Below are 142139 nucleotides of genomic sequence, written 5' to 3'. Positions count from 1 at the left end.
GTGTGCTGTTGCATAAGCGTTTTGGCCGTCGCCGGCTCGCACCTGGGTGACCCGGGCGCGCTAAATCGAAAAAGTTCTTTCGCCTATTCTGTAAAATAAAGCCCCTTGAGGATAAGGCCACCACTAAGATTTTAGCGTGACACATCCTTCCAACAGTAGTGTCAACAGAAAGAGCATGCTGTGCTCTGATCTGGGGAGCCAAACCGCAGCAGAAATCAAGCATTTATGCCAGCAGGTTTTAGTCATGTTAAGGGAAATCACTATGCTTACCCTCAGCGTCCATGTCACCTTACACAACACAAAGGAAACTGGGAGCTCTTGGATTGCTAAACTAAGGCACAAATCATGTTTAAATTGTTATATAAGCTTAGGATGATAAGAAATGAGTACTAGTGGGGCTGTTTTATGTGCTAAATGATACAGATTTTGAAGGATTTTCCTGTAAGGGGGAAAACTTAGCTTTCCTTGTATCCAAATGATGTGCAGTGTGATAGGGCAGTGCACAGGCCTGAACAGTGATGTCAACGGGTGTAAACTCCCCATACGAGTTACTTTTTTTTACCTTTCATGTGCTGTTCCAGGGAGGGTTTAAAAAGCATTGGACTGAGAAACCTGGTTTCCTGTTAAAAGTATTTACTATAATTGTCACTGAGAATTGTCTAGGAGATAGAGTAAGCATCATCTCATACGTTCGTAGTTGTGTTGAGCTTTGGAAGTCGGGCTACCCAGCTAAACCCATGGAAAAGTTAGTAACTAGGAAATCCAGAAATATGGTCAGGATTTTCAGCATCCTTTCTGAGCAGAATGAAGAAACAGCACTTTTTAATGAGTCCAACACTATGACCTTGTAGTAACTGCCCAGGCTTAGTGTAGAAACTGATACAGAAGAGAAATAAAACCTTATTGAGAAAATGTGAGTTTAATACCAGAAAGTTATGAGAGAGTAAGACTGCAGTATCTTCTCTGTCAGTGAAAGACTGCCCTTACTGCGTGGTGTGTAGTCTTTATTTTAAGCCCATTTACTTTGTCAGCACATGAACAGTGCCTTCAGGTGACTTTTAATAGTAAGTTGTAAATTAAACCTAGAGCTGTGCATCACAATTCCTTTTTTTTCCCAGAGTAGTTAAAAAAACAACAACAAACAACCATAAGCCCCATTTCTGTTTTTAAAATGTTAATACTTGTTTACATAGTCTCTTGTCATTCTACTTTAGAACTAGTTGCTGGCATGTTAAATAACATAGCAATAAAGGAGAAGATTATTTTGCTATATTTACTTTAATACTGAAAGAGTCTGAAAAACAAAAGTTGTAATTAGGAACAAAAGGCATATATATATATAGGCATAATAATATCAGAAATTATTTTTAGCCAGTAAAAGCTAAAATACACAACCTTCAAAAATGAGTCCGTATATATACATAATCAAATTTCAGGACAAAACAAAACCACAAGATTATGTTCTCCACAAGTCTCCTGAAGTATCTAAAAAACTACAGCTGGTATAAAGGCTTCAATTTGTTTTGCAGTATCAGAAATTGCTAGTGAAATCCATGTCATCCTTGAACCAGAACTGTTACAGGTGAACTTGGACTTCCAGTTACCTAGAAGGTGGTTCATGTTGAGATCAGTGTGTAAGAAAAGTAATTCATGTGCTGGGAAGGTGGGAATTACACTGAAAAAATGGCCCTTGCTGATTAGCAGGGTATTGCCAAACATCATCAGTGGCACTTGGCTTTAGGAAGAGTATGTTGTTTGGGATTCAAACTATGAAAGGTGGTCTTCTATAATTGGATGTATGTTGAGAGCTCTGACTTCAGCAAGGTGTTGTCAGTAGGGTGCATTATGTGTATGGATGTGATTGCAGACTTGAGACCTAGCTGCAGTGCTTTGGGACAGAATGATTTGAAATGTCATTATTAAAGAGCTTTTCAGTGCAATAAAACTTGGATGTAAATAGGCTTCACAACACTAGTTGACCAACTTTTTTCTAGTCAAGTAACTAAAATTATCTGGACACTGGTAATACTAAATTAGAAAAGAAGCAAACCATAATAGAATTATTAATAGACTATTAAAACATGTACTACTAAAGATAAATTACAACAGAGTTGCAAAAAAGGTATGCTATTATTAGAGGTAAAGAAGAGACTTACTGAGAAATGTCACATAGAAACTGATTGATAATAATAAAGTGTGCTGTTTTGTACCACTCCCCAGTGGACATTAAGAACACAAAAAGCTAAAAAATTTCAAGGAAAAGAAGGAAATGAGAACAAACATTATTTGTAGCTTTTTACTTATCAGTATACCAGAATCAAGACACTTACTAGAAAAATCCTGGGTGTATCAGGGACATCATTGTATCCATACTGGATGGTAGGTGGTGGTCTTTCTACTGAGTTAGCACTGTGCTGATTTTCCCCACAGAGATTGAGCTCCATGCCCAATTAGAAGAGCCATTGTTTCTGCTTTCTTAAGATTACCCACCAGATGTACTGTATCAGCATGTGATCTGAATAAACTAACCATGACCAGTTTATTATTGAAGAGCCTTGCCTCTTTAAGCCCTTGCCACCTGCTTCTGGGCTGCTTGTGGTAAACTGCAGGTCCTGGGATGAATTCTTAATCCATTTGCTGAAAATGGTGTCTTGTAGTTTGAGCCATGTAGATACAGAGAGAACATCACCAATCTAAGAATACCTCCTGCAGCCACCAAAATACAGGTTTTTTTCAGAAGTGAGATGCACCCTTTGCAGTAAGCAGTAGAGTTCAGGAGAGGGAGTGATGTGTACCAGCCTGTGTTGAAACTTCAGAGAAGGTTTTGAAAGCTCAAGTAAGATGCAAATTGGAAGGAATACTAAAACTTAGTGTCTAGCCCCTAGTTCAGTTGTAAGCTCAACGCTGCATTTGGCCACTGTAACTTACATCTCATTGGTTTAAGTCTTGGAGCTCAGTCTCTGTGGGGATTTCAGTTCAGTATAAAATCAGAAGTATACCACCTAACAACTTCCATCCAGTACAGTGCCTGCTACACTTGGAAGTGTCTTTTCTGTCAATATACTCCTTTGAAATTTCTGAGTTATGACATATTATTTCTGTCCTTAGTATTTCCTTCTATTGGTGACCCTGCCTTTGTTTAGAGAAACGTATTATTTGAGGGTTGTCGGTATGTTGTCCAGTTCGGTTTTGACATCCGTGTTACTCTGTTCCTCTGTGAAGTGGTGTTTTTGCCATGCCAAAGCCAAGAATGTGGCTGGACAAGACAAGCAGGAGTGCTTGCTGCTGCGGTGTGTTCTGTAGCACCAGGAAGACGCAGATTCTGGTTGTTTTGATTTAAAAAGCTGGGTTTAAAATTACATTGAAGAATTAGTAGGGATTTGATTGAACAAGCTACCTTAAAACACAGCCTTTACTGAAGGGACAAAAAGCAGAATTATCTGTAAATCTCATGCCTGGAAAAGTAACTAGAACACAAAAGCCAGTAATTCAGAGGAGACACCCTTCTGAATTGGAGGTACCTTCTTTTACTTTAATCATCTGTTTAAAATTTCAGTGTGCCCTGGAGGACTGTACATTTTGGTTTCTAACGGCCAAATGTTTATTCGGTACTACAAAACCCAAGATAACTACAAAGTTTTGAATCAGATCTATTAAACTTACTACAATGCAACTTCATTCTGAATGTAGTCCTTCCTTTCCAATTTATTTAAGTCTTAGGAAACAAGAAAAGGAATCTAGTCACTAGTCTAGACATCACACTCTTCATTTCTGCATCACATATGGGTTCATTTGCTCAAGAATACTGGGTGGTCTTTACATAGGGCTGCAGGCAGGACCGACAGGTGGTTGACTTGCGAAGTTTCTTGAGTCAGCACATAGTAGTTGGAGATAGTTGCATGACTTGATTTCATCTCTTCAGAAATTAAGAGAGAAATGAAGCCTTGCCTGGTGTAAAATCAAGGAAGCAGCAGTGGTCAGACTAAAATGTTGGCTGGCATCATGTCATCATCCCCCATAAAGCACTTCCCTATGCTGAGGTGAGTGGCTATGAGAGCACGAAGTTTGCAAGGCGGGAGCAGGCTTGAGCAGTAGGTGTGGTTTGACCGGAAGAAGCTGAGCCAACCTAATAGCTTGTTGACCTTGCTATAATTTAATCAACTTGCACAACTGCCAGAAAACAATCCCTGCAAAAATACTGTTCCCCACATTGCAAGCTAAATGGAGTCAAACTAGACACAGTGGGGGACAGGGCTTCATGCATTGAAGAAGCAAGACTCCTTTCAGCATCAGCAAATAGATTAATTCAGGGTGTCAAGCTTGCTAAGCTGCAGAGGAACTTGCTTTTGGCTGTGTTTGTGTAAAGTGCCTGTTGGTAGCCTGCGATTCTGGGTCTCCAGAGGATCACGAACAATACTTCGGAGCATCTGAATTACCAAGGCGTGTGTATAGTTTTGTACATTTGTACCTGTGATGGTATCCACATATAAGACAAATAAGACTTACTAAATTGGATTTTAAAAGATTATTTTTTCTGCTTTAAATGGGAAGGCAATTCTGAAGAACTGGTGTCTGCCTGAATCAACTCCATTAAAGAGAGGTCAAAGAAATTTGTGGTACCTGGATCCAGCGGTTAGCAGGAGGGATACTTGATTCCACTGATCTGCTTACATCCAGTGGAAGCTGGGATCAGGAAAGACCTAGCATACTAATGGACAGCACAGCATTCACAGCAAGAACGTGCCAGTTCCATGCACTTTCTGCCCTTGTCTGCCTGGTCTGCAACATGCAACAGAGTCAGAGAAAACAACCTGTGAATAAGTAGCCTAGTAGCCCAGTCAGTGCACAAATCTAAAGGCTTGTAACTCTTTACTAACACAGATGACAGATCTTGAAAGAATGGAGATGACACAAAGTCTGCCCAAGCGTGTGAGGACAGTGCTCTTGAAGTTTGCTTCTAACCTAGTCGTATTTAGGACATTTTTTAAGCAATTGGAACATAAGTCATGATCCGTTTTAGTCAGAAATTCTTCCTTGTTACATCTACAACTCTCCCTAGGTGATACACTTTTGCATGTTTTGCAAATTGTCAAAATTCCATGGGGACAGCTACTATCTGACTGGTAAACAGGCTCTGTCCTTAGTATCATGTTAGAGAACGCTAATTCTGTTGTTTTTAATTTTGTATTTTAAACTCTGTGACTAAGATAGGATTATTTCAATATATTTGCCTAAGGTGCTCCCCGCCTCCCCCAATTAATTGTATTGCCTTGTTTTGAGTTATGTATACAAATAAAGAATATATCTGTAAAATTTGGGTGGTTTTTATTTAGGTACAAACCTTTTTCATTACCTTAATTTCTTTCAAACAAATTAATCTCTCCCATTTGAAGAGAGGTGGCAGGAAAAAGCAGATGAATACATAGCTGAAAACTTGCCCTTTAGCAAGTAAATCACTGCAGACAGTTCTTTCCTTTCACCTTGCTTAAATGAGAAATACTTCCTAAAAGTTAGTGCCTTTGGGTCCCATCCTTAATGCTGTTTGTTCACACTCAAGTCTTGCCCATCGAGCTCAACAGATACAATTTAATCATAATTGAAAGAAGAAAAAATCATAGATTATTTAGGTAAGTTTAAGAAAAATTGTTCAAAGGAAGAATTCCATAAGCGTGACTTGCAGAATCAGTAACATGCCATCTAAGGATCCTTCTCTGTAGCCTGTCACTAAATTGGAATGAAAGTAAATAAATAGACACATAGATGAGTTCAGTTGAAAGAAAAAAAAAAGTGTGTCTTGCTACATGCTTCCTATCTAGCATAATTCTGTCTCTCTTCCCATTTGGCATTTTACTTTTAATAGTACTGATAGAAAAGTAGGCCATTGTGGAAGTGAAAGAGAGTGGCAAATTATATACGTAAACACATGTTTACTGAAAAATTGAGAACTTAATAGCAGGAGTTACAGATTTTGAAAATAAATATTTTTAGAGGAGTTTATTTTTAGGAATCTCAGTCTGAATTCCCATTCCCAGAGCAGGAGCAAGCAGGACTCTCTGGCTCCCCCTAGGAGAAGGAAGTCTAGGGCTGCAGTCCAAACCACATCCTGTGCTCTTTGGCAAGTCTCCTTTCCAGCATTCTTAAGGGGCAGAGGGTTTTAAGGTCGTCTGAACACTGATAGGTCAAGAGGATGTCCGTTTAAGGAGATTCATAAACCCAGATGACAGCCCTGTATTATTACATATATTTAGGTGAGGTGTTTCTTTAAAAAAAAATAAATATATATATATATATATATATAAAATCCTTGACAGAATTTGAAAAGGGGGGGGGGGGGTGCGCGCATGTATAAGCAGGAGAAACTTACCTAGGAGGTGCCTGATGCAGGGATAACATGACATCACAGGGTTCTCTGCATTTTGTTTTAGCTGGCACTAGGGGACTGCACACAGTTCAGCACATCGCTAGACTGGCTGGCTTGGATGCTCCCAAGGTGCCTGATCCACTCTCACTCCTGTGTGAAGAACCAGAGTTGTTGAGTTCTGGCATGTCCATGGCGGCATGTAAAGCCTTTGTGGGTTCTTCTACAAGCATAGTTCCACCAGACAAAAGCATTAAGAGCAACAGAGCAAATTAAGTTCATGACTTTCTATTTTTCAACTTGGAAAGAAGAGGTGGAAAGTTCTAGTGTTCTTTTTTTTCTGCCTCTGTGTTGCAGAGAAGTCAAAATTTGGACAAGACCATGATAGCAGATGTGTTCACCTTACCTTCCTGCAATATCACACACAAGTGGAATTGCACCACAACTACCAAGGAAGAAAAACAGATTTGGAATTCCAGTTCTGGTCACAGAAAAATCTGAATTTAGGGGGGAAAAAATATACTAATCAAAATTTATCTCAATAAAAGATTCATCAATATATTCCAGCTGAAAGAGTCTGAAAGAGGCACATTTTGAGTCCTGAAAATTACCATAATTAACACACTGATGGTGCTGGCTCAAAACACCGGTAGACATAGTTTAACTGCTAATTAACCTCTGGCTTCTATAGACCTCTAAAAAGTGCACATCTTCACCTTTTTTGCAGCTCACTAGCAGTTGGATAGTTCGTGCTACTTGTCAGACCACGCTGCAGATCACTCTTGGTCCTTTTCACCTGTTATTTCAGCATTGCTGCGCAGCTTTCCCAATCTAATGACACTTGCAAATGTCTGTGCTTGCTGCAGGTGTCCTTCCTGTTCCTAAAAATTAATTAAGGAAAGTTAATTATTTTTAATGTATTGTTTCTCTCTCTCATGTCAATTAATATCTGAATTATTGAAGTGGATCATTGCTATTAGTTTGTTTTCACAAAGTTGGAAAACTCAGAAACTCCACTATCATCTTAATTACTTACAAATGAAGGGTAAAATGCCTTGGTTTTGTGGCAAAACTCCAAAAGATGTAATGGAGACAGGATCTCATGTGGCAAGCCTATGTCCCCTACACATTCCTTCAGGCTCAGCAGGAGGCAGGCATGCCATGAATAAGCAGGAGTATGCAGTTCCAGGACAAGGGTCCCATACATCTTTTACTTTACAATAATAGTGCTGAATTTCCAGCGACACGTTATGTTTAAACAGAGTGGTAATAGAATATTCTATCTGCTTCATAGGAAGAAAAAAAAAATCAGTTCATCCTCCTTTTCCTCTCCTAAAGAAAAAGCATTACAATACTTCTTTTCCTAGCCTGGATTCCTACAGAAATTAAAAGGGTTTTGAGATCATTATCTCTTCATATGTATAATAAATCTCTGTGTGTGTGCGCATGTGTGCACACATACGTGCGTGTACATGCTTGCACGTTGTGCAAGAGAGAGAGAACAAGAACAAACAGTAGCCAATTTTAACCACATCTGACAGAGCAATAAAAGGCTAAAAATGTTACATTCCTATACATTTCATAAAAACAGGCTGCTAAGTAAAAGAAGAGAGACCCACTGCAGCTTGAACTAAACTCTTATTAAGCACCAAGAAAGCTGCAAAGATGAAAGATGTTATGAATACCCACCCACAGCAAAAGCTGCAGTCAGAGCTGCCAGTTATGCAGACCTAGGAGAATCCAAACAAGAGATTGCCCAAAGGAAATGAAGGCCCATCAGATCTGTAGCTTGCAAGACTACTGGTTTGTGCTGTATTTCTAATCTATCACTGTCCCACTTTGAAGATTGCATACTCAATTTTTGCCCTTTGACTTTGGGAAATAAAAGATTGAGGTTTTTTCATGTAGACTTCTCAAACCTGATGAGCTGAAACCCAAAATGAAAAGAAGGACCAGAATTTGTTCTTAAAGACCCTTTGGGATATTTTCATCAGAGTCTCCACGTGCAGCACACTAGACAAAGAGAAGATAGTGTCTTCATGGTTCTCAGACCCTGGAGACTGGAAAAACTTCATTCCCCAGCAGTCTGGATTTTGGTGTTAAGTAAGCAACAGGCAGTGCTGCTAAAAAGCCTCTCATCCCACTCTGTAACCTGTCACATCACTGAGGTCCAAGGGTTTAACCATTCTCAAAAATTTGGTGAGGGACACACAACTTAAAATCTACTGACTTACCTGATTTTTCTGTAATACATGTGTGGTATCCATGAGGAAGACACAGCTGGAAGAAGGATTGTCAGGCTTCTTGTCACTTGTCCTTTGCCACTGCAGTGCAGGGCCCCTGGCTCTGCTGAATATACACCGGCTAGTGCCATGCATCTTTGGCATCTCATTTTGATGCCAAAGGAAAATTGAAAGTGAGAGAGGGTCAAAACCGGGTTCTGCATAATTGCCAATAACCACACTATCTTCGAATCATTGATCCACTGCAGTCAGTGTGTGGCTCAGTCACATTTCCTCCCTGTTCATGGCTGGGGTGAACTTGACAAGGGTTGCTGTAACCTCGGAGTTACACGTTGATCGCCAATCAGTCAGCCATCCAGGGACAAACTGTGGTACTCCCAACATTCACAGTCTCCTCTGGACAATTGCCTGCCTTTTTCTATCCTAGTTACAGTAACTCATCTCGCCTATATACATCTCTTCTGCACTGTACACTAGGCACATTCACATCTCTAAAAATATAATCCAGGATTTTTTTTTTTATTCTTCATGTTGTGCAGCAAGGAAACTTGGCTCTCAAGCTCAGTAACCTTGCTTGTAGGTGCTGAGGAAATCAATGCACTTAGGCTGCCTTGCATGCCTGTAGCCACATCTAGCAGTGCCCTGATACCTAGCCCTTCATACCCTACATGAATGAGACAATGAAAGAATTCGCAGCCACCGCAGCCAAATCCTGTTATCCCACTTTTCTTCCCCAAATGGTTAACTCCAGGAAAAACACAAGTACCCATTATTGTCACAGAGTGACAAAGGGTTGTGTGTGGCATTATTATTCTTGCTGCTGGGTGTATGTGAGGTTAACCCGAAAATATTCTTGATGACTTTTTGTTTTTTTAAATCTTTTGGTGCTCAGAGAATGGTAATTATCTAGCACAGTAATAAGAGTCTCCCAGGGTTGGAGCAATGAAGTTACAGTCTTCTAAACTAGCCACATTTTGCAGTTTTACAGAAAAACAGATAACCTGTTCTCTTCAGTACATCACTACCTGTCAGTTGGTTTTCCCTGCACCAATCTAAAATAAGTTAGACAGGTAGCCATATCTTTGTGCTCTGTCGCTCATTAATTAAGGATGTAGAGAGGAAGTTAGAACAATGTGTTTGTCAAATGAATAAATATTTAACAAATTGATTATTTTAATGGTCTAAGGACACAGCATCATAAAAATCTCAGTAATTTGGCAGTACTCTTAATTTTTTTTATGTGACCCTCAAGTTAGTCATTGGAACCATTTTACTTCCTGAATGAATAATAATTTGTATAATAGGACAATTCAACATAAACATCTGCAATAAAACAGGTCACTTAAATCTGCAAGATAATTCTAGGCCAGAATGAGAAAGCTGCTTTATTCTTATTTGCTGTTTGTTGAGAGGTTAAGGCCTCAGGGCAGTAGGACTCTGCATGAATCAGAAGATAAACAGATGCTTGGGTTTTGAGTTTCTGTGACCCAGACCCTCACAGTTCTGTAATTCATTATAATGTTCCTAGTTGGAAGTGCTGTAGTCAGAAAACACTTCCTTATTCCCATGATGTTCAGGCAATGAAGGAGGCAGGCTGGGAAATAGGTTTCTAAAGGCCACAGAAGACAAAAGCACAACAGTTTTAGAGGTTTCCAAATGGTCTGTAAAACTTTGTAATCTGCCTCTGGGCTTTCCATGGGCAAAAGAAACTTACTGGTCAAAGTCAACATAAAGAAGCCCAATCTGGCATCTGTAAAAAGTGCAAGTTAGATATTATTTTGTCAGATTTAAATCAAGAGGAATTAAAGTATTTTAATGATTTCCCATGAAGGCAGAGAGGCAGCCAACTCGTGTCAAAAAAGCGGCAGCCAACATGACAGTGAGCTAATACTGCTTTCTCTCATTTCCTCATTGGCTCTCCTACCATTTGTTGAGATTTGATACACAAGCCATCAGTTTGAGAAGAGGCTTCACAGGAAATATAACCATCTATATCCTGCGTGAAAAGGCCTCAACCTGCCCAGTATCCCATGTTTAATTCAACCCCCTGTCCCAGTCTTTACCAGACTATTTGGGATATCTTAAGTCTGAGAACTCCCTGCTAGTGACTATGCAAAGTATTTTCATTGCTGTAGCTGATCTACAAAGACAAATATTTTTGTGTTCACACTGTGAGAAAGAAAATATCCTTATCTTCCAACAGAAAACATTTGCTCTTCATTGGATACTAACACTGTTAAGCTCCAAAACGGCTTGAAATCCTGGCTCGTTGCTTATCTAATTCAGTGGTGCCCATTATAGGAGGAAATGAAAGAACTCCCTCTGATACTCTCTACCTCCCTAAAGACTTGGTCCATTGAGGATGCTGCTAGAGGTCACACATGAAATCTCATGGCAGAACTAAGAAATAAACTCCCCCTTTTCAAAATCCTAATCTGTTCTGCTTTTCACCATCTTCTCACTTCAAAGAAGCAGCATGGAGCAACATTCTTCATTGTCCTGTTTTGAGTAAGAATCTTACTATTTGGCTTCTGCTCCAATTTGTTCTTTGGAAACTGTTCTTCCTTCCTGTTGTAGATTTTCCATATGCAAATGGCTTCACAATTTGCAAACTGCTGCCACACAGCATCAGTTAAGGTCCCTGTGAAGCAGCAGGCCAGCTACAGATGCAGCTTCTAAGCAGCACCAGCACAGGTTCCTCATGTACGATTCATCTGTAGTTATGCAGAAGGAAAATGACTCAAGGCATTAATGGTGGGAGTGTCTTTGAATTAAACAGCAGTTCAGTGTCCTCTTGGGTGCTTCAATGTCCAGGTGGGGAATCTCGCAAAGGGAGCCTTCAAAGCTTACCCATATCCTACCACTGCCTGACTTTGCCTCTCTGCTTTGCATTATTTTATACATGCTTATGTGTAGAAAACTTGTCATTATAGCCCCTGGGTGTTACATTGTCAGCTTGAGCTTTACAGCCTGGATATTATTAAAAGCTATTCCTAACATTTTGTCAATTAGTCCTATTACCAAGATATTGGCTGGAGTTTAGTTAGATCTGGTTTTCCACTGTGGGGTTTTTTTTGTTTGTTTTTTTTGGGGGGGAGTTTTGTTTGTTTGGGGTTTTTTGTGGGGTTTTTGTTTGCTTGTTAGTTTGGGTTTTCTAAAGGTTATACTGTACTTTAAAAAAAAAAAAGAACTAAACCAAATTTTTTTCCAAGTCCACCCATGCAGTATTAATAACTGTATCCTTGAGGGACAGTGCTTTTCTCTCAATCATCCCTGTACAGTTTTCAAGCCTTGCCACCCACCCATCTAAGTTGTTAATTCTCTCTGACATTTCCCTGTACCTTTCTTCCAGAGAAGAAAAGGGCCATTGAAGAATATCGTGCAGAGTCTCAAGCAGTTCCTGAGTTGATCCCTCAAGTCTCAGGCTGGTGAGAGGGCAGCACAGCTGAGAGGCAGAGCCTGGCAGAGTTTGTCGAGGAACATTTGAGCCAGTAGCATGCTGCTTGAAAAGCCTTTCTCCTTCAGACACATCCATGGCTCGAGTCATTACCAAATATAGAACGTATTCTTTAAAAGATACTACTTTCCCCACATGAGGTATCTAAAACCGTTGAAAAAAGCAAAGCTGAAAAATACAACGATACCCTTTGCCATAGATGAGACATGATTAAATCAAAATGCCTCCACAGCCTGACCTAGTGGTCATACAAACCTTCACTTTACTTGGCCAGGTAAGCACATGAGATGCAACCAGGGTCCTTGGGGGCAGGCACGCATTCACACAGGCACACCACCATAGGCTGGGCTCTTTGCATGCTGCCGGCGACATGACAGACTGCGCTGACACACCTGCAGTGAAGCAGCCTGGATGCTTATGGGAAGAGACATTCTCCAGGGTCATTGTTAATAACAGGCAGATATAAAAGTAACCAAACCAAAGTCATAACATCCCCTTGTCCATATGCACTGTGGGCCTCAGAGTTGCTGCTCTCACTGTCATCATATCTGGCTGTCCCAGAATGGTCTGTCCCAGCATTTTGCCTCTGCCACATAGGAAATGGCATTACCAGCTGCTCCTCATACCAGAGCTCCAGACTCGGTGTCCCCCTTGGCCCCTTGTCTCTTGTAGCACCAAGCATTGTAGGGTGGTGGGTAAGGCAGTGGTGCACCCCTAAGGTGAACACACTTGCCTAAAGAGCCCAGTAGTACATCCGTGTTTAGATTTGAAGTGAAATCATTATACTGATTTTCAAAACCTGCCTGGATGTGTTCCTGTGCAACCTGATCCAGGAAAACTTGCTTTAGCAGATGGGTTGAACTAAATGGTATTGGGAGGCCCCTTCCAACCCCTACAATTCTGTGATTCTGTGATATAAAGAGACAGTTTGCATAGTTTATATCACATGTGCTTCCATGAGAAAAGGAAGTTCTCCAGAAAAGGCTAAGGATGATTAAAAGAAAGACAGTGTCCTTCCTCCTGGTACTTTTTAAACCCTTTCTTGCTGTCAAAGTTTCTTTTTCCCATTCCAGGAAACAGGCTGGCATTTTATTTGCAGTTCTTGATCTAAAGTACATCCTAGTTTATTTCACACAAAGAAAAAAAGGCAATTTGGTGCTTATGCAGGATAGTTGTTTTAGTCCCCAACTTTGTTTCTTCTCCAGTTTTACCCAGTCTTTGGTCTGGTCTTCTTCACCTGTGGCTGTTCTCATCTCTGTGTTTTTCTCACATCTCTTATGAAATTGCTCACTCCATCCACTTACCTGTGTGCTTAACATGTGTTTCCTTTCTGAAGCCCCAAGTGAGCTCTGTTACACAGCATAAACCAGTTGCCTATCAGGTGCCCAAAGCTGTGGTCACCTACCTTGTGTGCCAGCCCTTCTTAGACTTTTTTTTTCAGGTATGTTCTTGATACCCATCCCTACTCTTCAGCCAGGGATACAGCTTCAGCTTATTATAGCTCTTCTTCCAGTCATGCACAATGTTTTGGGCTGATCTGGGCTCCCCAGTGGGGACCCAAACCATTCAGAGATGGTGGTCCTAGCTTTCCACCAGTACTGCCCTAAGTCACCTTAAGGTGCTACACTCACCATGGAATGGCGACCCTTGAGCAAATACACTCGACTGTTGCACCATAAGATGCGGAAAGCAAGGTCACAAATACTGCTGTGGTAAGATAGCCTGTATTTTGAAGCACATTTGCTTCAATGTTTAGAGGCCCCAGTTAATCTCAGGAGCTCTGACAGGCAGAAAAACATTTGCCATGGCGTTTCTTTCCCTCACCTGTAAAGAATAAACCACATTAGCCACTATTCAGGCCAAAACTGAAGGCTACACCAGCAAATGGACTGTTCATCTGCTGAGCGATGAATTGAGCCCTAAGAAAATGGCAGCTGTTCACTGGGAGTAGCACTCTTAGAGCTAGATGAGAAGAGTCGTAGTAACAAGATGCAACATATATACAAGAAAAGCCAATGCATCTGTTGCAAAATAGCACTTAAATGCTGCAGTGCTAAGTGGCTTTGCTGCTTGGTTGAAAGAAGGAGGAGGGAAAGCAAACTGTCACCACTCATTGTGCTGGAGCCCTGATAGTCTGCCCACTGGGTTGCTCTGCCTGAGCACCTGAACATTGTCATGCTTCTACTTGTGAGACACAAATACAAATACATCCCTTATATGCTGGCTAGCCAAGGCTTCCACCTTGCAATATTTTGCATATTCATTTTGGTATCCTTTTATTATAGGGCTGATAAATACAATCAGGAATTGAGGAAGCAGGAAGACTCAGTGTTCTTCCACACTGACACTGCATTCCTAGAAGGTGAATCTAGTTAAGGCAAGTCTTACCCCCTGCAGGAACTGGAAAAGGCCCCACATACTCCTGGCTTTCATCTTTGATCCACTGACTTTATACATGGAGCACAGCATGTCTCCCATGGAATTTTGCTGAGGGCTATTTTCTCCTTGTGCTGCCACTGAGACCCCAGGAAGTGCAGCATGCATCTATTACAGCTGCAGGACAACAGCTGGAGGGTCAAGAAAATCAGAGGCAGAAAGGGCATCAAAACTATTTTCTGACTCATCACCAAAAGCAACAGAAGAAAAAAAAAATGCACAATCCTTTCAAGATGTTTTAATACTAAACACTAAAAGTTATACAAATGTGAAACTTCTAAGTCACTCCCAAAGTAAACAACTTCGCAAGCGGCTACTAGAATACTACATAGTTTGTAGTAACGCTATTAAAATCCCCTAAATATTTACAGTCTTCCCTTCTAACCCAGGGGTGTGCCAAAAATAAAAAAACCAAACTAATTCTGGTAACAAGAATTAGAAACAAAATGGTCTTTCAGTGTTTCCCAAGACAGTGGAAATGCATTGGGATCCTGCTTGTTCACATGCACCGTTTGAGCAGAACACATCAGGTTTAAGTATAGGGTTTACCGCAGAAGAGGTGCTCTGCAGCTCCTGCCTGCCCTCCGACAGTGGACATCTCTCACCTTTGTCTCAAAAAACTTAAAAGAAGCAAATGAAACAGCATATCACACTATCCAGACTGCCACTGTTTCTAGCTGCTGTAAGTTGGAAGTCTCAAAACATAAACTGGAGTGGTGCAAAGAAAACCAGTATCTGCTCAAAGATCAGTGCTCAAGGATCAGTGCTAACAGAGGAGCTGAAACTATAATCAACTATTTCACTATTACAGTGAGACCATGCCTGGGATTCTGGGAAACACCTACAAGGGTTTTTCCTTTCCAACACAAGGCAACGATACAAGTGCCTCCTTAAGTGAACTGTCTTTGGTGTTGCCTTTTTAACTGCTATACTGTAGTACCCACTAAGGACTGCAAAAGTGTCCCATTCTGTTCAGGCCCAGTTGAGCAGGCAATTGCAGGACTATGAGAGTCATATCCAACTGGCCTTGCAGTTAAAGGCATCTCAATGGGGCTGTGCCATAGCCAGCATCTCACTGAGCCAGACCAACAGTGGATCATGCTGTGATGTCTTATGATTTCTTCTCTCTCACCCCAAAGGTCGGTCTTTATTTCCTGTCCTACAATATCTTCTTTCTGTTCCATTCATCCCTAGATATGTTTAGTATTTATAGAAGTTTTACTTCTCTTTTATTCAGCTTTCTTAATTCTGCTTTCTTGTTGTTTTCAGTATTTCCATCCAAAGCTACATATTTTGTTCTGTCCTTTCAACATGCTCACTGTGTGAGCTCTGTAATTGTCCCTGCACAACCAAGGAGAAGAGGGGCATTGAGTAGAAATGAGAAAAAGCAACAGGGAGAGAGGCTGTCTTCCTTGCAGCCACTGTGCTGCCTCTGATCAAGGCTAGTCCTCACCTGTGCCCCTAAAGTCACCAGCCCACTTCATACCAAAAGCAATGACTTCAGCGACCCAAATGTCACAAGGCTTTGCCTTCTTCTACCTGACAATCAGCTAGTGGAGGGCATGTGGGAAAGAACTCATCCAATAAAGTAATACCTTCAGTGGATCTTTCCTGGACCTGCTGAAATGCCAAGCAACTTCAGTGTTTCCAGCAGTTCAAGTGCAGAAAAGGCATGGCTTCCTGGGATAAATCAAAAAGCTCTTGTTTTTCTTAAGTTCAATGAATCCTGGTAGCCTTGACAGTGCACTCCATCCAAGGGCAGTTCCACCTGGCTCCCTCCTACTGTGCCATTTCACTGGGACCTGCAGTGAAAGCTCCTATGTAAGGTCCCAATGCCTTTACTGTGCTGATGTGGGGGAAGCAGGTTCTTGCCTTTGGCCAATGACTTCCATGTGCTTTTCAAAAACCCCAAGGAGATAAATGGCCCTTGTGAGCTCCTGCATACACCTACCTTGGTATGATTTTGGGGATTGTAGACTTCAGGGAAAACCAGACCAGTTCCTCCCTCCTATCCCGTCAGTCAAAGTAGTCTTAGAAATTCCTTTTAATAACAGTAAGCAATTTTTAAATGGCTGGCACCTTTCAAATACTGAGTGATAGCATGCATTCAGTATCACAGCAAGGTTTTTGTCTTGAAAAAGCTTAATTTCCTGAAGCACATATCGAATTCCCACCCTATGGATCCTTTCTGTGCAACAGACCTCTCCTTGTTAAAATTCTGCACAAGCGAATTTACTCCCTACTCCCTCAGGTACCATTCTCTCTGTGTACACTACAATAACAACTGAGCCTTTACTGAGACCGAACACAATAACCAGGTTTTTGTAGAGCATAATTAACAGCCAGCAGCAAATCTGAGCATTTATTCAATGGGGTATGTATGAGCTACAAAAATTCTTTTTTTGCTGGAGAGGTAGGTAATGGGATATTGTTACATTTGCATATGCTTTACCTCTTGCATGATAGCATATTTATGGAGTTTACAGTTTCAAGTCAGGAATACGTACACAGATACTGTGTGTTCGTATTCAGGCAATTATGCCTCTACGTTTGCTTCTCATTCTGTCATTAATGAAATCCCCACTCCATCTGCATCTAATCCAAATTCCTTATGTCCATTCTGAGCAGGATGAGTAGACTTGAGCCTCTCCAGCTGTTCCTAAAGATGCAAAGGTTCATTTCTGGAATTGAATTTCCACAGTCTTATATAAACTGTCTGGATTAGTGCCCTCACACAGGGTACTTCAGAGTACTGGGAGGTAAATACAATAACATTACACAGTTCTGAAATACTGCAGCCCCTAAATTTCATGATAGAAAACTGTCATGTTGTTCTGTAGTACTGAATAGTTAAGTATGTGTGAAAAGCAGCAACTCCCATTTGGAGTAGTGTGGATATACAGAGCGTATTTGTTTATGTGTATACATTACATAAAGAACATACAGAAATCTCCACTCAAAGGCTGAAAACCAATTGTAGCACAATTTAAATGAGAACATGGTAGAAATACTAATGAGATATATAAAGCCAAAAGGAAGAAAAAAATGTTCATAAAAAAACAAAACAAAAACAAACAAAAAAAAATCTAAGTTTTTTTGGGACCCCACAGTTTCAATTCTCATCCAAGCTACGAGGAGATGACTAAGAAGAGGGGACTCAGGCTGAGGAACACTTTCACTGCAGATTCACAAAAACACGTTTTCCCCATTCTTTGTGGAGCCCAACAAATGTTAGTGTCCCAGAAGATACGGCAGACAGTGCTCTTACCTGGGCTGTACATTGCAGGTATGCTTCTGTGTCACCAGCGCATATTGAGATGTGACTGCTTGGGTGCAGTGGCCAGATTGCCATGTAGTAAGCTTTGTGGCTGCTGTTCCTTTGTTTTCCATTGCTAAGCACACAGGAAAACTGGGGAATGCTGCCAGAAAAAGAGCATTTTGATCTGACCTTGGGGCTGTGAAACAGCTCAAAAAGCAATAATGTGCTTGCTGGTATGCCAATGAGTGTGTGCCAGGCAGACTGGGCTGGTGTAGGAGTCCCCCACTGTAAATGGGCCACAGTGGGGAGTTCCCACTGCCTGTTTGCTGAAGCTGGAAATGGCCATGCATGAGGCATGTCACACCACCGCTGCTGACAATGGACTTTGCACCATTTCTGTAACTGTTACTGAATAGGTGGGGTTTTTCCTTCTTCCACACAACCTAAAAATCCCTTTGCAGTCCAGCCAGTCCTTCACATTGAAGGTGTGTTTCCAAAACTATGATCTTAAGAGAGGAGGGGGAATAAAAAATATCGTGGCCCTTGGCAGCAGCCCTCCAAGGTGACCTCCCTGGCCCTTTTATCATATTTTAAAGGAGTCTTGACCGTTTGGGGGGGGGGGGTTCATTGAAAATTAGCAGGGATAGATGGGAGGTTCTGCATAATGGTTTGGTTGTTTGTTTTCTCTTTGAAATGTTGGTCTCCTCTCTCCCAGAAGGGGTTCTGGCTAACTGGGCAACTAATTAAACAATAATATTGCCTGAAATGAGGGAGTGGAAGTCTAGAGGGAAAATTGCACTTTTTGGTTTTGTTAGTGTTTTTAAAATCTGACTGCTTAGCATTCCTTCTTCCTAGGTAACATCTCTTGGAGTTCAGTCATCAACTGATGTTTTTAAGAAATGAGTTTTTTTGTAGAATATCCAAGAGCACCACTCCTACTAGCAAAGCCTCGGTACTACACACACAGCTGCCAGCCCACAGAACAGCATTTCAAGCAAGACTACCATTTAGTTCTGTGCACATTTTAGGGGTTAAACAAAGCATTAAAAAGGAGATTTATCTTTTAAGCATCTGCCCACTGCCTTTTTAACTATCATGCAAAGGAAAACAATAAAAAGAAAAATAAGAATTGCTCTTTAAATCACCTGTGGACAGCAGACATGACAAGCTGGAGATACTTAGATCATTTACAGTGGTTTCTTCTACACATTGTAAAACATGTGCTCTGTAGGCTTTAGCTAACATATCCCACACCATGGTATAAATGAATGTGTAACATTTTTGAAGTGCTGGCCAGAAGGCCGCTCAGTAAGTACTGTACTTGAAGTTATTCATTGCAAAGATGAGTTAAAAATGAGTCTGGCATCTGCACAGGTGCAGAAAACCCACTTTTCATACGAACAGGTTTTCAACATGAGATTAGGTTCAGTAGCTGATAATGGAGATGGCACATAATGAATTTGTAACTATGGGGAAGCAAAGCACCACTTCTGACCCAGGGTGGGGGGAAAAAAAAGGAGGGGGAGGAAAAAAAGGCTGAAGCACTTTGCTGGTTCTCCCTGGCTGGCAGGAGAGAGCTGCCCTGGGTCTGCCCACCTAGCCCCGTGGCCACAGCCCCATCGGCTGTGCAGTTGCCGTCTGGGGCTGACAATGCTCCAGCACCTCGTCCAGCTCCAGCACCTCGTCCAGCTCCAGTGCCCTCATCACCACAACAAGCACGAACACGGATTACTACACTGAACACGTCAGGCTAAGTCAACAGTTTAATAACCATTATTAGGGCTTTTCCAAATCCATTTAACAACTGTAAATTATTCCAAAATAAAATAGGCTCAGCCAATCAGCTGTGCAGTCACTGACCCACAACTATGTGCTTATTTCTCAATTAAGCAAATCTCCACACCCTGGATGGCTTTACTGCTTTTGTGGGTTTGTACATTGCAAGATCCAGTGTGTAAAATCTGAGCCTGAGAGGCTCAGCTGGCTGTTTCCAACCCAAGGACTGCAGCTTCATCCTCACTGCTGGAAATCCTGGCGCTGTGATAAACCTCTCAACTGTTGCATCCCCAGCTGAAGCCATACCCTGAAGACCTATGACTGCAAGGAGAAGGGTTACTCACTGGCTGTGCAGTCCCTGAGCTCCTCAGGACGGAGCTGGAGCAGCTGCCCTCACTTCTTGGAGCAGCATCTGAACTCCAGTTGGGCTGCAGGGCTCATTGTGTCCCCGGAGCTCCCCTGAGCCCAGAGGGACAGCCTTACTGCCTGGAAGGTGAGAAGGTGGAGGAGCACAGCAAGGCAGTGCTGTTAATGAGCCTGTGGCACCACTCAATCGTTTAAAGCCAGAGAGTTTATAGTAGCCAATCAGCCCATTGCGGGAAGCGGGGAGAGCCCATCAGGCACAGCAGGAATAATTGGAGGGAGCTCCTAATTAATTTGATAATAAACCTATCCTGTACTAACACACTCCACATGCAAAACAGGGTAGAAAGTGCCAATTAGCTGTGGAAGTGAAAGGAAATGTGAGATGGAGACTTGGAGAGCTTTGCAGCCAAGACCTGATGGCAGGCAGGTGTGCTGGGCCCTCAGTGGCACCGTCTTTTCTCAAGCACTGGAGTGACCTGCTCACATCTTTTATAGCCTTGCATCTGCTATAGCCTGTGTCTCCCACAGAACTAGTTAGAACTTTTTATTCAGTACTCACATCCACCAACCAGACATAGATGGGCCCACAACACATTCCAGGGCTGCTCTAAACTGTTCTTCTGGATGATTTTGCAAGACCTAAGACCCTTATTCTCCACAAACACATGGGACCTGCATGCCTGCAAGCTGTGGAACAAGGTACAGGCAGCAGAGCTAGACTTCAGCTCCTTCAAAAGCAGGGCTGTAGCTGCATGGCCAGGCTTGACATCAACAGATGTCTTCAGCCTTCCAGAGAGGTATCATTATTTATTTTCATTTTTCTCTCTGTTCATCCAACCTATCATGAGGTGTGAGATGAAGAGGGCAGAGCAGCCCTACTTGAGATCCCCTGCCCAACTTGCACTGCTGCTGGGGTAGTGCCAGCAGAATCAGCCCAGAGGCTGCCTGCAAAATTCACAGAGAGCCAAGACCCCACAGGAACCCCTGAACTGCCCCTCGCCCCCCACTGCACTCATCACAAGTTGCTGCTAGTCTGTGACTCAGATGTAGGATTTAATTTCTAAATAACTGACGTTGGTCTGCCACCAGCATTTAGATAGCCTGTTTCCAATTTTCTTTTATTAGTCTGTATCAAGCTGGTTTGTATTTTTGCTCCTGGATTTTCTTAGAACTCTCAGAATTTTGTATTACAACCTAATCCCAGGGCACAAGCTGGTAAATAATGCAATGTATTTTTCAGAAATAGGCAACTCAGATCTAATTGTAAGTTGTCAAAAGAAGTTTTACCAGGTATCTCATACTCACCATTTTTAAAATTCCCATAAAGCATGCAGCTATAATAAGCTCCACCTTGCTTTCTGGTCAAATATGAGAGAGGGTTGTTTTTTTTAATTAGTATTTGCAAACACAGACAAAAGTACGTGATTTGTGGACACTATTGTGATTGCTGGAACAGGCAGACAGTGTTTTACTTATTTCCTAGATTGTGCCTTGCAAAGGAGGGGTCACATGCAGGAATTTATGTATGCCAGTAGCCCAGCAATTCACAAAGCCAGTCAAGTTGCTGCACAGAACAGAAAGGCAGCAGCTACCAGCTCCTGTCAGGGCAGGAACAGAGAAAGGGGACCCCTAGTCCACCAGCCTGTCTTGCAACAGCTCTGCATTCAGGACAAGGAGTCACTCAGTATCCAGTCACTCAGTATTGAGTGCTTGCTTTCAGGCACAGGATAAAGATGGTTGGGATGAAGTGGGTACCCCAAACACAGTTCTGCTCCACATCCCAGAATTAGTCCTCAGGGACATCAGGCAGGAGATAAATAGACAAGGGGGAGGGGGTTAGCTGTGGGGAGGCTCTTGCTTGCATGTGATTTCCTGTGTCTGGTGTGCCAGTAGGGACAAGCTGTGCCCCAGGATCCTTGGCACATCCATATGTCTGCATCTGGGCTGAAATCAGGTTTAACAGAGCTTTGAAGGTACCCCCCACCCCTGGGGAGTCCCCTCAGCCTCCCTTGAGGCAAGACTCAGTGGAGGGAGACCAAAGGCACAGTATGGGCAACAGGGCTTGTACGTGTGCAGAGAAGCTAAGCAAGATTTCCCTCCTCATGCAACAATGCCTTTAACATTATGGCCAAACATTCAATGTAAAATAAAGAAAAGAAAAAAAAAAAAGAAAAAAAAAGGGAGACCCCTCCCCCAACATTCATCAGCCTCTTTTAAAAACTTCAGTTTAAAATGAAACAAAAACCTGGCACCTTGCCACAAAACTGCACAGCTTTTAACTGACCCCATATGTAAAGTCAACCTGAGGGAGCTGTTAAATACTTAAATCCAGCCCTCTAGCCCCCACAAGCACCTTCCTCCTGTGAACTCTGGAGCCAAATCCCTGTCATGGCAAGCTTTAAATCTGGAAACATTAACTACCCTCCCATGTCGTTAGAGAATAAAAACATTCAGGACACAACAAAGAGTAAACCAAATGCTCAAGTCAGGGATAAGGCAGACTACATGGCTCATTGCTGTGGAGGAGGACCGTTTGGAGGAGGACCATTTCAAACATGCTCAGCTTTGCTACATAATCATACATCTCCCCATCTCGGGTAAAACTGAGTCCAGCTCAGTCTCCTCAAAATTTACCTATTCTTTTCTCCTGTAGAGCACTCACATTGGAAAGCGTCAACTGTTAGTGGTGGCCCTCAGTCACCCCAGAGTCTTCCTTGTAATCAGACACCAGTATGAAGAGGCTCTCCTTCATACCACAGGCAACAGAGGTGGTTTTGGTTGTAGAAGGCATCCCAGCTACTGCTGTCAGCTCCCAGCCATGCATATTGCACGGGAGGAGGGGTCTGCTCATCCCTCCCTGGGAATTTATTAATTTTAGACTGCATTGCAGTAGAGCAGATTCAGCTTAAAGCAAAGAGACCAAACCTGAAGCATAGGGACATACTCAGTTGAATAAAAATTAAAAACCCACACAACTTTGATGTATTTGATGCAGGAAATGGCATGGTTTTGCTAGCTACATTGCTATGAAATCTTAAGTGAAAAATTGCTTCCAGCAGAACACTAAGGCTAAATCTGAAGAGATTTAAGGAAAAAAAAAAAAAAAAATTCAAGGCCAAATTAATTTTCTCATTGAGAAGTCAAGATGGGTAAGGTATTAGGAGCAGCAGTCGAGATGCAAGTCCTTCTCCTTGATTATGCTTCTGTTCATTAACAAAGTTTTAAAAACCAAGGTACAAGAGAATGAAAGGCTGACCTTTGATGTATGTGATATGCCATAAACTAGAACCAGTCCTCCAGATTTTTGCTTGTCAGGTTTGCATTTACTAAACAAAAGTTGCCTTTAAAGATAATTTAACATGATTAGAGGTCTCTGTGTGACTGAAGTTCTCTCTTAAAAGCAGCCTATATACATTGCCCCCTCTTCCTTTATAGTGTTAAAAAAAAAAAAGCCAACAACAAAACCAAACAAAAAAAACAAAGACTGAAAGGCTTGAGAGCCAATGCCACCTCCTTGTCTCTTTTTCTTGGCACCCCAAGTTCATGCAAAAGCTCATCCTTCCTTTTATTTTTTGTTTTTATTTGCTAGAGAAATTTGTAGATAATCTGGACTTCTCCACATTGTCGTTGTACAGAAAAGTACACCAAGTCTAGTAGGAGAAAGGCAGCTCCTCACAAAAAGAGCTGTTCTTAGAACTGAATTAGTAACAGTCACAGAAATTAAAACAGTTTAGGTAAAAAAAACCCTTTTTGGGTGCTGAAGGAGGGTATTACTCACTTGGCAGAGGTGAGCCCAGCCAGCCACAGACCCTGACAGAACAGATGTGCCTTTTCAGTATTTAAAAGCACGCAACTGGAAACCAAAAACCCTTTCCAAGATCTTCTTTACACAGTAATAATCAAGCAGCACGTTATTTTCAAGGAATAATGACTAGAAATAACTTCTGCAGAACTATGTTCCTAACAAGAGCTAAACTTCCGAGTTAAAAATTCGACTAAAAAGAGGGAAAACAGCCAACCCGGTCCCTGTGTCAGGGAATTCAAGTGACTTCTTCGTGCCCAAATCAGCCACATACAAATTCTAGAACTTAAAAAAATGAAGGGGATAAAAATAAAACATAAATTAAAAAAAAAAAAAAAGAATCACCCAGGAGTAAAGTCAACTATACTGAGATACCAATGTACTGCAGGCAGTGAAAACTGTCTAACCCCCTGAAGTTTGCAATCCTCGTCTAAAGTACTGTGTACTCTAAGTAAAACCTCCTGCCCCAGAAATCCAAGGGAGGGTGAAAGAACTCACTTGAAGGTTTACCTCTTTGAAAAAGACCTGAGGAAAGGAAAAAAAAAGAAAAAAAGGTCCGTTTCAGGGCTCACAGAATAAGTGTATTTAGATACTCCTCCTTAAGAAAGGACCCAGATGCAAGCGAGGTTTGTGCCATAGTTTAAATCCAGGTTCCCAAGAAAACTTGCTTACAGAAAGATCAGAAGATCTAAGGATCATTACTGCAGAGGATTCAGAGAAATTATCTCTTAATACACAGTTGAAGACAGGACTAGTCTTGGTCTCTCTTTGGCTTGAACCTCTACTGAAATTTAATGCTGACAAATCAAAAAGTGGTATATCCAGAATCTGTAACCCTGATAAAAATGGGAAATCTGTATCATCTTAATCAAAGGATATGCCACCCTGAGCTGGATCTGTGTCTTGTCCCTTGGCCTCATATGACTCCTGTGTGCTAGAGGTTAAGGGTTTGTTAAAGAATATCGGTTTTGATTAAGTGTCACATACGGTGTAAAACATCCTCTTTATCATTGGAAGTGAAGGTTGGGGGCCAGACAGTGCCTTTTAGTGAGCTTCTAATATAAATTAGGTGTCTTAGGTAATGGGTGGTTTTCAGACAGGATTGATCTTTCTATGGTCCAGTGAAAGTAGGTGTGTTTGGCGAGATGTCACAAAAGCGAGCTTCCTGGCACCTATACTAATGGGCTGGTTACCCTGTTTGGAGTAGGACTTGAAAAATGTAGCACAGGAATCCCCCCCTCCCCCTTCCTAACTTTTTCATTTTCTTGATGTAATGGGCAAAGGTCTATATATCCTTTACTCCTTTGGTATTTCAGTCCTTGTATTTGCAGTATCACTCAGTGAATCTTAAGCCACTCATTCTTTTAGTCACTTACAGCTCCCTAAACTTGCATGAACTTAAAGATGAAGCAGTTCTGAGTAGACTAGGTTACTTACCATTTTTATCATTGTACAATCTTTAAAGAAAACTATAGCAAGTGCACCATCACCACCACAACCAAATGATTTCTCTTCCCCATTAAGTCCTCCCTGGAAACTTTGATTGCACAGAGACCTAGGAAGAACTGTAGAGATGTTAAACCCTAAGTTCCCCTGCCTCAAAAATAAGAGCAAACATGCATTTCTATAGACATCAAAATGTGTCTGTATTTTCCTCTTTATAAAGCAGGAATTCTCTCAAGCTTTGTGCAAAGAGTAGCATGATCAAAAGCACAAACTGAGCACACGAGAGCCAGAAGCTCTAATGTGGAGTCCAACCATGGACCTCAGGTAAAGAGGGTATATACAAAATAAACCTTTCCTTTATAGTTCATTGACATGCTGTAGTTAAAACTTTTCAGAAAAGTTTCCGCAGATTTATGAAGGAGTGAAAGCACAACCGCACAGTCGCCGTTGCAGGCTCATAAACCCAGCCAAGGAACGAAACCCATAAATCTTTAAATATGCGAGAATGTGTCACAAGCATTCTAATATTTCACTGTGCTTCCCCACATACCCACTCATCATTTGAGCACTGGTAAATATCAAGTTGGTTAAAAATACTTAGATAATTAAGATACAGAAGTCTCTTCTAATTCTGACCCAGCAAAACTTCCTTGATCCCCGGTTTAACTAACCTGGATAACCAGGATTTAAAGCACAAATGCCCTTAATTTGCGTATGAAAACGTATTTGTCTTTAGGCAAAGTCTTAGGTGCATCTGTAACTCTAAGCACAGAATAGCTTCACTGAATACAGTGGGATTATTATGATTAATGTTGCATTTGCCAGCAAACCATAACAGAACCAGCCTGAGACATTGTCTTCCTTTCTGGTTATTTCAGATATGAAGCAGAACTCTTCTGTTAACGTGGAAGACCTAGACAACATTTTCTCTTGCCTATCTCAGGACTTCTTGTGCTTATTTTTGCTTAATCACTTATTGTTATAACAAGATAACTTTTCCAAATGCTTTTAAATTTCTTTTTTTTATGACAGATTTTCAACATTGATTAACCAGTCGAGGTTTGTGAGGGTTTTTTCCCAATGGCATCTAATGAAGTTACATGCCATGTTCCCAAACTGATTCTTAGCTGCCTCTTCTTACACTCAAAGGGGACCAGTAGTGTGACAGATGGGTACTTCTGCTTGGTAGATTGCATACTGTGGAGACATCTAAGGAAAGCAACATGTGCCAGGCACTGGAGCCGTCAAGCCAGGCCCCAGCAAGGCTCAGGCATGAAGATTTCTACTGCAAAGAGCCCCTAGGTTCTTGTAATCATTCCAGAGATTGTATTGCACGTTCATGCACACCACTGCAAAGACTTGGGCTTTCTCTCACCTGCTTTCCTTGATGAGCTTGTTACAGGCAAACTGAAAGGCAAATACCTTTGGGTTCTTGAGCTGGTCTTTGGGCCCCAAAAAGAAATCAGCTCTCTTACTTTGAAGGTGCCTACCTGGATTGTCAGAGACATGGTACACCTTTCTTTATAATGTATTTAAAGATAGTTCCTCCCGAGTAAAGACATCAAATGGAATATCAGTAACAGGTATTTTTACTTACTGCTATAAATAACACATGAATGCTTCTAAGATAGATTTGCCATAGTATTAAAACACAAAAGTCACACAAACAGACCTCAATTGCCTTTGAAAAGAGAACTACTAATATCAGAGTGAATGTACCCATCTCAGGATGGCTGGAATGCCTATGCCCTTCCAGACCACTCCAGGAGCTCACTTGGGAAATAAACATACATTTGATGAGGCTATCTTATAGAATACCTAATGTTAACCCTTATGGAAGAACTGAAAAATATTTTAAAACTGCCGTTTGCCAAAAATAAGCCATTTGTCCCTCAGAAGTACACCTGGATGCTGCAGGAACAGCAGCCCAGTAGTGAAGTAAACGCAAAATTAAGCGTCACTTAGCTTTGCTAATTTGTTGCCATCATGCCATCAGGGGCACACAGGACATTCATCACCAGTTTTAGAACAGCTGATGCCAAAAGCAGAGGAAGGAGGGAGAGCAGCAGAGCCACTTCAAGCTCTGCAAGCAACCCAAGCCCTGGCAAGGCTGTCCCAAGCAGCTGTAGGTAGCTTTTCTTATTGTTTCCTCCTACTCCCACCACCGCCTTCATTTACTTTCTTTCAAGGTTTTTGTTAATGACTCAGACAATTTCAAGGCACTTCTGTCTCCTAAAACTCACGTTGAACATTTACTGGTTTAGCACTAGGCATGGTATGGAGTCGATGATCAGCTGAAATGATTCTATGATCTGTTACTGGAGAGCCCTCTTCTCACTGCAGAAACAGAAGGAGGAGTTGGGAAAGAGCACAGATATGCCATGCTCCCAGCTCTTCTCCCACACATTGAGTTGAAGTCTGGGATGAGGTTACAAGAGAATGCCGGTCAGGGCACTTCTTTGTCCTTTGCCAAATGTATTCTTTCACATTATGGGAATTACTGAATAGGAGTGTTTCTGACAAGGATACTCTAGTTTATTCCCAGCTCACCCTGTGTAAGAGTAAGGCAGGAGTAAACAGGTGGTTTCTAGGAACAGAATCAGTCTGGTAGCCATAGCATGGGCCTCTCTGCAGTCCCATTTATCCAGCAGAGAGTGAGGCTTGCCTGAGATTTACCTTTCAGAGTCAGGATGGCAGCAGCATCACAGCAGTGCTTTCTGGCCTGCCCTGTCATCTTCCATTTCCCACAGACACGATGGGTGGCCCAAACCTCCTGTGTGGGTCTGTGAGGAGCACAAGCCAGGATCCAGAGAATGGCAGTTAATTTTCTGTGTGCCACAGCAAAATTACTGCAAAGACAGAAAACAGAGATACATCACTGCTACAGAGAAGGGTAACACTGATCAGAAGTTGCCTGAAGGATCAGTTTTACTTTTTTTTTTCCCTTCCTTTTTTTGTTTTGTGCTGTTGGAAATATGAATTAATAAAAGCTGTGAAAGGAAAAAAAAAAAAAAGGTGATTTGATTCCTGGAATTCCCCCTTTTATTTTGTCACCATCAAATGGTAAGCATATCTCCCAGAAATCTGAAAGCCCTTGCCTGAGGCTCAAGAAAGGGGAGGTCCAGTCTGTTTGGGGGCAAAGCATGGAGAGAGTGAATTTAAGGCCCATTGCCAAAGGAAGTTTGTGGAGCCTTGCTGGTGGTCCTGATTAAAAGTGCAAATGCATGTTCTACTTGAAAAGCAGGTGACAGAGGTGAACAAACATTGCTGCAGGATACATAAGAGGCAAACAAAGGCCTTTGGAAATGCAGGGCTACTATCAGAGCCCATCTACTTGAAGGGGTTATATTGAAATCAAAAGAAGATGGTTCCTCTTCTTCCTTATTCTTAAATAGCAATGTAATGTAGAATACATCTTAAATACGATTTGATACCACATCCCTTCTACCTATTCCACTAGAGGAGCATTCCTGCAGACCTTAATAGTGCAAAATCTCTCTGTAGCCCTCAAGAGTTTGACAATTCTTCACGAGCAGAGGCGGCAAAAAATAAGGCAAAAAATCCTTTAAAGAACAGACTTGTCAAATTCAAGAGAAAATTTTCATGAAACGGAGTATTAAATTGTTCAGCACTCTCCCTAAGCACATTATCGTCCTGCACCCCTGGTTTTAATAATTTCTAATTCCTATTAGCCTTTCTGGGAGAACAGTGGGTTTCATGTGCTGTGGTACTGAGCCACCACTGCCTTGGGGAAAAAATGCCTGACCTGCTCCCCATGCACTGAGCTCAAGAGGTCGATGCACACAAAAGGCCCTCCTGGGCTCCCTCTGGGACGCCTGGTGCTTTGTGCCATCCCAGGGTGTGCCAGGTTTTGCCTGAGGCTCCTGCAGTGGCGAGTGACAGATGAGCCTGACAGCCTGTGCTGCAGCCAGGTGACTGAGCATTAGCTCGCCAGCGAGTGCAGCCGCTAAGTAAATCTCATTCCTAATCCAAATCACTTTTGATAAGAACAAAAGCTGTGTGCAAATGAATATTTCCATCTTATTTCAAATTCTAGGTTTCAACTGCAATATTAATGCTATTTTACAGTGTAATTTACTTGTAATAATATGTCATTATTGCCATTTTACAGTTTTCTCTTAAAGCATTGAAGAAAATGTTTTAAAAGGCACAAATAGCTGCAACACAAATCTCCATTCAGCCTAAGAATCTGTGCTCTCCCATCAGAATGGCACATAATTGAAAACAATGACATTCCCAATGGGCTAAACACTCCAGTCATTAGTGCATTTTTATTTTGGAATAAAAGAGCACACTTACAGCTTTTTTCCTAAATAGTAAATACAAATTAAACATTTCTCTTCCACTCACAGAATGGCATCTGCCAGTGAAGTCAGGCTGACCTCAACACACCTTCCACAAGCGTGTCTCAAACCAACATGCTGGGTTTACACATGAACCTTCACAAGGCAAAAGGTTTCTGGTAACATGGCATGTAAAAGGCAGCCTGCAATAGGAAAAGTTTCCTTACCTGGTGACAACTTCCTGTGCCCCAGGTGACTGTGGCACTGGGTTGGCAGGCTGTATGCAAAGAGATGGAGGTGTCTCAAGAAGGCAGCATCAAGCCACTGATGTTTTCCTCTGTCCTGTACACCTTTGGACAAAAACTGATGTACCATTAGGCCTCTTAATGAATGAGGGAACACATCCTGGAGAAGAGGTGACAGTCAAAGTCATTGCTTTCTGAAAGACTCCACAAACATGAAGGGCAGGATTCCACTGATATTCATAAAAAATGTAAATGTGTCAACAGCTGGGCTTCAGTAGTATACATCCTTTGGTAGGAACTTGAAAACTCCATTTAGGTCTTGCCCACTATTTACATAGTTTGTGGGAGGAGGGCTGGGAGCTGTGGCTGGCAGGAATGAAGATACAGGCACTCTGCTCCAGGGAAAAACAAATTCCTTCGGTCTGTCTACAGGACATCCCTGTGCTGTGACATGCAGAGCCCAGACTCCAGGAAGCCCTATAACCTGCTGGAAGACCATGAGTTGGACATTGCTATTCCAGGGGTTTGGCTGAAACCTAATGAACAAAGACTTCAGGGTTTGCTTCCAGTCAGGAAGTAAAAACATCTTTGTGTAAACTTTTTCACCCCAATGTGCTAAGTGAAGAAAGGACTTAAATCATTTACAATTTTTATCAGTCTTTATCCTTGCTTAGTGTACCTGTTTTCATAGCCAGATGACTGCAACCATTTTGACCATCAGGGTGGAGGCCAGGGTCAGGGATGCAAGCCATGTGAGAAAGTCTCAAGACTATCACAAACTTCCTGTCTTTCTCCCACCACTCTTGCCCCACTGCAACACTCCACAGACACATTGAAGACTACTTGAGATCCAAGTGGTCAGGGAGGTTGCAGGTTACACATCAAGATGTCTTCTGAAGGCTGGGAGTTTATATCAGCACCAGCTTCTATTAAGCAGCTGTGAGATTTGTGTCACATTTCCAAAACTCAAGATTTCTCAGTGTGATCTCTACCAAAATGTGTTGGGAAAATATTTAAAGGCTGGCAAAACATTAGTAAATAAAAGCAGATCAAAAATTATGTTGTTACAATAATAGATTACATTACCATTCTCTATCCTTAGGAAAACCCTGATTAGACCAAGATCCTCACAGGGTCTTATGAATAAGTCAGGAACAGGCTTTAATGACCCTACATGAGAGCTTATGAGCTGCAGCACAGCCAGCAAGGTGCCAGGTGCCTCTCAGAAACAGGTACTAGCCTGGATGACTAACAGCAGTTATCACAGAGCAGTTGTTGATTTTCTTTAATAATTTGGGCCACATTTTCTGCTAGCATAAACTAGCATTGCTCTGTTGAAGCCAGGAGAATGCTGCCAATTTATATCAGCAAAACCTGACCCAGTCTTTTTTTAATCCCCTAATTCTTCACTACCTTACTGAAGGTAGTAGTACCTCGGTCAGAATATTTCCCACTACAGGACAGGCAGACTCTTCTTGTTAATCAATTTATGGGAAACTCCACTAGCTGAAGTACCCTTTCACCTTTGCAAGTGTACCTAGCACTGATTGCTGATGTTAGATCTTGAATTGCATAATTACTGAACTAAAAGAAAATTACTTTTTGCTTGTGAGTGTCAGGACAGCTCTGAATCCATGAATGACTCACCCTCAGGCACTGGTGTTTAATTTATGAGCTATTTATCTCCTTGCACACACCCCAGCACAAACAATTATACTTAGTAATTTGTTGATCTTATCAAGGCTGTTTGATGTTACTACTGCTACCTCCAATAATGCTGTGCTTTGAAACTTAAACAGGATTTATAACCAAATTTGGATACTTTGCACACGATTCAGATTTCAGAGAAGTTTAACTCTTTGGCAACTAAAAGGTTTTGTGTGCAATTTTCAAAGGAGAACAGATGTTTTGCTGCCAAATTTGGCATCGGAGCCTCTGGTAAGAGTTAGTTCTGTTCTTGCACAACACAGGTAAGTTTTCCTAGCAGAAGACAAGAGAGAGGAATAGGTTCCTATCCTGGGCCAGTGCACCCACATCAACTGCATGCCATCTGCACTCAGGGCAGGCTGCTGTGCCTGCTTGTGGTTAAACCTTCCTGCCAATGTTCACACGCCAAGCTGTGGTGTCTTCCCTTGGAACCTGTCCTGCTTCTCTGGCTTGCTCCTGGGAAGCTTTTTATGCGGGCAACAGCCTTCCTCATTACTAAGAAAGGACTTTATTACCCTTTAAGTTATTATATATTTACCATAATTCAAACTTGATGAACCCTATTGTGCCATCAAACTTTGGGACCAAACCTGGGTCACGTGTGCTTACTTCAGGCTATACTTTGCATCTTCTGTGCATCTGTGGCCATGAAGTGGTGAAGATCCTCACAAATGGGTTTCCCAAGTCCCTCTTGGGGAAACCAAATCCTTTCCTGCTCCTCACATACCACTACAATTGTTAGGCTCACTGAAATACAGCAAGTGAACTCTGTGCAAGAGGTACAAGCAGTGCAGTGAGTTACCTCTGCACTTTCAAGTCCTGGCTGAAATTAGCCTTAACTTCAGACCTGGAGGCTCTGTCCTGGGCAAGGTGGGGGATTGCTGCTGGGGGGCCTGTGGTGGCAGGGGGTCTGCAGGCAGCACTCCCAACACCCTGCTCTGCTTGAGCTGAAGGGTCTATGTCCCTGCAGGTAAAAACATCCTCAACACAGCACTGTACCATCTGTACCCTCACTGAAATAGCCCTGGGTGTTATTTATCTATGTTTGGTCATCCCACCGCAGCCTTTTCAATTCCCCCTTTTATACAAAGTTCCTGCCCTACAGGAGCCAAAGCCAAAGACCTTCCCCTCCCACAGCAGCAGTGGAGCCACCAAGGGCAGGAAAGACTCCCAAATTCCTGTTCAGCCAGCTGAAGTCTGCCAGCCCACTGTGTGAGACTCTGGTGGATTATTTTGCTAGCTTACACACCACACCTGCTCTTGCAGCAGCCACAGATTTTCTTTTCTGTATGGCTTATTTATAAGCCATCAATCATGTTTTTCTGTGCTGAGCACATACATTTTGCACATAGAAAACAAAGCACCACAGGCATTCTGTAACTGCACAGCACCATAATGAGGCTCTGATGAGCAGGCACCTACCAAATCATCGGTGCAGGACAGCAGGCACACACATGTAACTGATTTCACAATATGCAACACACTGCCATATGTGTCTGAACCCATGGATCAGGAATGGGCACTGCCTGTAGTGAGAAGCCAAGAAATAAGTGCTTCAAAGAGCCTTGAAATGCAGAATTTACTTTAAAACTTTCAAAGCCCAACAAGCACACCACTATTTCAATCTGCTGGGATACTGGGATGAATAACACTACTTTGATTATTTTATTTTTTCAAAGCCTCCAACGTTGCTTTAATTGAAGTGAAATGCTGGATTAGCATCAGCAAACATAGGAAATTAGTATGGGGAGAGGAAAAAATGAAATTAGTGACTACTACACATTGATTTCTAATGATTCCCATAAACCTCCTCCCATCCCCTGTGAGCAGAGTTCATAGGTGAAGAGAAATGATAAAATATAGCTAAAATGTTTCACACTGAAAACCTTGACGATACACAGTGCTGTTTGAAAATGCAGTTTTATGGTTCTGCCTTGCACCTGGAAGAAGAAACTCTGTGTTTAAATCACCTAGTGGCACGGACTATGCAGCATCACTGCCAATCACTACAGTAAGGACCGAAAGAGCTCTTCTACAATCCTGGCAGCCACAAGAACATGAAACACTGCAGCAAGAAAGCACATTCCTGATACTTTTAAGCTTTTAAGCTCACTAGTGCAGAGGTAGGAGGAGCAGAGCATACTGACACTGGGCTGAATAGTGCTGCCTGTCTGGGAGCCCCATCTTGGCAGGGCTACCCCAGCCCACAGCAGCTATAGCTAGGCAATAAAAAACAGCATCAATAAAAGGCCAAGAGGTGTTCTGCTAAGCTACCCCAGCCACAGCACAATCATGCCAGCTAGAGATTTGTGCCGTGGGAGATAAGGAAGGAAAATACAGCTTACAACATTGTATCTTGTTTACAGACTCTTTGACTAGTCAGGTACTATTCTGGGAAGATATCAGGGTGAATTTGGGTGATGATGGGGAAAAGGTAGATGGAAATCTGCAGCTGGTAAGAAAGGATCCTTCAGGAACAGTAAACCATTTAAAACAATTCCGGTAAATCTACCACTTCTACAGTGCTGGACAAAATCAATGACAGAGCAAATAAACGTGAAATTGAGAAACACTTCCCTCCCTGCCCCTCCTTAAAGATTTTAATCTTTAAATGCAGAACCAGGAAGCACATTAAAGAGCATGCTCTTCACTGGTGTTTGAGGATAGACTTTGAAGAAAAGTTGCTTTGGAGAGGAGGCAAAAATGGTTGTATTCTGTTGGATCAGAGGTCCATCCAGTCCAGCAGCCTGGGTTTTGACAGCAGTCAGCAGACAGCCTGGCAGGAACAATGTATACATACCAGTTTTTCTCCCAGCATCCTGCAGTTTGTGCCTTAAGGATGATCCAAGTGCAGCAGTGATACCTTTGTTTTGGATTTTTTTCTTTCCCCCGGGCTTTGTCTGAGGCATTTTTGAACCAACCTTAGCATCCACATCCTCTTGTTGCAAGTACACAGCTGAAACCATGTAAAAATAAGTGCTTGCTTCAGCCCATCACCCACATTAGCCCGAGCACTGAATTTATGAAGACAGGGAAATACTACACCTCCTCTGCAGATTATTCTGTCCCCAAAGATGCTCAAATGGCAGCTGAGAGATAGCCAGCTACATCTGGGTGGCTCTTGTCACACTAAAATGTCTACTGCATTTTTCAAACAGCCAGATGAACACACCTGAGTTTCAGGCAGTTAGGTGGCTATTTCTAGTACATCACTGAGCACACCCACTATCTGTTTAATATACTATGGATACAATACCGCTTTATGTGATATAATAATCCCCATCATTTTCAGGCACTCTCTTCTGGTCTGTGTGGAGGCAGGTAGCAGTGACTTAACTGTTCCACTAGCATGTGTTTAATCCCAGAAACATGCCATCAGTGCCATGGTTATTAGGCACTGAGGAATGCAAGAGGAAGAATTAGTACTCCTCCTCAATTCCCTACCTTCCGTATTTTGAAGAGCAGTGCCTACAACGTTTTCTCACCCTTCTCCATCTAGAGAAAAAAAAAAAGTCATCATCCCCACTGAGTGCAGGTCACTGAGAGTGAAAAGCATGCAGAAAGATTTCAGTTTCATTTTCTTAAACAGTAAATGTGAGTGGGATGGATATATTGTACATGGAGTCACCTCTACAGGTGGAAATGCATACGTCGTGCGTGCTCAGCTTAAGTTAAATGACAATGCTCTTTAAAACAAGAGTGCTTGAAATTTGCTACATGTATCTACTAGTTTTTAGGAGCTGGACATCTGAAATGCAGAGACCCACTGAGAGGAAATACGGGCTACACATAGTTAATGTGGCAGCTGCCACAGGTCAGGAGTGATAGGCATAACAGAATTTATCAGCTTATTCTCTCTTTTAATAAAATTGTTTTTATTCTGGAATAATTTATTAGCTTCAGCAGTTAAAAGAACTTTAGTTAAAACAGCTGAAGAGAAACTATTGAGGTAAGTTAATAGGCTGAAACATTAAAAATGTATACTCTAGACAGTTTTAACGTGTGGCAAATACTTTATTTTCTATTTTCAAGAGACCATAATCACTTCAAACCCCCCTGTCTATCAAGAACGACTTCGTTCAATTTTTAATTACTTTTATAACAGGGAGGTACAATGAAGTGCACACATTCAGATCTAAACATGTAGCTTAATAAATGTAACTGAGATGTAAAGATACAAAGCAATCCATTAACTGTGCTGTCCTTTCTAACAGCTTCTTCACTGACATGTAATAATTAGGGAGAAGGGGAATATTTTGGAAAGCAGAATGAATTTCTAGCAGGACAAGAGAACATGTTTTAGTGGGTATTAGTGCAGTAAAGAGGTTACTTCTCTGTCACAAACATATACACTCCACTTCTCACTCACCTTTTATTGTGTCTAAAACCCAGCATGAGCCCTTCTCTGTTACTAGCAGCTTGCTGACTTCCAAGTGAAACAGACAGGCTCTGTTTTCTTTTGGATTTGACTTTTAACACAAGATTTGGTGGTCCTAATCTTTTCTCAATTAGGTAACATCGAAATAATGCCAAGAATAAATACTAGCTACACCAGGGAGATGATACAAAGGAGAATTTCAAGGGTTCCAAAACATCTGATTTCCCTGCTTTACAATACTCTCCCCTCTTCTGCCACCATGAGAAAAGGAGGTGCTCTTTAAAACAAAATCAACAACTATGTACTGAAGTCATCTGCCCTCCCTCTTTCTCCTCAGTGCAGTAAAAGGCATGATGCCAACTTTTCAACAATGAGCCTCGTGGCTCTGGCTGACCCATGTCTTCACTCTTTCAGAAATGAGCAATGAAGCTCAAAGGAAGCATCTCAAGGCAAGCCGCAGAGCAGGACACGACCAGCACTCCTGATGTCTTAAACAACAAGGGGAGGTTAGCCACTGGTAAGTTGTCTTTTTGAATTTATAGCAAGCAAATTTTTCACAGTAATGCAAGAGGTCTGCCACACCAACAACCCACAGGTAACATCAGCATCTCTTCCATCCCTAACCCCTCTGAATCTGCAGCTGAAACCACAGGCACAGACCCTTAAGGAGAGGTCAAGCCTTTTTAGAATACATTAAACACACTGCAAGTAAAAGCAGTGCCACGGCTTGCCTTAAAAGTATAAACTTGGGGTAATTTTTGCCAGCAATTTGTTATTCTGTTACCCAAAGATATTAGCTCCCCCCATGGTTAAAGGGGTAAAAAAGCATTCAGAGCTGTGATCTTATTACAGTAGAAGGACTTAACTACCTAGCACGGCCGATCTCTCTCCACAACAGCCTGTCACCCTCCACTGGCCTGAAAACCAGACCTGAGAGGAAAACACGCAACATCAAGCACTGCTGCTCCAGCCTCTACAATTTAATACTTTCTAGGCAAGAATTAAATAATTTTTCAAAATTATTTGAACTAAAAAAAGCTTCAGTCTCAAAGATAACATGATTTTTCTACATATAGTCCCTCTCTCCAGTAAAAAACATTTATGCTGCTACTATCATCTCTCAGTGAATGTCCATCTACAAATTCATTAACTTTTTTGAGACAAATCATTGGCATCCTAATCTTCTGATTCCCATGAAAGACTCACTTTTGAGATACAATTGCAGCTGCCCCACACTGCCAGTTACTGTATCATACACGTCTTAAAATTCTGTAATCAGCATCCACCAGGTGCCGTATCGCATTCAGCACACCACAGTCAGTCAATACAGACATCCCCAAACACACCAAGGCTGGTTTTGTCAAATGTTTTATTGAGTGTAGACATCTGGAGTACTGTAAAACATGCATTATCTGTAGATTCAAAAAGGAGCAAGCCACATTGTCCTCACTGTCAAACGTGTCAGGCTTGGCATACATGATGGAGATTAATGAAGTATCATGAGAGTAATATGGTTCCTGAAAAGCTTCTACAATTTGGAGTAGGGTCTTAATCGTTTGAAATGCAAAGCTGCTCACATTTAGTGAACTTGCATGTCTGCTGGAGGTGCCATATTTTAATTCAAAACAAACAAGAATAATTTCACTGGGGGGGAGGGGAAGTTCCCTAGGTAGAAACTGTATGCTTTTTGTTTCCAGATATTCCACCCTAAATAAAAATTCATATGCTTTTTGAAGTAGCACAGTTTATTTCTGAGCAATGAGCAACGTCGGATATTCATTTCTTCTTGGGTTGTTGAGGTGTATTAAATTTAAAGAAGATAATATCTCCATCCTCCACTATGTAATTTCTGCCTTGTTGCCTGTATTTTCCAGCAGCCTGTAAATAGAACAGACAAAAGGGAAATGGGTTACCTCATTAGACATTTTGCAGCATTTTTCAAATTATAATTATTTAAACACATTTTGGTAAAGAAATCGTAGTACCTCAGAGCTTGAGAATTTTATAGCTCAGTTACAGGAATTTGGTTTACATACATATAAAATAAATACAAAACCAATCTCCACTCTATCAGTGGTGCTTAAGTGGTATCTGCATTATACAGAGGTAAACCTTGGCAAATCTTAAGATAATAGACACTAAAACTCTCTTTTCCCCCCCTCCAGCTTTCAGGCTTTCTTTTTTTTTCTTCATCCAAAAACCAAACACCGCTGGCAAGAACCTAAACTGGAAAGGGCAATCAGCAATAGTCTGCATCATAGTTGCATGGCTATTACTCCTGAGCAGCTGGACAAGCAAGTACTGCCCACGACTAAAGATGCACACACTATCCACAAGTCACAACTGTACATGCCTCATGCCTTGAGCAGGGCTCTCATCTGCTTGTGCACAGATAATGGAGGACTGAGAAGCACAAGGCACAGGCTCAAGGTTTCTGTCAGAAATTTCCTTTAGGAGACATTTGCTTCAGAAGGACAGATATAAGAGCAGATAGGCTGTGCAACCAGGATACAGGGGAAAGCACAGAGACCAAAGACATGAAAAGGAAATGAATTATAAAATTTATAAAATTAATTATAAAATAACAGGTATGAAATCTACTAAATGTCAGTATTATTCACATTAGCATCTATTCTTACATTTTTCTGTCTTTATCTCATTGTAATTAAATCTGGTATTATAGAGGCTGCAGAGAAACTGCAGCATTAGGACTGACAGACTGGGTGGGTGGTGGTCTGCAGAAGCATTTATCTTGAAAAGTGATCTGCAATAGGGAAAAGTTGAGAGCTCCTGCTTTAGTTCAATAACCATTCCTGTTTTGAAGTTTTCTCTTGCAGGAGAAGGTGCTTCCATGCAAGACCTCACTGTGCCATTGTCATCAATGACACTATCACAGTGGTGGCATGCTAAGATCCTGTTACAGGAAAGCTGTTAACTAATGACCTTAGTTGCAGTAGAACAGCTCAGACTAATGGTACATAGCTAACTTAGACACCTTTCTTTCACAGCACCTACTCTACTCTGTAAAGCAGTGCATTTCCACATACTGCTGTCTATGAATTTAGAGGCTCATTAAGGTTGTTGATGTCATTACTTAAATACTGTCACCACTGATGCCAGCCAACAGAAAACTGCAGATAAAATAGCCTCAACAATAAATACATAGTGCAATAATAATTGACCTTAACCCATATAACACTGCTAATAAATATAATAAACAGTACTTTGCAAATGCTTTTGTATTTCCCCCTTTGGAAATCTGTTTAGACTATAAAAGGTTAACTTTCAAGTAGACTTAGTAGTTCTTCCCTTTGAAGATCCTAATAATGCTCAAAGTCAAGAGTAATTAGACTAATTGATGGCATAAACACTAATAAAACAGTGCTGTAAAAATAATCAGCAAGTGTAAGCTGCAGACACAGGTACAGAGACATTTTACAGTTGAATACATTTATTACTCAAAAATATTTGTAGAAACTGACCTGCACAAAGTAACAACATGCATTTTTTTAGCACGCTATTGTATGTTGTCAAAACAGCATAGACTTCTTTAATTAAATCCATTTTGACACACTAATGCAAGTTTACATATTTTTGTTACCAGTTTACAGTTAATTAAAAGTGACAGTGTTCCTTTAAATTCTCTAGAGACCATTTAATCCATTTCCATTGCTATCAGAAACACTGGTTGAAAAAAATCAATACCCATTTGTGAATCTTGAGTATGTATTAAACAAGACACGTCTAACCAGTTCATTTGCACTTGAAAGCAGCCATCTGTAGAAGCCAGCTTTGCCTAAGCAGATATGATTGCTAATAATGTGATATCCCTGTAGACTACAAAGCCCACACAGAGCTATTCAGTGTATAGTTCACAGCACTGGCATTAAATTAGTTATGCTGTACTGGTGTTAGACACACACAAAATCAAACTTAAAAATCGATCAACTTGATAACATACAAAGCAAGCAACTCCCATTACCACTGTTATTTCAGTTGACTCCTAAAAGCTCCCAAATTTAATTTTGAAATTTACTAGCAATATAAAAGTAATTAAGTATTGTGTATGGCATGAAACACTGTATTAAATGGAAATTAGGAATGACTAGAGCAATATAACATGGTTTTCGAAGAGCAAGGGTTTTTTCTTCTAACCTCAATTTAAAAACTGAGTAACAAGTACAAATATACTTGCTTTACAGGTACTTCAAAACAGTAAAAATGAAATCATAAAATACAATTTGAACATGGAAGCTTGATGCTTAGAATCTCACCAAAAGCCAATAAAAATATACAAGCAAAATATTTAGAGATTAATAGGTATCAAATGATACAGGCTCTCAGGGAAAACACTCAGATTTGAGCATGAGAAACTGTTGCTGGCAAAATTTGCATCTTGGTTACATAAAGTGGTTTCTGACTGCAGAATATTAGATTTATTTATAGCTGTGGTTTCACTTTACAACTACAACTCTACTTCCCTTTTCATAAGGCAGTTCACATGCCGCAACGAACCAATTATACTGGGATTTTTTTCCCCTCACTTCCTGGGGTTCAAACAAACCTATTAAAGTCCTGCTGCTCAGTATGATCTTCCTTAGTGATACCACTGAGAATAAGCTGAATTTGAAATCATAGTTTTGCATACCTTTCAAGCTATCAAATAGCAAACAATAAAGCTGAGCCTTTTAAATTCTTTAACACATTGTAGTGTGTAGGAAGCTTCAAATACTGAGATTGATTAAATCAAACTCATGTGCTTTGTAATTGCAATTTTATAAAAATATAAATCTTAATAAGACATCAAAAATGCCAAACGAGAAATCAATGTGTATGAAATAAAGGGAAGTTTTCCTGCTTAAAGAAGGTGAAAATAATGCCACTGCAACACAGCGAAGAACAGCTTCTCTTATGACACATATTTGCCAGGTACAAGTTAATTTCTTATTCAATAAATTTAAATTGAATATAATTTGTCAGCTACAAGAAGGGCACAACTTTGGGCACCCAATCAGTCTCTGCCCTCTAGTGTTGAGAAAGCAGATAAAACTCTTCTTAAATAGAAGTGTCAATACAAAGAAGCATGAGCTCGAGAAAAAAAGTTTTCATTAAATATCTCCACTATCTATTCAGTAGATAGTAACTGAGAAAGTTCACCTACTGTAATATAATTTTGTGAACTATTACTGGCCCCGGGGAAAAAAAATAAAAATCAAAGTAAGGCATAGCTTTTTTAAACAAGACATCAGAGAGTGACTGCATTCAATAATGAAATAGTAGATGTTAAGATTCAGATTAGGCCTATCAAAGCCTAGGAAAGGAATCCACTAATTTTGAGGGGGGGAAAAAAAAGTTATGTTTTTAAAATGTAGTATTTTCTTAACATTTGTAATACCTTCACTGCAAACTTAAGATGACATGTTATTAAAAGAAACAGATTTTCTGTTTCTTGCTTTGTATTTACAGGTGATGCCAAAATCATGTATCTCATCTTACAAGTTTTATTTTTCAAAACCGAGTTCATTTTACAGCATTCACAAACTGCCATATCTTGGACACTGAAATAGTTGCATTCCTGTTAACTGCAGTTGCTGTATTTGGACTTTTCTTAAGTAAAAGATGAAAACTAATTTTAGTCTATTGCTAGAGGTGACTGTTAAGATTTGCTTAGCATCAAGAACTTATTCCCAGTGAAAAACAGAACTGAAATCGACAAATGGCACATATGGAGGAAGGAAAAAGAAAAAAATGGGGAGCTCACCTTGACAGCAGCTTCTGAACCTCCTTCTTTAAAATCTTCGTATTTCATTACTTCAGCCATGATGAATCCCTTTTCAAAATCTGTGTGAATCTTCCCTGCTGCCTGAGGAGCCTTCGTCCCTTTCTGTCAAAGGAAAGACCGGAAGAAAATTAATTGCATTTAAGAAGATTGATTGCAGGAAAGAGGTTTCTCCTTTTTTGATATGCTGTTAGGATCTCCTGAAAGTTTGTTTCGTATCAGTTAAAATGTCATGCATACAGCCAGGTAGTTCTCCACACTGGCACAATACAGATAGATGCCTTTGCCACAGATAAACCAACCGGTCTTGAAGAAGGGCAGCTTTGTTTTTCCTAATAGGTATCAGCAGCAGTATTGATTTTAGAAGCTATGATTGTGTTTTGTTGTGAGATTCACTTTGATCCCTAGCTATCTACACAGTAAGTGAGGAAAATAAAGATTTTTTTTTTTTTAATAACTTTTAAATCTTAGTCAAGCCTTTTACTTATGTCCAAATAATTGCAAATAAATGATAACGAACCACACCAGCCAACCACATTTGCAATCAAAAATGATTTATGGATCTGAAGCCCTACATATTAGCTTAGTTCTATTTCAGAATAATTTCTGTGAGTCTAACATAGAATAAAATGAGCATTCTTACCAAAATGTCAACAACTGAATTGCTATAAAATAAATTTAAAAAAAAAAAAAAATTCACAGCCAACTATTTTAAGATAATTTAAGTTTATGCAATAGAGGAGAATGCATTATAGCTGCACGCTTTAAATTACAAGGACATACATTCTGTGCACATACAACCATGGAAAGAAATTTGAGAAATAATGGTGACCTAAAGGCTGCTTAATAAAGCATGTTAAAGTGCTAAGGAGTCTGACACTGTAAAGCACAGTTTTTACAATAAAAGATGTATTGGGTTAATATGGCTACTCACTGATGCTTACCTGACTAAATATCTTTGCACATTAAATCAAAGATACTTACAATCAGTCTTAAGATAAAACAGCTTTCAAATTTCCTAATAAAGAGCAAGCATTTCTCCTACTGAAAACAGTGGAGTTTCAGAATGTGCTTTTAAAAACTAGGGCAAGATTCAGAAGAACAAAACTTCTGCTTGTATATTATTTTGGCAGCTATTTCAGTGACCTTAGCCAACAGTTAGGATGTAAAAAGAGATGAAAAGGCTTTAAAAAAAATCCTCAATGTGCTTTTAGGAAAATAAGTTTAAAGTGCTAAAACAGATACACAAACATTTGTAGCAGTATCAATAAAAATAGAAATTTACTGGAAATTATGCTGATTAATGAAAACAAATTAATTCCATTGAATTAAATACAGCACTGAAATTCACTGCACAGCACTAAATACACTGATGCAAAAAGAATCAAAGCTCATTCATAAATTTGCACCTCCAAAAGTTGATGTTTCCAAAATTTTTAAGATAAAGAGTTTGTAATTGCATGCATTTCAAAATAGTTTTCAATACCAACCTTTATAATATAACATATTTATATTCAAAGCAAACCACTACAGCTCAGCTCTTACTGTCCTCTGGGAATAAATTAGTCAACCTCTATGCCTATAATCATTCTACATCAATATTTAAAATACATAATATGATTTTAGGCATTACATAAGTTCCTGGATACACATGTAAGACTTCCAAAATAAACTAGCTCTAAATATTGAAGTCAGTACAAGACCTGAAATACTGCACACTGATTTGAGGGTTTTGAGCCCAACTGTGTATCCATGAGGAATATAATGATGTTATATTGCTTTTATTGCTGAAAATGTAATCCGAGCAAAGCAAAGGAGGAATGAACCATCCGCAACCCAAACAAACTTAGTGAATACAAAATGAAAAGCAACATCAATTTCACTGCAGACAAACCCAGTCACACAGATTAAGCAAGCACAATACTGGTACGTCTTATCTCTGACCACAGGAGGAGGGTAGACAGATTCTACAGGATGAAGAAATTCAGACTATGTAATAGGCAGAATCAATTGTTACCTGCCTCAATCAATGTAGCTCCACTTTCACTGTTCAGCAGCTCACAAATAATTAAAGTTATCCTGGACAAAAACCTCATCTGTAATGACTAGCTAACCGCCACCATGACAAACTTCAAAGTCAGTGATATCAATCTGAATTCAATAGTGTGGAACTGGATATAGCTGATGAATAAGTATGAATCTTACCCTGATGGTCCATGCACGCACTTCATCTGGGCCTGCAGTGAAAAAGTATTCTAGTTGGAGTGCTGCATATCCAGCCTTAATGATCTTTGCCAAAGCACTGAGGAAAGAAAAAGAAAGAATCCAATTCATTCCACATACACACATGAAACAACTAAATGCCCCAAGTAATCAATTTACATCGAAAGATGTCATGTATTTTGAAGACACCAGGTCCACGTTTAAACACAGCAATAATCACATTGGCCTTTTTCTTTGAACTTTCTTCAGGAGAGTTATTTTTTTTTACTGCAGAATCATAACAACAGTATTTTGATTTGTTTATTTGGCAGGCTAGAGAAATATGCAGCACTTTTGGTCTCATGCAATTTTCAGGATTCCAGGTCATGAAAGCATAACTGTTTGACTGAAATTCAGTATTGAAACAATTTATTATAGTTCTTCACACAAATTATGGCAAAATTTTCTCCACTGTCCCCCTTCTCCATGGATGACGAAACAGTTTTGGTGATCATTCCTTCTCAAAAATATACATAACTAATACCTATGTTATAATTAAAACACTGTACAGAGATGACAGATGACAGTTAAAAACTTAATTTAAAATAAATCTTTTCACTCTGTCTCATGGTAAAGAAAGGAGAAGATTCTCTCTTTATAATGGTAATTACTCTGTCATTTATTATTCTATCAGCGCAAGCAATTAAATTACTGCAAGGAAATAGTTGATAATAAAGTGTAGGGAAAATGAATGCTAATTAACCTTTGTGTCATGTTCTCTTCCAGATACTTCTGTTTCTCCTCAGCACTCATATCTTGCAACTTGAGTTCCAAGGCCCCACTAAAAGGAATGACCAAAGCACCCGGGTCATGCTTGTCCACCCACTCTTTAATTTTTATCAACCTGTAGACAACAAAGGGCACAACATTATCTTGTAGTGCATGCATGGCTGTACCACATTCATTATTATCAAGTAGCACATACATATTCATAAGAATTGCACGGTTTTATGATGCCATCTTTTTGTGTATTGCTTTCCAAGGTCAAGGCATTAACAGGCAGCAATTGCTTCAGGTGTACTCCATTAACATTTCACTGTTTCTTAGTTTCTGTTTGGCATTTAATCTATCAGAAATAGGCATAATTTGAGACAATAACTAGGCTTTTGGTTGAGATTAAATACTTGCAATCTAGTGCTGAGGAAAACTTTGTAGATATGTGGATGTATGTATTTCTGAGATGTCCAAGAATGATATTCATCAAATACAAAATAACATGGGGCCTTTAGGTTTAGCTCTTTCTCTCTCTCTTTTTTTTTTTAAGCAGTGGCTGTGGCAGCTGGTATTAGCAGAGAGAAAAGAACACTACACTCTATAAACTCCTAGATAGAAAGGAACAACCTACTTCTTATGGCTATTGATCTTGGAGTATGCCACAGCTAACACACAAAAGGATCTTTTTCTACTAGTTCCTCTCACCTTTCTACCACCTCCTCAGGACAAAGCTTCCAGGCACTATATTAAAATTATTTTTACATAAACAATCAAATTTCCTATGTCTCAATCTTCAGTAACTGGCAGCATCAGTAATAGTTTGCTGTACATCTAATAGATTTTTGTTAGTTGAATGAAACTACAAATGTAGAGCTACAGGTTTATGGTCTTAGTTTTGAACAGCCTATTAAGAAACCCTTTACAGCAGTAGCTGAAGTTTAACTCATCTTTACAAACAGGCATCGCTTTCATCCCTTTAAATTTAAGGGAGACATTAATAAATTACCTGTAAGGAGGTCAATGTTATTTACAGGGTGCTATTTCTGAACAGGTGTGAATGGTAGGAAGGACAATTGTCTATGCTTAACATGAAAAACACAAGAGGCATGGGAACTCTTCCTGTACACTAAGAATCAAAGGACAAAATACAGTCCTTGGGGAGTCATAGATGTTTCAGACCTGAAGCACCCATCCTACAGCACTGGGTTTTATGCTTGCTGGGTTCTTTTTCTTCGTCCTGCTAATCTGCAAGGTTTTAACTGCTATTATACTACAGCGCTTTGAAACTGTGGCCTGCAAACCTTTAAATAATCAATGCAAATGTCACTTCAGAAAAAAAAAAATTAACTCAACCACAAGTTCATCAACACACATTTGTCAAAGAAAATAGCAGGGGATCAGAGCTATTATGAGATTAAGTGCATGGCCCACTGAGTAGGGTTTTAGATGGGACAAAGAATATAAAAGTTCACTCAACAGTTTTCACACATTTGTTATATAAGGCTGGTCTTCTATCATTTACTTATGTAAATACCCCATCAGTGGTTTTCAATCCTCATTATACTAATCTTTTCCCCCCACCCCCCAGTTACCCAATGGAAATACAGTTTGGTACCCAGGACTGATACTGAAACACCACTGCCCTCAGTAACATCTGAACTGAAAAATCACAATTAAGATGCATTTCTGAATGTGCCACGTGACATTTAACAGCTCTGCTAGAATTGCTGTTTGTAGTTAACTTTTTTGGCTAACAAACTGGATATCAAAGTTATAAATACCAAACTTTAACAGAAAATGTATACACACATACATCTGCTGTTCAGAACTGTACTTCAGTGTCTGACCATACATTTTTTTGGTACTTATTTTTAGGAAAGTATCTAGCACTGGTCTCTAGACTAATGAAATAATATACCAAGTGGAAGACAGAAGGAAACATTCTAAGTAGAAAAAGTGAAACGAGCACAAAAGCAATGTCAAAAATCGGATTCAAATTCTATTTGGTAAATATGGTCATCGTAACTAATAAACTAAGAACTATTGTGGAACAACAAGATAAGAAATAATTACTTTGGCTAAAACACCAATTCAGAATAATAATAGTCTTAGACTGTCATTTTAACAGCTTTTCTATCGAGTCCTTAGAGAGATTATTTGCATTCCTCAGGTATTCTATTGTACAATTCAGATGAATAAAGACTTACAAATCATTCCTCTACCGCCAGTGCGAGACTTTGATCCAGTGAATACACCATTGTACCTTAACTATAATTGGCAAAAAACCTGACAGTGTAGAGCATCACAAGCTTAATAACAAAGAAGAATATCTCAAAGTGTTGACAGATGATCTTCATAATGCAGGAGCAGAGCTGGTACATTTTAGCAATAAATGAGCACTGAGGTCTAAAGGTCTCTGAAGTGACTGACATCAGACCTGCTACAGCCTCACTAAAAGAATAAGGTACTGCATCCCACTCTGTACAGACAGTCAGGTTCTCTGCCTGAGTCTTTCGCTTCTGTGACTTTCAATGTCATAGGGATTACTAAAAAGTACCAGGAATTCCCATAATGGTGATCAAAATAAAGAAAACAACAACAAAAGGTAAATGCTCAAATATAAATAGATGTTTTCCTTTTTTGTTTTCCCCACAACAAAAATGATTGACTAATAAAGTAATAGTGAAGGTTTGCTTTCCTGTTAGGGATAACTAAGTCCACTAAACAGAACAAAATTCTCTGAACAAATGGTTAAGCATTTCACTTGAGTGCATAAATTTTCCACCAAAATGCTGTGTCTGTATAAGGACAGTAAACTCGTTTGGGCTGTTGCTATGGTAAGCAAATCCTGAAGTATGCCTTAATTATTTCATGTTGTATTTGATAATGATGATGAAGGGTACTGGATTTTAGGCTATGAGAAAACTAACAACACTTAAGAAAATCTCTGTTAAAGCAACAACAACAACAAACACACAACAGGATGGGGGAGGGAGAACACAACCAAAAATCCACCACAAACACCACAAAAAACCCCACATGAAACCACCCAACAAACACCCCAACAAAGCAACACACACTAAACAAAATGAAAAGCTACCAAAACCCCAAACAGGTGTATCATATGTCCATCATTAGCAGATGAAACTACTTTCAAGATACAAGAAAGTGCTCAAGATGAAAACGAACCTTCTTGACAAAGTAAACTGAAAACTATGTGAAAACAGTGCACATGCTAAAAGCAATTAGAAACATCCTCTATCATAATTGGGCTTCTAAAAATACTGTTATTGGTAGAGTCAAAACTAAACTCTGATTACAAAACAAAGCAGAAAGAAGAAAGGCTTATTATAGTACTACTTGGTAGCAGGGGAAGAATCTTCCTGAAGCATATCTGGACATCCAACAGCCTTCCCCTGTTGAGGTGGCTTGGTTCTTCCCTCCAGGTGGCTCTGTGGAAAGGAGGAATGTGCCAATGGGCACAGTGTTCCTAAAGTTAAATTTGATTCCGTTTGCCACAAATGGACAAAATACCATTTCTGGAAAAAAAATATAGACCAAAGAGACAGTAAGACAAGAATTCACTCTGTGGTAGCAAATAGAAAATGTTAAATAAAAGTAAAATTGAAAATTCAATTGAAAAGACAACTGTGAAAAAATGGCCCAAGAACAAAACTGAGACAAGAACAAAACTTGATCTGAACAATTTGCAAGTGAAGGCAGCACTCAAAATTCTGACCCAGGAAAATGACCAAGATGAACTAAGTTGCTCACTTCCACCTAACACTGTTCTGTTGGCTGAGGAGGAGATAAAGAACAATGTCAGCATACTAACTCAGAAAAGCTGTGAAGAGTATGATGTTTTCTTGCCACTACTCGATTCCAAAATTTGACAAAGGTAACATTTAAGGGCATTCCAGTTTTTAATTCTGCATCAGCCTGATGAGAAAAATTAAACAAAAGAAGCCAGGGACTTCAAGTGCAGAAGAAGCAGAATGATTACCAGAGTTAGTTGCATCCTGATACTAAATCAGCATGCAGAACAGACTTTGGATAAAGGTTTAAAAATAACGGCACTCACTGAGAAGAAGGTAATAAACAAAGAGCACCAGAAAGGGCAGTTGTGCAGAACGGAGTGCCTTCTCTTCAAAATGGTGACAGTTCCTGAGGCAGAAGAAACTAAAGCCTACAGACAACCAAAATAAAGAGGTACAGAAGTTGTACATTAACTACAAATCGATATTTGACAGAGTTTCACATGAGAGATCCAGCTGGGAACAGAGACAGAGTTCAGATGGAAATCAGAAGGAGAGATGGAATAGTGAAGCTGTAAAGAGAACGTAAGCTCAGTGGACACCTGCAAGACAAAATGAGCTGAAAAACTGACCCCTGAGAAGAAAAGGGATTTGTTGAAGTGCACTTTTGTACGAGCAAGAAAAAAAAAATCCCCATCTAACTCATGGAAGAGAAACATTTGTTTTTCTGTTCTGTGTCTGAGCTGACTGGAAATCATCAGAAACAAAACAGCATGGAAGGGAAGAAGAAAATACCAGGCAGCACCGCAAGAAGGAAAGAAGATAAAATAACATCAAATTAAGTGATCCAAGTACACAAAAATACACTGGAAAAAGAAAGTAATCTACAGAGAGGAGTAAAAAGAGGCCCTATCAATTCCAACAGGCTCTTCCTGTTGGCAGCTCCAGGCAACCCCAGATTTTTAAAACCTTCCAAACAATCTGTTCAGTGATCTGCCCCTCACTGTTGAAGTGGTTTCCATGTGTGCAGCCTAACCCACCTGTATTTCAATAGAAATGCATTATATGCAGTACTGTGTCCAGTTCTGGGCCCCTCAGTTTAGGAAGGACATCGAGACACTTGAACGTGTCCAGAGAAGGGCAACAAGGCTGGGGAGAGGCCTTGAGCACAAGCCCTATGAGGAGAGGCTGAGGGAGCTGGGATTGTTTAGCCTGGAGAAGAGGAGGCTCGGGGTGACCTCATTGCCCTCTACAACTACTTGAAAGGTGGTTGTAGCCAGGAAGGGGTTGGTCTCTTCTCCCAGGCAACCAGCACCAGAACAAGGTGACACAGTCTCAAGCTGCGCCAGGGGAAGTTTAGGCTCGAGGTGAGGAGAAAGTTCTTCTGGAGACAGTCATTCGCCATTGGAATGGGCTGCCTGGGGAGGTGGTGGAGTCACCATCCCTGGAGGCGTTCAAGAGGGTATTGGATGTGGCACTTGGTGCCATGGGCTAGTCATGAGGTCTGTGGTGACAGGTTGGACTCGATGATCTTTGAGGTCTCTTCCAGCCTTGGTGATACTGTGATTTTAACTGAGTCTGTACAATATGGCCTGGGAATACAAACTCCCTATCTCTTTACAGCAGTTTTATGTACTTGGAAACTGAGGTGGCCTTTATTTTGAGCTTTCCTTGTAAGCTGTGATTACTTCTAACTTTGAACTTTTTTCTGGACTCTCTCCAACTGGTCTAAAAGTTCCTGGAAGCATACAGCACACCTCAGAGTTCTCAACAACAATGGCTTATAAACACTAAAAATAGCTAGAGGGTTAATTCACACATTTTTCAGGTGATTCTCCTGTTTATTAAATCCAGTATAGCATTTGCTTTTTTGTGACAGCACTGCAACATCACCTCATACTCAGTTTATAACTTATTGTATCACCCTTCTTAAACAGCTATTCTTAATACTGTATTTGCATAGCTGAGTATTCTTACATAAACTCCTTCTCAGAAATTGCACCTAGATTTCCTCCCCCACACACCCCTTAATGATTGCCTTTTTTCTTTTTTTTTCTTTTTTTCTTTAGAGATGCTCCTAAATTTGAATTTTGTTCTATACACACCTGGACATCTCCTAGGCTGAGGTCACCTACAGATTTAACAAGAATGTTCATCATCCAGGTCATTAATGGAAATACATAACAGCATTCAACCAGCAGCCGCTTCTGCAGATCTCATAATGAGGTATTCTGCCATTTGGAAAGTGAACCACTGATAAGTATGCTCTGTGTATTATCTTTCTACTAGCCTTGCATACTCAACTTCCAGTAGTTTCCATCTAGCCAATATTTCCTATCTTTTTTACGAGAACCAAAACCTTTAACGGCTTAATAAAAATCCCAGTATGTAGTAAAGTGTATTTTCTCAATAAATGTAAGACTATAAAATTATCACAAACAAAATATTAGAGTCATCTGACACTATAGACATGTAATAAAGAGGCAACATATATTTGTGATGAAAACTGGGTTGCATCCAGGTGATTAAAAATCTGCATTTGTTCCAACATATTTTTTTTTTTATACTGAAGGGAAATTCATGAACTTAAAAAGTGTCTTGTTTCATCTTTCGTCTTTGTGGCTTTGTCTTTTGAAGCCTCACTCATTATCCACAAGTTATCTAAAATGATGACAAATTAGGCAAAAACTGTATCTTTGCCAGGCTCCAAAAACGCTGCACTATGAGTACCACCAGGTTTAGTTGTTGTGGTGTGATAGCAGAGGAAGATCTAATTTAACTAAGCACCAGTGCTACATGACACAGGTCATAGGTGATGTCCTCCCCCTCTCTTCTGTTGGCATGCACAGACTTCACAAAGATCAGATCCCACTGGTTCTGAGTGCTGTACACATATATATATATATTCTATAAATGTATCTTCTATAAATAAGAAACATTCACAGCCTCAGTAAGCTTTCATTATAAATTTATACAATCAACAAAGAATGAACTGGTGAAAATGATGAAACCAAAGTACATAGTAACTTTGTACCATAAAATAGGTCAGTCGCAGAAGTCAAGAACAGGAAGCAGAGAACACAGGTGGTACTCTGCTGTAACAGATTAACATGTTGTAAGTCCTATTGCTTCCTGCCTTTTTTTTTAGGCTATCCCTTTCTTCTTGCACTACATAAAGAGAAAGGAAGTCTAAACAAGTACCTTTTTTATTCTTTAATGTTTTCCTTCTTCCCCACCATGACAGTTTGCTTTTTTATGAAAACAAGTCTACAGAAGGTTTGGCAGTCCCTCTTACTGACCTAGGCAGTTCAGTTTCAAATCAGTTACATCTATGAATTTCTTTTTTCACTCCCTGTTCCCAGATGGGCAGAAGGAACACAGCAATCCTTAAATTTCAAAAGGCTCTTTTCCCACCCTCTACCTGCAAATACTTTCTAGTAACACTTCAAAACAAATGCAATTCCTCTGCACACTGGGCTTCTCCTCAGCCAGAAGCCTCCTCTCAGACCCTCATGACAAGAGCTTCAGGAACTCAGAATTTCCATTATCCTGTGCATCCTGAATGCTTTAAGTTCCTCAATACCTTCCTAGAGTCTGACATCTGTATCCCCTCCAGTGTTTTCTCACTGCATTCAGATGAGCTTTACCAGAAGCCAACACGGAGAAAGCAGCTCACATCTTAGATGTCACTCGCATCTCCAACACAGATTGACTTAAGCCTTAAAACATGCAGTGGGATAGTCCTCAAAATTCTTCTTCGGGTACCTGTGACACATCCCACGACCTCAGGAATCTTATGAGTGAATAGGTATACAAGTATTTAATTCTGCCAGATCTGCATTTCACACATTTAAACTTTGCTGTAATTTCAACTGATATTGTAACAAGAAAGGAATTTCCTGATCAGCACTGTCATTTGCCATTTATTGTAGATTGGTTTATAACTTTCTTCAATGTTCCCCTTTGAAAAGTAAGTAATCCCAGGCTCTCTGCCTCGTGTGTGTCAAAGCAAGTTTTCACAGGGCCTTGATCTCTGTCATAGGCATTATCTTAAATCCTCTATAATTATGCAAAATTATTTGCTAGATGGGGTGACCAATATTCCACCTACTATTTTATTTCATGTTGCACCCAAAATTCTAAAGAAATATTTTCATAACCTGAACATGAGCTTCTCATCCCATTCCTTATGCATCCAGATGTTACACTTGCATTTTGGCTACTAGCTGCACATGGAGCTGGGACCCTACCAGCACTCCCTGCAGGCATCCTTGAGCTGCCCACCAACAAAAAATAATTTGGCAAAAAGATGCCTGGGGAAGCAAGAAGACAGAATTAATTGCTTTCATAACCTCTCTCCCCCACCTTTTAAGTTCACTTTCTCATGTTGGTTGTGCCAATATAACTGAAAGGTTGTGCACAAGCAAAGACTTCAGGATGGGAATGCCTTAAGTTAGCTTACCACACCAAAAATGATGCCATGAGGGCAAGCTCAATCAGGAATTTTGGTGGTTACTACTGGAGAATGCTTGCATATGGCCTGACGCCTGAGAAAAAATTGTCCTACGTGAGATCACTTAAAATGAGATTCTTCAAGGCAGAAAGGAATATTAATTGACAGGGGCCAGGGGGAGGAATCAAGGCAATACTCTGGAAATTTGTAAGAAAGCATTCAAGATACAATTCTGCTAACAAATTGTCAGATGGAATATAGTAGTAGTATACAGCTCTCAGTTATCTGGTATAGAAAGCTACATGAGGTATCTGCCGTTCAATGGTATGTTAAAAACACAGGACATAACACTTCACATCTTTACACTACTGACCATTTCTTCAGTGTATTTCTTCCAAAGATTTGGCTTAACTGACATGAAACTTTTTTACCTGTTTCGGGTTTGCAGGATGTTGGAACTGTGAAAGAAATAATACTAGCAAACCTGGTATTGTAAGTGAAGCACAGACAATAGTTAATGGAAAAAGTACTCCTGCAACTAGGAGAAATAACGTATGTATAGTGGAAAAAGCAAGCTGAGGACCTACGACCAAGTTTGAATTTTAAAAATGTCAAGATGGTAGAAAGAGACAGAAACCACCAAAATAAGCCAGGGTGACCCTTTCTGCTTATCTACATAAAGGTCACAGTAGGAAATGATTTTTCAGTACCTTATATAGTAAATTCCATCTATCAAAAGGTCAGTCCAGGTAACCCTATTTTAAAATCTGTAGAAAGCATCATTCATGAAGAATAAGTATCTTCACATTCATTTTTAAAACATTCGTGTCTGATCAAATTTTTAAAACTTTAGTAGTATCTCTTCATCCAAATTAAGGTCTCCATTGAAGCGATGAAAGCCAATTATGACTTAATAATGAAAACAGTCCTACACTGCTGCTGTAGCACCTGCTGGTACATCAAAAGCTCACAGTCTCTACTTCTCCTTGGTCTGCCAACTCTGAAAATTAATTCTGTCTTAACTCCAAAAACCCCAAACTGTTCTGTCATCATGGATAAAGCAGTCAAGGCCAAACTACTGATGAAATTGTGTAACAACACAGACTGCAACAAATTATGCACATTACATTTCATAGTTACAGGCGTAAGAGGCTCCACCTGCAGCACACATACTTTGGTCAGGAAAGATGCCTCTGGAAAGTCACACCATGTTGTTCCTTCTGGTACAGTTCATACAGTTTTGAGAGGTTATCTTGAAAACTATACCAGAGTAATTCAACAAATGCTTATTCATAAATCATTGTAGAAGGAACAAATCTCAGCCAGAAGACTTAGGTGCAAAATGATACGACTGACATACTGCTACAGATCAGTAGAAAGAATCTCTGTTCCATAGTCAGGGTAACGTTATGGCATGACAATTTTAAATTCTGTCTCTTGACAGGGCTTATGTCATACGGAAAATTGTATTCTTAAGGGTTCTGAACCAAAAAGGACAATTCACACAAACACAACTAAAGCAGTCTCAAATATGTAACTCTATAAAAAATTATAAGCCACGCATAAACAGAGTATTTGATCAAAAAAGCATGATGCCTTAACAAAAGAAACTTTACATGAAATGCACAGTGGACAACGCTACAAATTTATATTCTTTGGTTCTATGTACTCTGTGCACATAAGTAAACACAAGGCCATATTCCCTAACACATGTTCTATATTAAAATAAAACAATGAATGAAACCAATATGTACTAGCAACACTTGATATACAACTTGAAATAAAGAGTAATTGAGAATATATTCAATGAGTGCTAACTAAAAATCCTACAATAAGTAACACAAAACCAGACTGTAACATCTTAGTTTTGGCTTTTATTAAATGTCATACAACAGTTTTATGAAACCTAAACAAACTGGGTCGGAATATTCCCCCCAGTTCTTAATGAAATATCCTTTCCTGCTCACAGATAAGAATTACTCTTCTCCAGAATTAATCCATGTGATGTTAATTGCAAGGCCTCTCCAGACCACAGAATTCCTATGAATAGCTCTCTTCCTCTGTCCATCCATTGTTAAAAGCTATTTAATTATTCAAATTGTAAGAGTCAAATGTCATCACAGTAATGGCATTAGGTTTAAAATAATGAATTCTGCTTATTTCCCCCATCCCCTTGGACCATTATCAAGTGCTAACACTTTGTGATCACATGATATCATGAGTGACACTTTAAGAAACAATTTTAATGAAACTAGTAATAAGAATCATAAAGTTGGTGATACTGGAATAAGTTGTAGGGGTGTTTTGATGAAGAAAAGGTGCAACTTATTAGACTGGAATATTATACTGGGTAAATCAGAAATTAACTTTTATATTTATTAAGAGAAATATCATATTCTAAGATTTAACAATGAAAGACAGATTATTTAGTCCATGGATAATGTTCAAACTACAGCAACTCAAAGAATACACAGCTTCAATTCCAGACACCTGACTCAGATGCCTAATCTTGCTCTGCTCCCTAGTCAAAGCATAAGTTCTGAGTACAGTTCAGAGCACTTGAATGAGAGCTCCCATTTTCAGTTTCTTCTTAAAGCACCTTCCCTCTCCTCTTTTCACAGGCTGCTTTAGGAACTAACCTGATCTTAAGTGCCCAATATATAAAATTATGTGACATTCCTCAGTCTTATCTCCTGATGATACATGTCCCCAAAACACTGTCTATTAAATGCGACAGCATACACTATACAACAACATGAACATGTCCATGTCCCAGTAAAACACTAAATGAGTTCAGGATTTTCACAGCATGCAGAGATGCCTTATTTAAACTGCACCTCACTAATTCGAAAAGCTGTCTCATAAAAATTTCAGTTCTACAGACAGCCTGTTTACTGTCTGAACTACGGGGAATTGGAAAACAAAAAATAATGGCTGAATTATCTACTAAAACATTCTTGTCCTAAGGGAACACTAACTTTGATATTTTATTTTTTTCAGAAGTGGGAATAAGTGTGTGCTCCAGACAGTAATGGATTTGACAGAGTGTAAAGGATCTGCTAGACACGAAGATTTTTTATGGCTGAAAATGGAATGACAAAGTAGATTTCTGTCAGAGATAAATACCCTTATTCTGTGGGTGGGTATGTACAAAATATTTTTTATGTGCAAACACAAAACTAAAATTTGATTTCATATCCAACCACTGGTTTACCTATCTTCATTTTCTTATAGATTATGCAGTTAGAATGCACCCAATGCCCCCAGCAATTTTAACAACAAAATTGCTGACTGACAGCAATGTGCCTTGAAGTTACAGTACCCTGTGGTATGTTTTACCCTTACAAACACTACCACTAGCAACAATAGGATCAAAAAGCAAAACCTAAAATGCAAGCTACTTTCACGACTTATCCCAAAAAACCATTTTTCAATAGAAAGTTAGAACATAAGCCTAAACCCATACTAATTCATGTTTAGCCTCTTCTGAGTAAAGAAAAGGCTCCCTGTGCGGTGGCATACATGATAGTTGTCAACATAAACGAAAATGGTCATGAATAAAAAACAGGCTGTATAAAGAGCTAATTATAATATTACTATCAGTTGCTAGCTTGCTCTTGCAAATCTTTCATATCATATAAATGCATTGTTTTTGACATTTCTCTGTAGCTAAACATCACATCATTTCATTTTTTTCAAAGTAGTTCAAATAAGCCTGGGATGTGGTCTCACCTACTGAAAATAAAAACCCTATGATTTACAGTGCATTATCATTTAAAAAAAAAAAATTCAAATATTGATCATTTCCCAAGTAAAAAAGCCCTAGACTTCTAACAGCCTCTATAAAATTATTCCTACCTTCTCTATATTTAGCCCTTGTATTCAAAACAGTAGTAGAAAGCACTTCACCCAAGCACACAGCTGAAGACTAAAATGATACAATACAGCCAAAGTAATAGTGAAGTTATTCAACTTGCATCCAGATGTGTTACGATTAAAAACTCTCTTTGACTACCTAGAACAATCAATTACACTCTTTCAGCACAAGTTGTAAGAAAAGTTTCAGTAACCAATGAAAAGTACCATTTCTATTTTAATGCTCTAATGGATTCTCCTATTTCAGAAGTGCCATGGAATTTCAACTTGGAAAAGGCTGTTCAACAGGTGAGGGCCCTGGTAAGTGTTACATGGTTAACAGCAGACCTAATCAATGGAAAAATACTTTAAAAAATAAAATTAAAAAATCATAGTGAGAGGTTATTCTGGGATGTGGGACATGATACTCTATTTACTTCTTCACCAAAGAGTCAATCGGTCAACAGATACAATGCTATTTTAGACTTGGTTTGGTTGAGCCATAATACCAAAGAAGAAAGCATCACAGAAAATAACCTCAGTAAACACGATTAATTTGGTTTAAAGGGAAAAATAAAGCATGTCCTGACAAATTCATTCTCCCATTGATAGGATATATGACTTTCCATGCAGGAGAAATACATAGTGTCCTATATGTGAAACCATTCAGCCAGAAAAGAGGGGGAAGTGGATCTGTACAGGTTTAGTACTGAGCCATGTACAGTGATCTGTTAACAGGAGAACAAATTCATGTTTAAGGATGTAGTTAAGTTTCACAAGGATCAAACTTACGACTGACCTTGTTTAAATACATTAGTGACCTTGACATAAATGTTAGTTGCATGTAAAGTTTACATTCAGTAGAAGAGCAGGAGACATTTTCCTCAAGGATAGTCATCATGTTCATCAATTGGAAGGGAAATAGAAGGGGGATGATGATGGGTTAGTCTTCTTCAAGACAACTCTGAGCCCCTAAGACAATGCAGCAGGGAAAATGCAAATGTAGTCTACAGATCCTACTGGAAATGCTCCCCCTCATTTAACAGGATGCATTATATCTGCATATAAGGTATTTGTGAAAGCATGTGGAGTAGTAGTTTAGCTGTGGTCAGCTAAATCCAGAAGAGGTCTCAGATTACCAGAGGAACGGGGACCTATGTAAATGACAGAGGCAAAAAGAAAATTGGTAATGCCTGCTTTTAAATAAGTACTGGAGGTAAACATCAGTTAGATAAGATACTATTTAATCTACAGGACAAAGCTGCCAGAACCACCAAAAAAAAAAAGTGAGTCATGGAAAAATGTACGATGGAAATTAGCAAAACATTTTCAACCCAAGCTAAGAGTGAGGTTCAGTGCAAAACAATTAGCTACTGTTGGGAAGAAACCTTAATTAACTTATGAAAGTCATTATACTGTGTAGCTACCAACAGTAACTGGTTCTGTACTGAACACAGAGGAGGGATTACAGTAATTTAGGGATTACCATGTAGCTACAAGGAAGCACTACACTTTGTGAATTCAGAAGTACTATGCAGAAATGCAAAAGAGCGACAAAAGAGGTCTCAATCTCCTAACAAACCGAGTTCCTATAGATTTTGTAAAAACCAGTACCTCCACTGGGCAAAAGGTATGAAGAATTCAACCACCACATATTTGACCAGGTTAGAGATAACCAGCTGACCAGGCTGGCAGTTCAGTGCACCATGTCACTCCTTTTTAAAGAATGAGTATGAATTAGTAATCACTGCTGCAAAGAAGACTCCACCTCTTGAAAAACTACACTTCATGAGATCTGCTCTTCCTAACTAAAATAGAAGTCAGAACTAGTCTACATAGAGTTAGTAGTTCCATTCAAGAGAAGCATGGGCAAGGCAGAAGTGGCTGCAGTACTTGTGCCTGGCAATGAGGAATTTTAAAATTTGAGCAAGCTACACATTTTTAAGACAGCACTAATGAGCACACTGTACTTAATTATCCTAAATGGCCAAATAAAGGCAATTAAGAATGTGATCATTTTAAAATGTGTCAACATTTTAATGGAATTTTCTTACTTGGCAACAGAAATTTAAAAAAAAAAAAAAAAATCTGCAACAGAAATAAAATCCAGTTCTCCCTGGCCAGACCTCCAGGCATGTAAAATGCCTAGCACAAAGCTACCCCATGTCCTCCTCCAGCTCTACATCAGCATCAAGTTTTGCTCCCATCAGAAGTCTCTTACCTTACTGCACCCTCATGCGCAAGTTTGTCCTTTACATGGAAAGGGACCCGTTTGGTACACCGACACACAGACAACCCTTTGGGGCAGGACATGGATTCTGAAATGCACTAACAACTTCAATTTCAAAATTTTCTGATTTCAGACTGTTTAAGACACTTAGTATAGCAGAAACTTACAATTTCTAAAAAAGGCAAACTATAAACATGCTGAATTCTAAACTAGATGCACTCCTGACATACCATTACACAAATCATCTCTGAGCTAAAGGAGCTGCACAGTGAGGTTTTGCCCCTCAACAGACTAAAGCTGGGAAGATGTAAGGAGTTCTGCTGTAAGATGTCACAGACACTTGCTAAGAGCAGAGAAACAAAAGGACATAGTACCTCTGAATTTCATGCTGTGCTTTCTAGGGAGAAAAATCTAGTGAGTACAGTCTCTTCTGATGCTTCCTCCTCCAATCTGGCCACATTCCCATTCCATCCAACATCCCACTCTGGATGTTGTTGCTCACTCTAGCAGCTCACTCTCAGTGTCATACTTCAGCCTTCAAAGCTTTCTATCCTCATTCAAGAGCTCTTTAGCAGGATGCTTCCAAACACAACCCCCAAAACTTACACCTCTTTATTCAATTTGCATCTCCATCCTACCCTAGCTTTTGGTCACTCCCACACTCTTACTTTCCTTTATCTTATTTGCAGGGTTAAAAGTTCTGGTCCTTGCTAGGGACCCACCTCCAGTTCAGTTTCCTTTGTTCCTCAACATACAGAGGCAAATCTGGGTCAAAAGCAGTAACAAATTTGTGTTACATATGCCCAATCCTTATGTTTAGTAACAGCTATTTTAAAGAAAAATTCTTTGGTCATTGTGTATTTCAGTATTCAGCACCACATTCAATATTTACCATTGTACTTCCTTACACTTTGTTTAAAAGATGAATATGAATCACACAACTACTGAAATAGTATCATTTGTGTTCTGCCCAAATCCAATGCATTTAAATAATTTTTCCTACTAGAAAGAGGTCAAAGTAATTGTGTAACAGCCTGAAATAAACTAGATTCAGGAAAAAAATATTAATTTTAAAAACAAAAATAACCCCACCTCATAGGTAGGTAACTACCAGGTACCAATTCAATAAAGGCATTTTATCTCATCAAATACATACAGCAATATTTGTTATAGAGACATATTCCATACGACTCCTTTGGTAGAGGCTAAAAATAGCAGACCGCACATGAAATTTCTGTACACAGGTAGAGGACAAAAAAATGGGAACTTACAGCAGACAAACACAGTAAAGCTAAAAAATGTTGCATCTTTCCTAGAAATAGACATTTCTCTTGGAGAAAGATGCAGTTGATAGTCTGCCTAGCACATTCACACAGCTATTGTATGTTGTGCTTTTGGTACAGACCTGTGGAGTACACAACAAGAAACGCCAAGAGCGTAGGAGATTTTACATGACCTAACACGGCAGCCCTAGATGCACATGGCCTCATTTTGCTATTTACCACAAAGAAACCACAACTATACATTACATATTAATCAGAAAGGTGATACTTTGTAAATATTTTCATGAAAATAATGCAAAGTATGGAACTTCACTGTGATGAGATGCCTAAACCAGAAATGTTTCCCCAGCTCTAGGGCAGTTATAAAACATTGATTCATAATCTTTTATGGAGAAAGCATCTCCTGTATTTGTGCAAAACTTACATACTGTAGTTTTGAGCAAAGCACCACTCTACAAATGCATTACTCCATTCAGAAGCAACCCAGATTCAGTACTATAGAAGCTGAAGGCACTGCTCAGTGTAATGATTCATAGTTTCCCTAATAGAAAGATTCAGCAGTTTTCAGTCGAGACCTTTATTCCCTCTCTGAATAAATGATGCCTGAAATTTTTATTCTTGTTCTAATGGAATTTCAATGGCCTTCACTGCAAATCTACTGGAAATTTTCGCATATTAAGTAGAAAAAATTAAATGATGTTAACCACATTTTAATGTGATTAAGGCTGACAGGGTCATTATTTCTGCTAATCACTCAGTTTAAAAAGCTCAAACAAAACTTTGTAACAGCCAACATTTTTTCTGTTTTTCTGCATGTCTACTGTGGCTGAGAACTAAAGCCACTACAGAATATGAAACACAGTATATATCATAAAAAGGATATATCAAGTGTTTTCTGCAATTTGTTCATGGATTTTGTTATAATTAATTTCAAGACCAAAAAAAAAAAAAAAAGAGGGGAATTCAGTCTCGCAATACATACATCTCCTTACTTCTTTTGTCTTCCTCAAAAGACAAAACAGAACAAGATAATGCATGTGTGTATAATATATAGTAATATAATATATAATTACATTATTGCAGACCCACATATAGAATGTATCTCTAGCTCCTATTTGCTAGTGAAAGACAGAAAACACTTCTGTACCATGAACCAAAAGGCATGCGGAATCTCTGAAAACAATTTTGTAGTGCCTCTTGGGCTCTGCCATTTGAGTTTGGTTGTTAACATTTAGGTTGACAAACTGGAAAATGGTCATTAGAAGTGCAAGAGGCAAGTGGTAATATGAAGAACAAACAGTACATAGTTTTCACAGTACCTTGTCGTTTCCTCTCATGAAGGATCAAGGATACAATAGAAAATTAAGGAGACCACTGCTATTGACACTAGCTCATCTTGAGAACCACAGCCTTACAGCCAGTCCTACCTGCTCCTGCTCAAAGGTCTGACACCATCAGCAGCACTGAATCTGGATAGAGTAACTCTTCAGGATCAATACAGAACACAGAAGCCTTAAGGGTGATCAAAGAGGGCGCAATGACTTATATTAAGAGAACAGACATCAGTTAGTCTTCTTCACACTACCAGAGGTGGAGTTAATGTTGGTTGCAAAATTTGGTTTTTGTTTCTTTTTGGGTGGGAAAAGGTTGTTCAGAGTTTTTGTTTGGCCTGGGTTTTAGGCTTTTTGCAAAATTATCATTTAATGTAAAGGCCACCATTGTAACGCTTATTGCCTGCTTAGTAATTAATATCACCCTCTGCCAATCCTCATTTGTGGAGGACCTTTACCTCTCACGTCATGTTATCTCTCTCCTCACAAAATCAAAACTTATCGATGATTAAAAGAAACAGGAAGAGCATTTTAGCATCCAAATTCACTTTTCTACTTAAATAATTGTGTTAATACTTGAGTTACTTCAGAAGTGAAAGAAAATGCAGACTGATTCACATTGATCATTCCCATCTGGTTCAACAGATAGATACATTTCAACCTTACTGAATCACTAAAAATAAAAATTATATTACAGCAGCTTCTTGAATTACAAAACTACATTAAAAAAACCCACAAACAGTAAACAAGACCATCACTTTCTTAACCTTAAGGTATGTGAAATTTATCTGAAGAATATTTCTTTCTTAATCTTTGGCAAAATATCCAATCACATACAAAGATTTTTAGATCTACTTCATGATTACAACAAAAAGTGGTGAGAAAAAAAAAAGATGGCAATTAATCATACACCAATCTTTTCATAAAAGACTTTACTTCTGCCTTCCTATCTAGCATGTACTACTTACTCTGTATTTCAACAGCCAGCAGTTTTGCCTTTTTTTTCCTGAAGAGCATTTGCTTCCCACATGAATACTTTCCATAACAAAAAAACCTCAATGAGATTAGATCATTTAGTATGAAGCAACAAATGGTGTTAACTTCAATATCATATTACAGCTGTAGTTTGTTCTCAAAAAGAAACATTATTGCTATTGTTGGACTTTCTAGTTTTAGTATGAAGCCATGCACTAGTGCATCAACTAACAACCTCACTGAATTCTTGTGCTCATCTAAGAAGGGTCCCTGCTGAATGTCCTAATGCATCTTATTGTGAATCTTCAGCAAATAAAACTTCATGTATGAGCTCATGATGTGCTTTGCTGCTGGAAAGTCACAGACTCTGTGGGAAGCTTTTTATCTTCCCAGCAGTCAGTTCTCTGAGAACATCAGTGCAGCTACTGTAGTTACCTGTAGATTACTTGTATTTTCTCACATCTGTGTCCAGCAATCTAAACCATGATGATAAAGGGTCATTAGGTTTTGAGTGAGGAAGGGGATGGACTAGACAATTTGCTCTGATAAGCTCCTTGTTGTGAGCGCCGTTTAGAATGTGAAATGCAGGGTTACGCACATTCTTAACTCAGATCCAGTGCTCCCAGAGTACCAATTAAAAATCACACTCTGACCATCTTAAACTATATAAACACATTTTATCTGAAATTTTTAGAATTAATAATATTGCAATAAAATAATTCTGTTGTGGCAAGAAGGACATCAACTGTCTATTAGCCACAAAAGAATTCAGGTACAATTACTAAGATAACTGCTGTTTGGAGCACAGCAAAGCAATTTCCCACAGTGGGACTTACAGTTCAATTTACCAGTTGGGCAAATATTTTGTGCTCTGTAGTGGTCTACAGAGTTAACAGTTACCTGTAACATTTGAGCAGTGTTATAGTTGGAGAAAACTTTCTTCAACCTAAGCAGGTGTTTCAGCTTCATCTGTTCCCATGAACACATTTTTTTACCCCCCTATCCTGTTATAAGAACTATTTTAAGACTTTGCACTTAACATTAAATGAATTTATGAAAGAGCTAATTAACCTATTTTCTCTTTCCAAGCTATTCACAATGAGGTCTTCTAACTTAGAAGAGGGACGAGAGTAAGCACAATATCACATATAAAATTTTGCTCGTCTTCAGGTAACTTGGTGAAGTGATACCAGGCTATTGTTCCTTATGGGTTACTCTTAATTCACTAGATCATTGGAACAAATGATTGCTTGAGTTAGACAATACTGTCACAAATAGAGAGACTGGTACCCACAACTGGAAGAAGGCTGTGTTCTCATATGCAGCAAAACCAGAGCATACCACAAATACAGTATACAGTGAGAGTGTTCCACTGACATGGTCAGTGATACAGCTGTAAAAATTCTTTAAAATAATTATAGTGGAATTTTCTAACTCCAGAGCATATCATGGTATTTTATGAAGTACTAGACAAACACGCAGAAAAACAAAGGAGTCACTGAATATTTCTTGGTCAACATATAAACTGTCAGGGGCAATGTAGAGACTTAGAAGTATGAAGAATGTAACTACTACACTTCCCTCTTGTCAAAATTAAAGATTAAAATAATCACCATTCAGACACTAACTCATTAGTTCAGTTAGTTCAAAAGGGGTTTTCCTCCATTGCTCTTGCAGAGATGATGATATCCTGCTATGTTGTTTTTTAGTCTTAATTTCAAGTCAGTAAAGAAAAACAGAAGACTGGTATTTTACACAAAAAATAGGTCTATTTCCAAAGTAGAACAGTAGTTACAATAATGCTCATAGTGCATTTTCCATCAAGATTCAAAGACAGCATTTTGAAGAGCTTTTTCACTTCAACACCTGCTTTTATTTTATACATATACATCTCCTAGTTCTGACTTCTGCAAGAGGACTAGCTACATACACCCAGCTGGTATTTTATTTTTCTTTTAATACATGGCCTTTAATGAAAATGCAACATTCTCAGAACAAACACTAAGAGTCTGCATCATGAGAGAAAATGAATTCTTAATAATTATTCACACACTAAGAAACTGTAAACCCAAATCATTTCAGAAGACCTGAATGTGTCAAGAACTTTGACAATTATGACTGGAGCCAGGAAACTGTAGCACTGCAGAATTTCTTATGAATTTTTCTAGTTACTTTTTATAAATGCTGTCCTAGATGACAGCTTAATGTGTACCACATGCAATATTTATTCTTCTTCAGTGTCAGACTGTCTAGCCATCCAAGGGAACACAAAGAATGTCACTTATTAGGATAAAAGCACAAGGAAGGTAATCAAGGACATATGTAACATCAGCCAATCATGCCCTATTTCAACATCCTATTCCATTCATAACAGTTCAACAATTATTTGCTTACTGATAACTTGCTTTCAGGCTGTTTGTGTTCCCCATAATGGTGGTTTGCATTTATTTTGCTCTTTAGAATTGGACACTTGCTGTGCCATGCACGTTTGTCAAAACTTTGTATCTTCTGTCAGAAATAGCTTTAGCACATCAAATAATTTCTGTTTGTCAGAAATCACTAATAGAACAATCTAGTTACCCTCTGTGTCATTAGGGCACTAACATACCTAGAAATCAAAACAATGGGCTATCGCACAGCCACACACTACTGCAAGAGGGGCAGCTACAATCATGTGTCTGTTTAAAACACTTCGAGCATATAGCTGTACCTTCATGGAGAACCTAGTAGAGAAATTAGACATTGACCAAAATGGAGAAGTATCTCAGAAACATACCATCTAAGCACCTTGGGTTTTAAGTCTGAATAGCTAAATTCCTTACTAGTCCTCCATGTCTCTTTACCATAATACTCATTTATTTGCCCAGACAGTCACAGAATCTTATCGGCTGATTCCAATCCATTTGAAGGATCAACTCACGAAAAGTATTAACTCACAAAGTCAAATAGAGACAGGCAGACAGAGGGAGCTGAAGACAAACATTCACCCTCCTAAGGTTATTTTTAAATAACTACAATTTTTAAAAAATCCTATGGGAAGCTGAACACGTATGCACATGCACGCACACTTCATTAATCTGAGTATCCTGGGACAAAACTTTTATTCAATAAAAGCAGGTATGGATTTAATGAAATAAAACATAAGCTGGAAGAACCATCACATGTTTTAGATTGACAATGTTGAGCAGGTTTTCCATGTATTAGGTGTAAGAATGTATTTATTATTTTTTTTAAAGGCCATTTGTTTCAGATTTAAGTACATCTTCACTTCAGAAGTGTAATACTGTGCCAGCACATACAGCAAGAGTGAGATGTGATATACTGTGAATCTGATCACTGAGTTGGACAATGACAACACATTAAAGTACAAAATCAGTGCATGCACTTAGTTTTAAAAATATTTATCATCTAAACACCACCAAATTGAAAGTAATTAAGGTCAAGCATTGGTAATATACTAAAAGATAAACAAGATACCCATACCAAATGTCTCATTTGACACTTCTTCCATTAAACACACAACTTACAAACTTTCATCTCAAATTTAAACCCAAAGAAGCATCTATTTCTGGTTTCAAAACAAGGACACGTAGTTAGTTCTATTCATTGTAAAACTAGTGATTGTCAGCATTTGAAGATCAGTCATTAGCATTACTCATTAGAAGAAACTCAAGATTTGAAAAGAAAATGCTTTTGCAAAACACTTTAAGGTAAGTGATCTTTCTTGAGAAAAACAAGCAGCTAAATGAAAACATATTTCTATAAACTCAACACATAGAATTGGGTTGTAAATAGCCATAAAATTAAGATAAAGTACTTTTAAGAAGTTAAAGGAATTAGATTTTCCAAATAATCAATGAAAAAACATGTCTGTCAACTGTGAAACAAAGAATTTACTTCAGAGCAAAAGTCAATGTGAAAAATGTGTGTCACAGCAGCCTGTATTTCCAATTTTATATAACACTCCTTCTCAAAAAAAATTTAAATTTATAGTAAATTATTTCTGATGGGTTGCTGTTTCAATTTAGCCTCTATTTGTAGAAAACAGAACAATAATCCACAAAATATTCCCCCTGAGGTGCTGCAGACCACTCATAAAGAACAATTTCAGGATGAGTATTGTTCCTAGGCCCCATAAATATCTCAAATATCATCTGCAGTGAGACAAAAAATGGTAGGTGAAATAAAATTAACTTCAACTATGAGAACTTGGAGTAACAGTACTCTATAGCATGTAATAACAAGATACCTCTCAAGACATGATACAGACAAAGTTAGTAAGGTGAATTTTAGAGGTCCTGTCTGCAAATCAGACACAGAGTAACAGATTATGACAGTTACTTACTAATTTGGACATTAAGAGATAGTTATAGTGATACTGACTGCAATGTCCAATACAAATTTTCCCATAAAGAGAGGATTTTGCAAAAGCAATTCAAGTAATTATCTTTGTATTTCAGAACAGGAGCCTCTAGTTACACGCAACAAGGAGTTGTCAGATCACAATACAGAACAGGAGCTACCTGTGCTGCTCCCATCACACCAAGTGAGACCACAGTCACTCACAACTCAGTAACATTCCTCTTCATCTTCCCAACTCATGACAGGACTCCCACAAAAATGATTGGTTGTTTTCAAATGCCATGTCAGGTATAATAATAATGACCCAACAGATGCTAAAAGCTGGGGACACATACCCACAATATCTATTTTCCCCTTGATCTGAAAGAGGAATTTATTTGCTTTATGGACTATGCACTACTTCTGTTTCTATGCTGTCTAGTTGACAAAGGCTAACAGCACTCACTCAAGCTGAAAGGCACAGAGCTCAATAAATTAATGATAATATGTAATAATAAGTAAAAAACAATAAGAATAAAAAGTTACTATAAAAAACAATAATCTCTTGCACAATTCTTCTAAACTGAAGTTAGTATGGATCTAAATATATAAGACACAAAAAGCAAGAGGAGCCACTTCGAAGCTAAAAATCTCACTTTAAAAGTATCAATAAAGATACTACTCAAAATTCCCCAACTCATTCTGCTGCCAGCAAAACTAAAATAGTAAAACTACAGAAAACTAAACATTGTCAAAAGCTATGCTCTAATCTACAATAAATACGAGGTAAGCATTCTAAAGAATAATTGATTCAAAGAACTAGAAATCTGCATTCAGGCAAGAAAGCAGCACATTGCTTAGTCACTTAAGCCCGTGACAGCAGCATTCAGTGAAGGACCATAACGACATACAGTGCACGCTTAAATCACTCCAAGCACATTTAGAAAGCCTTTGAAAAAACACGTTGACAAAACACATAGTTTCTTTGCAGACATCATTCCGGAGACAAATCACTGGTACAAATTGCAGGGGGAGGGGGAAAAGCAGTTACTTAACAATATAAATATTTTTATTGGCTAACTTGATTTTAAAGAAGAGAACATTTCCCAAAAACAATGTCTACAATTTCACCAGCACCAAAACTTTCAGGAAAATGGTAAGGAAAAGTGAGGCATAAAGCACAAGCTTCCTCAACAGTGGGAAGTCAGCAGCAGAAAACTGAAGTAAGCTCTTTGCAATGGGAAGAAAGAAGAGCAGTTATTAGTCTCTGCTTTCTCTATATCCACTACACAGTAGTGAAATCCATACTCAGACTATCTCTGCTTATCACATTTATGAGCAGTTTAAGCATTCTTCAGACTGAAGTTTGAAAAGGATGCTGTATCTCATGATGCGCTGCAATGCCTCATTGCAATGATTTTGCAACAAAGCCTATATCATTGTCTTCAACAAAGTCACCACATACCATTTCTGTGAATTCTTCTCTTCACTGCTCATGTTATCGATACATTGAATGAAGCAAAGTTCTGTATTTGATTTGAAATCTAGTACCACATTATTCTCTCCCCAAGTACTATATAACTTAAATACCACATGTTTATAAAGGTGACAAAATTTTTTATTGGAAAGCCCCAATTCCAATGAGGATCAAGGAAGAAAAAGTTTCTGAAGTGTTCAGATAGCACATAAAGATGCCACTTCTTACCCATCACAGACCTTTTTTGCTTGTTGAAAGCTAGCATCTCTTGTTTTAGATTTTGCCTATGAAAGTTCAAGTGTTTAAATAAAATATCACACAAATTAATTCTCTGAACAGCCATGCAGATATCAAAAAAGATTTTAAAATATTGTTAGGTAGGAATTCATAAGGCTGCATGAGCCAACTACACAACCTGGTGTAGCATTCGAACTTGAAGCTGTGATTGCTCAAGATCACAACTGCATCCACAGAACTGTATATAAACAGATCAGAAATCACGGTGATGACAGGCAAAAAACCCCCAAACCAAATACCAAAAAAAATCCCCACAAACACCCAACAACAAAACACAAAAAACCCCCAACAAAACCAACCCACAACCAAAAAACCACAAAACCACCACCACAAAACCTCACACCACACACCAAGAATAGATTCTGAAGGAAATAAAACAAAGAAACAGAAGATAGGAAGCAAACTAATTCTTCAAAAGGAGGTTTGGTATGACATGCAGCTGGTAAGACTGGGATTCATACACACAGAAGTGAAGCTGAAAAGCTACTTGGAGCTGCTTTCACTCGCACAGACATACTGATAGGAAGTATTATTTCCTAGTCTCATTTGCATTACTCTGACGGTACAATCAGCTGGATGCACATGGATGTTCTCAGAGAATACGAGAGGCTCACTGGGGTGTAGCAGTGTTGGGCTGGTGTTTGGTGTTGTGGCATGCTGGGCTCTTCTTCGTTACTCTGGTCATCCTGCTCTCTAAAGTCTGCAGCATTTGATGAGTTGTAAAACAGCTTGAAACTACCTTTATCTGTCTGAGACAAGCCTTCCCCAAACACAGGATGTTCCCCTCCACCACCACCCTCCTTTTTTTTTTTTTTTTAACCAGTTTCAAGATACAATATATCCTAAGTAAATTACTGAGGCTTTGTTTCCTCACCTCGCAACCCACACTGTAAGTTTGGGTGGACTGAAATTCTGGAAAACTGCTTCATCATGCAGCACTGGCAATTTTTAAAAATGATAGTAACATTTTATTTGAAAACAATTACTGTCCTCATGATTAGGAACCAACACTTTGGCACAGAGTAAAAGCTGTGGCAGAGATAAACCATCCCATCTTATACAGAAGTCCATCCAAATCAGAAATTCATGTCCTCAGTAGCTAAATGACTCAAATTTAACACTGAAGAGTCTTAGTGATACAATTTCTTTCTATGATTCACAGCACTCATGAGCAAACAGAACACTGCATTGAAGTTCTCCTGGAAGGTGGTTTTGTGGGTGAGCTTACACATCAGAGCTGAGAGCAGGGACCCATCTTCCCCATGCTCAGAGAGGTGTCCCCAGTTCCTGCTGTTACCCACACAATATGCATTCACATTCGAACAGAGACAAAGACTCCAGAGGCAAAGGAAAGCAAAGCAGGAAGTCTGGTGAAAGAAATCATCCAGACCAAAGGACTGGACTGGAACTAAGCCAGCAAGAATGGGATGAAATGAAAGTGGGGGAGACAATCTGCTGAAGACCCATGGAGAACATGTTGGCTAGAAATAGGGTGGGGGGATAGAGATAGGGTCTGGGATAGAGAGAACAACTAAACAAAAAGTCACCAGAATCGGTAAGACTACAATAAGTCAACTAGCAATGTCAGGCAAAGGTGTTGGGGAAGGGAAAACAAACAAAAAGACCGACACAAAAAAAATCCCACAAACCACACACACCCATCCATCAGGTTGATGGATGAGAAATTAATCTCTGTAAGGCACAGTACAGAATACTGTGTACAGTATTGCAGTTTACTAAACAGCATGCACTATCCCCTACTACACAATGGGTAAATGCTCTGTGGAAAACCACCTGAGCTGTAAGGTATGCACACTCAATCAGGTAGCAAAAGGGAAACAGGAAGTCTAAATTCTGGATCTTTTTAACTCTGAGCACTTGACTTCACAATTTGTGCGTGCAACACTCAATTTATACACAGATAATATAAATAATAAGCAACCATTATTTAAGGGTGGAAGTGAGGTTTGGGAGCACAGGGATTTTTATAGTTGAGTTCCTTTTATTTTTATTTTTTTTCCTTGTATTTAACAAGAGTACTGAAGCTATGAAAAACTTCTGGTAGTATTTCTTCTCCTCCTATTACCATCCTCTTGCTCTACCAGCACACGACATTGCTTTGCTGCTATTCTGCTGAGACGGTGAATGTTCAACTATTAGATCTGTTCTACCACTGGACACATCCTCACAGAAATACAATCAGAACCACCCAGGCTACACTTCTCATGAGGTAATAACCTTCTTTCCTAACTAGTTTATACAAGTGAAAGACTGAATGAAGTAGGTAATTTCATACTCAGTCCAATAAGTCTTTAATGCACTTTACCCTCAATATGTATTTCTTCATGTCAGATTTACCCTCCTGCTCCCTCCTCCACCTCCTTTTTTCTTTAATATTTGGAACATCTGAAGCAATATGGAAAAGATGAACAGAAAAGGATTATTCACTCCCATCTTACAAGATCTAAGGAGCATCAAATCAAATTATGATGTGGCAGATCCAAAACAAGCATAAGGAAGTACTTCTCCACACAGCACATAGTTAAACTGGAAGTCCCTGATCCAGGATATTGGGATGCCAAAAGTAAACTTGGGTTCAAAAGGTCAGTGGCTAGATTAATAGAATAAAAATAAGTCAAAAATTATTAACCACAAGTGCATCATGCTTAGACAGTCCTACAATAACAGATTGGAAGAAGCTGGATGCACACACTTTTTTTTAATGTGTCCCTATAATCTTCCCTAGAGATCTGTTAGTGGCCTGTCAGAAACATGCTGCCAGAAAATCCAGACCTTTCATCTGACCTAATTATGCCCCTATCTATCTTAAGGACATTAAAAATACTATAAAAATTAATGGGGAAAAGGTTACATATACCACCTTTCTAAATACACAGGAATAAGGTACCTCAAGAGAGGTACCCCATTCCCATAAAAATCAGCTTATTTTTGTCAGCAATATCTACCATAACATTTTGAGAAACAGTCACTTCAAAACAATGTTAACACAGATTGGAACACACAAGTCTGAATTATATTAGAGAAAACAAAGGTCAAAAATCTGTATCAAGCATCAGATGATTTAGTTACAATGCTACAGATGTTAGCAAATCTTTAGCAGCATGATCAGCTCTTTAAATTACAGTCTATACATAGCATGAAAAAATTCACTTGTTTAGACTTGAGAAGTTGAGTCAAAAGATCAGTCTATGCAGTATACCTGGTGCTCACTTACAAAGAGTAAATCCAAATTACTAAACCAAACAGTATGCTATGTATGGTCCACTACATCTGCTCATTAATTAGCTCAGTATATGTCATAATTGGAATCCGTATTATGACTGGCTAAAAGCACCCTGTTTAGCAAGACCAAAATGTAAACCTTTAATTAGGTGAAGGGCTGATAAATCTCATGTCCTCGATTTACAGGACATTCTGTGATTCAGAAAGCAGATCAAACTGAAAATTAATAAGCTTATTTACACTATTTCCATGGTAAAACTGAAATCCATGTGTACCACGTTAAAGTAGCATATCCACACAAAAGCCATTAGGAATAATTTTTAAAAGAGCTTTATTTAATAATTTATAAAAGAGGTTCGTTTAGAGCACAGCAATATGTAGTAAGAATGGTTTCAGTGGATTCCCTCATACAACATCATGATTACTGTCATCTGATCACAACACAAGTGCGACTAACACAGCTGCCATGTCAGCTTCTCTTCAGGGGCTAGGTCTTAATCATAAATCAACTGAATGACTAATTCAACATTGTTAAAACCAGCAAGTAACTGCTTGGAGCCATTCCAGTTTCTACATCTTTCAAAAGGTCAATACACCTACTCAAACACACAATAGTCCTATCTTTCACAGTGTTTCCTTCTTTTCTTGGATTGAAAAATAATATGTTAGCACTTAAATGTGTGTTTTAACTATTAATTAAAATACTCATTAATTCTGAAAGAGTGACCCATTAAAACAAAGACATTTTTAGTTTTCCTCTCTACCCACAACCCAAAATCCTCTCCTCCCCTTCGATGTTCTAAGCACTTCTATAGTTGTAAGAGTTAGGAAAACATTTTACTGCTGTTTCCTACATTAACCTTACTTTTGTTATAGCAATATGAATTAAGCTCAGAAATAAACTTTTCAAGTCAAACAACTAGTCTAAATGTGGCTTGCATTTCAAATATCAACTTCTACCTCTCAAAATATATAAAGAAAGAAAATCAGAAACTAAGTGGCATCTAACAGTAAAATATATTCTAATCATTTACATCTGCTTGCGCCACACAAATGACAAAAACCTCCCGTTAGCAACCTTCATAGAAAACATTTATTCTGCTCTTAAATGTAAAAGCTATGTTGCATAAACAGAGGATTTAAAGCTGTGGCAGAGTGGCTGAATGAAGGAAAATGGCAATCTTCCTGGTTCTAGTAGATGCCTTTCCCTATCACACAATGTTTCCCACTCATAAATACATGACAAATACTTCCTCAATCATTTTTTACGAGCAGGGATGCACAGGGGGTAGTCAATGGCTAGCTTGAGGGAAAATAGGAACAGCAGGAGGCAGAAACTGTACTGAAAATGGCTATGTGGTAAATTCTCTTCTGGAATATCACTCAGCTACCCAGGCTTTGATCTTTCAGCTACAATTACATTCACATCCATGAGATCTGGGTATACTTTTTAAAAACTAAATAATTAATTGTAATTGAACCAGTTAAACCATTCCCTTATAGGACTCCTCAACTCAAACAGCTGATTTTTTACAAATTAAAAATCGCAATTTATACAAGAACTTGCTTCCAATTGGATTTAACTATGTCATCATCACAACTAGTCTCACAAAAAACACAGGGTGACTGGCGACAGCTAAATCACAGACTGGCGTCTCCTAAGTAGTCTGTCTACCATTAGGGTCTGAGAAATGGTATTTACTGTACAATTAGAGCCAGTGAACTCTACCTGTAATCATCCAAATACAGGTGCAAGGATCCTTTTTAAGATGGGGAAACTGACTCATCCATTTTCACATAAACTTTCATGTCTGCACTGTTACAGCCAACCTTAGGAAACCTCAACATTTGTACCTCAAGAAAAAAGCAAAACCTGACAATAACAGAGCAAATACCAGCATCCTGACTTTAAAGATTTCCTTGGGTAGAGTAACTTTCAATATTTAAATTGTCATACCTAAAAGCATTCAAAGAAGGAAGAGATTAATATGAAATTATAGAATTTGGCCAAATACGAAAAGCTTACATTACTGCACTGGTTATCAAGTTTATTCCAAAGTCTCTGTTTTGGCTTGAGAGGGTTTGCTGTTAAATAGGTTAAATGTTGTTCTTTAATACTAACACAAAATGTCTTGGATTATCAAAAGGACAGTTTTAGTTGCAGTAATTTCACAGAATTTATTCTAATGATTTATTGGAGTTAACCATCTGACATTAATTATTGTTTTGGCTTCCAGTCTATGAATGTTTATTTTTCAGTTTAAAGCCTTCTCACTCTTTGATATCATATGGAAATGAGAATTTTTAATGGAAAATTGAAACCATGTGCATCTAAGTACTTAATGAAGTACAGGGAGAAACAGAGGAGAAGTCAGATATTCTGCTTTAGATACTTTGGATTTATTTGGATGGGTTACATGTATATATCTGTTCACAAACACAGGTTTATGCATCTTCAAAGTATCTCACAAGTACAGTGTTTAAAGATCTGAATACTAAAAAAAGGTTTGTTATTTGGTTTGGGTTTTAAACTAAATATAGCGCTGCACATTTTTCTTCAATGTATCCTTAACAGAGTCTATTCCCTCCCCCACAAACGAAATATTTATCTCATCGAGTACTTCCAATGACGTGCTAAATGCTGTACTTCTCAATGGTGGATTCCCACCATATGTCTGCCATATTAGGACTAGATCTTGATCCAGTTCATTGTATGTCTGAGAGACTGATTTCATAGCTATCATGTACTTAAGTCTTAACACTGATACCAGGAATACTTGACTAAAACCTGTGCTCTGCATGGCATCAAAGCCCATCAAAACAGGCCTATAAACCATAAGCAAAGTGCAAGCAGTGGCAAGGAAGGCAAGCACCAACCTCCAAACAGAACCGTATAGTTACAATGTGCAAACTTTGCCACAGATCGAAAGACTTCTGTGCAACTCACAGAGCTTTCGTTCTTTGGAATCAGAAAGATGTTGTTCAGACAATCAGCATTATATAACACAACAAAACTTTATTTTTATTTAAATCACTACTTCTAAATTTGCTTCACAGTTAACGGATTCATATAAAAACCTAAGTAGGGAAGGCATACTCCTTTCTATCCTGCACTTTCATTCAGAGGTTTGCCATATTCAGCATGTCAGAAGAAGCGCAACAAGCTACAAAACTGCAACGTTAGTTTTTATTCCTGATTTAATTAATACCCTTGGTGATCTTAACGTACATGGAAAAATATAAAACAGAAACATCAATTTAGATATTTAACCTGAACATACTCACCACTTGTTTTTCTTTCTAATGTAGTCTTTTTCAGAGAGGTTAACCAAGTAGATCATCGGTTTTGAAGTAAAAAACAAATGTTTGTTCAAAACATCAATCTAGAAATGAAAATAAATGAGGAAAAAAAAAATATTTAAAAGTTTCACCAACCTGAGTTAATTTTACAACCATTTCCCTTGTGGCATGTCTGAGAAGTGTAATTAAAGTACAATACATAGATCACTGATGAAACACTGAAAATTTATCAGATGATAAATTTAGCATTCAATACAGTACCAATAGGAATTAAAAAAACCAACCAACCAACCCAAAACAACAAACCACCTTTAAAAAAAGACAGTTACAAGTAGCAAAATTAGAAGTCAATTTATGGGATTATATTTATAGCCTACCTCTTTGTCATTCCAATCATGATAGAAGCGGACAGCTTTCTTTTCATCTATTACCCATGTCTTGATTTTGCACATTACATCCTACGCAAGATCAAGAAAAAAACAAAGTAAAAAAACTCAGCTGGATATCAGACCATTCTCCTGCATAAACAATGCCTGTATATATTAAGATTCAAAACATACACACAAATTAAAAATTAGCTACTACCTATACAATCAAATTTTTACTCCCCCAGAAAAACAGAAATTGCTGCTTTATAAGTCACTAGAGAGCAGTATCAATTATTAGAGGGATACAAATCCCATAATTAGGAAGTTAAATACACAGCACTCAAGTATCATCTCTCGCCACCATGAAAATTAGCAGAGCTCATAAAATATATGTAAAAATCTGTATATTTTAGATTGTTTTTCAAACTCAGTGAGATGAGACATTTCAGCATCCAGCGGGAGAGACCACGTACAATATAAACATGCCATTAAGAAAAGGGAATGGGTGGGAAAAGCAGAGCAAATATCTTTTTTTTTAAATTGTGAGCAAAAGAAATTGAGCCTATTATTGATGATCCACCCTTCAAGAAATTAATTCAAATGGCCAAAGCCCTTTTTATTCTGCATTAATTTTTTGCCAACACCTTCTCCCTCCCCCCCAAAATGAAACCTGCCAAAGCCTCCATTACACAATGGCAAGAGCCTTGCACTGGTGACCTCCAACCAGCTGCATTCACTTTCAGAACATCTCTCTCGGCAGGAAATCTAAAGGCCTTTTAGTTAGCAAGCTAGTGTGCATTCAGAAGGAGTAACTGCAGGAAGAGCCCAATGTGCTTTGTTTCTCTGGCCTTTCTTCACAGAAAGATTAATCATCTGTGAAATGGAAACGGCAAACAGCAAGTGACACAAACTGAACCCTTCAAGCCTTTCCTCATCAGTTTTGTGGTCGTGAATCCAAAAGCTGCGTGTGGCACGGTTCTCCTTACAGGCAGGTGTTAATAAAAGGCTTTTGGGTCTGAAAGGTCAAACTCTGCTCTTCTAGGAGTAGTACATTTTAGACTCGCCTATTTTTTGTTGTAGATAATTTATTATCATGCTCTAAATAATGCATTTTTTTAGGTTAGAATTGATGCAACTAAGAATTAAGATCTTTAAAATACAAGAAAACATTCCCTAAATGGTTCAGCACATAACATGTTTTGTGCTTGAAGTACAGTTTTGTGGTTGAAGTACATTTATAAACAACCACAAATAACATCAGTATTTACTACAGTCTTTTCTAGTCTTGCAGTTTCTTTAGTGAGGGGGAAAAGGAAAAAAAAAGGAAAAAAAGGAAAAAAAAGAAAAAGCCCTTCTAAATCTTCAGATCCTGATTTGAAACCCTCCAGGAACAGGACTCCCCACAGATTTTAACAAGGAAGGGGCAAGCTAAAACTTTTAATGAAATCTAACATGTTCTGCCTAAGAATAATCACTTTTACTCTCTTATAACTGAATTTCACTCATAAATGTTTAAAAGTGGCTAATATAACACCATTTCCTACAAGGAGAAGATCAAAGTGCTATATTACAAATGCATTATGATTAAAAAAGCACTGTGCAGCTTTGCTATTAACTGTTCTTTAAACCCTAAAAGGCTTCCCATAGATCTCACTTGGCACTGCATATACAACCTTTGACAAGTAATGTAGACCATTTTTATTCATTGCCTAAAATTGTAGGCAATTATGTGCGTCACACTGGCCACCTGCAAATTCTGAATGCCTGCTCCAGTTGTCAAGAGCAAAAAACTAATGTCGGAGGGGATTAATCTAGGGGGAGAGAGTCCTCTTTAATGGCTCCAGCAGGTGAAATGGCCCAGCTGGTTACTATGATGAGTGGCCAGAACAGCTTATGTAGAGACATGCAACAAGATTACACATGAAGAAGAAAACAGTAGTACCATCTCATCTTTAACCCTATATGCTTTTTATTTGTTAATTAATCAGTACAAACAAGATAAGGCAAGCAATTCTACCAACAGGTACTTTTCATTTAAGATATTTATCTATTTAAAAGAAACACTGAAGATAAAGAAGAATCAAAACAATCTCCAAAATTCCTGTTCAGCAGTGAAGGAATTCTGATACAGACTATTTCAGGTTTTAAACCAATTCTGTAGGTACCTACCATGTCACTTTCAGCATTACAACTCCCCCCGCAACAACAATGCATTAGTGCATGTAAATTGGAGTTGATTAAAAATTGAGAGGAAAAAATGTTACATCACAAGTTATCAAAGCCAATCTTTTAGGCTTAAGCAGCAAGAAAACGGTTTTCAGTCACACCATAAGGGTAGCTACAGAATGCAGAACCTCAAGAAAATTTCAAGCATCAACACAGCAAATAAAGTTTGTTCTTTCTAAAACCTATCTAAGCACATGGTTGTCACCCAGAACTCTTCCACATTCCCCTGCTACCTATGGTGACACATTCTAAACCCATTTTGACCCAGACAATTTTTCAGAGTTCTCATTTAGGTACCTGTTTGCAATTGCTGTTCTGTAGGAGTAATGCATGGCTAACTGCCACAGGGAAGGCTGGCCAACAACTGAATATGCTAGGGAGAACAAACAGCTTGTACACTTACAATTTTATTTAGGTTTTACAGAGAAGGTAGCAAAGTATATGAAAATTTTCTTAAGTAAGGAAGCTTAAAAGCACATACAGTATTTGTGTCTAAGGCCTGTGAGGCAGGAAGACACAAAGAAAAGGAAAAAAAAAAAAAGAAATAATTATTCAAAGTCAAATTGTCAAATTTCAAACTACAAAGAATGTTGGGACAGATAGTCCATGAACAACAAAAAAACAAAAAAATAGGGGGACAGATGAACTCCAATTACCCTGTGTCAATGGAGGTATCCCATTTAAATGGGATTTAATATGATCCCTTAACAAGAATTCATTAAATACTAGTGACAATATGAAAAAAATTATCTATTTCCACGTATTTCTTTTTCACCCAGCTACCTCAATACTCTAAAACACACAAAATGTAAAAAGCATATTTTCAGTTATATCTCATGCAACACCATTTTTAGTTTTATTGATTGCTTCCATTAATCCTGATAAAAAGAGTATGAACTGATCTTTTTATCTTCACCATCACTGTAAGTCATTTAAATACACTTATTCACTACTCTAGTTAACTCCAAGATGCTTATTAAGAGGATACAGAGCAATGATCCACTTTGTTTCATTAGATGTGGCCTTCCCAGTTGCACCCTTCAAGGTCAACCTGTCACAAGCAGAATGATCCACTACTACTTTTTTGATGAGATGAGTATTCTTGTTATTTTTCAGCTAGCAACATTATAACTAGGATCATTTAAACAGCCACCAAAACCAAAATCCAATTTACTTACAGCTATCAATGCATATGATACACAGCAAACTTCATGAATATCAAATACCACTGTATTAAACGTCAGCTAATTTCTGACTATATGCTTGGCAATAAACTTAGCACATGTGAATAACCAGTATATTTAGCCATATGCATGCAATACACTGAGGCCTGCTCTCATTTTCCATAGGTGGAAAGCAGTTCATAAATGCTAAGCAGGACTGTTTTGTTCAAGTCCCAACAGTATAAAATACTATAAAGAAATACATTTAAATTGCATTGAGGAGATCTGTCAAGACATGCTCATGAGACACTAGTGTGTAGAAAAATGAGCATACATTAATAAACTCTCTGGATGGATGATAGTAATAACATGTTCCAATGCCAAATTTTTCTTACAGCATGAGGGACTAAACTGAAGCTTGGAAAACTCACTTGCCTACTTGGCATCAGAGAATTGCGCCTTTTTTGTTGTAAATTAGCAGGGCATGTAATTAACTTCCGCAAATTAAATAAAGAAGTAAGCAGTTGTGAGGATTATCACTTCACACTTCAAAGTGCAAAGTGAATTCTCCATGATCCTGCAGGGAGTGCAAAAGTCTCTGCTACTACAGAGACTCCTTACAGGTAGGAGTACAGTAGGTCTCCCTTCCCCTCCCCTGCAAAGGGAGTTGTTTCTGGGAAGTATGGACTCTTTCCCATCATGTTATTCATTCATAGATTCCCTTCAAAACTTCTAGATGTAATAACGGACCAGTTCCCTGTAAACACTTCACAAAGTTAAATACTTTTATTAAAATGTTTCAGTTGTCAAAAATGTTATCACCCTCTGCTTCTCAGAAAAGCTCTAAGAAGTACCCAAAACATTACCCGTAGCTCTTAGCTCCTCTCATTTCATGCAGAAGTCCAACAGCTTAGCACACCAATAATGAAGGTGTAAGTGTGTAATTAATATACTCAGACTTCCCTAAGGTATCAACACACTATTTCTCAGGTAGAGGACTTCCTTTACCATGCGAGAGTGACTGAGACAACTTAAGGATCACAAGCAAATGAACTCTACTGTAACTAAAAGAATAATACAGTCTTTGATTATATAGACAGACTAATATCCACTGTGAGTAGTTCTGCACTTACCTCTGTTGAAATACTGAAAAACTGGAGAAAATGAAAATGTTTTGAGGTGCTTAAACTTGGTCTGCTTAAATCTTACAGTTTTATTCTTATTGCATTTCATACATATTAAACAACAAAAAAACCTACATAGTAAAGCATGTTTCATCCTAGCACACAGAAATCAAATGGCTGAAAGTTGAAGATTGACAAGAATGCTTGACTACCTTTGGGCCTAGGAAGATCATGAACAGATCTTCCCAGAAGAGCTGATAAGGCACATGGAAGAGAAGGAGGTGATTTGAGACAGCCAGCATAGCTTAAAGGGCAAGTCCTGCCTGACCAATCTAGTGGCTTTCTACAACAGAGCAAGTACATCAGTGGATAAGGGAAGGGCAATGGATGTCATCTATCTGGACTTCTACAAGGCCTCTGACATGGTCCCCCACAACATATTTCTAAGTTGCAGAAGAATGGATTCTACAGATAGACTATTCAGTGAATAACAAATTGGCTGGATGGTCACATCCAGAGGGTAGTGGTCAACTGTTTGATGTCCAGATGGAGATGGGTGACAAATGGTGTCCCTCAGGAGTCCATACTGGGACTAGTGCTGTTTATTATCTTCATTAGTGATAGAGACAGCGGGATCAAGTGCACCTTCAGCAGCTTTGCAGATGACACCAAGCTGAGTGGTGCAGTTAATATGCCAGAGGGACCTAGACAAACTGAAGAAGTAGGCCCAGGTGAACCTCATGAGGTTCAACAAGACCAAGTGCAAGGTCCTGCACCTGGGTCAGAACAGTCCTCATTATCTAAAAGGCTGGGGGATGAGGTGACAGAAAGCAGCTCTACAGAAACAGACTTCGAGGAAGTGGTGGACAAGAAGCTGGACATGAGCCAACAATGCACACCTGCAGCCCAGAAGGCCAGTCACATGCTGGGCTGTATCAAAAGAATGGTGGCCAGAAGATCAAAAGAAGTGATTTTGCCACTCTGCTCTGCTCGGGCGAGACCTCATCTAGAGTACTGTGTCCAGCTCTAGGGCCCCCAACACAAGGACAGGGACCTGATGGAAAGGGTCTAAAGGAGAGCCACAAAAATGATCTGATGACTAGAGTACCTCTCCTGCAAAAGCAGGCTGAGGGTGTTGGGGTTGTTCAACCTGAAGAGAAGGCTCCAGGGAGACCTTATAGTGGCCTTCCAGAAAGCTGCAAGAAAGCTGGGGAAGGACTATTAGCAATAGGACAAGGGGCAATGGGTAGGTTTAGACTGGATATTAGGAAGAAGTTTTCTACTGGGAGGGTGGCAGAAAGTTGGAACAGGTTGCACAGGGAGGTGATGGAGGCCCCATCCCAGGAGACATCCAAGGTCAGGCTTGATGAGACTGAGCAACCTGATATATAGTTGGGGATGTCCCTGCTTACTGCAGGAGAGTTGGACTAGATGACCTCTAGAAGTCCCTTCTAACCCAGTGCATTCAATGATTCTATAAAATACAGAGCAAAGATGCACTGCACTTCTAAACAGCAAAAGTAATTAGTCCCCAGCACAGCTTATGAAATTTACAGTAGTTTAGCTAGAAAAATATTTAATACAGATTACTTTTCCCCTCATAAAAGATACATTCTCTTTTAACCACATTGTGAGAAAGTGAGATATGCAAGAGATTAATCTAGTTAATTATTAGTATTCCATCTGGCCTCCAAAATAGAGAGAACTATTGGAGGGAAAGAATAGTTATAACCAGTTAAACTGTGCTGCAGCAAACCCTATTTCTTGTATGCATATCAATTTCCTTGTTAATGCAAGGTGCAGGGTCTTCATCCTGCCCAGTCCTTCCATTCATGGCTTTCCTTGCACATTTTCTCACTTCTGTTTAGCAGAGCCTCAGCTTTCTGCTTTTCTTGGAGGTTTTCTAGCAACTTAAAGGAGGCTGAAGTGACAAAGAACTTATTGTAAAAACAATGTTTAGAACCAGGCATTTTTAAAGAACAATTAAGACAAATTTTACAGTTTTTTAGAAACCATCTAGAGCATGTTTTCCAGTTATGTTAAGAGCTTAAATAAGCTTTAGCAGCTGGGTGCATGAAAGAACAAGTCAAGTACTGCATCAACTGGAGCGACAATGAGCTCCTCTGTGGTACAACACAATGTCTAATCTCTTACAATTCCCTTGCTCACTGACTTTAATAAAAATACAATGGGAGAAGTAATGGATTTAGGACTAGTACATTATCCTTTCTTCTATTCAATACTTTCTAAACAGAGCCAGTACAAGCTGTACATGATATAAGCTTCACTCAGAGCTAGATGCCAATATTGTTTATGAACCTCAGCAAGTACTTCACTCAAAACATTCTCCAAGTATTCCAAGCAATGTGATTCATGCCAATGATCCCCAAATTCTCCTGTGTGGGTTGTCCTTCAGGGTTCTAAAGCATGATACATAAATTATATAGTCACTTGTAGCTTCTCAAAGAAGAAACCAGGCAAGAATACAGAAAGCAATCTGTCCACAAGTGAATATTTCTGGCAGTTCAGAAACTCAGAACAGGGAAATTGCACTGCAAAGTGCACATATAAAACATTTACTATTGAGTTCCATTAAACTCATCTTAATGCATTAGTCTACACACCCTTATTTGCAAATAAATCTCATGTGAAAATGCTTTTTTTTCCCTGGATATGAATTAAGCCAACTGAAGAAGATGTCTTTGTCAGAATACAACTCTTTATATCTAACTGGACTTGTGCAAAGTATGTGACACTGTCCCACGTGACATCTAGGTCACCAAATTGTAAAAGCATAGATTTGAGGGGTGGACATTCAACGGACATGGAATTGGCTGCACAGCCGCAGTCAGAGAGTTGTGGTCAACAGCTCAATGACCAAACGCAGACCAGAGTTCCTCACGCACTGGTACTGGGACCAGTCTCGTTTAACATCTTTGTCAGCAATATGGACAGTGGGATTGGTGGCACCCTCAGCAAGTTTGCAGATGACACTAAGCTGTGTGGTCCAGGTGAGATGCTGGAAGGAAAGGATACCATCCTAGTGGGACCTGGACAATCTTGACAGGTGGGGCCAAGCTAACCTCATGAAGTTCAACAAGGCTAAGTTCAAGGTCCAACACTTGGGTCAGGGCAATCCCAATCACAGACATAGGCTGGGCAAGGAGTGGCTCAAGAGCAGTCTCAAGAAGGAGGACTTGAGTGCGTCAGCTGATGAAAAACTCAATGTGAGCTAGCAATGTGCACTTGCAGCCCAGAAAGCCCACTCCATCCTTGGCTGTAACAAAAGAAGTGTGACCAGCCAGTTCCTAACCCAGCACAGAGTGCTGCTGTCCAAGCCACAAGCTGACAGCTTGGCCAGGAGTTTGCTGTGGGGGACGGTGTCAAAGGCCTTGCTGAAGTCCAGGTAGACTACATCCACAGCCTTTCCCACATCCACCAGGCGGGTCACCTGATCATAGAAGTTGATCAGGTTGGCAAGGTAGGACCTGCTCTTCCTGAATCAGGCTGGGCCTGATCCCTTGGCCATCCTGTAAGTGCTGTGTGATTGCACTCAAGACGACCTGTTCCATAATCTTGCCTGGCACTAAGGTCAGGCTGACAGGCCTGACCTGGCTCCTCCATCTGGCCCTTCTGGTGGATGGGCACCACGTTGGCCAGCTTTCAGTCATCTGGGACCTCTCCAGTGAGCCAGGACTGTTGAAAAATGATGGAGAGCAGCTTGGCCAGCTCATCTGCCAGCTCTCTGAGCACCCTAGGATGGATCCCATCCGGTCCCATGGACTTGTGAGGATCCAAGTGGCTAAGCAGGTCTCTAACTACTTCCTCCTGGATTACAGGGGAACTATACAGCTCCCTGACTCCGTCTGCCAGCTCAGGAGGCCAGTTGTCCGGAAGACAACTTATCCTGCTATTAAAAATTGAGGCAAAGAAGGTGTTAAGTACCTCTGCCTTTTCCTCATCTTTGTTACAGTATTCCCCTCCATGTCCACTAAGGGGTGGAGGTTGTCCTTGCCCCTCCTCTTGCCATTAATAGATTTGTAAAAGCATTTTTTGTTGTACTTCACAGCAGAGGCCAGTCTAAGCTCTAAATGGGCTTTTGCCTCTCTAATTTTTTTCCTACATGACCTATCAACATCCTTAAACATTCCATGGGTTACCTCACCTTTCTTCCAAAGATGATACACCCTCTTTTTTTACCCTTAATTCGCTCAGAAGCTCATTGCCCGTCCAGGCTGGCCATCTGCCCCAGCGGCTCATCTTCCGGCACACCGGCACAGCCTGTTCCTGCACCTTCAGGAATTCTTTCTTGAAGTAGGTCCAGCCCTCCTGGACCCCTTTGTTTTTAAGGGCTGTTTCCCAAGGTACCTTCTGAGGTAGTTCCTTGAGTAACCTGAAGTCTGCCCTCCGTAAGTCCAGAGTGGAGGTTTTGTTGGTGCCCCTCTTAGCTTGACTGCATATTGAAAACTCAAATTATTTCATGGTCACTGGACTCCAGACAGCCTCCAACCACCACATCTCCCACCAGCCCTTCTCTGTAAAAAGAAGGTCAAGCAAAGCCTTACCCCTGGTAGGCTCATGCAGCAGCTGGGATAAGAAGCTATCCTCCATATCCTCCAAGATCAGCCTTGACATAAAGTATTTAAGCACTGATTTTGTCTACTGATAATATCAAAAGGAATCCAAAGGTGTATTTACACATTAAGTACTTTTATGTTAAGCTTTACTACTGACTAATTCACAAACATCTGCCATTAATATTTTCCTGTTACAAACCGAATGTTCTCCAGAATGAACTTTAATTTCCTCTAAATACCACATTAAGCACAGTAAATGGTCCACTACAGATTTTACTCGTAATTATATGCATTAAGAATATAAATATTTTCTTGATTCCCTATGATTTAACATTTAAGTTACTAATTGTAACTGCCATCAGCAGAAAGTACGTCAACAGTGTACACATACACTGCTTCTTTCCTTCCATCTCCAGTGGAACAAACCAGCCTGAAACTTGCCTCACAAAAGGAGACCAAAGAAACTGGAAAAAAACACCAGTCCATTGCTGTATTTATCTTCAATTTGGAACGAAGGAAAAGGTGAAAATTCCCAACTGACATCATCAGTTAAAGGAAATAAGAGTTCATCCATCCGTGAGAACTCTGGCAGGCACTTGCAGCACGAGGTCAGCAAATTCTCCTCGGTACCATCCTATTTATCAGAATATGGCAGGAAGGAAAGATTTTCACCCTGTTTTCACCTAGTACATATTGGTAATGAGAAGAAACTGAATGTATCAGCTCTCTGCTGTTTGTGAAGTATCTCACACACTGTATCAGTAATTTTACATTAACAAAAACCATCTTTCGAACAGTTACTGTATCATCGGGACAAGCCCAAGACATTAAATGGAAGGGAGGAGACAGGAAGAAATTAAAGCTACCTGAAGTAACATTAGGAAGATGTTTTGCTTTTACATGTATGCTGACTGATACTATGTCTATGGTCATCATATCAATTATTAGTTCACTGCAAATCACAGTAACAAAATAAAGCTGTATGCCTCTCTCATAATTTAAACATGCACTAGATGGTTCTGGTATCATTACTGTAATAAGGAATTCATAACTGTTCTTCTCATAATTGCCATTACTTTTGCTCTTACAAAATGTGTTTGATGTGAAAAACTAATCTCATTTTTAAATTGAGACTTTACCAGAATTTGGGTGTCTCACAGGACTTGTAAAAGCACTCCTTTCAGCTGAAAACTGGAAGTTCAAATGCAGTGAACATGATCCTTACCTACTCTAAGTGTCACCTTTCAACACAAAATTGGAAGCGCAAGCACTGTGGATGTTGATACTGACCTGAAGATTTTCTCTTTGTATTACTAGCATCAATAATTTGTGTGAAGTCAACTATAAATAACATTCTTGTGGTCAGATCTATAGATCTTAATACCATTACCATTAAGAATTATTCTGTGATGGAATTCATGATTCAATGCAATAAACAAGGGCTAAAGAAATAGCTTTCTGTTGCAGGGGGTCAGTCTCTAAGGACAAGAATTGAATCATGTAGGAAGGGTAATAGAAGAGAATCCTGCAATAACATTCACTTAACTATATTGCATTGTATTAACTTCAAGGCTTTTGTCTCCATGACTGAAAAATCCTATAAATTAAACATTGCATTGTTTAAACAAGCTTTAAAGTTTGTACATTTTCATCTGCAAATTCATACACTGAATTTTACACTGAAATCTCCTGCTACTCAAAATTATATATGAATAATAAACTAACAGTTAAGTTTAACTTAGCATCTTTTTCATGTCTCTGCAGATATCAGCAGCAGCAGACAGATTTAAAACCTAAAAATCAAAATTACCCTGCTTTCTGAAACTATTTTCATGCATGCAAATTACAGAAATATTTTTAGTCTATAATGCCCCTTCAGAAAGTTACAGCCAAAATAATATTTAAAGGTACACTGAGTCTGAAAGAATAGTAGCTTTAATAAAAGCCAAGAATCACTGCCAAGAAGGCAGTGGAACACTTGCAAAACAGACAAAAATATACATGAAAAGCCTGTGTCAACATTCCATGCTGCTAATCTTGGACCATATTGTGTCATTGATTTGTAAGCAGAACTTGAAAATTATTTCATTGATGGCTCTTTAACAGCAGTTGGCTACTTTATTTCTGCAGACAGGGGATTGAGAAATCAATTCTTTGAAAGGCAGGACAAACAGTTAACACTGTATTCAATTGCAAAGACAGGTCACTGCACAAAGGTGAACTTACCAACTGTACACAATGTAGGCTTATGCCAAAAAAAAAATTATAATTAACAAGATAGAACACAGGTGTGAGAAGGTGGGCAAGCAAATAAAAATCCCAGATTTAAAAGCTGTTGACCAATAGACAGTTTCTTTTTTTCTTTTTTCCCCTCCCTCTAAACCTTTTGGAGATTTCAGACTATTGAGTGAGAGTTGTGGAGACTTACTGATAACAAGAAACCTCTAAACCAGACAATTTATATTTACAAAATAGGAAGAATTACTTCTACTTTCAATTAGGTTCTATGAAACACACAATGAAATCCCCTTTGATGGTTCATGAGTCACAGGGAGATTACAGTTTCTCTGAAGTCAGTAACTTTTCCTCAGCTTTCATACTGGGGTTATTTGTTATATTCAACAAACTACCAAAGGAGAAACACAGTTGACTAAGATACATATTATTTCTTTTCTTTCCTCACCATTTTCTTCTTTCCCTAACCTTATATAGTGTTCTTCCTTAACAGATCTCAAAGTGCTCTCAAAAAACATGGAAACAAACAACAAAATGCAATTCAAGTACTAGATGCTTTTGTTCAGCAGGACAGTGAAAGGTCTGAAAGTGATACAGGAAAGAAAGCTTGCAACATGTTTATCTGAATGAACCACAGAACTTTCACATCTCTCAACCACTTAAAACTCTTAAATTCAAGTGCCTTTCCCTTAAATTATTCCCAAAAGGATGGGAAAAAGGAAAACAATGAAAAAGAGAGCAACTAAAATTTTAACAAAGCAATGGTAAGAGCCATTTGTTGCAGACCTCTGCTATGAAAAGAATAGAATATTAGCAATGGCCACGCATTACAACAGTAAATAACTTTAAAAGGGGAAAGTTGAGAAGTCGTTCCCCGACTCTTCCTGTCCCCTCCGCCCCATTTTTGAAGGCAACCAGTTTGAAGAAGAAAAGTATTAATCCTAGTCTATACTGTCTCTTAGTGACTTTTCTGCCCTGGAAAGAGAAACCCTTGAACAGTAGCAGCAAACTGAATGGGAACAACATTGCAAATTCTACTGGACAAGAAAATACCTCTGCCCAACAAGCTAACTGCAAAATGCAACAGATTTGGGAAGCACAGAACGATCAAATAGCTAAAATACACCACTATTATTTGGCTACTGCTTTATGAAGGCATAATCTTTAATTGTTTGGGGGTTTCTTTTGACAGTCCTGTATGGTTTCTCTCCTTGACCCACAAATCATTTAACACAGTTCATTCCGCAGTATACTATACAAATGCAACCATAGGCCTTCTCTGAAACACAGTACACCAAAGGAAAAGAGCCAAGTAAACTACAGAGGACTACCTCTCTACGAGGCGACTGAACATCTAAATAAACCCATCTTGTGGCTGGATAAGACCAAGAATTACCATTGCCATCTTACAATCTATTTGCAGAAGCTGTGTAACTAGGTCTAGGGATTGATTTACCAGGAAAAGAAAAACAAACAGGCAAAGCTTTCACAAGCCTTTACCATAAAAAAAGGGCGATTTTACTGAGGTATACTGTCTACCTTACAATCCAAGCATATAATCCACAAAGGAAGCCAAGCAAGAGGATTCAAAAGCAGCAGGATTCACAGATATGATGCCCTACAGCACTTCCCTGAAGAGATTCCCTAGCGACTCTAATTCCTACATGCAGCCTTTGTCTCAGGGGGAGCATTAATTTGCACTTCTCCATTCTGTTCAGCCAGCCCTTTCCATGAAACAAAGGAATTTCATGCCTTTGAAACCTCTATGGTTGTTGAGGAACTCAGCTGAGACTGGTCAAGTGTAACAGTTGTTACTGAGAACAGAACTGGTGGACTAACACAACTTCAAGAACCTGGCATTTCCTGGGCATGTCTTCACAGAGAATAGAAACCCCCAAGGAATGAGAGGAAGTGTAAGGTACAAACACAAGATGATAAAGTCACTTTGACAACTGAACTACAGATTAAGTAATAATTGAGAGGGAAGAGGCAAAGAGAAGGATGTGAAACTGAAGCTGGGAAAGGCAGAGAAAGAAGGGAGAAAATGGTGTAACTACTTTTAATTGTTAAGCATAACTATTCTATTTCCATGCTGATACACTGCTGTAAAAAATAGAGAACGTGCTTTGTATACCACATGAAGTATTTAACAGAAGATTAATAAAATAAAGAAAAATTAATAACTGGACTGTCAAAGTGTAGCAGACTCAAAAGGCAAACAGCAGTAAAATCTTCATTTACAAAAATATCCTTTGAAGTTGATAGTTATTATGCATCTCTAATTTACAAAGAAACACTACTAGTACCCTGTGATAATTATGCTCATTTAAATAGCTTTCCATAATGTTTTAGAAGTAATTTCAACTATGCAGTCTTTGTTTAACATGCATTAAAAGACACATAATACAACCACATCAAGAAAGCATATTCGTTTGGTGGCTACAGGAATGCTAGGATCAACATCAGACATCACAGCAAGACTACCTCAGAGGTGACTGCCAGACTTCAAATTACAAGTAAACACTAAGTTTGACAAAGCATTGGAGATTCTCATATAACATGTCAGCAAGAAATATAACTGTTATATGTACAAATTACAGTTTGCTTTATCAGTGATCTCTTACACAGCAAATAATTATAATTTTTTACCTAATAATAATTACTGTAAAATACACAAAAATAATAATAGTGTTTCATATTACACATGTGGAAGACCAATAGCAAATCCCAAAACCATGACTATTTCACTTCAATATAGAGAGTACTTAATTACCTACTTTTGTATGTCATGTACTTACATATTCAGGTTTTAATTTCTTGTCTCCTCCTCTTACAGCTACTTTTTCAAGCTTGTCTATACTCTGCATGATAAGCTCCTCATCTTTAAGTCTAAGTTCCTCGTGTATTATTTCAATGTCACGAACAGGATCTACACTTCCTTCAACATGAGTGATATCATCATCTTCAAATGCTCCTAAAACAAAAGAACATTTATATTATATATTAAGCTAAATAGATAAATAGTTACAACGTACTAATAAGAATCACAAGAGTTTAACAGGTGAAGTCAGTAGTCTCTCATACTGCCCATATACATGTGTCATCTGCAATATTTCAGACCACACTGGTTTAGTCTGTTGATTTACACATCCACTCCAGAATCTCGAGCTTTATGTGGATACATACAAAGCGTAGCACTTTTGAATTTTAGTAAAGCACTTAGCACATCTTTAAGAGTTTCCTCTAAATATAACCAGGCTAGAGTTCTTTCCTGAAAATAGGTACCACTGTAATTAGCAGCAGCAAACACAGTAGCTAAATCGAACACCACAGAACATTTTAATACATGCAGTAATGACTAAAAGACTTGTGGAAAGAAAATCTTACAAATTACCCTGGCAGCCCTCACTGGCCATGCAATTCTGTGCTGTAAGAAAAGAAAAAAAAAAAAAGAAGTTCTAGACAAAGAATTCTGAAGTTCTAAATGACTCTTAGTGTTTCCAAGGGAAACAGGGATTAGAAAAAAAAAGCCTGAAATCATCTGGCAGACCTTGTCCCTGTTTCAATCTACTTTATCACTGTGGTTCTGACGGTGATTAGATAATGAACCACTCAGACACACAATTTACACAGCAGCTAATTTCATCGGCCTGATTTGAGGGTATGGTTTTTAGGGGGCTATCAAAGAAGCAGATGAAGGTGCATTTGTCATATGTGAGTGACAACCATTCATACTATCTGAACAAAATGGTGCTGGCCCTTATTAGAAACACATGCTATTATCACATATTTAAAGTGCAGTTGAAGCCATAATTTCAAATTGCCAACTGGAAACATAAGGGTAAAACAACCAGATATTACTGAAGCATGTGTGCTGACTTCATGCCCTTCTGAAGACAGTCTGGCAACATAATTCAGCTAGGATTTAAATTACCAGATAAGCAGCATCACCAAAAAATCCCAAACCCTCACATCCCAAAAAAAAATCTATCCATACTTTTAAAAAAAAATAAATTAAAAAATCCACTATTAAAACCAGTCTATTACTTACTCCTGGATCAATTTGCAGAGTATTTGCATGCCTATCCGATAACATTAAAGATATGCTTGAGAAATCAACCACAAAAACAATTTTATTTTAACATTACCAAGATAAAGGTCAACTGATTTTCACAGGGAAAAAAAGCCAAGGCATTTCTCATACTAAGTAAGATTGCAAAGAGAGTATACTACAAACAATTCCTTACAGATAGAAAGTCTGGGTTCCCTGCTGTCATGCTTAATTCCTCAAATGTACTGAAAACAATAGCTTTGGCAATAAAGACTTTACATCAAAACACAAAGTACACAAGTTCAAAATGATGCTGGCAGTCAAATGTCTGTGCCTGCAAAGTCTTTAAAACAGTAGCTACCAGAAGTTCCATCCTCTCCCACGGGCTGTCTCTCTCTAAAGACCCTCAATGAGCTTCCTTGCTTCAAGGGGAGGAGGTGGAAACGAACCACACAACAAACGAGCCCCCACCCCACCTCAAAAAAAACCACACCAAAACCCCACAACACTTCAGCAGTAGATTCAACTCTGATGCTGGTCACAACGGGAGAGCAGATTGCTCTGGCAAATGGAAATTCACCACACTAATGCATACCAATATTAGGCAATTAAGGAAGAGGTTAAGTGTAGGCTTCGCCTCATATAAATCCCTATCTGTACACCGCACTTGATGGGACATGGGCTCCACAGATGAACAAATACTAGAAACTAATTTTAAAGCTCTGTGCTGATTTACAAGGAAAGTATTGAATTAAAATGGGGGGGCAAGTAGCAAGATGTTACCATACAGACCAAAGAAAAGTCTACCTGCCCAGCCTTTTCAACAGTACTCAAGCAGCCTTAAAAGAAGTCTATCTACCATCTTTCAGGCTGGGTGTCCATGACTTTAAAAAACAACAAAGGACCCCCAGACTGTTAGAACCAGGAGAAATGCCCTGTAATTATAAAGATCTTGCATTTAGAACATAAAATGATACAACTTGTTTCAGTCCTAAGAATAAAGTTTTTCTAACAAAGTAATTAGTCCCAACACAGCTTATATACATTTTTCCCATTTTCAACCACAGTAAAATACTTCAGCAACTTTCTTGATTTATCCATAGCTTTCCATTTCTTTTCACAAAAAAAACCCCAAACCGTTCTTCACTAATTTGAAACAAATTAATTCAGTGTAATTCCACCTTTATAAAACTGAGTCTACATATTTCACCGCTGCTCTCCTCATAGTCCGCTGACCACTTCAACCCATGAGGACTTAACATTCTGCTGGGTTACTTCAACTCTCATCTCATACTTATGTCAGCACCCATGCTGCAGCTTATTTAGGCAACATCAATGACAGGAGGCCCATATCTGGCAACAACAGGCAGTTGCTTAGTCATAACAGGAGACTCTCTACTGAGCTGATGGTTTCCCATTCAAGGCAGTAATTTAGCTTTCTGTCCCTTCCTCACTTGGTTACTTGACTCTTCTCATGGAACAAATCAACACTAGTTGCATATTTGCACAGGGGCAAACAAAGCTCAAAGGCTCTGTTTTTAAATATAGCAAACAGGGGACAGAATAACATCTTGTCCAATGAAAGATAGTGTGGACCTGTACAATGAACAAGATGGACAAGGTGGACACAAGCCATGAACCATGAGTGAGGAGTAGCACATGTAGTTGATATTGAGTACTGTGTAGAAAAGCAGCCTGTGGAAAAATATGCTTAAAAGGAAGAAGCACAGGGAACTGGGAGGTAGCTCTTGAAACGCACGAAGTCAGGAAACAAAGAAGAATTTCCGTTTTCTGAAGGAAAATCAGTTAGTGTATAGATCTGTAGCTCTGTGAAAACAGCAAATGAAAAATAAACATTGACAAAAAGATGATACTAGCTTGGTTGATACAGTTCACCGATTTCCAACAGAATCTGGGAGTAAAAATATTGAGGAGGGGAAGTATTGAGCATGGATTTAGGAAGAGCAGGTCCTACCTTGCCGACCTGATCAACTTCTATAATCAGGTGAACCGCCTAGTGGATGTGGGAAAGGCTGTGGATGTGGTCTACCTGGACTTCAGCAAGGCTTTAGATACTGTCCCCCACAGCAAACTCCTGGCCAAGCTGTCAGCCTGTGGCTTGGACAGCAGCACTCTGAGCTGGGTTAGGAACTGGATGGAGGGCTGAGCCCAGAGAGAGGTGGTGAATGGTGCCACATCCAGCTGGCAGCCAGTCACTAGTGGTGTCCCCCAGGGATCAGTGCTGGGCCCCATCCTGTTCAGTATCTTTATTGATGATCTGGATGAGGGGATTGAGTCCATCATCAGTAAATTTGCAGATGACACCAAGCTGGGGCAGGAGTTGATCTGTTAAAGGGTAGGAGAGCTCTGCAGAGGGACCTTGACAGGCTGGACAGATGGGCAGAGTCCAAGGGCATGAGATTTAACACATCTAAGTGCTGGGTTCTACACATTGGCCACAACAACCCCATGCAGTGCTCCAGGCTGGGGTCAGAGTGGCTGGAGAGCAGCCAGTCAGAAAGGGACCTGGGGGTACTGGTTGATAGTAAGCTGAACATGAGCCATCAGTGTGCCCAGGTGGCCAAGGCGGCCAATGGCATCCTGGCCTGTATCAGGAATAGCAAGTCGGTATTTTTCCTAAACTGAGGGGCCCAGAAATGGACACAGGACTCAAGGTGCTGAATACAGGGGCACAATGACTTCCATGCTCCTGCTGGCCACACTATTCTTGATGCAGGCCAGGATGCCATTGGCCTTCTTGGCCACCTGGGCACACTGCTGGCTCATGTTCAGCCAGCTGTCAACCAGTACCCCCAGGTCCCTTTCTATTTGGCTGCTCTCCAGCCACTCTGACTCCAGCCTGTAGTGCTGCATGGGGTTGTTGTGACCAAAGTGCAGCACCCAGCACTTGGACTTGTTGAATGTCATCATGTTGGACTCTGCACATCTGTCCAGCCAGTAAAGGTCCCTCTGGAGAGCCCTTCTACCCTCTAACAGCTCAACATCTGTTCCCAACTTGGTGCTTTTTATTGTCTCTCACAGAGGTGGCCAGCTTAAGTTCTAACTGGGCTTTTGACTTTCCAATTTCTCCTACATGATCTAACAACATCCTTAAACTTATCACGAGTTGCCTCCCCCCCCTTTCCAAAGGTGATACACCCTCTGTTTTTCCCTTAATTCCTTCAAGAGCTGTTTGCTTATCCAGGCCGGTTGCCTTCCCTGCCGGCTCATCTTTCGTCACGTGGGCACAGCCTGTTCCTGTGCCTTCAAGACCTCCTGTGTGAAGTAGGTCAAACCATCCTGGACCCCTTGGTACTTAAGGGCGGCTACCCAGGGTACTTTCTGAATAAGTTGCTTAAACAAGTTGAAGTTTGCCCTCCGGAAGTCCGAAGTGAGGGCTCTCTTACCGCTCCTCCCTATTGCCCTGCATATTGAAAACCACTATCTCATGATCAATGAACCCTAGACAGCCTCCTACCATCACATCTCCCACCAGCCCTTCTCTATCCAAGAACAGCAGAACAAGCAGAGCCTGACCCCTGGTAGGCTCACTTAACAGCTGCATCAGGAGAAAATATATACATGAAATAGACTTACTCAGGAATCTCCCTAAAGAAGCATCTGTTTGTCAACAACTAAGCTATGCATACAGCACTAGCAGAAGGTCAACTAGGAAAGCCTAATCAGTAATGTCATCATTTAAAAAAACAGATTATGACTTCTCAGGTGTCACATTTCCCACCAGAGGCAAAACTTGTTTTTAGCAGAAGTTAGTCAAAAGGAAGTTGAACAAAATCCACTTCTCTTTTTTTTGATATTTTAAGTATCCTGGCTATAAACCTTTTTTTCAAACAATCTCCCAGAAAATACTGATGGATTTGCACTCCAGCTTGAAAGATACACCCCTGCTATTTTCTGTAGTGTAAAAGAACAAAGACTACAGAGTTTGAAACATCAAGCTTGCTGTAAGTAAACAAGCCTGCTGTGGTAAATTCCCATAATGTTTTAGTGACATGCGGATACTGCTACTAACACAAGGCAAGTATTTAGATAAAAAATAGTAAGCCTAAGAGCAGCAGAAATCATTTTGCCATTTATCAGCACCAAAACTGATGTTTTACCTTGAATGACTGGAAATGAGGAGCTTGGAAATTATCACTGCAACATCCAGCTCCTTCTTCTGTCACCAGTGGGCCCAAACCTAAAGGATTCTTCAGTTGCAGAGAAAGATTTACCTTTGGCTAAGCACTTTATCTAGGCTGTTTGGGTTCAAATGTGGTGGGTCAAAAAACACTGAAAAGCAGCATTAAAAAAAACCTGATGGTTGCTTCTACAGTCAGCTTTCAAGTGATAGCAAATAAAAAAGATCTAGAAAATGAAATGAGTGGCTGGAAAAGATCTGAGACCCGATCCTGGTTTCTCCCTGAGGAAGAGCAGAACTAACTGTCTGGCAGGTCTTGATGGCATAGAAACTACGTATTTTCTTTACATGCAAAAGCAAATAAAGATGTATTCACTACTGCAGTAAAAAATGCCACATTTAAAATGGTATCATCTAATAGCATGCATGTTTCTTCCCATTTCTTTCAAGAATCAGCTTCAAAATTCTTTGACAAAATTTATCTCTCAGCCTCCAGAGATTTTTGCATTGCTTATGTTATACCTGTCAAGATCTGATGACTGTATGTTATGTATTCATCTGAACAGAACCACTACACTTAGTTACAGGCTATCATCAACCAATTCATTCTCTTGCTAAAATCAAGTCATCCAATTACTCCTTGACTAATCAAGGCTGTTTTGGCTTTTTCTTTTTTCAAAAGGTACTCAACAGCATAAACAGTTCACTTACAAGAAATGGAAAGGGGCTAATCAGCAGAATTATTGTTTTGCTGCCACAATTTGCAGTATTTAAATGTAGCTGCTGATTGGACTGGAAGTTTTATGATATAGCATATAAAACTAGTTTGACACAAAAACGAAGCTGCCTATAGCCTAAACTTCATTGTTTTTAGCTGCTCTAAGCTGCCATTAAGATGCTAAGAATCGAATCAAAATAATACTACTAGGCTTATCTTATTCTGCTCCTAATTGCAATTATGGAAATTAAAGAATATCTTCAAAATTAATTTATATTTGATGCATCAGTTGCTTCAATTCTTTAATTGCCCTTATCCTTAAAGGTAAAATGGAACAAAATATTTGGCTAACACTAAGCTCCACATAACAGCATTTTGACATCTTTCACTTACAAAAGGCAAGCAACTGCTTTTGTATATGTTATGCTGTAATTAGGAGGGATATTTACAATTTGATCAGAATCTGAACTGCAGCACAAGCTGAAACTTTCATTGGTATTTAGGGTAATGACCAACCTTTTTTGTCATTAAGCTATAAGAGAACATTTAATAACGCCACTGAAAACCAGACCCAGAGAATAATTGATACTTGCACTTCCTCTCCAGCACACATTCAACAACTATTATTAAAAAGAGCTGCTCCTCACAGACCGATGTGGCACATCACAGTTCACACACATACCCTGTTAAGAGCCCCGAAATAAATGAGCAATAATATCTATCTGGCCACTTACTGGGGTGGGAATGGTAAGAGAAAACAAAAAGACATAATGTAGAGTAACTTTACAGGGGGAAGGGGACAAGAAGCAAGAGTATTTCTTTGAGGTATCAATAGAAACAAGACTACAAGTGTCAAAAAACATTATTAATAATATCTGTACTTAGACTGGCTTGCCATGCTATCATCAACACCATGAAGTTTTTAAACAGTAAAAGATACTGCTGTTTCTTATAGTGGTACATTTAACATTATAGAATGTAATAAACTTTGATGATGGTACAGTTTTACTATGCATACTCATGGTTAGAAGGGCAAAAAAACTGCCAGAGTCAACATTTTACAGCTTCTTAAACATAGCACACGTTAACAAAGAACCAACAAATAAAGTAGGTTTAGCATGTTTTCCTTTGCAAGCTACTTTCAAGTTCTATTAATCACCTGTAACACCAAACCTAATACTCTTTAAGCAGAGTAATTTTCAGTTGAAGAAGGTGCACCTGCCTAAATCTTCAACATAAGCAAAATCAAGTACAAAAAAAACATTAAATAAAATGCTGTAGTAAACCTTGACTTCTGAAGAAATAATTTTTTCAGACATCTTTTGTGGCTTTGTTTTGTGCTACAGCCCTTTAAGTTTTGTCTTCATAAAGCCCTAACTAGTTGTAATCACTTGCAGTCTAATTGTGGACATTTATCTGCTTTTCTTATGCATAGAACATAGCTATTAAAGCTGAATGGTGATGGTGTGAAGTATAGGTTAAATTGGGTGAAATTAAAGCAAATTACTCTGTGATGTGGAACTCTGAAAATAGAAACCGCCAATGATTTGCAACCCTCTTGATGATCAGCTTCACAGAACCCTAAATGACAAGAAAACTTACATATTTTAAAGTTAACTAGATTTTTTTTTTTTTAAAAAAATATGTATAAATATATTCAAAATGCAAGCAGTCACTGTGGCAATAAATATTTTGTTTTATTTCCATCGTAGAAATATAAGGAAAGGTTTGGATTCGTATTAAAAATGCTTGGGTTTATTCTCAAGTTTAGCTGATTTTTAGCAACAGAAAACCAGTTCAGAATATTAGCTGCAGCGTTAATTACTTTGAACACAATGTTACAGTTTATGTGCACCATATGGCTATACAGACACAGGATGGTAAAAGCAGCTGTTCTGGGCTCTCCTGACTGGTGTGGTATTAGGACTCAGATTCATTACTTACCAATAGATAAGCAGCTACATTTACCCTGCTGAGCCCTAGTACCACATCGGTCAAGGGAGCGCAGATCAAGCACCCCTCCCCAAAAGTCAGAAATAGCAGCTGAATGGCAGTCCTTTCAATATCAAATCTATTGGGAGTATTTGACAAAAAAAGGGCAAGTCTATTTCTGCACTGGCAGACACACAATGAGAGCATGCAGCAGCAATACAGGATTTTAAATGACTGTAGTATCAACTTCTTGAGCATAAAAAGAATTTGCATTTGCATAAAAGTACTCATCAAGTGTGTACTGCACAAGGTCAGACATGAGAATTATAACCTCCCAGGAAACACTGGGGCAAAGCAATTCACTTCAGGACATGTTAAGCTGGCAGAAGAAACCATGATTCTGTTCCTGGCGAGAGCAGTTTTAAGAGAAAAGTTGTTACCAAGACAGACACTCCAATGAGTTTATCCGCAAAATCCTGTTCCAGAGCCCTTACCCTTGAGTCTGTCTGACAAAGTATTAGTGATTTATTTCAGATGTAAAATGTGTTTACTTGCCATTGCTCTTTCATCCTAGGACCACTGGGATGTAGTCAACACTCCACAGGCAAAACCTTCTACCTGCTGAGATTTGCTATCAAGTTGGTCATACTGAGTAAAGAACATTATCTGACAGCTGAAGGAATAAATCTTAGAGTCCTTCATGCTTCCATTTCCAGAGGGCTCGTTCTGACTGCCCTTGATCATGTACTTGAAATACTATCACTGCCCTGCTCACCAAACAGTGCTTGGAACAAACTCGTTGGTCATTCTTCTTGCAACATATTTCACCCAGGATCACAGCACATGGTAATTTGCATGGACTCACTATCAGAAGGCACTAGGAAAGACAGCACTCAACATAAAACTTCTTGAGATGGCTGACATACCATCTGAATTTTTTCAAGTAAGAATTCCCTAGGAAAAACTAGCCTTTCTGATCACATTTTTCCAAAATACAACTGTTAACTGGAAGAAGAGGCATAGCCTAGACCACTACAAAATGCCTGTAAGCTGAAGGCTACAGTATGTGAACGATTGCTTCTGAGAAGTGATCTTTTAAACCTTAGCTCAGCCACAGTCTGCTTTTTGTTACTCTCTGTTCTGAAAACCTTGTGAGTTTAAGTCATGAAAGGAGAACAAGGGAGAGTCCCCACAGAATCTCCCTTCCTGGTGAGTGCTCCCATGGCAGCACTGCCTGCATAAAGGTCGGTGTATACAGGAAGGTCTGGCCACAAACATCAGTGGATAACTTTTAACATGCCTCTGTGTACCACACATCCAGACTGGAAGTAAAGGATCCTACTCAAAAGTAGACTGAAACTCATCTATCTGCAAGTTGATGGCATCTACACTGTATTAAAACACCACTCCTAAGCAGAAACATGCCTGTATGTATAACAGTGTATTGGTGTTAATTCCATCACCATCAACTCTGGTACATTTTACCCCTTCTTTCTGCAGGTTAGTCATCAAGGTCTTCTCTTTGGAATACTCAGGGCCAAGGTCGATGGTGCCAGTCTTAATTGGAATCTCCACAAATCAAAGTAACAAAATATAATTGCTAAAAATTGCTTTGTTTTTAAGACAATGTATTTACGCAGATCATGAACAGCAACTAACAGTCATCTACAGAAACACTCAGGGCAGTTCTATCTGGCCTTGAATAACAAGATATACAGGAAACATTTAAATTACTCACAGACCATTTATCTGGGTGACAGACTGACCATATCAAAGATTTTAAAAGGTTTTTTTAAAATCCCACTTGAGCCCTTAAGTTATGTGGTCTGGCACAGCAACTTCCACAAGCATGCTTCTCCTGAACAGCTTTCAATACCTAATGCTGACACAAAGCCCAAGCTATTAAATGCTGCTGAGCAAACCTTGGCTCCTGTACAGAGCCTGATCAACTCTCTTCTTGGAGTGTCAGTCTTCAGAAAACAATACACAGAGAGTGAACAGTTCAGGACAGGTTGCAAAACCGCAGCCCTCCAGGAACACACAATGAACTGTGTAAAATTGTTTCAATAAGGTAACTTCTCTTCAGAAACATTTAAAGTCTTAAGCTATATAAATACATAGATAGAACTCAGTAACGGCAATTTTTCAGCTACAACAGCTTAATGTCTAAGCATTTCCCAAATATTCTGAAACTTTAAGTGATATTGTTGTTAGAACAATTGTTACAAAATTGTCAAGCTGCTTCTTCCAGTGCCTTACAAAAAAGCTATAAAAAATGAACTATGGAAATTTTTTTTTTGGGGGGGGGGGGGGGGGGGGGGGGGGAAAGGAGGGGAAAAGGAAGGGTTTTTTACAGAGCAGTAATTTTTGTACAGAAAGAGTAACTGAGTTTTTAAAGTTATTCATAGACCTGTATACTCTGCTCATCACATGTTAATAAAGCACATTATTCTCCAGATCTGAATGTTTCTCCTTGGAGGACCTATTCATTGCACAATGGATATGAGAAGGTATAAACATACTTGAGGAAAGATCAGCCAACATCGACCAAAACTGGGATAGGATAGACTAAAAGAAGAAAAAATTGTTTTATCGGTGCTGTTACATAGATCCTACGTAAGCTTTTAATGAAATGTTGTATTACTAAGTTAAAGTATCTTTAAAAACCAAAGCAAAAAGACATTATAATAAATGTGCCTCAACACACAGACATTCTATCCCACATGCATAAACTTTAATGCAAAAGTAGCAGTTTCATCCACATTTATCCATTGCAAATCAATCCAATTTTTAAAAGAGTGCTACTTATTTCTATTAATAGAAATGCTGTTAGTAGTAATTTTTTAAAGTTAAAACATTATCTGGTTATGAGAGTTTGTTCTTCATATATGATCTTTTTTTCCCCACACACACAACAATTACTTTTCAACGAATTAAAGGTGATGACACTGTCCTTAGGATCTCTTAGAAGAGCACCTGAAATACTGAAAACAACAGGGATATATACAGTTTGCACTATATTTGCAATGCAAGGCCTGGGTAAAGAGAGTCTGCAATGTTTTTTGGTCAAAGTTATAATCTTAAAGTAACAGTTAACCAGATAAAACTCAATACTAATATTTAATTTGGATGATAGTCCCTTCTGCTTGAGTTTTGTATGAAAGAGGAAAACTAAGCATATGACTTGCTATAGATTAGCTGACCAGTTACAGGGAAAGACCTCATTTTGTACATTTCATTAAAATAATCCCTAACACTCAGGGATTTGTTTTTCCTCCTAGTAAGATTTTACTTCAAAGCTACCTACATTGTGGAACATGTCAGTTGTATTCTGCAACTATCTGGCACCATCTAGTAGCCACTGTCCTCTTATTTTCTGAATCCCACTAATGGATTGTTACAAGAGTGTGACAAGAGTGATACTGAACAAATATGCAAGAAATAACAGAAACTTCTTTATCTGAACCTCATATGGTCAAGAAAATGTTTTATGTTGAATTAAGTACAGACAGCTACAGTCAGTAATAACTTGTACACTGAGAAAATTACTTCTTCCTTCCTTTATAATGGCACTAAATGCTTATATCTTTGTTCAAGCTTCCAAGTAATTGGAGACTCTGCTGGCAAATTTTAGCAACAGTTGAAACATATTGCTTTATGTTTGCATGTGAACATTTTTTGTTTATTCCCTTTCCCTATCCTGAAAACACACAAGCAACACAGAAACTAAGAAAGAAAATACATGCTTTGATTAATTTGACTCCTGGATATATACATAGGGGTTTTTTTTCATTATTGTCAAAGCAGAGTATCTCGTAGGCCCTAAAACTAGGGGGTAACAGCAGACAAGGACAGCAATATCAGCACATCAAGCCTGAGGTGTGATTGGGTAGAAATCTTGATTTTCAACAGTATTACTCCTTTAGCCTGCAAGCAAATACAAATACACAGCCCTGCTATTCTGCTCCATGCAAAATAAATATATAAATGTGATACTTTCACAACATCTAACCACAGCTTTAAACTGAAATGGTTCTTCCCTTTTTACTTTAGATGTCAAATCTATCACAGAAAAGAATTCTGTTTTTAAAGGACTTCCTCAATGAAGCAGTTCATTTCTCTGCCATTTAGCTCACTGTATTTTTACAAGCACCAGGCTGAGCAAACTATGATTGAGAGAAGCCATCTTATGCACATTGCTGTTGTCCCACATCATTCAGAACAAACCTTTTTAGATCGTTAACTACCACAGGAGTGCTGATTACACAGGCACCAGCAATTTCCTAACCAATGACCACCTGAACAATGATGTGTTCAGCTTCTCAGACCCTGAAGCCTTTCAGAGGTGAATCATTTCACAGTTTGGAACTAGATCTCCATAGCAACTTCCCTTTGAGGGTTTTAGAATCACCATTCCGTAATTCTATGATCATCAAGCTCAACCATTCCCAATGGTTCTTTTCACAGCAGATGGAAAAGGAAGCCTTGAAATTTTACAGTCTATTTCAAGCAATTCATCTGGCAGCCCATTAGAATTCAAAATATTTCGACCTTCAATCACAAAGCATGTTATCTGAAGCTGTGGTGATCTCAAGTCAAGACAAGCAGACGTTTTAGTCTAATCATCCATGATGAGAAGAGACTGACAAAAACTCTTAATTCAACCACCATCAAAATGCTTATTTTAACTGCATGAAAGTCTTTCAACAGGCAATGAAAACACACCATGTACCATTTTATCACAACCTTCCATTCAAGGGAAATATGAATTCTGAATATTGGCATGGATCTTTGCACTCCCCGACTGCTTTTGAACAAATATCTGCTTCCTAAAAGTCAGTATAAATCCAATTCCACCACGCTATTTTCAACAGCTGTCAAGAAAAATGACGGCAGCAAACTGCAATTAAACTTCTCACGACTTGAGTACAATAATGCTGTAAACGAGTTACTTATTGACAGATCCAGTTTGTTATAGGCATCCTCTAAGAATTCCAAGTCAGTAACATCTGAGAATATAAACACCAATTATGAAAACATAGCATTGCTTAAAATCTCAAAGCAAAGCTCAGTTTCATGATAATCACAATCAGAGGGGAGTTTAAAGGGTTTATTTTCTCCCCACTCTGTTCCAAATTCTCAACTTAATTCCCCTCTAAGAGTTAAAGAAACATTTTCCTTCTCTAAAATGTTTCAGTCAACCACTGAAATAACCCTATCAGGGATACAAAAGCTTTAAATTCAAAAATTTGTTGATTTAAGGACTGGGCTGATTCATGCACATTCTTTGGTATTAACCTTAAATACAAGTTAAATTAAAATTGGTTTAAAATCTCAGTTGTACACTACTATATTAAAAGTGGTAGTTCATCAAATTCCCAGGCTCTCCCTCCCGTGCCCACCAAAATACTCTTCCCCACCCCAAACAATTCTGTAAGATTAACTCTAGAAATACTTTTTTCTTATTGATACATTTTCATTGACCTAGAAGGCATCAAAATGCTTATCTGGCGACTAAAGAATCCAGAAGACTTGTAACTTTCCACATAAAAATGCCACTAACGACATTTAATGGGATCACATTAAGTTAGTTAAAAAAAACAAAACAAACATACAGAAGATACCATTTACTGATTTGCCAGTGAGACTTTGATACCTAAAACAGTACCTGCTATAAACGTAACCAAACGTAAAAGAAACATAAAGACCCTTGTGTACCAAAGCTCCAGTGTCCACTACGAACAGTGAAGAAAGGGAAATTAACAGGCATGTTACATTTTGTAACATCTGCATGGGAGGGAACACCTAATTGTTTTATCTTCTTTGAATGGAAAAAAAAAAAAAAAAGTGCCTTCAGCGTCCCTAAGAAGTTACTTAACTGTGAGAACAGCCACAATTGAGACCCTCTCTACAGCACTTAAAATGCCACATTTTATTAGGCTACAGGAAAAGCACAACCAACCCACTTCTGCAGCTGACCCTATCCCCCTAGGTATCAACATCGCTGAGCCATACTCTTACGCTACTTCAAGCAAAAACTCCTAAGATACTCATGAAGAAACTCCACAAAACTAAAAGATTTTGAATCTAATTGTTTCTTTACTGGTTGTTTGTTGAGGGTTAGTTAGTATTTTTGGCAAAGCCATTTTGAAAACATTTCTGTAAAGGAAATGCCAAATATCTTTGGGAAATAAACTGGCACAATACAGCATTTACCTTCCTGTATTTTGCATCATTTGCAAAGTTAGCTCATGATCAGAGCTATACAGCTGTTTACACTGAACTTCTTGAAGACCTCAGGTGAAGTGTGTGAACATAACCATGAAATTTAACTAGGGATGAAGCAAGAATTTAAGGTATAGCAAAGCAAATGAAAAAGACATTAACTGCAAATGTTTATTGCTATGTACAATCAACAAACAAATACAGATTTTCTTTTAGCAATTTGAGAAAGAGACATAACTAAAAAAAGTCTCTTGAGTATTTAAAGCATCACGTCCTGGAAAGACTAGAGATGAAGGCAACTGCCCATGAATAGTATCTAAATTCTTAGTGGTTTTCAGTGTTAGATCAGTTAAGTCAATAGCCAATATAAAACCTACTACTCCTGAAGGAGATGAAGTTGTTACAGGATACATTTTACAATACTCAATAATTTGTTTAAAACCAACAATAATAATATGGAAGATAATCAAATGCATTTGTTATCAAAAGTTTTAGTTCATCAATAAAAATTAGCTTATTTTTTAATTCCTGTTGACCAAACAACGTAAGCGTTAAGTCCAGCTTTTCATTTAGCATTGTTCCATCCAAAACTGAATACAAACCTGTCCACAAGTACCAAGTTATTGGAATATCTCGCTAATTAAAAAGTACAACTGACACTACAGCAACTTACTTGCATACACAGACAGAATTGTATACATGTAATTTATCTTCTGCTAATGTAGCTATTACTAAACATTTTGAACAGAAGCATTTTTTTTTCATTCTTAAGTGATAGTAAATGATAAGTATCTCACATTGTACAATTAGACTGTCAGCAAAGGATGACTATTAGTAACACACACACAAATCATGCAAGATTACATCTTTACAATCTATTCTATGATTATGCACAGTTATGATTCAAAGTATTTTCATGGTATCTTACCAGATATTTCTTGTAAACAGTAATTTAAAATCTAGGAGGCAATTCTTAAAATTGTGTTCATACACTAAGAATGAGACTGCATTTTTAGCTTTTCCTCCACCCAATAGCCCCACTATCATATCTGAAAAACTTCATCATACAGTAGTTATATATTAGCTCACTGTTTAACAATCTAGAACAACCTTAAGTTTATTTCATAACATATAATCAAGCAACATACAGTAATTAAAGCACACTGAAAACAGCAGTTACTAGCTAATTAACATTACAGAAACACTTTTCTTAACGATAGAAAAAGACAAAGATGTTACATGTACCTTGCATGAAGAACAGTTTGTTATAAACCATTTTGTTTTAAACACTAAAAACTTCAATTTAAGAATTGGAAATTACAGTACTTTATGAATTAAAAATGTCAATGAAAGTTATGCACAGTTAAGTAAGCAGTTTAGGGACTACCCTTTCATCACATGGTTCATACAGGGCAAGCACCATTAATACAAATTGCTGCATCCCCGAGGATGGCCAACCTCTATATTATCGTTATTCATGCTGAGTTAAATAACCAATAGTATTTCACTATTTTCATGGCAGTAAGATACATTTTGCTATCACCACAGCACCTGAACTACTGCTAGAGACAAGCAGCAAACAACTTAAACTGTGATGATGGTGGCACCCTGGGCTGGAGTTAGGCAACAGATGCCAAGAAAACTGCTGTGCTCTTTTAAATGCACTGCTTTGCAACATCAGTTCAGCAGCACACTTTGTTAGATAATTGTGTTATGTCTTGCAAATAAATTGCCACTTTAATACCGTGCCAATATTTTACCTTTATGTTCTATTTTTAAACCCACCTTCTATTTATCACACCGTATTTTATGTTTGTTGCTATTAAGAGTAATGACTGAAAACGCTTCCTAGGTAAAACCATGTGCGCACATAGCCCTAGCAAATAGCCTCTTTGGATACCAACTTTTCATATGAAGACACCATCTGACTTCCCACACACCTACTATTTGTATCTCACCTTTATTCAACAGCTTCTATATATGCTTATCTCTTATTATATTTGTTTCACATGAATTTAACACCTCATTTTGTGTCGCTCATTTTTTGCTAAGTTTTCCAAATACAGCACATATGAAGGTGTATTAGCTTTCCCCAGTTTCATGATTACTAGATGAGTATCACAGTAGTAGCATCAGTCAGGGTTGGAAGGGACCACAAGGATCATCTAGTTCCAACCCCCCTGCCATGGGCAGGGGCACCCCACACTAGATCAGACTGGCCAGAGCCTCATCCAGCCTGGTCTTAAACACCTCCAGGGAGGGGGCCTCAACCACCTCCCTGGATAACCCATTCCAGGCCTTCACCACACTCATGGTGAAGAACTTCCTCCTCACGTCCAGCCTGAATCTCCCCACCTCCAGCTTCATTCCATTCCCCCTTGTCCTATCACTACCTGATATCCTGAGAAGTCCCTCCCCTGCCTTCTTGTAGGCCTAACAATGAGCAAACAAGGATTACAGCTGCAAACTAGTTGGTGGCTAGTTATGAACAAGATCAGGCCTTCCACAAAGTTTGACACACAACCACAATTAATTTTGTGCTTGTATATAGGTACAGGACAGTGCACAAGGAAAAACACATGGCCACCATCAAGCGGACAGCCTGTCTCGGTGTTACTGCCTAGGGCTTATGTATTTAAAATCCAAACATTTCAGGATAAAAGATAACCCGTACTAATGTTTTCATCCTTCACTATGGTCTTTTTAAACATCACTGCTACCACAACCTCTTCTGTAGGTTTTGATACAAACAGTAAAACTCGAGGGCAGTTAGAAAGGACTGTGAAAAAGACAATGTTGGTTGCTAATTCCAGCATGCAACACCTTTTGTTCAAGGTCTCATTGGACATCAGTTTTGACAAAGCCCAAAACAAAACAAACCACCAACCCTCTCAGAAAGAATGAAGACCCTCTCCATCTCAAAACACTCGCTTTCAAAGAGACTCTCCAGAAGAAGAGGGATCACAATGGCCATCATGCTTCTGGCAATTTTTGATGTCCCAGAGGCAAGTCCTTGTTCATCAGCATTTTTATGTATATACAGAAAACCCAAGTAATTTCATCCAATTATTGTAGCAAGATTCCTTGCAATATTTTTCTTCAAAAGCTGTCACGCAGCACTTGCCCTGGACCTTGGCTATCCTGAAGAGACTATCATTTTAATAAAAATATATGGAATTATTCCAGGGCTTCTAAAACTAGTAGATTTTCAGTAGATGCTATGACAGTACTTGTACCTTAGATGAAAAACACATGACAAGCACCCCACCCCACATTTCAAAGGACATGCAAAAGGCATACACAATATTTAAGTGCTTACACAGACAGCTGTAACACTAGTGCTATAAATGGCTCCCCAGAACAGCAAGTCAAGAACCACCACTACTTCACAAAGTTTTATTCAACTTGCAGCCTGCTTGCCACTCACCCACAGGAAAGAAGAGTAACAGGAGCAAGCCAGAGGCTAGAACTGTCCTAGCAGACTTCACATCACCGGCTAATTGAGAGAAGAGAATCTGACAGAAAAAATGACCTCTTAAGATTTATATCCGATTTTTACAGTAAACTTACAATTTCAAATCAGTTTAACTTTGTTATGAAGACACAGCTCTGTTCAATTTTTCCCTTTTTTTAACAACTCTGACACAGAACACTATACATACCTTTTTACATAATGAAATGGTTTAGCCTAAATCAGATCAGAAACCAAAAAAAAAACCCAAAAAAATCTGTATCGCATAACATGGAAAGAAAATGCTACCCATCTAAGATTCTTGCACTTTCATTTGGTGGGAAAGCCCTGATTTCCAGACATTATGGAGTTATTATGCAGAAACTTCAAAAAGGTTAGAAACACACTACAAATACAGAGAACTTTGTGTTGTCATCCCCCCCCCTTTTTTTTTAAGAAGCATAGCTGCTACAATAGTATGAAAACAGGCTACATTTTACTATCAGCACACCAGCATTACACAATGCTGATTTTTCAAACAATTTGTGTCTAGGAAATAATTTTCTGAAGTCCTATAGGATGCAGACTAGAATAAATTCTAAATGGCTACAAAGCTGTTAAGTTTCTGTTCAGTCATTTATTTAACAGTACATACATATATATGAAAACTTTAAATAAAATGGTATGCATTATAGCTAAGAAAAAACACACTAAGTGAACAGAAGATGGATTACCTTTGACAAGGCTCTCAAGTTCGGTGAAAATCAGAATAATTTTCTTCGTGGTTTGCCAATTACTAACCTTAAAAATGTTCTATGAATCATTAAAATCATGTGTTTCTTTACAATGTGCTTTCAGTTACTGGTTTTCAATTCTCAACACAACATTGCTGATAATATTACAATACCCCCTCCTACTAAGAGAGGCCTTCAGAGCCTGTTTGCATTCCACAGGAAGACGCTGCCTTGCTCTTGCGTGTAGCTTCATCTGCCTTCCTCCCCCACAGTGCCATGCATAAGTCCAGCTCACCCATGTAGTCATTCTATCAAGATACAAAAACTGGTGGCACACCACACATATGATACTGATTTACACATTCAGACAGCATCATAATCACACAAGTAATCTTTTTCCTTTACTGAAGATTTCCAAAGGGCTTTTTCTTCTTTCTTCTTACTCATGCTGAATATTTCATTCTAGTTACATGGCTGTATCTCCATGCAGTGCTTGTATAATACAAAAAGAATGCACTTCCACATAATTATGCTTTCTCTGAAACAAAGAACAACTTGTTCTCCAAGGCAAAGATTAAAACACATAGAAAAAAGTAACTTCACACTGGCTTTATGGGTAAGATTTGAAATTTCTTTGTGTTAAATTGGGGTTTACTCTATTAAATTCCACCAAACTTAACATTTCAACTTAAAAGTTTAGTTGTAGTTGCAGTGGTTCCAAAGATACCTTTCTGAAAGTCAGGAAGCTTTTAGCTCTTTGAGACTGCAAACAAATCACTGTTTCTCCAATTTTCCCTGCTCTAGTACAGTAAGTTAACAACAGTGGAATAAGTAGTACAGTTGATGTGCAAGATCCTGTTAACCTAGGTCACTCTGTTGTTAGACAGCAAGAAAACAACAAGCAGGAAGGCCAAAAAACCCAAACCAGCAACTACTACCATGTGCAGAAGAATTCTGCAAAAAATATTTCCATAAGCAGAAAGATGAGAGAAAAGCATAACTTGAGGTTTTCAACTGACAAAGGCAGAGCTTCTCTCCAGCAGGGAGAGATTTTGGATGTTGCTTATAAGAACCAGATGAAGGGACATGAAGAAGTAAGGACTCCTTGTGTGATCGTGACACAAGCTGGAAACTATGGGAGGCTTCCACAACCTGTAGGTCTGCAGGCAGCCCCAGCAGCCTGAAGGAACTTGCCAGGGAGGCAGTGCCTGGCACCCCTGTGGGCTGCTCCAAACACCACCCCTTCCTGGGAATTCCACGCTCCCTCTCCTGAATATGGCCTGACACATGACAACAGAGCAAAAAAATCAAGTAAGCTGTCTACCCACAGTAGCTCAGACCAAGTGCAGGGCAGACAAGAACAGACTTGTACAATATAAACTAATCATTCTTACTACGGGGGATACAGAAACATCTGTGTGGCACAAAGAAAACCAAGAACCACAGCTGACATACCTAGACTCCACTAGCACACACTGCATTTCTGGACTTGATTGGTTCCTCTATCATGAAGCAGCAAGCTGTACACAGCAGCAAGACTAGGAAAAACTGAAATACTTGTCTGAAACAGCAGCTTATCAAGAAGAGCAGAATTACAAGGTATTTACCTTTTGAAATGTCTAGTTCATCATATTATTCGACAGCAGTACTCCAATGAGGTAGCCAAAATACCTTAGCAAGACAACATTACACTGACCACATGGGAGGAAGATGAAAATTTAATGTCTAGCACTTTAAAAAAATATATAGGACTTCATTAAAACCAAATTATTTAATAATTCTGAATGTGCTTTGTTTTTCTTCTGTTAACTGAAACCCCGCTGAGGTTTAGAGAGCAAGACACCTGAAAAGTTGAGTAGCTAATTTGCCTGGCAGGTACTTTTGCTCTGCAAGGTGTACTCATGCTGCACTCTCCTGTTGTAACAATGGCTAAGCAAGTCCAGGGGTGACACTAACACTTCTGCATTAAGGAAAATACATGAACATAATGAAACTCCCCAATTATTTACTCAGAGTGTAACTGCATCTATTAATACTCAAAAGCACTCACTGTGAAAACATACAGAGAAAAAAATATTAAACAAGCATACCACTGTTATTTTATTTCAGTACAGAATACATCAACTACCTTGAAACATTCTCCCCCTTTCCACACAAGAGTACATATTTGTAAATGATTAATTGACAAATTAACTCATCTACCAACTTACTCATTGTTTGTGGCACAGACACATTGACAGTCTGCATATGTAATGATTACAGGAGAGGGGAAGGTGTTTATTTTGGGTTCATCTTTCTTTTTTTAAATATAAACTAATTTTAGGTTGAGAATAAGCCATCTTTATTCACACTGAGCAGAGCTTGACTCAATTCATGGAATTTAAATCACAAGCACAGTATGACTAAATAAAAGAATTGTGTCCTTGCAAAGTATATACAAGTATTTTAGGTCACGTTCATTCTCTCTTCCTATTTGCTTACACACACATTCCAAGAAAAATAACTACAGGAAGACATGTGAAAAGGTAAGTGCAAGAATCAGTAATTTACTAGATAGCAGCTTAGAATTATGATAGAACAATAAAATAAAAAACTTTACTAAGATAAAGTGATTATTGTTAAGTTTCAGTTTAAACATAATCATGAAATACGAGCATTAAAATAATCATATCCTTATCAGCGCCACTGCATGGGAAGAGATACTATACGAGTACAGATGCAATTGCATGGTCTTCAGCTTGCCTTTAGAGCTTTTCATATCCCATCACTAGAGGATTATTGTTGGAACAGTGCTGTAGTAACTGTTTGACTCTAAACTACTTTTATTTTTATTTGTGGATTGGAGGATTACTTTTTTCCCCCTTCTCTTGTAAAACTTTAACTAGCATAAGAAGAAACCTGCCAACATCATGATATCTTTTTTTATGAACTTTAGTATCAAGCTTCAATAATCTTTATCCCAGTTGTAACCCATATGAACAGACGCATCATTCCACTGGAGTTATACAAAGTGGCTGGAACACATGAGCAGCCACTTTGCCATCAGCATAATGGGGAAGATGTTTGAGGAAGAAAAGAGGGGGAAAAAAAAAAAAAGAGAGAGAAAAAAAAAAAAAAGAGCTGTGAGGGCAAGCAGTTCCTAACTTGCAATATTCCTCAGAAAGGTAAGTTACTAGAATCGTTATGTGAAAGGATAGAGAAGGTGAGTTTACATGTTCCTGTCTCAGTTCTTCCAGCCCACAGATGAAGGGTGACCATAAAGGCAGCCTTTAATGCTCCAGAACTAATATGCAGCCACAGAGATTTTATCACTAATCCAGTAGAGCAGGCAACTCCTATATGCAAATTACTATAGAATTACAATTGTCATGTATTTGCTACAAATATAAAGCATGGAAATTTCAAAGACGTTATTCCGTTCCTCAGGCCACATGGCACAAGCCTACTGCATACTTAACAGACAGAAAAACTATACTCATTTTGCCTCCTTTATTGAATTTTCCACAAACCCCACCCTTTATCCAAAGCTACAGAATTTTATTTTCCACAAATTTCTATAGCAATGGATATGTTTTAATACAAGGAAAACATCTTAAGAAATCATAACCTCGTCACATGCGAATTGTCCCCATTTACTTTGGGTGGAAAGACAGGTAAATAAGAAAAATACAGCAATAACAGAGGATAAGAACAGCACAGATTAGATATTTCCAACAGAGAAAGTCTTTCAGTAGGTATCTACACAGTCATCAGTAGTGCAGGGCCAGAATAACAAAACCCTGTGTGTTATCAAAACCAGGGCTTGCTTTTGGGTTTTGTTTTAAACTCTGCAAACTGAAACTATTCCATTCATATCAAAATGTGTTCATAATGGAACAAAACCTCTTCTGCAGTCCAGATCACTTTACTGCAGGTCTTTTATCATTACTGCAATATCATCATGTGCCATTAAATTCCTAGCTGGGGGGGACAAAAAAAAAAACCCAAACACCAACCCACAACCCTGAAGTCTAACAGGCATTTATACCTACTTGTTAAAAAAAGTACAAGAAAAGCCTGCCATAATGGAGAAGGGAGGAGGAATGGAGGGGGTGGGAGACAAGAACAGGACACAAAAAAAATACCTTTTCCAAAGACTGTTCAAGGAAAAAGGGACATGTCATGTTAAACACTCGTCAATAACCGCATACAACCAGTAAACAAATTCAGCTCTATGAAGAACAACTACATCACCATTTAGTGGTTGCAATTTAGATTATTCTAGCGTGTAACACTTTAATTGTATAAAACAAAGCTGATGTCACAAACACAAAAGAACTTCTTGCAAAGCAAGCAACACAAGTAATTTTTATGCTGCCACTGATGGTTGACAAGTGATGAGCACTTTGTTCAAATTTATATACTTACACATCTAAGGCAACAGGTGGCTTACAAAAAGAAAACAGTGAGAGCTTTTTAACTCTTCATTATCAAAAATTTTGTATTACGTTTGTCATAATGACAATCTCTACAAATAAAAGCTCAACACACTAACTACAAAGATTAACTAGGGCTCAGGGGAAAAAATACCCATTATTTCAATAAAGGCAGAAACTGAGGTAAGGTTCTGGATCCCATCCACTTGAGCTCTGCCTACATTCACAATGCTTTGTAATCACACAAAGCCCTCAATATTTAAATAGTGACTTATGGTATAGACATTAAATCACTTTAAGACAAGAATTTTTATATTTTCTTGCCATCTCTCCTATATCCATCTCAAACAATGGCTGAATATTGTAAGCACAGTTAGAAGGAAATTTTTACTTTCAGGTCTGTGAGTCTGTAACTGAAAGTGTGATGTTTGGGTTGTTGCTTAATGTAGTTTAGGGCCAAGAGCGGCATGACAAAAACATGTCGGTTTCTTTCTAAATACTGCGCTGTCCAACAAGGCAATTAGTTATAAATAAATAATTAAGTGTCCACACTACACAGAATGCAGGATAATACATCACACTTGCATTTAGAATAGAATAAACCAGGTTGGAACAGACTTTGAGATCATTGTGTCCAATCTATCATCCAACACCACCTAATCAACTAAACCATGCAACCAAGCACACTATCAAGTCTCCTCCTAAAACACCTCCAATGATGGTGACTCCACCACCTCCCTGGACAGCCCATTCCAATGGGCAATCACTCTCTCTGTGTAGAATTTCTTCCTAACCTCCAGCCTAAACCTCCCCTGGCGCAAAGAGCAAAGCACTTTCAGGCAAGCTAAAAAACACCATAGATACACGTTCAGATTTTTGGGGGGAAAAATTTAGAGTACTATTGACTGATGTAGTTACATTAAAAAAACTAAAAGATATGTTGAGCAGGAAAAAATGCAATAAGCATACCAAACCAATCTTTATATTCTGTCTCTTGTAATTAAACCATGAAATAACCATCTGCTTATGATTCAAACATTCTAGTGTTTGCTATTTTGGACAGATTAAATGCGCATACCAACCTATTAGACTTTTTCTTCCTCTGCAAGGCAATTTTATCATACCAACCCTGACAAGTAAAAAGTGTGACACACCAATGTTTTTGTCTTGGACACTACGTATATACACACATACAATTTCGCTTATTAACCTTCCTGCTTTATGACACTTCACAGCAGTGCAGAGCATCTCAACCCAGAGTCTTACACTGCCTGTCTTTCAGACTCCCTGTGCTTCTTTCCATATTTTTTCTGAAAGCAAGCAATCCATCTCAGGCGGCCTAGATTCTTGTAGCTATACATTTCCCCCCTCATGCAACTCTTTCACACACTTGACTTCCCATTCCTACTGTTATTTAGTTTTGAAACATCAATTTTCACATCAAATTACCAAAGCTTGGGGCATAAAAATATACAATAAGCCTCAAGGAACTGTTATCTCAATAACAGCTATCTCAGGAAGTACTGAAATGCAAACCTATGCTCAAACATATTTTAAAAGTTTAACTAGTAAAAGTGAACTTGAGGTAGGGAATCTTATCTGCCATCATTGTTATTGGAAGAAAAACCTGTACGACCAAGTGGAGGTGGATGGGGAGAGAAGGAAGAAGTGGTGTTTGGTTCTATAAAGCCTTTTAAACAACTTTAACAGAAAATAAATAAACCATGTAATGCTTAGTACTCAGAAAATTCATTTGCTGTCTAAGGATAAACACTGAGGTAGACAACATGTCAAAACTGATTAGAGAAACAACCTCTTTCTAAAAATACTCAGCAAGAAGAATATGGAGAATAAGGTTATTTTCAAAACCCAAAAGCCTTTATTTACTACATGGTTCTCCAGTCAGTTCCAATAGCACAGGAGAAAGTGGCACATGTAAGTGAGAAAAGAGGTTGACTGCTTCAGCTACTGAAAGACACACTTACCCAATGTAGAAGTTAGGCACAAAGTATGACTTGGGAAGGGGCAGACACCTATTTTTCTAGAAGTGGCATTTTGGTCATTGTGAAAACTTGCAATTGCTCCAGTAACAGCAATTCTGAAACAGAACTGAACCCAAGGTTTTTCTCTCAGTATATTAAACAGTCTCATATGCCGAAAAATGTTGCGTCTGAACTGGATTTCTGTATGGAGCTTTTGCTTGTGTGCAATTCCTAAAGCAGGCCCTTTGGTACAGGTAAATACACTCTTTGGTTTTCTAATATACAGTAACTGATGCCAGCTACTTTTAAGCACTTATGGGACTATGAGCAGAAAAAAGGAAGTACTCTAGACACCCCATGTAATCCAGACAGATTTGCTTGACACAAAAGAAAAATAAGTCTATTTTAATTACATCTTACAACTACGTATCTTAACTAAGCTATGTGCCTTTTTCAGTTTGTCTAGGATAGGTAACTTAAAGCCAGTGTAAGAGACCCAGAGCCAGCTTCCTCATGGTCTTTATCTGCAGCATTTACTCCACTGTTCGGGTCACAGCACTATCATACACATACATCACAGAAATACCAGTACCAGAAATCCAGACAACAATAGAGAATTTAATGTATACATTTTGAAAGCAAGAAGACCTAGCAGAGCACTAGAAGTGTTCAAAACAACTTGTAAGACTAATACTTACTACAAATATAAATACGAAGAGCCTATGTCCAGCAATCCACGACATGACAAAGTTCTGTTCAATAAAATAAGCCAGCACAACAGAGCACTTTCTGTGCTCACGGACACACTTCTCCATAAGTGGCTCAAATACATCATCCCTCCTTCAACTAGATTACTGCTATTGCAAATTTTTTTACTTAAGATTCTTAGACTTAAGTTCCCATTTAGTGAAAGAGAAAAATCTTCACAGAAACTTGGTCTCTTGCCTCAAAACACTAAAAGCTCTACTACTTGCACCTCTAGCAGGAGCCAAAATACTGGTTCCCCTCACCTGGAGGCCACCACTCCCACAGCTGATACATCACCATCACTTTTGTGAGTGCTCCTTTTCTATTTTAACATGAAATCACATAATTTCACATCAGCCTCAGCAATGATTAAATCAGCTCATGTGACATTGACATTTGCATACTCACTTGTTATACTTAAACACTGGAGCAATGAGGGACAGCGATGAAGAACCCCTGAGCATCAACAGTTAACTTGTACTCTGCTCCTCCCAAAAGCAACACAGGTCTATGCCTTCAGCTGCATTAGGGAACATGGACATCTATATATAGGTAAGCTCTCAGAAGCACTTCTCTGTTTCCAAAGTTTTAATTAAAACTCTGCATCAAAAACAACAATAAAATCCCTAACTCCCAGTCCCTTTTGAGGTGTTTGCTTCTGAGAAAGCAGCCTTCTACATCTTAAGGTATGACACCTTCAGTCTAGTGACCACTTACCTTTCTGATGCAATCACTGCAACTAATTCAAGTGTGCTGACAAACAACCACTTAACTTCTTTTTTTATGCAAATTCTTAATAAGTATTGTTGATTTTACCTTTACCCAGGTGGCCTTCCTCCAACCAAAGGGAAAAGGAAAACAGTCTTTCATATATCATGTTAGAACCAGAGGCAGGAGTGGGAAGCAAACACCACACACAAACCAACTGTGCAGTATTTTCTCCTTCAAGCTTTCAAGAGAGTCCATGGCACAACAAAGAATTACTTATGAAGTATTAAACTATCACTGTCTTAAAGCCAAGATACCCTACACCATAAATGATGGCTTCCACTAAAACAGGTGTTTCCAAATAATCACCTGAACACACTCACTCCACATTAATACTTTCTTTTACATGTTACAGAAAAAAACCCCAACACTTTAAGTCTCATCTCTATTGCCTAAGTAGCAATTATACACCACCATATGAAACACAGAACTGTAACAGAAGTAGTCAAATAATAGCAATGACTCAGTAAAGATAACCTGCCTGGTCTTTATTCTCAGGGGAAGGGGGGTTTACTGGTCAAGTACTTTATGACTCACAGTACAGTATATTAGAAATTTTCTGTGTATTCTTTAGAATTGAGAGATTGCCCTTGTAGCTCAGTAGGTAGCTCTCCTGTTTCTGGCCTACAAGGTCATAGCTTTAAGTCCCTGCTGAGGAAACTTAACAAGTTCCATCTATAAATAGAATGACATTAGATGCTACTACTCTAGCAAGGGTGGCGGCCTTTAGACAAGAATTTTTTATGTTTTCATCTACTCTGATAAGAAAAAGATACTGGACAGAGAGAGGCACAGGATATTAGGCTAAAGAGGAATGACAAAGTGGGCTACAAAATCCATTGTAACTTCAATTAGCATGAGACTTACAAATCTAGTATTATCAAACTACAATAAAGGCTAGGAAAGAATGCAAGAACAACAATTTTCCTTCTCAATGAGCATAAGTAATTAACTAAAATTACAGACTTCACAATATTTGAGACTGAAATCTCCTAGGTGGTACAGAATCAAAATGACTCGTGACATCAAGAGGAAAGCTCAATTTAAAACAAAGTTTAGAATTTTTGATCAGTAACAGTAACATTTGAACATTTACAGCTCTCATCTTACCCTTTTTGAAGAAGCACATCCTTGAGATACATTTATTTGATTATCAGGGATAAAAATTATAGCACTCTGCAATGTGTAATTTTTTATTCCTCACACCCATGTATTTGGGGAGGCTTATTCATCTCTCCGAATAACAATGACACTAGTGACAACTACATGTGCCTTCCAAAGCTGCAACAGATTTTTATGTCAAGACTATAGTTCCTTGTATTCATTTAGGCTGACTGGCCTCACTAGGACAGGCAGAGGATGGGGGAAAATGGACTACCTTCCCCCCACTACACAGTGATACAGAGCAAACTGGATCATGTATTTACACCAAGCTGATACCATGCTCACTGTATGACAGGAAAGGGGTTGCCCAGAGTTTATGTCACCTGTAATACATTCTATAGTTTGAAAAGTTTCCAGTTCTGGATCTTTTGTGTTTCTTCCCCAGTTTCCACGCTGAGGTTCACCCCTTTTGTTCCTGTTTTGGGTTGCATGTGGCAGCAGTTTGTGTGGTTTTGTCTGCTGTGTACCCCGTGCCTTTTCTCCTGGTTTTATTGTTTGTTTTCCCTTTGTGTAATCTGATATCCCTGCAATAAAGTAGTAAATTATCTTTATCTCAACTGACATTTTGGCTTTCGCAGCTCCTTTCCTCCTTGCCTACCAGGAGCAGGAGAAAACCCCTCTGTTGTAACTGGACTGCTGGGACTCAGCTGCTAGCTGAATTAAAATCAGGACAAATACTTTTTTTATTGGGCACTTTGTGGGTTGGGGTTTTTTTGCCTCAAACTCACTTCTGTGCCCAAAAGAAAAAAAAGGGTTTTATTCAAATGTTCTCCCTTTTGTCTGTTTCATGTTATTTAAAAAGGGGAAGACTTCTATGCATAAAGAATTCCTCTATACAACATTATTTCCTTCAGAACTTAACTTCATCTGTTTTCAGAAGGCATTTTCTCCAGTCTTGTTCATTACCACACAGAATGTGGCACAGCCTCAAGAGGGTTGCAAAGGCCTGATTAGATTCAGCTTGTGCTCGTTACAAGAGCAATCCATTTCTGCTTGCAGGTACAAAAACACTGTAAGGAGGAGAAATCTAGGATTTTGCTGCTTCTGCTTGCAGCATCTACAACAAAATATCTGAAGTAATATAAAGCTAAACAGACTCTAAAAGATCCTCTTCTCTTGTGACAAAAGCATTTTCTTTTCATGTGAGGAAAACCTTATGATAAGCAAAATTGTGGGCATCTCTAGAAATATCTTTATTAGCCTCCCTTCTGTTTCAAGCCAACCTTACTATCTAAATGCTGAGAGGTAAAATTCAAAGGCAGGTAACAGATGGCCCAAGACAAATTACTGCAGGGTGGGTTTGGGTTTTTTTTTTTTTTTTTGCAATCCGATATTCTGAAATTGTCACATAAATAGTTCTATTAATAAAAAATTCAGTTTCGGTGATGAATACCCTGATTGACAGCCACCTAAACATGAGCCAGCAGTGTGCCCAGGTGGCCAAGAGGGCAAATGGCATCCTGGCCTGTATTAGGAATAGCGTGGCCAGCAGGAGCAGGGAGGTCATTGTGCCCCTGTACTCTGCATTGATTAGGCCACACCTTGAGTACTGTGTCCAGTTCTGGGCCCCTCAGTTTAAGAAGGACATTGAGACACTTGAACGTGTCCAGAGAAGGGCAACAAGGCTGGGGAGAGGCCCTATGAGGAGAGGCTGAAGGAGCTGGGATTGTTTAGCCTGGAGAAGAGAAGGATCAGGGGTGACCTCATTGCCCTCTACAACTACCTGAAAGGTGATTGTAGACAGGAAGGGGTTGGTCTCTTCTCCCAGGCAACCAGCACTAGAACAAGGGGACACAGTCTCAAGCTGCGCCAGGGGAGGTTTAGACTTGAAGTGAGGAGAAAGTTCTTCACCAAGCGAGTCGTTCGTCATTGGAATGTGCTGCCCAGGGAGGTGGTGGAGTCACCGACCCTGGAGGTGTTCAAGAGGGGATTGGACGTGGCACTTGGTGCCATGGTCTAGTCATGAGGTCTGTGGAGACCGGTTGGACTCGATGATCCTTGGGGTCTCTTCCAACCTTAGTTATACTGTGATACTGTGAAATAGGGTAGAGGAGTACCATTTCCAGAGCTCTGTGATCAACAGAAAATCTCCAATGCACAGCCTTATCCAGAATCACAACACAGTCTTTTATAAAGCAAACAAACCCAAGAACACAAAAATCATCCCCAACAAAAAAAACATTAAACACAAAAATCCAAACCTCCAAGCGTTAGGTTAATACAATTAAATGACTCACATGGCCACAACAGCAATTTAGTTTGAAAGCTTTCACAATTTCTCATTTTAATACGAAGAAGTCACTGTAAGCTAATTGAAAGTTTAGCTGAACTGGGAGCTACTCCAAATATTTTATTAAAGATTTAGTTACCACAACTGCAAATAAGGAGGAAGATAAAATCTCAATAAAAGTTATTATCTGCTCAATAGCATACAGAAATACATCTTGATTCTGTAACATTAACAAATTTAACATGTGCAAACTACTTCTAAAGTTTTGCAGCTTAGGAGTGAGATGTTTGTGCTTGGATATGAGCACCCCCAACTTTAACAGATGCTGATTATAGTTAGCAATGTAAAAAACTCAAAGCATTTTCAAAAAGCTGCACTAAAATTTCTGAAGACAATAGAATTATATAGGACAGCTATGTTTTCATAATTTCAACGTGAATTTTGATGCATTATAAAGATGAAAAAGCACTTTCAGATACCAGAAATGACACAGCTGAGCTACAGCTGCATAGAGCCACCAAGGCTCCCAAAGCACAGAATACACATGCTGAAGTAATGAGATGCGACTCAGTTTGTTCACTGAAATGCTAGTGCAGTGGAGTGTAGCTAAGTAATAACATCATATGCCTCCACTCTGTAGCAGTCAGCTTCCAGGAGCAGCAATCACCAGGTATGATTTCTTCTTAGTGAATGTGTGAGGAATAAAAAAAAAAAACCCAACAAACATTAAAATGTATCATGCCTCAAACATGTACAAGCTGCAGAAGGATTAGCATCTCAATACAGAAAATACACACATTTTTGTAAGGAAAAAAAAAATTAAGTCAGAACAGAAAGTGCATCTTATTTAATTAAATAACTTGGTTACTACCACTTTGATTTTTATGGTCAAATCAAAATGCTAGCAGCATTACTGCAAGTTCCAAACAACTCTTCCACTCACACAAAACAGACTCAGCTCACACAATTCATGTCTGAGTTTTAAATTACAGCAAGTTGGTTTAAAGCTACCTAAAACCCAGGAGGAGGCAGAACCAGGGGTCATAGTAAACATTTCCACTTATAACAGGAATAACACTAGAGTAAAAGCAATTAAAAAGCTTTTTAGAAACCAATTCATGTTGGCCATACCAGCCACTTCCGTAAGATGGCAGGGGATGTTTACCTAGCTTCATGTTTTTTTCACTCTGTCACAAGGAGCAACATTTCATGCATTATCAGCTACCAAACTCCTCATCCTGTCCCTAAAAGGCTCCTCTTGCTGTGGAGTCAGTGCACTTCCAGGCAGAGAGCAGGCCTGCGCTTCCCCAGCAACATGCCACCCACCACAGAAGTCTCTCACTGCCCTGCAGGACTGAGGGAGCAGGCAATGGCATACAGGTGACCCCTCAATTTCCTCCACAAAAACCAGGCTTGCCTGCCCTACTTCAAACATAGGGCAACAAACTCCAAGGTTTTCTATTTATTAAAAAGGAACATTTGATAGCAAGGTACTTTTACTGACAAATTTCCTTCCAATTTCTGTAACTTTGAAGAGAAAGACTGGATTTCATTAAAGAAGCTGAAAACAAGAGAAAAATGTGAAACATATTTTCTAGAAAACTAAGACTGGGGGATATCAGTGGGAAGACAAACTCAAAAGACATGAAGAGCTTTGGCTGTTTAACATCCAGTACATTCAAAAACTGGACAGAACTGTAGCAGAGACTAAATACTGACATCTACCATTTTCTTCATTAAAGCATTATTTAAGACCAATTCATAAATTTACACTTATAAGAAAATCACCATTTTTAGGCCACCATACGAAGAAATCAGTTTTCTACAAGTACTTCTGACAGATCTACCACAGAAGTTGAAAGGTAGTTAAAACCATGCAACTTGGGAAGAAACACTATTACAATCTTCAAACACCATGCCTTCTGCCACCATGAAAACATTGCTGCCTCAATTAAAACCATAGTATGTCTGAAACATGAAAAAGAGAACTGTCAGAAATGTTTCAAATTACAGTGTGTGGTGATGGGGCCAAATGGGCCCAATACCAACCCAGAACACGACCTGGCATGATCTCCCCCTCCCTCCCCACCGACCTCCTGGGCCAGGAAATGCAGGAACAGGACAAAAGAACCTGGGCACCAGAAAGTCTGGTAAACAAGGGATATGTTTTCCCCTTATGATAAAAGAGCACGTGCACTAGCCATGCTTCTCCTAGACTAGGCCTGTGTCATTGCCTTTTATGGTCACAACCAGGTAGAATCCCGTTCTACTAGTTAACTCTTCTGCTTGCTTCAGTTGCCCTATTGGCCAAATAGAATTTCAGGCAAGTGATGCGTTGCCTTGTCTAAGACCCGGGAGAGAAGGCACGAGCCTTACCCTGCAAGCCTGAAAAGCCAAGCCTTGCCCTGCAACTCAGAATCTGTGTCGTGCCTCGGTTTACCCAGAAAGATGTAAGTGCCCTTCGCAGTAACACTCAGTAAAAGCCCAGGAGCAGACAGAAGTGTCTTGCCAGGCAGAAGGGACAAAGCAAGGGTGAGCCAAGACCCTGAGCACTGTGCCCTGCAGCAGTAAGTCACTTCCAGCCTAAATGCCCTCTTTGCAAAACCAAACCTCATCATAAAGGCATTGAAACAAACTATTTGTCTAAGAGTCCGAAACCCCAGGACAGCCTGTGAGATACTGGGAAGAAGGCCCAAAAGCCTTACTGGGCTAACATACAGCAGCAGCACCCCTCTGCTTGGGTGGAACTCATTGCAATTAGTTTATCTTGCCTCTTTGTACACAATTCTGTCTGACTCGTCCTTTTGGCAAGGTTCTTGTGCAGTCTCCCGTAGTAGTCAAATACTATACTGCACCAGGGATTCTCCAAACCTATTAGGACATTTTTGGCAATTTTTCACATTAATAATTCTTTTTATTATTATCACATTTGCCTTATTAACTTTTCACAAATTGTAATCACAACACAGTGAAACTCTGGAGCTGAATAAAGCTGTGCCAGGCTACTATGGTACTAATGCTGTAAGTGTCACTAACCAGGGCACAAAGCAGTTTTAAAATTAATTTTCACATTTATTCAGCCAATAAGCAAGCAAGCATATGTGTTTGAGGTTTTCATCACAGGCTTTGACCAAAACAAACAAAAAAATACCCCTATCCCTTCAAAAGTAGGATAACCACTGAAATTTAGGGTTTTTTTTAAGTATATTGAGATCATATGGTTCATTTTAAACATCAGTAATCAATTTTCAGTTTGTGCACTTTAATAATAAAAAAAAGAATCTGTAGGAAGTATCAAAATCCAAGAATGTATTGCTCTATTCTGTATAGGAAAACTTACTCACCTTGCTTGCTGAGCTAAGACAATACTTCTGATACCAATCGTGTACAAAAATAGAGTGGTGCTCAACACAAACTTACCTGCTCTTTTTCTTGTCCTATTACCTTACCTACTACCCTTCACACAGTTTTGTTTCTTTAGATATATTAAAATATGCCTTAAACATAAAAACAATGTTTGCACTGATTTAATGAATGCTGTCTCCTAAGGAAAGTGACAGTATATCTAGGGTATGTAAATCTGAAGGCTGAAAGTCCATAAGGTTGGGGTACTTTACTTAATTTAAAACTGAAAAGTGGAGAAATAGCCAAAGCGAAATAAATCTTGGATTTCCTCAGTTTTATGCCGTGGAAGAAACAGTCTAGGAAAACGCCACCCAGAACTTCCACAGTTCCATGAGAAATGTAATTGTAATTACTTCGAGAGTACTACAGCTGCAGCTCACCTATGCACCCTATGGTGCATAAACTGATAGGCACAATCTTCTCCAAAACTGTCCTCATAACACAAAGAGGTAACAATAGTGAATTCTGTTATGGCAGCTAAAAGACAAACAAAGCTTCTTTGCTAAAGAAAACACAATTCAACACATTCTCAATGAATAAAAAAAATGGATCAAAACCTTTAGCCTAGGACAACAACAAAATACCTTCAGTGACATACCCAAAGTTTGCCGCCTCATACTCAACCAAAGCTCTCCAATCCTAGCTAGCTGCTTGTTTAACATTCCCTTAATACAACCTGAGTTAGTTAATTCTCCAACTGCTTTTTGCAAAAATACCAACTGAACCAAGGTAAGTCAAAGCCTCACAAACCTTTCTTCAATATACTCACACATGCAGACCTTGAAGTCTGCTGCACAAACCCCACAATGATCTGCTTCTGACTTTCTGCCTGGCATCCAGCAATAAAGCAAGATCAGTTCTCCAAAGGGTTCTGCTTCACATGTTAGCCATTAATATGGGCAACACTAGAGCACCCACCCTAAAGACAAGGAACAATTATTTGAGTGTTTAAAAGTGAAAATTTGTTCCAGATCAACAAAAACTTAGTGAAAACACTAAACTTTTAATGCTTTGAAAAAGCACAGTTCCCTGATCATTTCCTAGTGTACCTTAAGAACATTTCATCATTCTCATCTTGTCTTCATCTTCAACAATACCACCTTTCCAGATTAATGGCACACAAAGCCTCACCTTCCAGTCCACTCCCTATTTTCTTTTAACAGGAGCAAGCTGTTTGGGCTCCTCTTAAGTCAGCTTCTACACAACTGCAGAGCTTCAGTGCCTACCTGCCAAAATGAAAAGTGATGGTCTCAGGGTGCTGGTTCCTAAAGACACACAGCCCAGTAAGAACTTAGGCCAAACTATGGTAAAATGCAATAACCTTCACACTCTCAGGCTCTATAAAGTTTAAGGATTTGCAAAAACAGTTTATTTAGTTTCTACAATATGAAATAAACTGTACAAACTCCAGGCTCTCCCTCAAAGTTACCAGAGGGTTATTACTAGCTTTTAGACCCAAATCTTTTTACAGTACTGTAGAAAAAGGGAAATAGAACTAGTATGCACTTTTGTTTCCCCTGCAAAGTAGGTTTATATCTCAACCACAACATTTTGCTTTAGCTTTTTTTTATTATTATTATCATCCTTAAGTAATATTTTAAAAAATCTTTGTGTTTGTTGGACAATCAACACACAGGATTTTTCTTCCATTCATCACTAGCTTGCATTCTAGGTAAAACATCTAGCAAGAGCAACATAAAAGGCAAGGTTGAGATTTTAAAAAGATAAAGGAAAAAGTGCTATTCAAAAAGTGATTCCACTACCTTTTCTGCTCCCAAAGAAGAAAAATAGCAACAAAAACTTCACAACCATTACAATTCAGAACCTTAGAAATAAACCAAAACACATCACAAGTAAATGCAAGACTAGATCAGAAGAAATTGACATTAATACAAAATATTCACAGTTTAAAAACCCACGATAAACTCATTCCCCTTTCAGTTACCAAATACAAATGGTATTTATTAACCCTTATTATCACTACCTGACACAAATTCTTCGGATTATTCAACATCTAGATTAAATAGCACCATCTCCACCCGCCAATACATTAATATGTTCCTTATCGAGCACTTATGATACAAGTATCAAAACAACGCAACTATAAAGAGTTTATCACTTGTTCTCAACTGACACCAGGCAAAACAGTAATTACAATCCCAGAGCAATAGATATGCAGAAACTGATCCCCGCCTTTTTTCAAGGGAAACTGTAGCAATGGTCTTTGGGAGGTTACAAATATTTAAAACATACTGATACATTAAGTCAATGTGAAGGCTACACTAGTTCTTAAAAGATGCACAAGTTTAAAAGACTTACTTCACTCTACCCAGTAAGGATCTAGCCTTGCCTTTTAAAAATGTCTAGTTTAAAATACTATTAACTGCTTGGCTACAATCAGTAGCCCATAGTTTTCTACTCCACTTAATGTATGTGTTAAGTTACTTTAATAGAAAATAGGAGTATTAGATATAAAATAGAAATAAGGACAAGCTTTCAAAGGAGAAGTGATGCCCCACACATGCATAAGCAGTTATAGAAAATTTGTAGGTACTAGATCATCTTAGAAAAGGCCAATGGTCCCAAAAGCACATCTTGTTTTACGATCGTATAAGCCTAAGAACACAATAGCATTCCTCAGAGTCTGTCATCCTTGGTTGGAAATAGTACCAGCACTCTCCACCAAATCCGTGTCTAGATATTTCTGATGCATAATAAATTGCCTTTGACTGAGGTGGCATACTTACCTATTCACCAAGAATGCAGAATATAGAGGCACATCAGTACACTGCTCTGTATAGATATGTTTCGAAAAACAAGCTCATGGCAACAAGGGTTCTAAGTATCTAAATCAGTACTGTAAGACAATAATATTCCGTGCCTTTGGGGTTTGTTTTAGAAACACATTGCTCACTAAAAACACCAACCCTTTTACTCCCCTCACCACAAAAAAAAATTATTTCTGCTGCTTTTCATTACCAGTCACTGTATAATAATGGCCAACCAAAAGACAGCAGTCCAGTTTCCTCAAATTTGCAAAATGAAGTTCAATCTTTACAGACCAGAAACTTTTTCAACACTCAAAGTATATTCTAAACCAAGATGCACTTTAAACAAGCTTTCAAGTGCCAAGTTTGTAAATGCTGTTAATATGATTCTGAAGGTCTATTCTGTATTGTGGTAATAGCTGAAGACAGAATAAAAAAAGCCTTTCATCTAACTGAGAAGCGTTCTGAACAGAGATGAAAGTGGGAGGGGTTTTCAAGACTCCATGTAAATCATATGGAAATCAGGAAAAGGAAAGAAGACAGACTTGCCCTGTGTGGACCAGAACCCTATAGCTTGCTACCAAGTCCATATTTTCATTTTCTACTGCCTTTTACTATTACATTCCATTCCTCTCCCTTTATAAAACTATTAAAAAAAGAAAAATCAACTGTCATGCAGTACTGGGAAAAAAAAAAAAAAACAAAACCAAAACCAACAACAACAAACAATGCCAAATAAACAGTCTTTCAAAAGCTCAGTTCCTTTTAAAGTCTTCAGCACAATGGTAATGATGAAAGATGTACCTGCTATATGGGGATTTTCTTGGCTGGAAAAACCCAAAACCTGATGAGTTTGAATTCAGTGGTGAAAGTTGAGATTGTAATGGATATTTGTTCCATAGTTCTTACAAAAAGAACACATAAATAAGTATACGTACGCATCAGATGAAAGATCCCATCACAGGCATTAATATGAGACAAGAAGGAATTTCCCAAGCCTTGTCCAGTGTGGGCTCCTTTCACTAGGCCAGCAATATCCACCACATTCAGAAAGGCTGGAATTTTGCTGAAATATAAAAGCCAAAGTTTCATTACTGAAGCGTATTAGCCCAAACTTTTGCACAATACATCCAGAACCTGAAAATTCAACATTTTACTCTTCTATAACTAATCATACATGATTTGTTTCTTCCTTACTTAATGTGCAACACAAGACAAGATTCCCTCCTTCCATGTAAAACATCAACCATTCATTAATTTTTCTGTCGTTAACCATATAAAAGGAATCATAGAAAGGTTTAGGTTGGAAGGGACCTTAAAGATCATCTAGCACCAACCCCCTGCCATGGGCAGGGACACTTCCTACTAGACCAGGATGCTCAAGGCCCCATCCAACCTGGCTTTGAACAGTTCCAGGGTTGGAGTCTCCACAATTTCTCTGGGACACCCATTCCAGTGTCTCTCTGCTCTAATGGTGAAGAATTTCTTCCTAAAGTCTAATTAAAATCTAGCTTCCTCCAGTCTGAAGCCATTACCACCACTGTCACTACATGTCTTTGTAAAAAGGCCCCCTTCAAATACTAGAAGGTTGCTATAAGGTCTCCCTGAAGTCTTCTTTTCTCTGGGATGAACAATCCCAATTCTCTCAGTAAACTAGTTTCTAAGCATGGAATCATACAGCTCTACAAGTAATCAACTAGGCCTGGAACGCTGAAGCATGAAGCCAGTCATCGCTAGCAAACAACACAGTACCAAAGTGATAAGACATACATGGCCATCACTATGCTATCAAACACCTCCAAGGCTATTGTTTAGTTCAGTAAGTTAAGCAACTTTCTCAGAAGAGAAGGCTTTTTTTTTTTTTTAAATATAGTGGTGATTAAAATTAGCAGTGATCAGGGTTATGGCAAGTAATTTGCAAAAAAAAGCAGAAAACAAGGAAGCTGGAATTTTAACAGCCAGCTATGATGTTTTTCACAATAGTTAATAGCAATGGGTCAGCAGACATGTCTACATGACACTTCATATATCAATAACAGAACAGACATGAAGTTCAAATTAACAAAAAACAAACAAAACGACCACAGAAAAAAATAGTCTTTAGAACTATGGGAAACACACATAGCTACTTATACACTGCAAGCCTTTTATTCTGTGCAGACTCTCAAGTTGTTTTTAAATGAGTGAATAACTTAATAGGCATTGATCTTTTCAAGTATATTCTAAAGCAAATTATTATTCAAAATCTAGATTAATTAAAAAAAACCAAACCCACACACAACCCCTAACAACTAAAACTTTGTGATGACATGGTGACTAAAAGCACCTTTATATGGTCTGTGCATACAGATCATTCTACTGATCATTCTCTCTGCTCAAAGCAATGGGCTTAGGTAGAACAAAAGTTTCCAACTTGCTTTTTTAATCCTGTCCCATTTCCATTTGACTGCAAATGGAACAACACAGAGTTTAATATTAGCAGATGTGCTGCCTCTGTTATCTCCCTAATGTGGGAAGAGATGATCAATTAGAGTGTTTTACTATGCAACATCGGTATTTCTGGAAGTGTGGTGACCTGAAAGCTAAAGATCTTTTTCTGGTTTTGTTTTTGATTGTCCTCTAACACTCCCCAACAAAAATTATTTCTTTTTTTTTTTTCTTTTCTTTTTCTTTTTTTTCTTTTGAGTAAGGTAATCTCACAATACAAGATGTGAACAAAATCTTTTTCTTTGCCAAGGTGGAGTTCAAGGTCACACACCTGTCAAGTGTAATAAATTAGGAACTTAATTACATGTTTCATGTCATTAATACCTTTGTGATACACTTATAAACAAGCACAAATAGAACACAATACCCAGAAGAATGAATTTAAAAACAGAAGCAAGAAAATATTTACAATGTAGAATGAATTACTTAAATTCTGGTACAACATATGTTGACTTTTAGCTTTCAGCTTCACTAGACCCAGGGCTCATCCTTGGGAAGACAGACATTGTGTACTGCAAGTTGACACTGCTGAATGCAGTGGAAAGAACATAAATACAGCTCCATCCTGAAGTACACAAGCTTTGCAAAATGTCATTTCTTTGTTCCCCTATGGTTTTCTTGGCAAACTTTTTTTTTTTTTTTTTAAATTACCATTACATGAACTCAAGCAGAAAGAGCAAATCCTTAAGGTTAACACACTACCAGGAGTAACACACACTTTGAAAAGAGGAACTCAGTGCATTACCCAACAACTCATTTTGCCTGATAGAACCCAGACAGAATTGGTATCATTCCTTGCTTTTGACACATAATTAAATCAACAGCAAGATACTAAAACACCACTCTTTAAAGCAGTTCATTATTTTAAACTGTGTTTTAAGAAAAACAAAGGTAGTGTTAAAGATGACCCCCTTCTTGCTCCACTCTCATTATTCTGGAAGGATTACTTCCTGGCCAACCATCAGAAGAATTCACTACACTTTCACTACAAAGATGCCACTTTAGAGCAAGACAGTATCTTCATATGCAGATAGATCACTCTATCACCAGAAAATCTCATTTGCCAGACAGTGGAAAGGAAACCCGAGCACATTTATTTCACAACTGACTAATGTAAGAAGAGATTTGAAGATGAGTATCTGGCTTTCAAGGATGCTTTCTCACCCTCACCTTTGGTACCACAAAGCTAACATTACAGGCAAAATAAAACTATGCCCGTGCTTGGCAGCGCCCTTCCCAAGCTTAAATCTCTCTTTCATCATAGAAAGATGAATACACAGCAAAGCAGAAAAAGCACACACTAGTTACATTCGCCTATGCTTTGAAGGGCAAAGGGTAAACATTATGAAACTAAACAAACTGAAAACACTGTGAAGAATGGAGTGTGTTTTAGTTCTTTTAAGTGTGGAAGACTTAACTAGATGATTGTTGTTTTTTTTCATTCCCTCCTCTGAACAGATTAATATCCATTTCTTAAGACCCGTTAGTCAGCATTAGCATAATGTCACTGAGCCGCAAATGATCATCAGGAACAGGTGGCATCAACTTATCATCTGTACATATCAGTGCAACACCAATCTACCATAAAGCACGTCCCAGGAATGTATAGTATGAAACAGATTACCAAATCCAGAAGTATCTCCATATTTTAAGCACAATACTTGACCAAGGGGGGGTTTTAACCCCCTTCACAGCAACAGCTGTTTTGTGCTAGCATACTGCCTTGACTGTACAAGCTAACATGCAAAGAGCACAAGACTTAATCAGCCAAAGAAACTACAGTTTTGTAGTGCAGTGATTACAGTACTTTTTCAGGAATAAGGGGCTTATGCATCCTTAGGGTTATGCATTTGGCAGAGAAGGCAGCCCATTTCTCATCAACTCATTTCAAACTTCTGTCCAAACCAATTATTTAGACAGGCGAGAGGAGTTCTTTACCAGACCTATTCAGTACAGTCCTGAGGAGTACAATGCAACACTACCTTTGTTCTTTTAAAATGCAGACGTGTATCTGCAATTTGTTGTCTTTTTTTTTCCCTTCCAAAAACTTGAAGAGGCACATACTTATTTCTCTAGTTTCTAATTTTTTTTGTTGAGAAAGGCATTTTTTGTTGAGGCAACATAGACATGAAGCTTTGCTTCAGACTGAAAAAACCAAATTTCCGCTTCTTTCCTTGGTTTTTTACTCTTCTAGGCTTCCACAATCTCTCTTCAATGAAAACAATACCCCAATAACTTCTCTAAAGCATTTATTAATTTACTGAAATCTCACAGCCACCAGGAGAGCCTAGAAATATACCAAATAGCTTCATTGAAGTTCCAAATGTTTGACAATCTCATAGCACATTCATTTTTTATTAATTCAACTAATTCAATAAATTTCTCTCAGCTTTTGAGAGACCTACTTGATCCTAGATCCCACATACAAAAAAAGGCCAGATTCTTCAATACTAGGATAAAATTACCAAAGGGAAAAGGGAAGCTGGACAAGTCAAAAGTGCTATTCATCTATCTCCTGGTTCCAGCAGAGACATTTCTGCCTTTAAAAGCAGAAAACTCACATAATTTAAGTAAGAGTCATTCATTCAGAGTTCACAAATAACCTGAAGTAAAAAGAGGCAACGTAGAAGGAAAACATTTATTGTGACTTCTTAGAAAGCCATTCAACTTCCAGTTTGTCCTCACCACTACTTTTGGCTCATTTCCAAACAGAAAAGAACAGTTCACAATCCCTCCCTCTTCCAGAAGACTGTACTCCCTATTACAGCTTCTGAAGTCAATCTCACAAGCAGTTTTGACCCAAGTAAGCAAAGTATCTCACAGGGTAATTAAAGGAATTGGCTTCTGAACGACTAGGTACTTCAGATGAACCCCATTAATTTCTGTGCAAGAACAATTTCATTAATAGCATTTTATCGATGGTACTGACAAACAAGACTTGAACCCAATAGCACATGAACCAGAAGTAAAAAATCTGCTAATTAGATTTCACTTACATGAATTGTAAGAAGGTAAAAGATTCAGTGTGGATTAAGATACATATTCAGTGTCCCGTGTATATCAAATGCCTGCATTCTCAAACTATTCAGTAAGTTATTACACCAACAAAATACAACTAATTAAATTTTGCCTTCTCTCACCAGGCAGAAAAGATGGCTCAAGTAACCACTACTTGAGGTTTTTCACTCACTGCTAGCAAATAATTCATTTGCAATGCTGGAATAAGCATCACAGCCAAGTTGATTTACGCAGGCTCAGAACCAACTGAAAAGCAGGCAAGCTCAGTAACACCAAAGGAAGAAGTATATATACAAAATATACTTGCCAATTTTCAGTTGTTTTCTAAAAAATATGGGATTCTCTTACAGATGCCAATATGCCAGAGTTACACGCAGCCAAGTTATTTGTGTTTCACTCTGGAATTACAAGTGGTTATCACTTACATAAATATTCTTTGTAAGCCTACAGCAAGTTCCACATAATGTCATTCAAAAGTCCCACTGTTGATCTAGATTCTAAGTACTGCTTTCAAACAATGAATTACATAATTTTGACTTCAAAGCTTGATAAAGTACCTGAGTACCCTACCCTACAGTAAGTTCAAGAAAACCTTTATTTAATATTACACAGGATTTTCCTGACCTAGACAACATGGAAGTTACTCAGATCTAGTTCATTAACCATTGCTTAATCACTGAAAACCTGAACACATACATTTTAGCAATCTATAACGCAACAAACAAACCAATTTGCTGACAAAAACCAACATAGTTCCTGAAGTACACAGGACAGTGCTAAAGCTGAAGAGGTGCTTTATATACTCTCCTGGATGGTAACAAAGGCTGCTTTAAAGTTTAAGTTTGAAAAGGACATCCAAGATAGATGAAAACCTGTCTGAGTTAGATAGAAATGTTTGTGGCTGCAATAAGCATTGTGTCTTGTGAACACATATGCACAAGGCAACACACCTGCTTACAGGTGAAAACAAACAAGGAATTACACGAATCTGGTAGCTTGAGAAAGGATGAACCAAACTACCCAAATTTTACTCATTCCTGCTTATAATCTCTTTTGATTTTAACCAGAGGAGGATGCAGAAACAGACTTTAAACCCTCATTTTTTATTAATGTTTTTACACAAGTTGATTACTATTACCTAATATAGTCCTTCAGCTTTACCCATTTACAGTTAAAACACAGCTTAGGCTTACACTGCTTTGAATCAAATGTCACTACTGAGACACATCCCTTGAGCAGGCACTGTACACTACAGCTGTGGTAGTAAGCAGGACGATGTGGGCTAAGTTTGGCGTCTATATATACTCAGAGGCTTTCATGATTTTGAGTTACAACACAAATCATTGTCCAAATGACATCATTTGGACATACTTAAACTAAAAATGTTTCTGGCTTAAGGTGATTAAGGAAAAAAAAAAAAAGGCACAAGAATAGCTTTATTAAAGCTTTTACTATCTGTGCTACAGGCAGGTTTTTTTTCACGTAAGGAACCCATCACTTCTAAACACACAATGTCCCATTAAAATATTAACTGCAGCTAGCAGAACAACTGTTTCTGGCTTCAAAGTTCCAATTTTCAAGGCAGAAGCTACCTACTGAGATGAAGAAGTTTCTTTTCCATTCTGGAAAAGCCGATTTTGGAATTAGCAGATCTCATCCTCTGCTACCTGCTTAAGAGTCACAGAATAAGGGAAGAAAATAAAATGTATGGTTTTACTTTAGGACCTGCTGAGTCAGTCCAAAGAAAATATTATCTTCCCAATTACTAAACCGGAACTAATTCAATCATTAGTCTGTCAAATCTTGGCTGAAACTACCAGAGCTGGGGTAACAGGGGTAGGAAGCAGACAAAAAACAATAGTCCTTCCTTTCTGAAAAATCTGCATGTGGCACAATGTAACAAATGTGAGTCTTCACTGAATATCATACACAATTTAGAACAAATAAGTATTTCAAATACGTAAGTTAGTAACAGAATATATACTGAGACTTTAAAATAACAAGCATTCAGAATTGTTTTTCATATATTAAGGTCTCTTGTTAATACCCACAATTTCATTCACACCAGCAAGCAAGCAATAGGTAACATTAAAGCTCATGGAAATCTGCTCATTTAATTCATTTGGCAGTGACACAGCAGTTTCTACTAGAAGTTCTTAGAGCCCACCTTCAGTGTACAGTCTGCATGACTGAACTTACTTATTGTAAACAGTCATATACATCATCCACTGCTGCAGAAAGAGAAAAAGCACATATTGTAAATTCTGTCAGCATAATTTAATCTACTAAGCAGAGACTTATCTTTACACAATAATCTCTAAATCATGCTGCCTACATGATTTGTTTTACAATTAAACAATACCACTCAGCTTCTAGTACAGCCTATCATGTGACAGTCCCATGCAAGCTGAGGTTTTCTTCTTTTGGAGACAGCATCTCCAAGCAACCAATGGTACCTGAAGAGCTCAACTCTTCCTCCAATGGCTTAACAGCCACAAACTCACACTTGAAATATTCTCAGCAAGAGTCCATCTCTCTGCAGCAGCAGCAATCTCAGCTCAGTGACAGACAGCAACTGCCAGCCCAGTCCCACTACACTCTCACAACAAGCGTCAAAGCAAGATGACTTTTGTCTTAACTACAATGTGTTACAGGCCAAGTCTCCCATTTCTTTGTAACACCTCCCAACAGTTACTTCAGTTACATGATGACTAAGCGTAACATATGAGAAATTAAAAACTCAATGCCTTAGATTTTAAAAGGCAAAATCTAGAGGCTAGACAAGAGTCTAATTTAACTAGAACTCACTGTTTATAAAACATTATTCACGCACAGATTGATTACATCTACTAATCCAAACAAGTAGAAAATTAACACAGTACATATTACATAAAGATGAAGAATAAAATCAAGACTATACAAGAGAAAATTAGGAATTTAAATTACAATTCAGTTGTGTATCTTCATAGCCACAGCCATCTTTTCCTGAGTTATTCTCAGGCAGAGAAGCATAACCACCCTAACAAGTTACCTCGGTCTACTCTGCTACTGAATCATCACCAATTTGTCACTGCATTATTACTGTTACAATGATATAAGCACTGTAAGCCAATTCAGGAGCTCTAACTACTCACCAATTCCCTTATCAATCGATTTTCAGTAACAAATATTCTCTTAAAGTCAAAACACCATACAAATGAAAGATGATTTACTATTTATACCCACTTTATTATCCAATGCAGTTTACTTGCTGAATAAAGATTCAGTAAATACACTATTTTTATTAATATTTAAAGGTGATTTTTTTTTCCAGAGAGAGTTGGGAGTCAGAGAACACGCATACAGGTATTTAACATCTTAGCACTCCTTGTAAGAATAGATGGCCAAAAGCCAACTACTGAGTCATAGCTAAGCGACAGGGCAAGAGCAGCAACAATGCTACAACTTGTCAAAAAAACTTAAAAGTCACACCACCACTCTGGCACAATCCACAGCCAAAAAGTTTTGTCTCAAATTTGGCAGGTTTGATTTATGACCCATGCAGTAGCAAGTATACTTAGTACTCACTTAACCAAGAAAAACAAGATGTTTTAACAAACCACCTAAACAAATAGCTCCATATTAGTGCATTTTTCAATATTTAAAAAGTGCACAGGAATTAGAAGTAACTTGTTCAGACATGAAAATTAAGTTAATGAATGGATTTTTGATCAGTGAATAACTGTGGGTGTGACCTGGCTCTAAAACTGAGGCCCAAACACCGAACAAAAGCACAGACATGTATGCTAATTCTCCCTGTGAATCATACACACTCACTTTATCCCAGATACCTCTGCAAGTAGCTGCAAATTGAAATTAACAAAGTCACAAGTGTCTACTTAAGACCTTAAGTTTTGCTGTTCAAGCAAAAATCACTTCCCACAATGAATATACAGATTACAGAAACAGTCCATAGCAAAAAAACCCCACAACACTGATGTGATAAAATTAATAATAAGGACACTATTAGAAGAAATGCATTGTAGAAATATCTCTGAATATACCAGGTAACAAGTACCAGAGCCTACAAAAGAGTCAAGGGTACAAAAGCTGACCATGAAGCCTAATGTGAAAAGACTGAGAACACAGGTATGTTAGTAGATGTTTGTTTGACTACTTGCAGCATACACAATATTCTGAATGATACAAAATACGGAGTGGAAATATTACAAATGAGCAACCTCAAGACATGTTAGATATGTCCATTACTGCTTATTTTCCAATCTTCTTCAGAAGATACTCCAAGTCACCTGGGAGCCACTACCTTCAAAGTCAAGATCACCAAGCACCAACTAATGCAATGACTACCAGCTCCCAGATTTCTCATTCTCATGCTACAAAGGTCATACCGGTGAGGGAAAGTAGAATGCATATACCTACAAAATTTCAAATTCTAAACCAGATATCAGTAAAAGCTTAGAGTTGCATTAAACTTACATGAAAACTCTAGGTTCAGCAATACTATCTTAGCTGCTTCATTGAAGAGAAGTATTGAGAATTTGACTTACCTTGGGGGTTTGTGATATTGGCATAGGAAGTCAAATCTGTCATCTGGCACAGGTACTCGGCTCTCATTTGGATCAATAGTACAGAAAGGAAAATTTTCTGCTGCTGCTTGACTCTTTGTTAACACATTGAAAAATGTTGATTTCCTATAAATGAAATACACACATTCTTAAAGAAGTTCCAATCAGAAGCATTTAAAAGGGATGGACTGAAATACCTCCCCTTCCACCCATTTACTTCAATGCCATTGCTCTGATTCTAGTACAAGATACTTTCAAATATTCAAACAGAATGTCCCATTGAAACCAAATTATACATAACTTTCTTCTTTGCACTGGAAAATTCCCCTGAGTGACTATATTGCAGTCAGCCAGCAAGTCAAAAGCAAGTACAGTTCTACTGGCCACTACTCATTTTCCATGAGCACAAAGTGACAGCCTTATAAGGATGTTTGAAACTTACTCTGAGTGAACTAGTTTTGCCCACACTCGGCAGCTCTTCACACAATTGTTTCTTCAGGCTTATTTACATATTAACACAACTTCAACTTAGTATCTAAGCAGTATGCAATAATCAAAAGAGTAAAGAAAGGGCATGGAAAGCAAACTACATCAGTGAATCAATTACAAGTAATCTTTTGTGCATATGAAGATACAGTTCTACCTTACCAAACTTGCAAAAATTCAGTCACAGTTTTCTCTGAAAGTGACATCACAATATAGATGCAAAAATGCTATTTTCCCCACTGACATGTTATAAAATGTTACTGCTACTTAATACTTTTCTGGTATGTCACTTATCTATACTCTGGGGGGGGGGGGGGAAGACAATGGAAAGATGAGAAAGCAGTACTTACGCTGAGATATGCTCAAAGACTTCCCCTCCTTTTTTTTTTAAGATATAAAGTTTGACAATGCTAAGAACTTCTCTTAGTGAATAAGATATGCAAATTAGTACAAGTACTTTCACACAGGGTAATCTCCAGGTAATTCATCATGATTTTTAAGTGCCTTAAGTACAGCTCCTCTGAGGAGTCATAACTATAGATGAGAAGCATGACACAGAACAACTATACATCTTCCAAAACCTCCCCCAAACTGTAGCTCACACAACTTTTTTCATTATAAACTCCGAAGAATTGTCAAAAGTGGAAGTCCTCTTTACTGTTAATGACACTTACAGTATCATTAACCCCTTCCTCCACACAATTGTCTCTCAAAAAAAACACTATGTAAAAGGAATTTCTATGCAATTGCATAAAAACGTGTATTACATATACAAGGCAGCGGAAATAAGAAAATGCAAAAGACATAGTATTTTATAAAACTGAGCCATTGTTAAGGCATTTTTCTCTTTTAGTTCTTCTCTGTAATCTTGTCCAGACTTCTACAAACTAACTTCACAGTTACCCAATGTTTTACATCACTCCACCTGTAAGTGGTTCAACCTAAAGATCTTAAATCTGTGACTGAGCAGAAAGGACTGAGATTGCACCCATCAGCTCGAATACACACGCATAAGCACCTGCCTTCACCCAGAAACTATGTCACATCACTCGCAGCAGAGGCAAACTCCGGGAGAGCGAGGAGCCTCGGCCTGGCGGACAGCGCTGGCCTGCTCCTCCACCCCGCCAACGGCCCAAGCCCCAGGCTCCCCTGACCACCTACCCAACGTTTGGCAGCCCGACGATGCCGATCTTCAGGGACGTCCCAAATCTTCCGATGATCGGGTGCGATTTAACTCCGTCTCCTCCCTTTTTCGGGGGCATCTGAAAGCACAGAGCAAGGCACGTTTAAGGCACCGTGACAGCCCCGAATCCCGCCGCTCACCCTCCACCCGTCTCCTCCTGGCAGAGCGCGGCGGTCGAGGCGGGGCCTCCACCTCGAAAAGGCCGATGAAAAATACCCGCCCCTGCCCCGCGCTGCCAGCCGGAGGCGCGGCCGCTCGCAGGCCCCGGCAGCCCCTCAGCCTGGCCCCAACGACTCTCCCTGTCGTCCCCAGCCCAACCCGGCCCGACCGAGCGACACGAGGCCTGAGCGAGGGGAGAGCGCGCGGCTCGGCTGGGTTTAACTCACCTCGGCTGGCGGAGCCGGGCTGCGCGGCCCCCGCAGAAGAGGAAGAAGCGCGAGCGGCCCCGTACACGAGGACACGCCGGCGGAACAGGCGGGGCCGGCGCCGCTCATTGGTCGGGAGCGGCAGGAGGGGAAAGGTCGCCCCGAGAGGGCGGCGCTAGCGAGGCGCACGGGGGTCTGTCTACGCGGCAGGAGACAGCTGCCCGAGTGGCGGGCAGCTGCGAGCGCGGCGCACAGTGAGCCAACCGCGCTGGGGTTTTCCCCCTACAGCTCGCAAGCGTTAACTATTACCTGCAGCCGGAACTCCCAGCTGCTTCACAGCAGTGAATATTTGCGGCCTTCCTACATTAAACGGACTGAGGTACCCAGATGGGTACTTAAGACACTTGTATGACAGTTAAAACGATAGCAAAGAGTGGATGGCCAGAGGTTCCATGCTAATAATTTACAGCTCTATAATCTTTGTAGTTCGGGAATGTCTGTAACCTGAGAATATAGAATTTTGAATGTTCTGGTAAGAATGCAGAAAAGCATCCTACTTACCGGAGCATTGCCTTTGCCAAGTACTTGGCATTTCGAAGAATCAGGCCTGAAGTGGTTGCAGGATTCAAGAGTTCTCATGTACTTTGACAAGTTTGAGTTTATTTCCTTTTTCTCTCCCTTCTAGTGACATGCTCATTTCAGGGAGGGTTAGGGGTTTGTCAGATTCTTGTCTTTCCTTCAATATGTTGCATGGTTAGAGAAATGGCTGCGTCACCATCACTGGAGGTATTTAGACATGTAGATATGATGCTTAGCAACATGATTTCATGGTAGACTTGGCACTCCTAGACATATAGTTAGACTCATGATCTTAAAGGTGTTTTCCAGCCTAAATGATTCCATGAGTCCATGAAAAGCCATTTAATTTCCCAGGCCCAAAGACTCAGAGCTGGGGGCTAGCACCCCAAGGACACCCCACAGTGCAGATGAGAAGTCAGATGTCCACCTCCAGAGGAGCACTACAACCTTGCTGTGGTGGTTCTGTCCAGCAGAATCCACCAAAACAGGCAAGAGGAAGTAAAAGAGGTCTACAAGAGTTCACGATTATGACTGAAAAATTATCTCCCCGTAAGGATTGTATTTAACCTGTAAACAGAGATTTAGTATCGTTAGTATAATAACCTGCACTGCCTCTGCAAAGTCAGTTTGTTGTCCCTAAGAACACAGGAATGCAGAGCCTGTTAATTCAGTCTTCAGATTCAAAGCTGGATTTGAGACACGTGTCTCTTCTAGGGAGAAGTGACCAGTTTCCAAAATCAGTATTTCTAGGCAGTATTAAGTAATACAACACGTACATTGAGGGATAAACTAACAGTTCTCAGAATAAAGTTTGTTTGTTGGTGGTGGTGGGGTTTTGTTCTTTTGGTGGTTTTTTTTCATGTTCTGTTTCAAACAAGTATATAATTTTAAGGTGTAAACAGAATGAAGATCGTTAACCAGCTGTAAAAGTCATTACAATCACCAATACCCCTGCACAGCATTATTTTGGTTTTGTACAGAAAAAAAACCCATATATATTTTGAGTCAATAAAGATTACACTATGTCTGCATTCTGTGTCTTGAGCAATTTTTCTTCTGCCATAAATCTAACACTACTTTCAGAAACTACTAAGAACGTAAATACTTTAGTTTTATATGCAATCTCTTTTTGTGAGTACTTTAAAATATTTTAACTGAAGAAGAGCTCCTTTTTTGTCTAACTTTACCTAACTTCTGTTAAAAGAATTTGACGAAAATAAATAAAGGTCTTTGGCAAGAAAACAACAATTCTCTCATCCTAAATTGGCCCTGTCAAAGTGTGTGATGCTATAATTTAGGATGTCCTTCTCTACAGGCTTTTTTTAGTGGACGTGAGCTCCAAAAGCTTTCTGAGATGATTATGGCTTACAAGAAAACTGAACAAGAACCTAGACCCTTGTGGAAATAATAGCATAAATGAAAGGGAAACATCAAGACACAAAAGTAATGCTGTTCACTGCAAGTAGAGATGTGGGCTCAAATTTCTAGGTCTTCTCTTTTACAACCAAACAATCCTGCATCAGAACAGGAAGCACTAGAATACTCAGCACCCAGAAAAGTGCCCAGGGCATCCAGTACTCATTGGATCCAAAGGAATGCTGGTGGTTGGGCACACTACTAGATTTTTGTTCATACTTATCTAGATATTTATAAATATGGAGTATGGTCAAGAGCAGCGCATTGTAAACACATTGACATTTATTTATAACATTTGTCAATTAAATAAGAAAGGAGTCACCTCTTGAAAGGATGAATAAAATTGAGATTTCAAGAAGAAAAGATGAAATATTTATGATCTATGAAAAATTAGTTGTGAAATGTTATAGAAGTCAGTCCAGGACTCTTCAGAAAATTAAAGACATTTCCTTTAACTCAGGCTCCACTTCTCTGAACCATTAAAGACAGGTACCATCAAGGTACCATCAAGTGTTTGCCTGCTAAGAAAATTGAAGGAGAGAAGGCAGTAAAAACTGTTCTTATAGTATGTCCTATTTTACGTCCACAAGACAAAATTCACCAAACTTGAAAAACATCAGAGTAAAGGAGTCAAGGTGAGAGTATCATCAGATTATATATCATCTCTTTCAAAATAAAAGGAATATAATCTTGTACATGGGGGGGGGGGAGGCAGGCAAGAGGGGGAAACACTTTTTTGTTTCCCTTTTTTTTCCCCTAAGAAAGGACACTTACTAAACCTAATTTGGAACTACAAAAATGACAGTGACATGAGATTTTTGCAAAAATATGGTTGAGGGAAAAAGAATGCCATATCTGTTCAGAGCTTTTCTACTAGTATAGTGATAATAATAGTCAGTTCTTGATGGTAACATTCTAATGTGGTCATAAAATCTGTCTTAAAATCTAATAAATTTAAGGGGTAAAAACCTAGTAAATAGAATAGAATAGGAATAGAACAGAATAGAATCAACAAGGTTGGAAAAGACCTCAAAGATCATTAAGTCCAACCTGTCACCCAAGACCTCATGACTACTAGACCATGGCACCAAGTGCCACATCCAATCCCCTCTTGAACACCTCCAGGGACGGTGACTCCACCACCTCCCTGGGCAGCCCATTCCAATGGCCAACAACTCTCTCAGTGAAGAACTTTCTCCTCACCTCAAGCCTAAACTTCCCTTGGCACAGCTTGAGACTGTGTCCTCTTGTTCTGGTGCTGGTTGCCTGGGAGAAGAGACTGACCCTCTCCTGGCTGCAACCACCCTTCAGGTAGTTGTCGACAGCAATAAGGTCTCCCCTGATCCTTCTCTTCTCCAGGCTAAACAATCCCAGCTCCCTCAGCCTCTCCTCGTAGGACTTCTGCTCAAGACCTCTCCCCAGCCTTGTTGCCCCTCTCTGGACACGTTCAAGAGTCTCAGTGTCCTTCTGTCCCAGAACTGGACACAGGACTCAAGGTGTGGCCTAACCAGTGCTGAGTACAGGGGCACAGTGACTTCCCTGCTCCTGCTGGCCACACTATTCTTGATGCAGGCCAGGATGCCATTGGCCTTCTTGGCCACCTGGGCACACTGCTGGCTTATGTTCAGCCATCTGTCAATCAGTACGCCCAGGTCCCTCTCTGTTTGGCAGCTCTCCAGCCACTCTGACCCCAGCCTGTAGCACTGCATGGGGTTGTTGTGGCCAAAGTGCAGCACCCAGCACTTGGACTTGTTAAATGCCATCATGTTGGATTCTGCCCATCTGTCCAGCCAGTCAGGGTCCCTCTGGAGAGCCCTTCTACCCTCTAACTGATCAACACTTGCTCCCAACTTGGTGTCATCCGCAAATTTACTGGTGACTGACTCAATACCCTCATCCAGATCATCAGTGAAGATATTAAACAGGATGGGGCCCAGCACTGATCCCTGGGGGATACCACTAGTGACTGGCTGCCAGCTGGATGTGGCACCATTCACCACCACTCTCTGGGCTCAGCCCTCTAGCATGTAAGAGGAAAAAAAAATTAACCAGCTAATTCAGATTAAAATATATTTAGCTGTTGAATGAAGATGAGGGATTACTACAACAAATATCCAGAAATTGTGAAATTAACAAAAAATATTTAGTAATAACTGCAGAGCAGCCCCTGCATCCTTCACATCCCTGAATTACAAACTTCAGCACCCAAAATTAGTTTCCTTTTCAGGAACACAATAAACATGTTAGTTTTCCACCCTTCTAAACTTCAAGGCAGCCCACTTTCATCCATACTTGTACTGAGAATAGGCTTATGCAAGACAATTTCACAGCAACAATAAGAGGTAATTTTGCCTAGTTCTATTAATAAGACCACAAAGTTTCTGAAAGGGTCATTTTGGGGAGCATTTCAATTTATTAAATTTTCACACCATCCTAACATTTTGTTAGACAATTTTTTTCATCCATCTTTTTTTAATGCAGGCATGATAGCTCTCAGAGGACAAAGTTTATGACTGTCTTCTTAAAATTAAACAAAAAACAAAA

At 38.9% G+C, this 142139-nt stretch overlaps 1 protein-coding gene across 1 annotated transcript; it reads right to left on the bottom strand.

Moving 5' to 3' along the window:
- Nucleotides 1-37129: 37129 nt before the first annotated feature.
- Nucleotides 37130-137711, bottom strand: OLA1 (Obg like ATPase 1). Its single transcript, XM_054174376.1, has 11 exons — nt 137622-137711; nt 137214-137314; nt 135549-135692; nt 126435-126562; nt 89564-89739; nt 75450-75530; nt 75058-75155; nt 44522-44662; nt 43762-43858; nt 41539-41661; nt 37130-37655 (listed from the first exon to the last, which is right to left on the bottom strand). Exons 2-11 carry the CDS (start codon nt 137312-137314, stop codon nt 37554-37556), a joined length of 1191 nt encoding a protein of 396 aa, XP_054030351.1. The 5' UTR covers nt 137622-137711; the 3' UTR covers nt 37130-37553.
- Between the last annotated feature and the right edge of the window lie 4428 nt (nt 137712-142139).

Source organism: Dryobates pubescens, chromosome 2 (genome assembly GCF_014839835.1).
Source record: "Dryobates pubescens isolate bDryPub1 chromosome 2, bDryPub1.pri, whole genome shotgun sequence".
Taxonomy (NCBI): Eukaryota; Metazoa; Chordata; class Aves; order Piciformes; family Picidae; genus Dryobates; species Dryobates pubescens.
The sequence above is the reverse complement of the archived record's forward strand: the minus strand, read 5'-3'. Positions and strand labels throughout refer to the sequence as shown.

What these genes read in the sequence shown, in the direction of transcription:
- OLA1 (XM_054174376.1), bottom strand. Translation starts at nt 137,314, where the DNA reads ATGCCCCCGAAAAAGGGAGGAGACGGAGTTAAATCGCACCCGATCATC. An exon ending in TGGGATCTTTCATCTGATGC is followed by an intron (nt 89,740 to 126,434) that starts GTACGTATACTT and finishes CTTTTGTTTTAG; the next exon opens with GAGCATTTGAAGATGATGAT. An exon ending in GAAGAGAACATGACACAAAG is followed by an intron (nt 43,859 to 44,521) that starts GTTAATTAGCAT and finishes TTCTTTCCTCAG; the next exon opens with TGCTTTGGCAAAGATCATTA.